Raw genomic sequence first — 144,179 nt, 5'->3', positions numbered from 1 at the left:
AGCTGCTCTGCTTTTATAGCGGCTTTCGCTGCCCCGTAGAAACGCGACATTCAAACTCACTTTATTTACATCGCACAATCGTATACTTCAAAAGCGTGCCGCTTCGGCATACGCGAAATGACCGCGCGTTTCTGCGGCACAGGCATTATAAGCATAGGCAAGAAATCATGCTGCTCGCTCTTGTAACGTTTTTTTCTCGCTCCCGTTTTACGAAACAAATCGGTGGCGAGCGGCTGTTGAGACCACACGGCAGAACTAGCATGACCTGTGATTGCTTGAGCTGCCGTCAGACTGCACTTGAACGCTCCGCAAAATGCGTCATCGGACGAACGTCGTAGAACGGCGCCCAGAACAGCCTCTCGGCTCCGCCGCACACGAATCTTTCTCATCCTGCGGAGCAAGCCATAGGTTCTGAACAACGTACACTCTTTTTAATTAACGAAATAACACCGGCCAGAAGCATCGTTAGAATCAAGCATAGCTTAGCAAGCACATGGTACACGACAAAGTTTCAAAACAGCGACGCAGTTCGCAAAAACAGAAGTGCTCACCGGCGTTTGCAGCAGTGTTGATGGATTGTCCGCAACTTGCGTTGGTAAGACGCAGCGTCTCCCAGCTCTCAGTCATCCCTTGCTACGCTTGAACACGTTATTCGTAAGGAAGATATCTAAAATATCGGCTAAAACGTAAAAAGGAAGCGATCCTCGAAGCCTGCCTAACTTCCAACGGCTGCCAACGGTAGCTGAGTGCAATAGCGATGGGCCTTGCGCAGTCTTCAAAAGGCCCTTCTCTTTTTTTTTTTTTTTGAAAACAAAACTAAGCCAATAAGTATTATATTACTATTAATAGTGTCACTATAATGTTGCAGAAAGTTAACAAAAATTTAGCCTATCTTAGGTTTTATCTAAGTTTTAGGTTTTCTTTTCAAACACGAAACCGAAACTATAGCTCAAGCACGTTTCGTTCGTCGTATTCATTTCCGTGCGTGCGTGCGTGTGTGCGTGCATGCTCCCGTGCTCGTGTGCGCGTGTGGATACGTCCGCGTGGTTGTTTGTGCGTGCGTCTGCGTCTGCGTGCGTTTGCGCGTGTACATGCTTGCGTACGCGCGTGCGCGCGTGTATGTGTGTGTGCGCGCGCGCAAGCATATCTGTTTATGCATTCTATTGAGCTACGCTAGCAAGAAGGCCAATAGACCGATCTCACCAAGCGTTCCACGCATGCGTGACGCCGCCATAGCTGTAGTCTGTAGGAGGCAGACGCCAATTCACGAGATAGCTCATGCCGCCTCGTGCTCTGCTCGCGCAGACCTCTAGCAGGGTTCTCGCGTGTGCAGAGACTACAGCTCCCACGATGCATGTCGGCAGCGGTGGCGTACTCAAACTAGCTGTGGGATCGGTCTATTGAATGTCCCTGGGCACTGCAAAAACAATAAATGATTTTATTTTTATTGTTATTATTGAACTATGCCAGCGTGAAATCCAGTGATTCTTCCTTAACTCTGCAGTAAATACTAGTTGATTGATTGATTGACTGAGCTTTATTTTTGCTGGTCGTAATTTGAAATAGATGCCGATCGGATTTTCGGAGTATACAGATTTTGGTTGATTAGCCATAAATAAAAATAAAATGAATAAAAAAATATACTGTGGTTCATCAATTCATTTAATGTACGCTGAGCCTAGTTATATAAACTGAAGACGACATACAGATATCTATCGCTTCCTTTTTCTTTTTTTCTAAATTATGCTGTTAAAAATAAAGAACACCGTTGACCCCAAAACTGAGCACCGTTCCAACACCCTTCCAGCTCTCAGCACCCCTCACAATGAATCGGAAGGGTGCTCGCGCAAAAGCACCCTCGCGCTCGTCGTGAGGGGTGCTAACCCTGCAAGAAAAAGGGTGCTAGACGGCTAAGTGAAGGGTGCAAACCCCCTGCAGCACCCCTAAAGGGTGCTGTAGCACCCTTAAAGGGTGTAAAAAAGTTACGTGTGTAGCGGGTGGCCACTTGTGGGGTAAGTGGTCGCCTGAATCATGGGTGGGGCCGTGCCTAGAATCTTGTCGGCGAGTTTGGCGAGGTCGTCGAGAGGAATATTGCTGAATGTTGCCAGGATCCTGCGGACATCCGAAAACAGACGCTGCAAAAAGAGTTCTCGTAGAAGGGAAGAAACCCGCAATGAGGCTTGACTGCCCAAAAGTTGTGTCATGCGTCGTAGGAGCTGCGACGGCTTGCGGTCTCCAAGTTCCTCAGCCGTGAGCAGGGATGGGCAGTATTTCAAATACAAGTATTTGAACTACGTATTTCAAATACTTTGTGTATTTTGCATTTGTATTTAATTACAAATTGGGTAATGTATTTGACATGTGTATTTAAATACTAAAAGGTGGGTATTTCAAATACAACCGTAATTAAATACAATCTTGTGGGCGAAATACATCCCTCAAATTTATTGTCACTGTCAAGAGCAGGAAGACGGCTATGTTCTGCACCGAATGCAGTGTCTCTCAATCAAGCACAAGCGTTTAGTGACTTTGAGATTACGGTGCTAGTCCAGGGCAAGAAGAGTGACGAAATAGACGTTCACAGACAGACTGGCTAAATAAGTGCCTATGACAACTTGTGATGCTTTCCAGCCTGATTTCCATTCATATTTTCGCCTGGAACATTCTAAACGCGCGAGTCGTCCAGATGTTCGTAACTGGTGCGAGTTGCAACAATAAAACAATTATCTAGCTAGTGCTGCGCGCCTTGGTCGTCTCGGTTCTTTGTTGGTCTATACCAAAATGTGATCGACAAAAAAAGCTGCTTAAGCTCTGTACTTTTTTCACCTATTACGTCCAAGCTGCATACATTTTTTTGTGATATTTCTATTAGGTTACTAGAGCCTCGCACACTAACTCCCGAGTGTGCGATGCAAAATTAAAATGAGATACCCAGACACCGGTTGCAGGTGCCCTGAAGTCGCTGACGCAAATTTTGAGGAATGTATTTGGAAAAGTATTTGAAGGAGACCAAATACATTTGGTTGTATTTGTATCTTGTACTTAAATACTTTTTTGGAAATGTAATTAGAGTTGTAATTAAATACATTTTTGACGAAGGATTTTGTATTTGTATTTCGATACGTATTTGCATGTATTTTGCCCATCCCTGGCCGAGAGAAATTGTTGCAGGCGTCGCTGTTCTGACGCGGTGGTTCTCCGGATCAACTCTCCCTTGAGGTGTTCATAGGGCTCTTGGTCTGGGGAAGAAATGACGATGTCTCTCACTTCCATTGCCTCTGAAGACGACAACGACGTGACGACCTCACGAAATGTTGTCATTTGTGCGGTGATGTTTCTACGGGCAAACTCCTGCTCTACTTGCGCGAACCACAATTCCGGGTCCGCAGGCCAGAATGTGGGTAGTCGGCGGCTGACAGTGCCGAGTTGGTGGACCAATTGTTCGGTGGTCGGCTTTTCACCTCCGGCGTTAGCGTCAGCCATGTCGGGCTACTGTGGGAAGAACTGTGAAGGAAAAAACGACGGTGACTTGCCGTTGCGTAGTCCTGTCAGGTGTGGATTTCAGTTTGCTGAGGTCGCGATCACGTCCGGTTCACCATATGAAGGATGTTCCTCTGCCCTTCATATATTTACTTATAGGTACATTCCATCTCAGGTGGCAGTTCGCGATGATGTCCTCGGTCTCGAGCTCTGTATCTCAAGCCTCCGGTTCTTCTTCTTCTCCTTCTTGCTGGCCCTACAGATTCAATGAATATGCAACCTGGAAAATGACCCCTGGTGGAAAGATGGTGGGAGAAAATAATGAGAACAATCAAGGACGCCCGGAAGAAAATGCTCGGACGCACCAACCTCAGATTTGAAGAACTCACGACTACCCTCTATGAAGTAGAGGCGGCCGTAAACTGTTGACCTCTTAGGCATATTAGCACGGACCCTAATTAGTGGCAAGTACTAACACCACCTTATCTCTTAATAGGCAAGAGAGCTGTCAGCCTCCCACCGAAGTTGATAAGGTTGGTAAAAACATCAACAGGCTCAGAATTGAGACGAATAGTGCTGTACCGTCAGCGACTCATGACGCAACTATGGAAGCGGTGGAAACGTGAATATCTTCTTCACCTTACATCGGCTCACCAAAGCCCTTGCGAGGAAGTATCAAGAATGCCAAGACAAGACGCCGTCATCGTGGAGGACGACCAGACACCGCCCCTAATGTGGAAACTCGGTAGAGTCACGCACTGGCCATCGGGGCGGGAATGTCTTGAAAAAAGCGGAGGAAAATTATACGACCGGGTCACGGGACCAGGAAGGCGGGAAAAAGAAAGGCCTTGAGGGGAACGGTTCTCCCGATTTCCTCTTCAACAGACGGGAGTGTTGCGGACTAAGACATATAGAAATAGATATCAGGAAATAGAGAGGGTGCGTGCCGCTTGTGGAGAGGAGGAGGAGACGGCTGAGCATTTGATATATTACTGTAAGGAGATTCACCCTGCAGTAGCTCAGGAAGCGATACATTTAAGAAACGAACTGCGATTTAGGAATATCGAGGGTAAAATAGAGATGGGGACGGTGGAGATAACCAAAAGGAGATTATCTGATTGGTGGGATAGGTAAAGTGAAATATGAATATTTTCTTATTTTCTTTTAGGGACCCTAGGGCAGAAGCTGGGGGCAGCCCGTGGCATACAGGCGCCTTCGTCGCACGGATGATATATGGTTTTTTGAGAATAAATCTCTTGGTATTGTCAAGAGTGAAGAGGACGAGAGGAGGAACAGTGAACTGAAAATAAAGGTTTAGTCGGCGAACTTGGTCCAAACAAAATGAAAGAGCGAGCGCTGAGGTAGCAGAAAAGAGGGCAGCGATTTGGCGGCGTAACAACATGTGAGAGCGAGACTTACACGACAAGGTCCCGCGCAGCTCCCTATCTACTGAGCGTGACTATCTCAAAAAGTTGGCAAAAACGTTTCGAGCGTCGTGCGCTCGGGGTGAGAATGAATAGGCACTTTCGAAAAAAAGAAAGCAGGACGAAATTATGAAAGTCACGCCCCGAGCCGGAGCAAACGGGAATCTTCCAAAATTTTGTGACCGAGAGAATTTCTGCCGTGCACCGGCTGAAAGGTTTAAATCCAGTGGTTTCTTGATACGCCGTGTTGTTCGCAAACGTGACGCAGATAAAAACGTCATCCAAAGTCTTGAAAAAACAGTTAGGGCGCAGGCGAGCTGGTGTAAGTTTACCATTTTGTTAAACCACCTGAGACTGGGTGGAAGAAACACGACGACGTCTCAAACACAGCTAACCACTTTATTCAGTTCTCCCTCCTTTTATACATCCTGATCCCAAAATCGTCACCATAAAAAACACTTCAAACAAAGGCACCAAGGGGACACGTCTTGACTTCGCAGCCACAACAACAACAAAAAAACGAATCACCTTGAACTAACAAAAGCTACACACACATCAAAACGTCGGCCGAAGGTAACATTCTTTGACCTCGCAGCCACTCTTATCTTTACAAAAAACAAAGAAACGAACCACACTGAACCGACTGCAACTTACCATCCAGGACGGACATGCTAGTCGGGTGTTCCCAGGCCGCACTGATGATGTCTCCCGTATAGGAGACGAAACGTCTGATAAATGTTGAAATAACTTGTCATTTAACTTACCATCCAGGACGGACGTGCTAGTCGGGTGTTCCCAGGCCGCACTGATGATGTCTCCCGTATAGGAGACGAAACGTCTGATAAATGTTGAAATAACTTGTCATTTAACTTACCATCCAGGACGGACGTGCTAGTCGGGTGTTCCCAGGCCGCACTGATGATGTCTCCCATATAGGAGACGAAACGTCTGATAAATGTTGAAATAACTTGTCATTTAACTTACCATCCAGGACGGACGTGCTAGTCGGGTGTTCCCAGGCCGCACTGATGATGTCTCCCGTATAGGAGACGAAACGTCTGATAAATGTTGAAATAACTTGTCATTTAACTTACCATCCAGGACGGACGTGCTAGTCGGGTGTTCCCAGGCCGCACTGATGATGTCTCCCGTATAGAAGACGAAACGTCTGATAAATGTTGAAATAACTTGTCATTTAACTTACCATCCAGGACGGACGTAAAAAGAAGTTGAAGCGAGGGCAGACGATGATAATGTCTCCCTTATGCCATGGACTAAGAAGTCGGCAGAACCAGCGCTACGGATGAAGAGAAGGAAGAAGAAGCGTTGGATTTCTGGTAGCTAGTCGGGTGTTCCCAGGCCGCACTGATGATGCCTCCCGTATAGGAGACGAAACGTCTGATAAATGTTGATATTGTTATGCAAGTCGGAGGTATTTGTTTTTAATCATGAATCCCGGCTTTTGGAACATTTTTGCAGCTCGAACCCCCCAACCTGTTACACGTTTTTTTTTTTTTTTTTTTTTTTTCTTTACGTATGTATACAAACGGAACAAGATCATGACAAAGGACGCACCTCTGGCGAAAAAACACAAGACCTGTTCAATTCATACTCGCAGAAAAGCTTTCGCCCTATCACTAAGAAGCATAAACGCCTGGCTTATGCAATTGCCGATCGACCTAATTTTTTTTTTTAACACTGTTGTGGCTGCGAAGTGAAGACGTGTCCCCTTGGTGCCTTTGTTTGGAGTGTTTTTATGGTAACGATTTTGGGATCAGGATGTATAAAAGGAGGGAGAACTGAATAAAGTGGTTAGCTGTGTTTGAGACGTCGTCGTGTTTCTTCCACCCAGTCTCAGGTGGTCTAAAAAAATCCCAAATCTTGTTTTTTTTTCATATCCACGTACATCGAGATTATATCGGCGATGTTCTTGTTGAATCGCTCCGTCAGCCAGTTGGTCTGCGGGTGATATGCCGCTGTTCGACCGTGGCCGGTTTGGCTCAAGCGGAGTACTTTTTGTTGCAGATGTGCCATAAATGATGAGCCTCGGGCCTTAATCAGGATTTGGGGAGCGCCTTGTCGGAGGACGATAGACACAACGAGGAATTTGGTGACTGCCACAGCGGTTCCCGACGGGAGTGCTTTTGTTTTGGCGTACCGGGTGAGATAATCAGTTCCCACGATTATCCAACGGTTTCCCTGTGTCGACGGCGGAAAGGATTCAAGTAGATTCTCCCGATCTGCTTGAACGGTGCAGTCGGGGGCGCGGTCGGCTGCAGGAGGCCTGCCAGCTTCGTCGGCGGTTTCTTCCGTCCCTGGCACTCGTGGCACGATCGTGTGTAGAGGTGGACAGCCTTCGGGAGCCTGGGCCAGCAGTACTTTTATATGATTTCTGCGAGAGTTCTGCTCTAGCCAAGTGATCTGATGTCGGGTCGTCGTGGCAGGGTTGCAAGATCTCTTCACGAAGACTTGTAGATATTACCAGGAGCCACGTCGAGTTGCTGTCATTGAAGTTCTCTTTGTAGATAATACCTTGCCGGACAGCGAATGTTGGTAGGGCACATGAAAAAGCTCGGGGACCCACTTCTTTTCGTCCCTCCAAGTGGTCGATCAGTGCACGCAGTTCAGGATTGTCCCGTTGGAGCGCTGCCATGCCGTTGACGCTCACTGCGCCAAGAAAGCGATCGTCGTCGACGTCGCTGTCTTTAGCACAGTCGGTAGTTGACTCGACGGGGGCTCTGGACAGGCAGTCAGGGGTGCTGTGTTTTCGTCCTGATTGTAGACCACGGTCACCTCTTACTCTTGCAGTCATAGGCTTCATCGAGCGAGGCGCCCCGATGGGTCCTTCAGGCTCGCTAACAAGCACAGGGAGTGGTGGTCGGTGATTACTCGAAAAAGACTCCCTTAAGGGTAGGGGCGGAATTTTGTGATGGCCCAAACGACGGCCAGACATTCCTTTTCGGTCGTCGAGTAATTGCGTTCCGCATTCAAGAGCGTCCCACTAGCGTATGCGATCACGCGATCTGCACCCTCTTGATTCTGGACCAGTACAGCTCCGAGTCCTGCATGGCTGGCGTCCGTGTGAACTTGTCTTTCGCATGATTGGACGAGGTGGCCGAGAATCGGTGACGACTAGCTGGAGCCGTCGCTTTAGCTCGTCGAATGCCTGTTGTTGTTCTTCTCCCCATTCGAAGTTCACAGCATTTTTCGTGAAGTGCGTAAGCGGTGCAGAAAGCTTGGCGAAATCCCGAACGAATCGCGTGTAGTACTCACAAAGTCCCAGGAATATTCGGTCGGATATCTTGTCGGTGGGCAGTGGAAACGCCACTACGGTTCGAGTCTTCTCAGCGTTAGGATGAACACCTTTGTTGCTCACAACGTCGTACAGGGAGCGCATCGTTATTGGTAACGATGCAATGTTTCCCAACTGTTGTTTGCCGCACTTTCGACGTCTTTGCAAAGCAGTCACAGAATTCGGCGAGGAGGCCTTTGAGCTTACGCAGTTCCGTTGCACTTAACTTGGGGTTAACGTCGAGATGCGGCGGAGGTGTTCTGCACGGCTGAGGTGGCGAGGTCTTATCGGAGATTGCGGTGATTTCGGCTGCGTTCCGGAGTTCTTTAACGCGGCCTACACCGGCACCTTTCGTGAGGTGCTGCGCCTCCTGTCGAAAGTTCGTCACGAGGAGCGCAGCACGTCCATCCTGTCGCTCTGTTACGCCACTTGCGACGCCTGTTCCTCTTCCAAGAAGCAGTTGGGCGTTGCCGTGCAGAGGGATTTTCCCGCAGGTGATTGCATCGGTTACGACGGTAAAAAGAACACTCTAATGGTACGTTTACACTTGCGGATCCGCTAGCGAATCCGCCCAGCTTTTGCCGCTGGGGCGAAACGCTGGGCGGAAAACGCGGCGGCGAGCCGTTTAGGTCCAGGACCTATTTCTGCCGCCGAACGAGGCGTTTCGCTGACCGGAAGTGACATTCTTGCGCAGCGCGACGCTGCCTACGTCATGAGCACGCGTACTTCCGGGAGCAGCAACGCCCACGAGAGAGAGTTGAGGCGGGAACTCCCGCGCCTTCTCGTCATATTTGACGAGACGTTACGGGAACCGCTGCCGCAGCTGGCGCCGCCGCCGCCGCTAGAAGGAAATAGATGTAAACGCAACCCACTCGTCGCCGCCGCCGCCGCCGCCGCCGGGAGCGGATCCGCTCCCGCGGCAGCGGATTTCTTCTCAGGTGTAAACGTACCATAACGCGGCTGCGGGTTCACGTGGGACCACAATAGGGAGTTTTCGTAGACCGCGCCGCCCCCTCCGCTAAGCGTTCCGCAACGAAGAAGTTGCTACTGCGCCTGCGCGCCGATACCCTTGACTGTGGAGTTCCCGCTATCGTAGCGGGTTGCGGAGTGCCTTGCGGGACGGCGAAAACGATCTACGAAAACTCCCTAATGACTCGGACGGCGGATTGCGTCGTTTCGGATCCCTCCGGAGGTAGGACGGGCTTTCGCAGGGCTAACCTGTTTCTTCCAAGGTCTATCACGGCGTCGTACTCCCACACAAAGTCCATGCCAAGGATGAGGTCTCTCAAACAGTCCTGAAGGACGACGAACTTGACTGGACAGGTGTCTCCGTAAATTTCGACGCGAGCAAAGCACGTCCCACCAGGCGTGATGAGGTGTTCTCTCGCGGTGCGTATTTAAAGGCCGTCCCAGGGCATCGCGACTTTTTGAAGGCGGCCAGAGTGCTTCCCACTCAACACGGAGTAATCTGCTCCGGTGTCCACAAGTGCCGACACGTCGTGGCCGCCGATGATAACGTTTAGGTTCTTGGGCACCGTTGCAGAATCGTCGTTCCGATGCTTGTCTTCGCCAGAGTGGGGGCCCTCCGACGTTCTTGGAGGATGTTTTCGACGGTCGTCTTCGGTAACTCCACATCCAGGGGTTGCCGCGCTTAGTTTCATCGACGAGATAGGGGAGACAAGCTCTATCGGTGGGACCTACGAAGTGGCGACGGCGGGCGTCGTGGTGACGGTGAATGAAATCCCCGGAAGGAGGGGAGTGCTGGTGACGGCGGGCTATGCAGGTACCCCTCGATGTCCCGTGGTCATTCCCTGCTCCTTGGGCGGAATGCGTTCGGTGCGAACCCACGAAGCCCTAGCTGCCGGTGGGGCACCGCCGGTACACATGGTAGGCTTCCCTGCAGTGGTGGCACAGCGTGCGTCGGTCAGCCGCGCGCCACACGACCGTCTTCCTTGGCGCTCGGACGTACGGATCTTGTTCCTGAGTGCGTCGAGCGTAATGCGGCGTAAGGGCTTCCCGTCGAGGGGACGCCGGGTGCTGGTACTGGCGGGTTGCTGGTGCCGGTCGTCGGGCTATGGCGGCGTAGCACAGGGCCGGTTTTTCTGGAGCTGAAACGACGATGGGAGCCTCCGGCTGGAAGGCTCGCTCTTGTTTGGGGCTCAACTACATTATCGAACCTTGAGAAGATATTTTTATTACAAAAAAAAAAAATACTGAGGTCCATCGGCGGCGTCTCGTTTGACTCCCATACAGCTGGTCTGTTTAGGGCTTTCCACGTTATTAATATATAATTTATACAGTTATAGGCTTAGTAATATGTTTAAAACAGAAAACAATAGAAATACACGTTTCCTTACAAGTTTGGCTAATCTTTGTCTGAAAGAACCGGTTTACCCCACTCGTCATGCAAACCTTTGGGAGATGGTGGCTCGGACAACAAATTACGGCTCCCAGAAGGTTCGATATACATTGCCTAAATTGCTGAACCAGTTAGAAGAGAGTGAACTGGAATTGAATAGATTATCACCCAAAACAACTTAGAGAATATTTTAAAGGCTTAGATAGGTAAATTAGCAATGACTTCATCTTTCATGTAATTGTTCTTAATATATATATTTTTTATTCCTTGTTTGCTTAGTACGTATTTCGCGTTTGTATAGCGTCCCCTTGTCTCACCTTGAACCATGTTTTGGTATGAAAAATGTTTTTGTATGTGTTCTTTTTTTTTCTCCTGTGCCTCTAATATTTCGCCTATATGGGAGGTCGAGGACCTTGTCAAGCTGTACTTTACAGCTTTTTTTCTCGACCTCCGCCATCAGTGTTGATGGGAAATAAACTTACTTACTTACTGACTTACTCACTTACTTTCTCTCCAACCACCTCGGCAATCGACAGTGAAGTCGGGCGGTTTGCAGCCGGAAGTAGGTTCTAGAGCTCGTCCCGGACGACGTAGCGGGTGATCTGTCGCAGGTCCTCCGCCTACGACCATCAACATCCATCGGCATGCCATCGACATCGGAGCGAGGTGTCGGAACAGCCGAAACCGTTGACACACCGGTAAGTCGTTGATAATGAACTGCACTGACCGACAGTGCTCGCTAGATGTTGGTCGCTTCGGCCACGAAGCCTTCAACCTTCGTTGGAGGGCTGCGGACAAGACCACCGAAGATTTCGCTCTTGATGCCCCTCAGAAAGAAGCGCAACCTCTTCTGCTTGGCAGCTTGCGGGTCGGCACGTGCACACAGTCGTAGCACGTCTTCAACGAAGCTGGTCACGCTTTCATTGGGTGCTTGAGTCCGCGTCTGCAGCAGGTCCTCCGCCTTCTCTCGCCGGTGTCAGCTCGAAAAGGTGCGCTTCAGGTCGGTGGCGCAGATGTCCCACGAAGTGGGCGAAGCCTCGTGGTTCTCGAACCATTGCCTCGCGGTGCGTTTTAGCGATAAGTAGAGGTTCTGCAGGCGCTGCTCAGCGTTCCATCCGTTGTGGAGGGCGACGCGATTGTAATGCAGGATCCAGTCCTTGCCGTCTTCATAGAGATCACCATGTAAGGGCGTCGGTGATCGAGGGGCAAGGGGCAGGTAGATTACGGGTGCGGGGTCAGGGGTCTGCGACGACTAGTTACTCATCGTCGGCTTCTTCAACCGGTGGGTCTTCTCCGGCAGTAGCCCAAATTCGTGGTGCAAACCTTGAACACATCGGCTTCCTCGGGTGTCGGTAGTTTCCCCGGACCGTCTTTTTGATCCAGGGACTGGGCTTGCGTTGCGAGGCCTCGAAGGGGTACGCTGCATGGGCTGCGGTACCCCGCACCTCTACCAAAAATGTCACGAATAAAAATAAACAGAGGACGAACAGTAAGCTGAAAGTAAAGATTTACTCGACTACCTTGTGCCAAACACAAATAAAGAACGAGTGTCGAGGCAGCAGGAAAGCGGGCGGCGATTTGGCGGCGTAACAGCAAGCGAGTGTGAGACTGTCTCGACAAGGTCCCGTGCATCTCCTTATCTACGGTGCGCGATTATCTCGAAAATTGGGCAAAGAGGCTTCGAGTGTCATGCGCTCTGCGCGAGAACCAACAGGCACTTTTGAGAACAAGAAAGCAGAAAAAAATGATAAAAGTCACGCCCCGAGCAAGACCAAACGCGAATTTTCAAAACTTCTGTGACGGAGCATTTCTTGTTCAGACCTGCTCGTGGCAATATATAACTCCATGGTAAATAAATGTCAAGAAGGAAACAAACAAAAAAAAAATTTAAAAAGGGATATGAAGGGAAAAGGGACCAGAAGCAGAGGGACACACACCCAGAGCTGACCCTCAACTCAGGGTTAGGCAGTATCGCGATACAAATGTATCGCGATAGTATTTCAGAAATACATTTCGTATCTGTATTTCTGTATCGCAATACAATTTTTTCACCAGTATCTGTATTTCTGTATCGAAATACATTTGGAATCTTTTTTTTCATCGCGATATAATCAGGATGAAATGTATTTCGTTACATTTCTTAAGAAACTTCCACCCCCTCGAAAAAAAAAAAGTTCGAACGCTTTATTTTTTTTACTTCTGAGGGCACCAGGGTCAAGAAGATGCTGGGGAATTGTTACTATGCTGACCAAGGTTCCTTCTGATTCTCGAAAATATTTTTTATGCTTCCTCTTCTCTCTTCTAAGAAGTGCTGCGTAGTCGGGGACTCGAACCAGGTGGCGTGCCAGGAGTGGAGTCAGAGCATCTTCTGTCACAGGCGCTTAGGTAAAGATTTCTTGAGTCATTGTTTGCTGAAATCCAATGGCATCAGCTAAGCACCTCTCTTGCCTTAGCGTGCACTGTACGCCCAGCCTACAAAGCTGAGTCACAATCCGTTGCAGCACGAGCCTGGCGGTGGTTGACTTGAAATAGTATGACAACTCACGCAGTGAAGTTCAACACATATTCGAATATGTCTCCGGATGCGCCTGTATTATTGCACAGCTCAAGGGTACGTCATCAGTCGACGTGAACGTGACCCGCTGCTCTGGTTATTCAAAACCAAGGAAGGAGGCCAGATATGGCCTAGCTGTGCCAACCCAGGCTTCGTACACCTGCGACTCGCCTCGAGCGCGCTGTTTCTCAGAGAGCTCGCACCTGTGCCGGCATAATCAGGTCGCAATCCACGAGGTCTTTGTTTGGATGATGGTAGGCGAAACTTGAGCACTGCAATCCATGCGTCGCTGGCTGAACGTCGGCAGGAAGGACCATCACAACAGAGATGCCACTGTATCGTTTTTTCATCCATAACAGAAAATAAGACACGTGTTCCAGGATGCTTTAGGTGGTCCACTATTCACAAAAATTCCCAATGACACTGCCTGCACGATCTTCAACGAGGTAACCTATAACGAAAGTAGGTATTGTCCTTTCATACAGCAGCGCGGTAAAGTTTCATGTTTGAGTCCGCACCTAGAGATAAAGAATACCAATTCAATCCAAGGTGACGTCATGTGATCAATGTTGACCGGGGCGTCCTTATTGTACAAGGGCGTGGTGACGTTTTGATAGGGTTTAGGGTGACATAAAATTTATTTAGAGGTCGCAGTCTTTTCGCATCCCTCGTCAGACGGACAGGATATCAGGGAAGGGAACGTGGTCAGTCCTTGATAAAACGTTTTTTTGAGCCATCGAAGACCCCTCGTATGCCGAAACCACTACCTTCAAGGCAAAATACCAAGCCTAATGAAAGTAATTTCGGCTCAAAAGCTTCCACTTCAAACTTTAAGCTTTCTCTCAGTTGGCGTCTCAAACAAATTTTTAAAAAAAATGTATTGCAATATCAATATTTCTGTATTTGTATTTCTGCCGTCCCTAAAATGTATTCCTCCATTTGTATCTCCAAAGACTTTTTGCCTCTATTTAAAATGTATTTCCGATACCTATCGCGATACATTTTTACAGATATATCTTAGTATCATTATTTTAGCTACTATTTTAGTGTATTTGTATTTCCAAATGCATTTTTGAGAATTTCTGCCCAACCCTGTCTCAACTGAATTTTTATCATCGTGACCGCTAAATCAATACTTGTTTGGACAAGACCTTAAAAATATAAAACAGTCATGCATCAACACCACAAAACCACGTATCGCGTGCGCGCATTTTACACTAGTGACGAGGAAGGTAATCTATTTCTTTTTTAGACTGGGCAATAGAAGGGCAGCTGACACACTCTGCGCCTAATCTAGATATCTGCAACGCCTCGATTCTTTCACGGGTTAGTTGGGCAATGATAAGTCTGTTTTTATTGCTGTTACACTGATGGTGCGGTAATGATTAAAGAATAGAAAGCGCAGTGAACGATTTCGTAAATATTCTTACTGTGAACTTTGAAATTCAAGACCGAGTTCCCAGATAGAGACGGCGTATTCGATCATACTACGAAGGAGAGCTTTATACAGGAGCAATCCGAAATCCGGGGGGGGGGGGGGGGGGGGAAGGGGAAGGGGAGGCTAGGAAAATGTCTTCTGATGGTGAATTCCACTCGTAGATCTGGAGCGCTTTCCAAAATCCGCGAGGGAGGCAAAATTCCGCTCCGTGGGACCCGTTCCGTATCGACGAGGGGAAGATAAACTTGCATTTTTGGAGCGACCTCCCCCACACCCCTCCCACCCCTTCTCCTTCCGCCGTTCAAAATGGCCGCTGCTCGAACTTGACCAGCCCACCAACGCCTCAGCCGGCTGATCTTTCCGACTACCAGTGACGACTGTCACTGCTTAGCTGCAGAAGTAACACGCGACACAGGCCGGGCGGAATTATACGTACCACGGCGCCCATGTCACAAATAGCGAAGACGTCCGCGTTCGGCACCGTCACATATTTTTCGGCCGCCTCGAAGCGGCGGGGCACGGACAGCGATTGCCAGCGGTGGAGTTCAGATTGCTAGTACGACTTTAATAAACACAGAGGTAACAAACCATCACTTGCGCGGTCGTTGCCTAACCACATCTTGCTTTATTTCACGGGAAAACGCCGATGGAATGCAGTGTAAAAAGGTAAACAATCACTGGCTGCAGAATGAATAGGCCTAACCTTGCGTCTGCCTCCGGCTTTTCTGTCGTTCTTCCTCGGTGATCACAGATGTCAGCGCTTACGATTTGCCACGCTCCACATTCCCGACTTTTTATCCCTGATCTACGCGAGGTAGAAGCGTTCGAGCCGTCACAGTCCAGAGTAAACAACCGACGCACCCGAACAGATCCAACTCCACCGACCGGCCCGCCGATCTCACCAACCTCGCCGCGCATGCGCACCGCCGATTTAGACGGAAATCACGTGGGCCGCTCTGTCAATTTCCGGAGAGATCTGTGAAATCCCGCAGAGCAAGTTCGGCGGAGTTTGGGGCGCTCCGTGGAGCGGGCGCTGCCAGAGATCTACGAGCGGAAGATGACCAACTTGAGCCAGATCTGCGAGCGGAATATGCGCGCTCCAAATGGAGCGCTTTTGGAGCGCTCGAAATCTGCGAACGGAATTCACCATAAGTTGAGCACGCATACGATTAGCTTTGTTAACAATGAGTCTACGTGATGTTTCCAAGAAAAATGAAAAGTTATGTGACCAGCCAGATAGTTCTACGAGGACACTGTTTCGGGACAGCAGTTTCTGAGAGAGCAAACAGGACGAGATTAAGACGGGGCACGCGCCTCTGTTTACAGTTATTGTAGTTCATATTAATTCACCACAAGTTACACTACTCCGAGATGCCGCTAATGTCAGTGTCAAGGACAGAAAAGTCGTCATCATCTTTAATTTCGCGATAAACGACGCAGTCATCGGTGAAAAGCCTGACTGGCGGCGAATGAGGCCTTGCTTGTGAGAAAGCTCGGAGAATCGTACCCGCGTCCTTTCAAGTGGTCGATCAGTGCGTGCAGTTCAGGATCGTCCCGTTGGAGGGCTGCAATGCCGTTAACGCTCACTGCGGCAAGAACGCGATCGTCGTCGTCGTCGTCTTTGGCGCAGCGGGTGAGTGACTCGGCGGGGAATCCGGACAGGAAGTCGGTGTCGCTGTGCTTTCGGCCATACTTGTAGACCACGGTCACGTCGTACTCTTGCGGTCGTAGGCTCTATTGAGCGAGGTATCCCGATGGGTCTTGTACGCTCCCTAAAGAGGATAGCGAGTGGTAGTCGGTGACTACTCGTGAAGGGCTCCCGTATAAGTACTGGCGGAATTTCATAATCTCCCAGATGACGGCATGACATTCCTTTTCGGTTCTCGAGTAATTTCGTTCAGCGTTCGACAAGGTCCGATTAGGATACTCGATCAGGCGCTCTGTACCTTCTAGTCGTTGGACCAGTACCGCGCCTAGTCCTCTATTTCTAGCGGCCATTGGAACTTGTGTATCGACTGATTGGTCTAAGTGGTCGAGAAACAATGGCGAATGGAGTCGTCGTTTTAGCTCGTCGAATGCCTGTTGTTGTTTTTCTCCCCATTCGAAGTTCACGGCATCTTTCGTGAGGTGCGTGAGCGGCGTAGAAATCTTGGTGGAATCTAGAACGAACCACCTGTTCCTCGGACGGCCTTTTCGTCGTTGGGCGGCGGAAAGGCCGCTACGGTTTGAGTCTTCTCGGGCTTAAGATGAACACCCTCGTTGCTTACAACGTGGCCTTAGAACTTCAGTTCGCCGTAGACGAACCGGCACTTCGTCCGCATGAGGGTGAGTTCAGTGGTCCTGATTGCTCGAAGAACGGCGCGAAGGTGTCGCAAGTGCTCGTCGAAGTTGGCTGACAATACTACGACGTCGTCGAGGTGAACTAGACACCTCTACCATATGAGGCCTGCCAGTACGACGTCCATAACACGCTTGAAAGTTGCTGGCGCCGTGCACAGTCCGAAAGGGATCACCTTGAACTCGTACAGTCCATCAGGCGTAACGAAGGCAGTCTTCTCTCGGTCCCATTCGTCGACTTCGATCTGCTAGTAGCCACTCTTCAGGTCTATCGACGAAACGTATCGGGAGCGGCGCAGCCGGTCCAATGTGTTGTCGATGCGGAGGAGCTTATACACGTCTTCCTCACCGCAAAGAGCCTCCGGTTGTCTACGCAGAATGGATGTGTTCCGTCTTTCTTTTTCACCAGTACGTCTGGAGAGGCCCACGGGCTACCCGAATGCTGGATGATGTCGTCGTCGAGCATTTCTTGTATTCGTTCATAAATGAACTCTCTATTCTTTGGGGAGACCCGGTACAGCGTCCGATGCATTGGGAAAGCATCGTTATTGGTAACGATACGATGCTTCCCAACTGTTGTTTGGCGCACTTTCGCCGTCATCGCAAATCAGTCCCTGAATTCGGCGAGGAGGTTTTTGAGCTGTTGCCGTTCCGTGGCACTGACCTTGGGGTTAATTTCGAGCTGCGGCGGCGGTGTACTGAACGTCTGATATGGCGCGGGCTCACCGGGGATCGCGGCGATTCGGCGTCCTTCCGGAGTTCCTTGACGAGGCCTACAGCGGCACCTTTCGTGAGGTGTTGCGTTTCCTGCCGCAAGTTCGTCAGTAGGACCACAGCGCGTCCATCCTGCAGCACAGTACGCCCCTTGTGGCGCCTATTCCTCTTCCGAAAAGCAGTTGGAGGTTGCCTTCCAGACGAACTTTCCCGCAGGAGACTGCATCGGTCACGACGGGCAAAAGAACACTCGACTGCGGCGGCAGGTTGACGTGGTACGCAATGAGTCGGACGGCGGCTGGCGTCGTTTTGGATTCTACCGCAGGTAGGACGGGCTTTCCCAGCGTCAACCTGTTCGCTCCAAGGTCGATTACGGCACCGTAATCTCACAGGAAGTCCATGTCAAGGATAAGGCTTCTCACACGGTCCTGAAGGACGACGAACCGAACTGAACAGGTCTCCCCTTGTATCTCCACGCGAGCAGTGCACCTTCCAAAAGGCGTAATGAGGTGCCATCCGGCGATGCGTGCTTGTGGGTCGTCCCAGGGCATCGTGACTTTCCGAAGGTGGCGAGAGAGCTTCCCACTCAAAACGGAGTAATCTGAGGCCAGATTCATAAAAAACCTCTTACCTACGACAACTTAGCTACGAAGTTCGTAAACTTACGATCATCGTAAGATGAGGCGAGAACGGTATTCACAAACGCGTTCTTAAGTGAGAGGAGGAAAGTTACGACCTCTTACGGAGAAACGATGACTTCCGGTGCTGTTGCTATGGCAACGGCGTCTTCGGCAAAACGAACAACCAATTAGAGAGCTAGGCATAGTTCGGAGCACGTGGATTTTTAATAACAGACACAGGCTAACCACTCGTTGATAGACAGCTCTGTGTATGTCCTGTCCTGTCTGTGTGTAAATGTGTAGTGTTCAAGCTGATTCTGATAAACACGGGCGACCTTTCCACCACCGCTTGTCTGGTTCGTGTCCGTGCAGTGGTATATCGACGCTAACACGATTTAAACGCTTCGTTGACTGCTACAAACTCGATCGCTACGAAGTCAACACAACTGTCATCGTTGGTAAAAGCCCCATGCCAGTCGTTTGCAAAGCCACGTAGAAGGAAACAAACCGCCGCGGCGTTTCTCGCGGCCTCAGAAATGCAGGAGTGAGCCGACGTTAAAAAATGTTTGAACTACGAGAGTGTCAGCAAGAGTCAAGCAAATACCTGTTCACACTCGGAGCGGACCCGTGCGTTTAATCGAAGTGCTGGATTCAGACTGCGTTTCGGTAAGCGCTTCGGGACCGATCTTTTACGATTGCAACTCGATACTGACGTGACACTCGGCAAAGAAAGGTTGGACCGGCATCACGTAGCTCCCACAAACTGATACAGCTCGACAGTTAAAAATGGCATACTAATAATAAAGTGCACATACCGTGTTGCGAAGGTAATCCATACGGCGTTTATTTGAGCTCTATATCACACAAAACAGGGAGATAGAATCGAGGAGTCCCTTTTCGACGACAGCGTTCGTCACCGCTGCCTCGGAAAACAAGGTGATCGAGATGATAAGGGGAATCGGTTGACCTCTGAAATTCAGTTCAGCTATCAAACTATTCATACGGGGAGGGTCCACAAGGGTCGCGCGGGCATATTCCATTCAGCAAGCCAGCCGGTCGTGGGCAGACGGTCTTGGCCAAGGACCGTCTGAGCAATGCTGCGCCGGAACGGGTCGGAGTGCCTGCTAGGCCTATATATATTTTGCCGAGCTCGCTTGGTCGGTGGGATCGTCGCCTTTGTTGCCTTTTCCGGGTGTCTGTGGATCCAGCGTTCATGTTCGTCGTGGTCGGTTTCAAGTAATTCTTCATTTTTTTCTTGCTGCTTGAAGTCGGGACGCGCAAGAAGAGCAGGTAGAAAAATAAATGTCCGTTGGGTCGTCGCGACCGAGCAACTGAGCGACGTTGTCGGCCATGTTAATTTGATCGTAGAAAGTGCGTAAGACAGCTTCGGAGCTGTCGTAGGATTTTGTCGTAACCTGCGCAAAAGTTACGACAATTTCGTTTCGAGAATACGGATTTTCTCTCAAATTTGTCGTACGCATTTTTTTCGTCGTAAGTTGGCTTTGAGAATCCGGCCTCTGCTCCGGTGTCCACGAGTGCCGTCGCGCCGTGGCCGTCGATGACAATGCTCAGGTTGTTGGGCACCGTTGCATTATCATCGTTCCGATGCTGTCGTCGCTAAAGGTCAAGGGGGGGAGAGGGGGGGGGGGGGGGGTCCTCTCCAACGTTCGTGGAGGATCTTTCCGACGGTCGTTTTCTGCAACTCCACCTCCAGTGGTTGAAGCGCTAAGTTTCCCCGACGAGGGGCGAGGGGGAATAGGCTTTCACGGCGGGACCTATGCATCGGCGAACCTGGACGTTGTGGTGAGGGCGGCAGGAACCCAAATCGAGGCGCAGACATCGGAGAGGGTGGCCGTCGTAGACAGTCGTCGAGCTTCCGAGGTCGTTCACCGTAGCGTGGGAGTGGGTCGTCGGGGTGGAAGCCTCGTAGCCGCAGCTACCGGTGCGGGCAACGGCGGTAGACTTGGTCGGCTTTCCCGCAGTGGGAGCACAGCGGGCATTAGTCAGGCGTGCGCCACACGTCCGTTTTCTCTGGCGCCGCAGGTTCGGCTCGGACGTAAGGGGCTTCTTCTTCAGTGCGCCGAGCTTAACGCGGCGTGGGGGCTCCTGTCAAGGGGGCGCAGGGTGCTGGTACTAGGGGGTGCCCTCGGCATTCGTCGGGCCACCACGGTGTGGCTCAAGGTGGGTTCCTCGAGCGCCTCGATGCTGACGGGGGCATCTGGCTTTGATGACGGAGAGCGAAGCGGGCCGTTTCGAAGCCGGCTGCAATTTTTACAGCTCCTCCCCGATGACGTCGCGGATCATCGTTCCGATTTCTGCGAGACTGGATCCTGCGTCGAGGCTACAAAGCGCAGGAACAGCGACGTTGGGCTATAGCTGGTAGCGAACGGCACGGACGTGCAAGGCCCACTCAATGTTCGCATCCTCCTACAATCGTCAACGGCTGTAGGCGGATTTCGTACGAGGCCACCAAAAATCGTTTCTTTGACGCCACGCATAAGGATCATCAGCTTTTTCTTCTGCGGTCTGGGGTTCCGTGCGGTTGACTGGCCGAAAACCGTTCTCGACAAAGCTCACCACGCTTTCGTTTGGTCCTTGATCTCTCAACTGTAGTTGCTCTTCGACGCGTTCCCGTGGTTGCTGGTTTGAGAAGTTTAGACACAGCTCTGCCTTGTAAAGTTTCCAGTTGGTAAGCGATACATCAACATTTTCGAACCCAGTTTCACGCGGTTCCCTCGAGGGTAAAATGAACATTCCGAAGACGCTGTTCGGGAGCCCATTCTGTATAAAGCTCCACCCGTTCGTATTGCTGCAACCCCTCCTAGATGTCTCCGTAAATTTCGCCCTGGAAGGTCGTTGGAGTTCGAGCGGCGACTGGCACGTAAACGGAGGGGAGGCAGCAACGGGTGTTTCAGTTTGCAGGCCCCGGGAAGTCATAGTTGGATTCATCGACTTCTTCCTCTGGGCGTCTGGTAGAAGTCAAAATTTCGGGGGATCGCCTTGTTTCCGACGTTTCGCTCGGGCTTCGGTTGTTTCAATAAAAAGGTGTCTTCCGGGACCTGAAGTCGATCGGGTACTGCTGCTTTTCGGGGGCGTACGAGGAAGAGGCATACGGTACTACCCCGCACCTCCGCCAGAAATGTCACGAATCACAGAAGAAGCGGCGAAAATCCGGTTTTAAACTGAAAGTCTAATAGGGCGAGCTTGTGCCAAACAAGAAAACGTACGGGCGTTGAGACAGCAAAACGTCTGGTGGCGATTTGGCAGCGTAACAGAAAGCGAGATGGAGACTCACTCGACAAGGTCACGTGCAGCTCCTTGTCTAGTGGGTCGACATCTCAAAAATTCGGCCCAGAAGGTTCGAGCGTCAAGCGTTCGGGATGAGAATGAACTGGAAATTTCGAGAACAAGAAAGTATGACGAATGATAAAAGCTATATTCCATGTAAGAATTAAACACGTACCTTAGACAAGTCCGTGTCCGACCGTTGCTTGCTCAGCCCTGCGCGCGGGAATATTTTTTATGTATCTATCTGTATTCCGGAATACATGTTTACCATTTTTTGCAGATGTATCTTATATATATCCCTCTGCGTAAACGACAAATTTATCTCTGTATTTGTATTTTGGGGTTAAAATTCACGTAACTCAGTATTTTTTTTTATTCCTGAGTTCTTTTCAAGGTAGATCTGCCTACTCCTGGTACATACCAATTCCAGGATAGTGCAGCAAACAAAAAATTCGCCTCTTCGATAATTTCTCGCAATAACGTGTAAAAGGAAGTCGTAACACAAAATGTACGCTTCGTTGATGTGAATTGGGGTTGCATCGATAAACGTTGTGCCCAAGTGTTGAACCGATGACCTAAAACCAAATAATAATTGTTAGTTTTGTTTCAACAAGTTCACAGCCGACATCGCAATGTAAAATTTTATATACTGCCTGAACCACAACCAAACAAGAATTTCACCTTGGCGGTTACCGATTCACTAGAAGACGGTTCGGCGATAACTCCGCTGACCTGCAGAACGACTGCTATCATGTGTTTACGCAGATATTTTTAGCCACGCCTCTTTTCCTAGGAATTCGCCACGTCAATTTTAGCAGTCGCAACTGCGTCGTGACAGTAGAAGTATTCTTTTATTGCTTTTTATTAATAATGAAACAAATACACCACTCAGTTTAAGGCTATAAGTTACATAATATTCGTTGTCCTAAATAAAAAATCTACATCGAAACTTTTCAATCGATTCAAACTGCGAATCGCGCGGGAGGCTCTCATGACAACGTGACCCTGGTCAAGCGAACGTCCATGCCATATTGCCGCGTGCATGAGCGAGAAGGATAGTTTCTCTCTACTTCTAGAAGATTCAAGTTTACTCTTACTCCGAGTGTAAAATATAAGGAGGCCGACATGACCTTGCCGTGTCAGTCTCCCCTAGATGAGTCTCGAACACCCTGGGTCGAATATTCGAGATACCGAATGTAGTAAATAAGTTGCTCATCGTGGGGCCTTGAATACTCATACTTTCCCGACGAGGACGCACTCACTCTCGCAGTCTCACTCCAGCCAGCTCTCACTTCGACGTCACGACGTTCTCCGCTGCTGCTTTGAGGCTCATTCTTTCTTTTGTTTCTGGCACAAGTACGCCGATTATACCTTTATTTTCAGTTTTACGCCAGTACAGCCTTTTTCATCCCGCCAAATTTTTGGTGGAGGTGCGTGGTACCTGAAACCCCACCCTCAAGACAAAGAAGACGATGAGCGCCCAGCCGCCGCAGAACTCGGCCATCCCATCCGTCGTCGTCCTTACAGTCGCAACCCGCACTCTGACACCCTTCCACGGTGATGTCTACGAGGACAGTGACGACTGGACGCAGCAGTACGAGCGAGTTTTCCGTCGCAATGGGTGGACGCCGGAGCAAAGCTTGTAGAAAGTCTATTCCTCTCTCGAGTGAACGGGACGAACATGGTAGAAAAACCACAAGGCGATTATTACCACCTGGAAAACACGCGAGCATGAGCTCCGCCGAGCGTTTGCGACACAGCAGTGAAAAGAAAGCGCAAGGGAGCTCCTTCAGGCAAGGGTTTAAAGGGGCCTTGCAATCATATTTAAGCATCTACTTTTTTTGCGGTTTCCACGTCTATTGGGGTTCGGGCAAGCCAGCGGGCACGGAAAGAGTAACTAAATATCAGTGCGTCATATTTTAATTAGACGACGCAGAAACCTCCTCCACCGACGGGGGCAACCCGCGGTACCGAAAGCGCGCAAAATGTGACGTATTTGGTCCTGGGCTTACTACTGGTTAGAGCAGCTAAAAGCTTCTTTTTGGTCGGAATACAAAATCTGAGTGGTGCGAACCGTTTCAATTATTTATAGAAGTAGTTTTTGTTCAGTATTTTAGATCAGAAAAGAAACCCATGCAGTTCATAAAGTACGGAAACAAGAAATGACCCGTCGGCATACCCGCCACCAAGCGGTGGAAAAGGCGGCGCATACTAGAAAGGAGTAGTGGGATCTTGCGCCGACACGGAAAAGTCCCGGATGTACGCGGCGGCGCTGCGGTCGTATGGACAGGAGGATCCGACCGGCTCCGAGTGTTCCGAAGGCCTTCAGCGAGAAGCTTTGTCTTCCGGTTTGGCCGTTTCGCGGTATGGCCGCGCAAAGTGGCTCCCGTTCTGAACTGACCTTTACCCCGTGTTTGCTGTCGTTCGTTGCCGATAAAGTGTCATGCCGAATTAGTATTTAATCGCGCAGCAAACAAAATGAGACCCTCTCTGCCTGCCCGCGGCATACAGCCATTATCCAGAACATGCTTTAGTGGCGCCCCCTCGCGCAGTCGACACGGAGTGCGGCAGCCGTGAAAGCTGGATAAGCTCACTACCCCTCCACTAGTTCACGGCCACTCTCAAACAACCAAGGACGCCATGAAGAAGGTTATTTTTGCTTGTTTTTGTAATATTAATTTGCCTATAACTTTCAAAGTAAAGGGATTTTCGAGAAAAGAAAAGTTCCACTGAGTTACGGCGTTCAGTGCGCTCAGGCTCGGTCCAAATTAAAAACCAGTAAAAAGGTCCTTGCAGGACCCCTTTAAGGCCCCAACGAAAGCATCGTCAACTTTATCGAAGACGCACTTTAACTCAGCAGCTGAGCGGGTCCCGAAGCTTCGCGATCGGCTCGGCTGCCCTCGTTAATTCGACCTAGAATGTTCGGGTGGGAGCTAGGGCGAGGCTGACTCGGCAAGGTGACATTAGCCTCCTTATATTTTACACCAGTGGTAAGAGTAACTCGAACCTTCAAGTACACAGAAGTGTTCTATCTCGGTCATGCAAGCGACAATAATACTTACGCGATGTCCCGTACCCAAAAGTTGTTTACTCTGTTCTGATTGATATACAGGCTGTTTTTGTTTTTGTTTTTTTTAAGCTTAACAGAATTTTTTTTTTTTTTTTCAAAAACCATGAAAGCAAGTATAATGCGGTCTGCGCAGGTGAGTTATAACGGCCAGGGGGACATAATATAAAAGACTAATGGTAACAATAAGTCTGCTAATTAGTTAAAATTCGTTAATTAAATTTTTAATTAATGAAAATAGACATATAGTTTCAATTAGAAACTTGCTGGGCATCATCGAAAGCCCCTAAATCAGTCATTTTCAGAAAGACTTTGAGCGCGTGAGAAGCGTAGTAGTGCACTAAAGTTAGCACTCGTGGAGCACGTACTAAGCTAGCGTTTGCGATAAGGCGCCCGCGCAATTGTTCCGTCTCTTATCTCGCCCCAGCCTTGTACCTGCTCTGCGAGCGGTAACTTTAGTGTACTACTGCGCTTCTCACGTGCTCAATGTCTTTCTGAAAATTTCTGATTTAGTGGTTCTCGATGACGCTGAGCAAGTTTCTAATTGGAACTATATGTCTATTCTCATTAATTAAAAAGTTAATTAACGAATTTTAACTAATTATCCGACTGATTTTTACGATTAGCCCCCTATACTATGTCTCCCTGGCCGCATAACTCACCTGCGCAGACCGCATTAACCTAGCTTTCATGGTATCTTTTAAAAAATTCTGTTAAGCCTAATAAAACACCCGGTAGATTAGGATGTTCGAATTGCGAGTCGGACCAATCCACTCACGTTTGCGTTGTCTTAGCTTTAATTTAAAAAATCAAGCTCACTAAAAAAAGCTTTTCGGTGGTGGCCGCATATCATGGTTGGGTGGTAATGCCAACCGACCATGGTGTGAGATTTGTATTGTTGCGCGCGGCCGCCGCCGTGGTACAGTAGCGAAGTTTAGATAAAAAATGCCTCCGCTTCTTACTTTAGCTCTCATAAGCCGTGTGCAGTGCGTTCCCAGACTCTGGATGCAGTGGTGAATCTGCGGACCGTGAAATTTACTGCACGTAGAGGGCTGTTGTGTAGGTCTGTGGTGTAAAAAAGGAGGAAACCTTCAACGTTCACTTAGCCAAAAGGCAATTTCTTCTTGTTCTCAATGCGATGGTATGAGTACTTCATGCACTGTGCCGACGTGTGATGCGTCCGAAGACACTGCGCCTCTACTTCAACTCCAAGATAGATAATGAGCCTGATTATTCTTTCGCGTAATACTTTAACTCCTTAGCACAGTCAAACGTGGTACGCTTACTATAATTGGACTCCAAAAAGTTCAGCCGAGGAGCAATGTGACCATTTTTTGTGTCGTGCCCCTTTTCAAACCCAAGGAACGGTATCATCAGGCTATCAGCTATGGGAGCGGCGGAAAGGCGAAGATCATCTTTCTTTTCAGTTTATCAGTGCCCCTGCGAAGAAATATCTCCCATATGAGAACTAGATTTCGTCATCATAGCAGGCGTCCGGACGCCGTCAGCGATGTGGAAACCCGGCAGGGTCACTGAAATGTGTCACGGCTGAGACGGGAAGCCGAGGGCATGCACGCTTCGTCTGCTAAACAAGCAATTCATTTGTAGGCCCAGTATACGCTAAATGTTTATTTGATCCTCACTTTTTCGCTTCCTTGTTTACGGGGCAGGAATATTTTCCAGACAGAGAGAACAGTACTAGGAGTTTGAACACGAGTCTCTCAGACGCGAGATTTTTTTTTAAACTGAAACAACCGTTCAGAATAGTTATCCAGGTCTTGAAATTAAACACCATCGTCAGCTAATTGTATTTAAAAGGGATCAGTGTACCACGGCCTCATTTATAAAGAACAAAACTTCTTGCATTTTTGTACAGGACAGGCAAATTCGCAGTTTATACTTGCGTATGTATTTTGTTCATACTCACGTTTTATTTGCCACAGTAGTCGGATTATACACACGAGTATATATTACACACTCTAGCCGACTTACTGAAAGGTCAGAACGCGAATGAAAAGGCATTAGAGCATCTCGAGATTTTTGCAATTAAAAGCGATTTACACCCGCATTGAAAAAAATGTTATACTTAAATGATTCTCATCGCAAAAACCACAAAGAAAACCGATAAAAACATACTAAGCACGCCTCTTAAGCACAAAAAAAAATTTATTTCGAGAAATATTTTGATACGACAAACGTTGCACTCTCCAGACTTTCACAATTACAACCACCGCTTCACTACTTCTTTGACCGCCGCTGCCCTGCCCAATTCAAAGAATACGCCGCCAGGTCAGACATCTCTGACATGCCAACGAAACAAAATGATCTCTCTACGCCACATTGCCAAGTTTATTTCTTCCTTGCGTGCTCATAACAATGTCCGACATATCCCCACTGAAGACAGGTAGCTGAACAACTCAGCGCACAAGCAGAGCAGACACAGTAAACATATTACAATCATTAGGATACACTTATAGCTAACAATAATAGTAATGTTATGTGTAAGTTTATACAGCCGGAAGTAAGTCAGCCCCAGTGGGCGTCTGGTGTCTCAGCTGACGATGATACATTCAGTCAGTGCAGTAAAACCTCTCTTGACGTGCACCGCGCAGTAGTGATACGTGACCGCACGACGGTACGGTGGTCATGTAGACCGAAACGGGAAGGGATGGGAATGGAGCCAAATATACGTGTGTTGTGCAGTTGGAGCTTCCGCTCCACGTGCTCCGAGCTGGTGTGGGCTGGTCCACTCGGCCACCAATCTCTCTCATTTACAGCTCAGTCGTAAATGTACCTGCTGGAATTTGGTGACACGCGTTGATATCATCTTAAAAAACGGGTTCCGAAGATGCGCAGCGCATTTTCCAGCCTAATTAAAAGAGGGAGAGGCGCGGGCTGGAAATATTTGATTCCTGCAACTCTTGACTTCAAATAACGAAGCATGGACCTTCAACTTTTTTTGTTACGGCAATATGAGGTGTGGTAGAACTCATGAACATCTCATCCTTCAAGTTGCAACGTCCCCTCATTTTTTCCCTGAAAATTTTTTATGCGTAGGCGGGTCTGGTTACCGTGAATCCAGAAATGAAGCATGAACCTCTTTTTTAAGGTATAACATTCCACCTTACCAGTTCCGGTACAAAATGTGGCCGTTTGTTGGGAGCAAAGAAAAGAAAGCTGACGCGGGTCAAGAGAAAAGATGCGCCCCGATGGGTAGGGGCAATGGATTATTAGGGAAACTTTTTTGAGTCGTGAAGAGAACAATTTCTATACTATGAATAATTGCAAAGATTGCGAGAAACAAGAACCTAATGGGCAGATAGTGCGATGGCACGTGCAGCGACGTTTCCCCAGCGGACGGCAAAGACGTTATGCCCCTTCAGATGACGCGAGGCAGGGAAGGCAAGACTTGCTGCATAGCTACGCCTCTCTTCCTTGCAGCACTAATGGTTGTAGAACGAAGTGCCAAACCCCTTTCTCTTCGCGTGACTTCGACAGCAATGATATGGCTCCGCAGAGTGCCGCCACCTGTCGCCTATGTTCTCAAGCAAAACCGCCAGTTGTTTTCTCAAAGCACGTGCAGAATCCGCGGTGTTAAAAAGAGTAAATGCGGCAAAATGCGACCCTTCACAGTTCAAGACATAACAAAGTTTTCGCCTAAGTTATATTTCGTTAGATGCTTTCAATTTCTGTGAATTAATAACTTATAGTGTTCCCCGTGATTCGTCGTGTTCCGCGAGCATCAGTTTTTTCTCAATGTTGGCCAAAAGAAATATATTACAGATGCCTTTTGGACACCACTCCTATTAGCAGAAAAGCACTCATTATCTAAGTGTTAAGAGTAACTAAAGTGCTGGTTGTTATGCTTCTTTGGTTTAATTTAGTGCATCTAGTGTAACTGCGCTTAGTTTATGATACCGCGGCTATGATCAAAGACTTAAATGAGAAACTCTTCACAAAACCTTAATTTGGCGTGAAACCAAAACCGCTGCTTGCGGTTTCTTCCCCGGCCCAAATGCTGGAACCACCGACGTCTCTGTCCGTCGGCCGGTCCGTGCTCTGACGCGGCGTAAGACGTGACGTCTTTTCCACCACACTCCATTCCATCGCTGGAAACGCCCGCCAAGGTAGGAAAGGGTGGAAGGATACCAGAAGCGTAGACCGAGGTGACGGAGAAGGAGGGGGAGGAGGACTTCGGATTTTCCCGGTTGCCGACCAGCACAAGCGCTCGTTCCGAGCGAGACCTTTGTCGAGGAATTGGAGGGAAACAACGAAGTTGACTAAGCGAGCTCTCCGACGAGCACGGGACGGCCAGGCAACCACGTCCGACCACGAGGAAGGGCCAGAAAGTAAGAGTCGACCTTCCAGGCCGGCTACCCCCCGCCTCCCCGGGCTAATCTCGACGGGGTTCCCTTGTTTCCTCCTCGCCCTTCCGAGCCGTTTCCTGCCGCCTCTCCCCCGCTTCCCCCTCACCCGCGCGATAAAAACTCGCTTTGCCGCTCCTCCGGCCAGCATTGGCGACAAGAAGCGCTTCCTCCGAGACAGGTGAGTGGCTCGAGTTGTCCTCTGGCGCGTGCTTGCCGCCCGCGATGCTGTCAGCCACCATGTGTGTACTTTTTGCGTTTATTATTTTCTTTTTACTTTCATTATTACCAGGAAGCATGTTTTGAATAATACCACGTATCAGCTGGTGACTTCTTTCCGCGCGCTAAACGAACATTGCATAGCTGAACTGAAGTCGTTTCCGATATGCTTTGGTCTCTCCAGGTCTAAAGCAATGTACTCGAATATGGGCGTTGTTGCGCGCCTATGTACGCAACCTTTCAAGTACAAAACCTTTGAAGTACAAAACCTTTAAGGCAGCTGCACGCGTGCTGTATGTCATGAAGCGTTTCATTTGAGCAAGAGCGGGTGCAAGCAAAATACTCGATTAAGCCAATGGCTGGCGCCGTAGCATTGACAGTCTTGTATACTATCTGTGAAACGGAGTATTTTCGGCCCATTTAATCTTTTTGAATTAAACTATTCAAAACTGTCTGGTTCCCATTGGAGTTGTGATTGTTAGCATTCCAACATGGATGTTCTCTACATGTATGCACTGATGGAGCAACAATGTGAATGTTCTTAGTGGAATCTAAAAGGCGCCATGTGTTCCTGGTAATGAATGGAGATTCCATTACATCCCCGGTATTCTTCGAGAAATAATGCAAAATGTGTGACCAATAAACAGGAAAACATACCATATTTTTACATATTGGTAGAAATATTGGTGCCTACATAGCAGAAGTGCAATTATTTATTTTGTCGTCGGTCTAGCTAGCTCCTTCCTTGTTATTTTAGCATTAATTCAATATTGTTAACACTGGCTTCAATATGCTTACGTAATGGTAGGTATAAAAAATAGGTTAGCCACCTTCCGCACTTATATATAAGAAATCAGAGCTTCTCTATGTCGCTCTGTTAGGTTGGATGTCAGTAATAATTATACACTGACAATCGTGGTATATTGTGCAAAACCTACGTGAAAAGAACACTGTCATACAGGGATCTAACGAGGCAGCAGTCGAGATATTTTGAAGAACAGCTGGCTGTCGGGATTCTACTTATTACTATTGCGATCTGGAAATATTTGCAGTTCTATTAGTATCCCCGTGGCCAGGCAGGAATTAATCGGGTATTCCAGTTTTTCTTGCGTCGCACGTTTAGAAAAGCCTTGAATCCAGAACAGTGAAGTAAACGCAGCCAGCGCATTGTTCGATGCTGAAATTTGTAGCCCGAGGAGGAGGAGGAGGAGAAAATTTTATTGAACATAAGAAGGCCCGAAGTCTACAGCCGTATTGTTGCGCGACCCGTGCTACGCGTTTGTTTATGCCGTTCTTGAAGACGCTGGCCTTGATAGCGTCCCTGACCTTGCGCAAATGTGTCGTCACTCGTGCTAATACCTTGGCCTCTCGTTCAGGCGGTCGTTATACGACTCAGAACGTGCCAGTATGACGACACAATCGCAGCCCAGTACACACTAATCCCCCCCACCGAGTTCCGAGTTGGATGTCTTCATTTTGAATCCAACGTGGAATCTCGGCTTGGATCACTCGCGGTTAATGACTATTCTGAGATTAGTCGCGGAGGGACGCATCTGAATGCGTCGTTGGCCGAATAGGCCCGGCCGCATACTTCACGCACCAGTTTGTTGACTTTCGCCGCGACGGCTGGGACAATAGAAGAGCGCCGACATTTTCCCCCCTCTGGGGAGACCGAAGTTTCCCCCCGAGTGTTTCGTTGCCTTGGGCAAGTCGGTGCCGGTCGCGAAGCGCGTGCGTCAGAGGTTCCCGAGAAAGTGCTGACCGAGTTCCACAACATCCCTGCGCAATTTGTAGCTGGAGGGAATCATTTGTGTCGTTGTTTTTCAACATCCGTGCTAATGTCTTGTTCGCGTGCGATGCACAGCGAAATAGAGTCGTTTCATAATGAGTGTACACGGCTCTCCGGCAGATATGTACACGTTACTGAAACGAAGCAAGTAATCACCGTCACTTCTTACTTCTTTAAAAAGTAACTAACTACGTGTCTCCTTACTCAGATCTAAAAGGAACGTGTCGACTAAGCTCGAACATAACGGGTTATTCTCCCGTTACTTCGAAGGTGTCACTTTGATGAAGCTGTAGCCGCCTCGGATATTGGTCGTCGTTAACGAATCAATGCGTTTTACCTGCTTCAGCCTGGAAAAACTGTGGCTATGCGACATACATTGTGCACATTTGTATGCTATATTTATCGTTGTTTCGTTCTGCAAATTGCAAATGTGATCTACGGCGAGAACTAGGATCGGTACTTGTGTTGTGCACGCTCCCCACCAGATGTAACTGAATACCGTTCTCGCGTTGGTTCGTACAAAAAATGACGACAATACGTGACTCGTTTCTTTTTGTAAAAATAACTAGGTCGTTTCTTTTTTAACGAAAATGGTTGCTAGGTTCGAATAGCGCGTAAGTTGTAACGAATTACGCAAAAGTCCGCTGTCAAGTCTAAAACGCCGTCGGCTTCCATGTCGCGAAAGTACACCTCCTCGCTTTGCTTATGGTGTTCTATTTTTCGATATGCCTTTTACACACCCTGCCTCCCAGCACCAAATATTACACATCCCTGAATCAAAACGTTATAAATCCCTGCATTGATATGTGGTACCCAATTGACAGAAAGATTAGTATTATATCATAATGACCATATATATTCTAACACTGAATATCGTCAGGTCTCACATACAAAGCCGTTCGGATCTTTGCAACCTAATGAAACGCTCATAGTCGGTGACAAGCCGACAGCCTAGTGGAGGCTCCTCCCACCTCTTTCCACTTTAGCAGGGAGAAGGCTGGAAGGAGGTCGCCTCCTCTCCAGCGTTGGTTCTGCTAAACTGGAAAGGGGTGGGAGGAGCCTACTCTCCGTTCTTGACCTGTCACCGACGATAGTTATCTTGCTTTCTCTACTAGTTTAAATTAGCCATCTTTGGGTGTATACATCAACGTGCAAGCTCTTTCCATGCGAATTTCTCTGTCCCCATAGCAAGTAAAGTATAGAACAAATTAATATTCTGATAAGTAGCTAAATATTCAATTGTAATAATACTGATGCAAGTGACTTGAACGTATTAGGTAACGGTGTTTAACTGATGCGGTGCAAAGGAATATACTTTGCTTCGATTCATCGCTTGAGTGAACGATCTACTTGAAATTTAGTTTGTTAGTGGTTTAGATAGGTTCCATGACACCAATTCGTTTTTACTTATAGGATGATTTAATTTTAAATCGAACACGCGTGTCGGGGTGGGTATTTTGATTTGCCTCAAAAAATATATGTAGTCACCCTACTTCCGCAATGAACAAAACAGTTCTTCAAAACTAAAAAAAATATTTATATAATTTCCTTTTACAATTTGTTTTAAAAAGAGCAAGCTGAAATGCTACACTTCGGCTGCTTGATTTTTGCACCCAGTTGTGTCAGAGGTATAAATGAGTAAACAAAAAGTATAAATATATATTTATTTATATGAAAGTATAATGCGCGGACTATCTTTAGTTTAAGTTAAACGTTTTTTGGTATAAGTGATGTCTCATTAATAGGGACGCCTTCGTTCTCCCAAAATATTGTCCAAAATGTGAGCTGTGCATATTAACGTGACCGAAATTCATCTATTTGCCCAGTTTGTCCCCGAAAATGATGTCCATCTAGCGGGGTATCTATATTACCGAGCTACATACTAAGGAAACATGACTGCAATACATGCCAGAAATAAAAAATGCTAAACATCGTACCTTTGACGTTTTCGTGACATATCTGGAGCCATATTAGGATTCATCACAAACCTTGCTTACTACATACTGCACACCACCAGTTGACTAGATGGTCTATCGACAGGTACAATATTTGTTGAAACTATTTTCGTGTGGTAATTTATATATATATATATAGATTTTTATTTTATGAAGAATATAATGCATCCGAATTGTGGACATGAAATAGCCACCTATCTTTTGGCATACTCAAAAGTGCCCATTTTTTGTTTTGTTTTTTTGTTTTTTTCTAGGAGCGACTAAACACACACCCACGGACCCGAATCGACAGAATTGTAGCTTCGCAAGTTGCTTTTACTGCTAGGTTTATTTCTGCGTAAAAAGCTAAGGGTAGTGTTCTTGCAAGTGTTTGGGGGTGACAGGGTGGCAGGAGCTGACGATGGAGAGGGAAGTTAGGAGACGAGCATCTTATTTGAATGTGCCGCTATAGAAACAAATATCTTTCCCGATCCCTCGCTCCTTGAACACAACTGTCTACGCGTGTTTGTTTGTTTGCTTGTTTGTGTTTCTTTAGGACACTTTAGTCGGGATGTATATTGTTGTTTATCTCAGCTTAGTAAACATATTATTTTTGTACGTCTAGTTTTTTCTGTATTTTTCTGCTTATGATTTTTCTCTCCCGAAGAGTGTATGACTCGATCCTAAGTGCTCTTAAAAACTATTAGACGAAATATACAATCCTGGTGTTGTAGTTAGCATGTCAGCTCCCTGCTTCAGTTCTTTTTTTCTTTTTTTTTTTCATTCTAAGTTGCTTGTTTTCATATTTCTCAATGGTTGACGTTCAGAGATTTGATCGAGTCTCCTTACGGTGGTCTACATAAAAAGAATTATAGGAGTGAACATTTTCGCCTTGTGATTCAACTCAACGTGGATATGATGAGGTCAGCACTCACAAAGGCTAATGGACATGAGCTCTTGCTTTGTTATCTCCTCTTAGAGCGAGTAGACAAAGATATTAATCGGTACAGCACGCGTAGCCAGCCACATACTGTCTGTTCTGAGTTGATATTCATTCAGTATGAAATGAGTGAATGAAGTGTTGTAATCCCCGATCGAGTCTCCGTAATGGCTTTCAGAAACATCCAATATGTCTGCCAAGTACACTTATTGCGTATGTTTTTACTACCTTGCTGCAATCATTCATAGCTGGAAATTGATCTAAACATTCGAGGTCGTTCTTGCGTTGTACTCAGTGGCCATGTTCAATACCTCTTCCTTATTAACTTACTTTTTATATGTTGGTGACATGCATGACATGCAGAGAATCACAGACGAGGCAAGCGAAAAAAAAATATTATGTATACTAATATCAAATAAACAATATCTACACCTGCTAAAGTGTCCTTACTAAAATTAGATGAAAAAACTCGTTCGTTTGATCAGAAGTGCGTGCAGGGAGGTCAGAATCTGCCCCGCGCGCCCAATAGGCGTGTGAGACACTCGCACAAACCGCGCTATGTTCGTGGTTTGTGATAGCATTTTCACTGTGCACCCCAGATATTATACAGGGCGATACTAAGCTTAGGACGCTCCGCACAGTTCTCGCATAGCTTTTGCGCGATGCGTGACATGACCGAGGTGAGCGATCATATTGTATGACGTCGCAGTGCTCTCGTTAGCACGTCCTGCCGGAGCCCAATCCTTCCAAGGATGCTGTGCTACGCGGCTCAGTGGCTATAGTATCCTAGCACCACAGTACCGACCCAGGTTCGAGCCCCGCTCGGGCTGGAACATTGTGTATAAGCTGAAAGCATGTTCCTTTCTCAGCGTGGCAATTGTTCACAGCGCTCCTTTATGGTGATTTTCTTATAAGAAAAACAACTGATAAACCGCATTTCGTGTTAAAACAAAAGAAAGCACGCTAAGCCAGGGGTGTCGGAACAGCGGAGGGGTCTTTGCTGACATTTTTTCTCTAATGATGGCCGGCCACATAACACGCTCCTCCATCTTCAGCTCATTTTACCTCCCGAACACTTGCCAGACCACTGGCCTAGCTTTAACAATTGAAAATGAGCGTGTTGGTGAATAGACACGAGTACTTGAAAGAATCAAACATCGAGGACGGGACAAAAACAAGACTTCTTTCATTGAGCAACAGCATAGAATGGCACAACATATAAAACCGCCCCTAAATATTTCCACGTTCTTAAAGAAAAAAATGCGAAAACTGCTAAAAAGTAAAGGGAATTCACTATGAATATAACAGTGTAACTCGTGTCAAACTTGGATATCGCGTCCAAGTAAGACACAAGTGTGGCTTTTTCCTGTCGTATGAGCCTTAAATGGATGTGTAAAAGGTAAATGTGAGCGACAGTCCCGGAGAGTTCAGTGTAAAACTTGCCAAAAAAGTTTGTAGAGTTCAAAGAAGGTTTTGCCAATTTCACTAAGCTGCTGTAGTCAGTCTATCGGACAAACTGGGAGATGAGTTAACCATCGACTCAGACAACACAACTCGGAAGCATCAAAGGCTTCAAATGAGTCTGTTCGCCCAATCGTCGCTCACAGCCGCACGTGCTATGACTGTACTCCTTATTTCTCTGATTCGAAGATACTGGGCAGGCACAACAAAAGATTTGGGGAAGAAATCATTGAATCATTTGCCATGGGAACTCTACAACAACAACATTTCTTTACCTTCAGCACTGACAATGACAGAGGTCGAATTTCTAGCACCAGAGATAACTAGATTACTCATAGCTTGTCGTGACGCCAGCGCTTTTTGAACTTTTATATCTATAGTTAATTATCTTTCCTTTTTAAATTTTTTTTATATTCTTTCGAGTACGTTGAAACCTTTGGGGGCTGTTTTATATTTTGTGCCATTCTATGTTGTTTCGCAATGAAAGAAGTCCTGTTTCCGTATCCGTCCTCGAAGTTCTATCATTACAAGTACTCGTATCGTGGCCTAGCTTTTTGAGCCTGAAAGCCTTGCAGTAAAGCCAATTTGCGAAACTACCATTTGGTTGAATCGGGTCTGTGGATACATAAATACATGCATTAATTGCACAAAAAGCGAGTACGTGAATTACCCAGGCCCGCAAAAGCACGTGTGTGCTTATAGGCGGGACAATGTTGCAATGGATAGAAGTAGTGTTATTACTCTTACACAAGACAACGTACCAGCATGCTTCCGGCCCCCAAAAAAGGAAGAAAACTGGTTTCATTGCAAAATTTGTTAAAGACAAAATCAAAGTTACATGTTACAAAACCCAATAAGTTACAAACTCTGTAAATTTAAAACTTTGAAAACTACCCGATGCACATACACAGAATAACGTGCCGACTTACTCCCGAGCTAAAAAAAAGAAAACAGGAGTTAAAAATCTGGTTATGCATCAAGGTTATTGCACCACTCGCTCTGGTCTCTTTAGCATTCCTAAGTGACTGCAAAATCGAAAGTTCATCTGGCCACATGGTGTAATATTGTGGAGTATAAAAAACTCGAACCCTTTTAGCGTACTTTGTAAAAACCCATGGCAGAACGAAATGTTTCTTTTTTCCTAAGGACCCTTTGGTTTTTTAGTGACTGGCTAAACATGTATTTGTAGTAATTATGTACTAATAGGGGTATAGATATGCAATCTGTCAATTGCCAAGATCCGTAGCTACCGCATCTTTAGGTCAGTTTCAAGTTCAGCAAATTAAGTTTGCTACGCGATGCTTTTTTCTATGTTTAGCAGAATAATATATATTTTGTTTTATTAATACGTGCAGAAAACGTAAACTGATTTACCGTATCGTAGCATAGGCTACCGCAGTGCCTGATATGTCTTATATCTAGTATGCGCATATGTCAGAAAACGACGGCGGTATATATAAGCAGATACCGTTCGTAGGCATCACGCCAGGTAGTCAACGTGCGCTCGTCATGAGAGATGTTCGGCGAAAGGCAAGCTTAGATAACTTGTAGATGACAGGCGTTCAGTGGTGCGCACCTGCAGTTTTTACAAGTGAAGGACTAAGTGGGCCGACATTTTTTTTTAATTTTGTGCGGGTTGTGAAAGCGCATTGTTTCTGTTTTATTGCCGTTTAAAAAACTTTCGTTGTTAGTGAACCACGTCATTATCTGGAATATGTCATTTTGAAAAGATTATGTACCTTCGAATTCGTCATTACCAGATAAAACCAAAGCATTATCGTCGGCGTACTGAAATATTCGCGAGAAAAAGTGAAGCTTCCCAATTTCATTAACGCAGATGTCGAAAAGAAGAGGTCCGAAAAATAGATCCCTGGGCAAGACCGTATCTAAGTGTCACTAACGTAATCTTAGCAACACCAATCCTTACTAGCTTCCATAGTAACCGGAGACATGGAAGTTCTTCACCAGCTTGCCTGTATTTTACCCTTTATTTACTAGCTGTTGTCGCTCTCAAAGGTAGTCAGTCAAAAGTAAATAAACGGGCCTCTGAGATCCAAGTGCTCCAATTTTGTACAAGTAACCTGTGGTCAATTGAAATATAAAAACGATTTAGCACAAAAGTGCTACGATTAATATTTCCGTGCATGCGATCGGACAGGTGTTCGAGTAAAGACTGCGCACCTGTGTTTTGGCAAATGTCGAAGCGGGAACTAAACTGTAAGTAATACTTCTAACAAAAAGACGTCATTAATTCGAAGAAACACTTTTTCATGATTTCAGATACCACAGATAAAATAGAAATGGGCCTGTATTTCGACATGTCCTTTTTGGTTCTTTTTTATAAGGATAGGTTTTACAATTGCAACTTTTAGACCGCTGAATTGCACGCTGTTGAAGAAGATGAGTTTATTATTCTCAGCAGAACATATTTAAGTTAGCTAAATTTATCCAAAATATCTCTCAAACGAATACCGTCATCTCCAGGGGCCTAGACCCATACATATTATTTATAATTAGACTTAGATCATTTTCCGTCATCTGTGGCAAATAAACTGAGTTCGCGCAACCCCCGCAGGACCGGTGGAAATATCTCTCTAACTAAACCCAGTCACTTGGAGATCCGCAGCACTTCGAACAAATACTTAATTGAAACTCTCGCATAAAGACTGTGCCCGAAGGTTTATTTCACTGCTTTGTCAATATTTTTTTTCTCTTTGTTACCAACTAGTTCGTGTGTAATATTTCCTGTTTTCCTGGGGTTTCTACCATGGCGCTCCACTTCTACAGAAAATACAAAAAAAAGGATCTCCGATTGTGCAAAAAGATAGGTTACATAATTGAGAATAATAGCCAAAAACTATAAATAAATAAAAGCAAATAAAGAAAACTCAAAGTATGGCAAAATTTAATTTTAAGGATATAAATCAGAATTGTTTAAATCACTTCGCGAAGATAAATTAAACAAAAGTTCTACCAGCCGATACCCCATAATGAGGACTAGAGGTGTACAGTGTTTAGTAAGCAATATTTGTGGTGAATCCTAAAATGCAAGGCTCCAAATATGGCACTAAAACGTGAAAGGTAAGTTGTTTAGCATTTTTTTTAAATTTAAATATAGCAAAAAAGGCTATAAAAACTGAAATTTGTATAAGCTCTCTAGGCTGGAGATTTGAGAGAGAGAAAAACAAAGAGAGAGGAATCTTTTTTTTTTTTTCGCTCCGAGTCCAGAGTTTTTTCTGATATGAGGTTCTCATTTAAAGACATTTTATATTACCTGAAACACCGAATAAATCTGGGTTATATATGGAACCGAAGCAAGGTCCTTTATACGCGTACTACAACGATTATTACTTGAAATTTACTTTGTAAACAGATAACGCACCGTAATACTTCTATTTACCACTCTTTTTGGTTGAGGGGGGGTATATCTGAATCGGAAAACGAGGGAAATAGTTGAAAACCCTGAGGAGGGCTCTGGCCCTCCACTTCAGAAAACACGAGGTGTACAAAAAGTACCCTACCTTGGAACTTTCAGAACATACTTTGTGCAATGAATTTTCCCCTTTTCCAAAGACATTGAAGGTTTGGAACAACCTGCCTTTTAACATTGTAACTGTTGGGTCTACAAAGTAATTTAACGCACCGCTATTTTTACTTCTTAAAGCATACTAAGATCTGTTCTAATGACTCATGATATCCAAGCAAAACATCGTTTTCGAGAGGCAACTGACTCTTTGCCTTTGCGCTTCTAGCTTATATATGCCATATACATTTGTTTACATCAGTGTTAATTTTTGTTTCACATATTCTAGCCAAGCCATACCTTCTGAGTTCGCTTCTCTTTTTAATTATTTGGCATAAGATTTCTATAGCAAACAAAAAGCGTCGGAAAATACAGGGACAAAGACGAAGGCAAACAGGGCAAGGCGCACTTTCAACTGAAGTTTATTGAAAATTCACACGTTATATAGCCATAAAAACCCTGCTTACCCTATTTTCTGAGCCCGTGTTTCAATACTTTAAACTCATTTGTAGATAAAGATAGGGACGTGTCACTTATACATTTAATCTCCCTGGTTCTAACTTCAATTGTCTCATGCAATTCTCTCGGCACTTTATCTTTGTATCTGGCCAAAATCTTAGGGTCATTAAAGGCCGGGGTGCACGAGCATCTATCACAATGAATTGCAAGTGCCCCGAAGGCGTCGTTCTTGTAGAGGCAGCGTGCTCGCGGGTGCGATCGTTAACGCACCTGCCCGTCTGGCCCACGTATGTCGTCCCGCATGTCACGGGGATTTCGTAGACGACACCAGTACTAATTTCGGTGTTTAGTAGTGCACGGATCTGAAGACGGCTGTGGAGAATTTGCAAGTCATTGTAATAGATGCTCGTGCAGCCCGGCCTTCAATGACCCTAAGACTTTGGCTAGGTACAAAGATAAAGTGTAGCGAGCATTACACGAGGCATTTGAAATTAGAACCAAGGGGATTAAATGACTGTATTTTTTCGGCGCTTTTTGTTTGCAATGAACCAACTGGGCCAAATCTCCACTTTATCCCTGCAGCAGTTTTTTGTCTCGTTTGAAATACTGGTCCTTCGTGAGGTTTTGTGAAAACCGAAAGGCGATTAAGTTCAGTAGTTCAATAGTGGTTTATTACACTCCTGAGCAGACCTCCAGGCGTGCAGGCGACGAGGAAAGGCAGGTACAGTGTGTGCCCACGTCGCGTACCCTCAAGCAAATAAAATTAATAATTAAATTATATTTTGCTTACTTGTAAACAAACATGCACACTAAACGTTGGCCTCTTTACAGCAAAACTGGTTACACAATTAAAAAAAAACTGACGAATCAAATCAATCCTTCGTAATCCATTGCTGTCTGTATGTGACACTCGCTTGGTTGACCCTAACTGCTGCAAGAGATGCAACTGTTCACGGCTTCACGGGTGCAAGCGGAGTTGCCCTAGTTTTTCCCGTTGACCTGAACCAAGTTCTTCAAATGTTACAAACGCCGCATTATGTAGACGTCCCTCTCGCGAAACCTTTCTCAGCCTCCCACGTGTCGGCCTTGTCACCGGAAATGACGCTGTTCCGGGCTCGGAAGTCGAAATGCCGGGAAGCGGGGGCTCGAGTCTCGGGCAGTCACTTGGAGGAGTGCTCGCTCTTTCTGGGCGATATGGAAGAGCAGTGCGTCCGGCCAACCCGCACGACCAACCCATTCAGTTCGGGTCCATGTGTCGGTTGTGGCATTCTGATCAGTTCTGCACTGGATACGCTGTGGCGTTTCTTTACAGGCTATGAACACTGAATATGCGTGAGTGATAAAAGCCTCACCAGTCTACAGAAACTTGTATCCTAGTAACGTTTTTTATACTAAAGACAGCAGCTTCGAAATTAAATCAGTTAGAATGCAGGGGAGCTTGTACACTTTTTTCGAAAATGTAAATTAAAATAAGAATTTAGTAGCGAAAATGATAGCTCTCAAAGGTTAAAATACGACAAAAAACATCTCTAACCCAACTGCCGCATGTATTTATTACACGCTTTATACGTTTTAATTTTCAAATTTGCCAAAAGCCATTACCACACGACACCCTGTGTTATGTGTGTTCGTATACACACTAGACACGGCGAGAGAGAAAAGAGCATGTTTGCTAAATCGACCATTTCTGCCCTTCCTACCTGCACCGTTCATGTGGTCTGCAGTAAGGAATAAATGAAAGATAGCTCGTAGCTTATACCTAAGGAAAACGAATGACACACACGAACACAAAAACACACCAAAGAATGCAACCGTACAACGCCAACCATGTATTCCTTATCCCCATATTTTGAAGGTCGGTCGTCGGGTTGATTTCTCGTAGTGTTTACGTATGTGTGAAACTTATTAGGGATCTTTATGAGCCAGTGTGAAACAGGGTTTTTCTTTCTTCAATTTTCGGGGACTTCGAAAATATGGAAATATAATCATTATTAAATAAATGGGGTAGCTGAGCTTGAGACGTCGTAAATGTGTATTTACGACGTCTCAAAGTCGACCGCGAACGAGCAAAGGAGCAGGCGGCGAAGCGTCGGGCTATTTAAACAAACTTGGTTATAGTACCTTCAGCTTCTTTTATTAATACTCACGTAACCAGGCATATTTTTGCCGGATTGTTTACTTTTTACATTTGCATTTGTTCTGTTCATGTAACTTTTCGGAATCTTTGATTTTTGTCACTCTAATGTTTAGTTACCACATTATGGCAAAGACGTTTGTAATGAAAACATATTTTCAGACGTTTTATATAGGATTTACTCAAACCGGCAGAAAGCGCGCCTATAGAGCGGACTGTAGAAAGCGTAAATAAAGATTAAAATATTTGGAGCAATGCGGAGACTCAGGCCAGTTGGTATTCAGACATGATGAAAAACAGCGCACACGGAACAGGACAGGGAAGAGAGACATGCAGAGCATACAAGCGCTGACTCGCAACTGATCTTTATGAAAGCAAAAGTAAAACTACGTTCATACATAAACAAAAAAGAAAGACGAACCACAGTACCTCCACACCAAGAATATTTACAAAAATAGTAACAAACTAAACAAACCTTAAAAAGCTATGGGTACACTTGCAGGATAAATCACAGGTTCAGGTAACGATTAGTCGTTAACACCACTGTCTAGGAAGACCACTTCCTAGCCAGAGCTTTTAACGACTAATCGTTACCCGAATCTGAGACCCGCCCTGCATGTGTGTTTATAGTTTTTTTCTTAGTTACCTAATATCGTTTTTTTTCTTATATTCATAGAGTGAATGTATTGTACTTCGTCATTTTTCATTTTTATGTAGAAGATCGTTTTATTTTTCCTCTCGTAAGTTTAACTTGTGACTCCGCGCTTGTGCGTTTTATGTGTCTCTGTTCCCCGTCCCTTTCTGTGTGCGCTGTTTTTCATCGTGACAAAGAAAGCTTTCCGTAAAACAATCATATTTATTTGTATTCACCTAGAGACCCTGCATGTAATATTTTCTTGTTTACATGGATATATCATTCGAAGACCAATCTTAATCATTTAGTTCACTTAGAGAGTTTTCCGCAAACGCAAGAGTCCAGAGTGATGGCCTCAGGTCGCTGAGGTTTAAAATAATTTTAATAATAAAATTTTAGGGTTTGTTATATTAAGTTAATCACATCATTTTTAAATCAAGGCACAGGAAACAATTTACACTTTTTAAGTGTTTTATTTGTTCCCTCTGCTGATTACTCCGCTTAATATATGCATTCCATTAAGAAACTCAGGAGAGTTACAATATACACCATGCACGCCCGCCTTCGCTTCAAAATAAAGCTGCGACGAGAGAAATACAGTCGTAATCTCTCAATAAGAAATTAATATCCAAAAATACCTATGTTTTTTTTCTTTATTAAATTTCAATTTTGTAATTGAGCTTGACAACTGTAATTAGTTGAAAGTCGTTTCGTGTCTTTATCTCTCATAATATTTCTAGTCCTATTTTTACGCACACTTCACCGGTGGCTGCGCCTTATTTCCACCTTCAAAATTGGAACCCTACCACGTTCCTGAAGTGCGTAAGCAATTTAAGAGCGACGTGATTTATAGCGTCATGATTTTGTGTTTAGCAGTCATTCGATGTACGAGTTAAAAGCCGGAGCAATTCTACCCCTTCCGCCGGCTTGAATCTCTCGAATGTCATAATTAACGATGCGCATGACATTAGTCGTGAATTATACCGAAACGCAATATAGTACCATATTGCTACGATTTTTAATCAATGGCCTCCTATAATTGACTGTGAACATATTCCTTCAATATAACTTGTTTGTTATACAACGATAACAACACTAAAGCAGTCCTAAGAACGGCCGCAGTTTACAGAAATGGTGTTATTTCAATTCTTAGAAGCTACAGCTCAGGTTAAGGGGGATCAGTCTCCACTAGCCTGGCATCTGTGGTAGTATTTCGCAATACAGATTTGTTTAATCCTAGATATTACGAAGGCCTTTATTACGATACAGAGTGATATTTGTAATTATTACATTTCAATATTATTTCGTTACATTAAAGCTTATTGAAAGATATTTAAAAGACCGATATAAATATATGTACATAAATAAGGTAGCATCTTTTATGTTAAAAGAAGACATGTAGTACTCCAAGGGTCAATTTTATGTCCTTTATTATTTCTCGTTTAAGCTAATGATACGACAAGCATACAAGACTCCTCAGAATTAATCATGTTCGCAGATTATACTGACGCATTCTTTAAGGCACGATGTAAATGTACACTTCAAACATAAGCAAATGGATACCTGGTTGAATGATATAGATAATCAAAGCGCAATATAGGACAACTCTGCTAAAAAACACAATACATGATCTTTCATCCGATTAACAAGCAAGGTATATCTTTCCTTCACATTAACTTTGATAAAGTGCCTCTAGAGCAGGTAAAGGGGCAATATTTTAGGCACATGGTTTAAGGGAGAGTTTAACTGGTCGACGCATATACATAAGCTATGCTTTGGATTATCAAAAGCAATATATTGTATTGATAAAATTCATAAACCACTTACCAAACTAGTCATCAAGCCTCACAGCAAACTTGTAAATAGCCTTCTTTTTTATGATTTCTTACTTTCTTTCTTACTTTCTGTGCATTTCGGAAAACTAATAGGGGCCTTCGGCATTTCTGGCACACCTCATCTCTACTGGGTTGAAAAAAAAAATTATTATATTACACCGAGTTCGGTTAAAACCTATTCTGTCATTGTTTGTACTATTCAAGAATGATATATGGCACATTAATATTTGGTACAACAAACAAAATAAACTACAAGAAATAAAATTGTCACCCAGAAGAGGATATTTCGTATAATTGATCATTGCCAGGCTGCCTTGAAGACTAGTTAACACACGCAATCGCCGACAAATACACTATATTAAAGGCTAATCAAATATACAACTTTATAATTGTTCTCGCTGATACACAAAGAGAAACTGCACCGAAGCCCAAAACGTCTTAGCTCAGGTTAAACACTAAAGAAAAAGGCCAGGAAAACACCAAAAATAAGAACAACACATTGCGGCAAGGAACATTTCGATTACCGTTTGCTTAAATTTCATTTCATTCACTTCATTTCATTTATTATACCTTAAGGGCCCCTGGGGGGCATTACATAAAGGGGGTAACATAAAACACAATATAACACTTCAAGGGTTGAAATCAAATGTAGGGACAAATAGGTTGAAAGAACATCTGTTATTTTACAGTGCAATATCTTCATTATACAACCATATGCTTAGTAAGTTCTGATAAAAACAAGGTATGATCTGTAATTGTTACAATGGACTCAGGTAGCGCATTCCAATCCCGTATACACAAAAAAGGGGAGAGTTTTTTAAAATGTTGGTTCTGGCAAAGGGCATTTCTATCTTCTGGCAATGATCACGGCGTAGGGAGACATGACTGGCTGAAGAGAAGAATTCATGGTCAGTCCAGGGCTTGTAAAACAGGTTATGAAAAAAGGATAATCTATCTACGGTGCGTCTAGTATTAAGGAGTGGTAGTGATAAAGAAGCCTTGAGGGCAGAGATGCTCGTGGGTGAGTTGTCAGCAAGAATGAATCTAGTTGCGCGGTTTTGGATTGATTCCAACATGTCGGATAGGTAAGCCTGATGGGGGTTCCAAATGGTAGAAGCGTATTCCATCTTGGATCTAACAAGGGCGCAGTATGACAGCTGTTTGATTTTCGGTGAAGCTTGACTAAGATGGCGTCTTAGAAAACCTAAAGTTTTATTAACACTGGAAGTTATGTCTTCAATATGAGTTCTCCATGAGAGGTCAGAGCTTAAGTGCACGCCAAGGTATTTAAAAGGTGAAACCCTTTCAATGGGCTGGGATGTAAGTTGATAGGTGTAATTTACTTGATTACGGGATTTAGAAAAAGATACACATTTACATTTATTATGATTAATGGATATAAGCCACTCGGCACACCAGGTTTCAATTAGGGATAGGTCTCCTTGTAATGTTAGGCAATCATCTTCACTGGAAATAGCGTGATAAACAACAAGATCGTCAGCAAACAGACGAAGACAGCTTCCCAGGCGATAACCGATATCATTTAAATAAATAAGGAAGAACAATGGGCCCAGTACAGTGCCCTGGGGTACGCCTGAAATAACTGGTAAGGAGTGTGAAGATATTTCACCTAGACGTACGGATTGGGTTCTAGTCGTAAGAAAAGTTTTTATCCAATTAACTGCAGTTGCATTAATTTTTAAGTTTTGTAATTTTACTATAAGTCTGTAGTTGTGGCACACGGTCGAAAGCTTTCGAAAAGTTTATAAAGAGAGCGTCTGTTTGTTTTGGTGAGTTAAGATTACTGTGGATATCGGTTACCAACTCGAAAAGCTGTGTTGTGCATGATCCATTCCTACGAAATCCATTCTGGTTAGAAAATAATACTTTATTGATATCAAGAAACTGCATTATGGCTGTAAAAATAATATGTTCAAGGAGCTTACTGCATACACTTGTCAAAGAATTAGGCCTGTAATTGCTCAGATCGTCAGATGACCCAGACTTAAAAATTGGAATGACGTCTGCACGTCTCCAGTCATTGGGAAGCATACCACTAATAAGTGATTGGTTGAAAATTTTACCCAGGTACAGGGACAAGATTTACTTAGTAATTTTTAAAATCTTACTGTTTATCCCGTCGCGACCAGGAGCAGAGCTGACTGCAAGTTGCTCTATTAATTTTGATATTCCTTCAGAAGAAATGGTTATTGACCCCATTTCACCAAGTGCGTCCTGAGAAGCTAATTGCGGCATGGGGAACGTTTCGCAAGTGAAGACGCTACTGAAATATTCATTAAATCTGTCAAATACTTTACTTTCAGTCAGCTGATTTCCAGTAGGATCTGTGATGATCGGACTTTTCTTGGAAAAAGGATTGATAATTTTCCAGAATCTCCGTGGATTTGAGATAAGAATGTTATACAGGTCGTTCTCAAAAAAATTACGTTTCGACGTTCTTATTTCACGTTTACAAGTTTTAGCAAATTCACGGAAGCGAGACCACAAGGCGTCATCATCATCTTTTCTTTTTGCCGACTGGAATAGCCTCTTTTTCTTCCTTAGCATTCTCTTCGTATTAAGAGTGAACCATGGCGAAATGGGGTTAGAGATTACCCGACATACCGGAACGTATCGAGAAATGAGGTTGTGAATAAGTTCTTTGAATATGCACCAATTTTCTTCCACCGATCTTGTATTAAAGTGATGCTCAAAGTTTGGGAATAAATCCAATAACTCGGCGTTAATACTCACAGCGTTGGCTTTAGCGTAATTACGAATTGTTTTCTTCGACGTTACAGGAACGGGAACGTCAATGGATAGGTTAATGTTAAAAAGAGAGTGGTCACTAAACAAACATAAATTGTTAACATCGCTCGTGTATTAAGGGTGGGTAGTAAAAAATAAATCCAGGGTCGCGACAGTGAATCTGGTTATTTTGAAAAACTAAGGTTTTCTTAATGATCAGTATTAGCAGGTTTGGTTCTTCCTATTTTCATTTCTACCATGAATAGCTCATTGAACAAGGTCATAATTTAGGGTAGTATCCGAGTAAATCCACTATATGATAAAGAATTTAGTCTCTTCTTTCGCAAAATTTCAGACGACTTTAGTTTTTCACGATTTTAACATAGCAGATAACCGGTCCATGCAGAACTTTAAAATAAGCGCGACCCCCATATGGTATACTCGAACACCACCGCACGCGTCTAGATCTCGTGTATATCCAATCATGGTGCCAGTTTATACAATAGGTCAATTTTAATTCCGGATTTTTGTATAAGGCTAAATTGGACGGAAGCAATAAAAGTCCTGCACATCTGAAGTCACGAATAATATAATTCATACCTTGCAATCAGCTTTGAGGATATTTTCTTATGCCACTCAAATCCACTTGTCGCTCGAATCGCTTTCTACTGCGTTCGCCCAATCTTTCATGAGACACGAAGTTTTCCTTGACACCTTGGAGAGCAATGTTGCGGCCACAGTCCTCCGTCAAAACGAGCACTGATCGAGGTACAAACGACCACTGCGTTGAGAATGCCAAACGGCTGTTGCGATCTTTGCTACGTAGGAAAAAGCGCGAAAAACAGACGAAGACGAAGAAGAAACACGTGGGACGAGCGCTGCATTGTCTGGGTACGTGCGAAGAAACCTTAACTCGCAGGTAACAGGTGACCCTTTTGGTATGCCGAGTTCCTTGGCTCTCATTGAGCTCCTGCAGGAAAAAAGCCCAAAACGCTATACAGTGCTTTCAATATAGACGTCTAACACCTGTACTATTCTATGCCCCACGATGACCTCACGAAGAGAGTGCAGGACCTGAATTAGGAAATATCCTTCAGACACCAACACGTTATAACAGTAGAAGATTTTCTTGAGATGCTATCCTTTTATTTAAAAGCCACTTGTATGGTTGCCAAGAAAAAGTTTGTATTCGAAAATTCGGAGTGTGCACTGGGTCGAGGGTGGCCCCTGTACTGAGTAGCATTTTTCTTGAAAAAGTATATCGTGCACTTCAAAACAAGTTAGAGGGACTTACTAAAAAAAATTTCAGTTACGTGGATGGTTATCTTGTAATCGGCGCTCGTCGCGTGTGTTTGTTTTTTTCGCCTCATACCATCACCCAAAATAGAAGAGACCGCCCGGAAAACCCACGACGTGAATATGTATAAATCAACTGATGTCAACTGTCCCTGGCCCCGACTAACTCCAAGAAAACACGCAAACAATTAGAACGACAAAATCTTTTCAGTGAATAATCTTTCTTAAGCTACGGGACCCGAGAAGGGACAAGATCTGGGGGACGGGAGAAAAGGCCGGTAATTGGGTCGTAAAAAATAAAGCATCGGAGAGAAATGGGGCCTGAAGTTGAGACCCCTCAAGAGGGCATCTGGCAGTTGTACGATTCAACTTAGAGGGGAGGGAAACATATGCTAAGGCGGCAAGAAGGCGAAGCTCTAAAAATCGGTTGTGCCGTAAACCTGCGCGCGTTTGAGGTGACAATCACCAAAAACTGTCCTCCGCAAAAAGCACTCGCTCGTTTTGCTGGACGAAGAAGAAAAAAAAAACGCTTTAGAGATTCCGCGCTCTGTTACATCTGTGTGTACTGTCATCCTCCCAGTTGGTAAAGTCAGCTTGGCCAAGCAGAGTCAACCAAAATTTAGTTTCTCCATATTTTTATTTTTTCCCGCCTGCTCCAGACGTTCTCTGCACCAGTTTTTCCTGTGCCCTTCCCATAGCAGGACTTGGGATTTTCTCACGAGTTGTGAGACGATTTGGTGGTCGTGCTTGCAACATTTTTGCACATAAAGCTGAGAAGTAACTGTAACGGCGTCACCTTTTACAGTTACTTTCAAAAACAGTCACTCTCTTACAGTTGCAAGATATTTTCACTAAGCAGTAACGAGTTGCAGTTTCAAGTTACTGAAAAAATTAACTAGTTGCCGGTAACGCATTACTAGTCACTAGTTACTGCCCAAGACTGCCTCGCTGGGTGGAATAGGGTATGCGCAAAATAATAAAAACTGCGTCGGCAGCTTCATTTTAATGTAAAATAAAAGGTGCGAGAAAACAATGGCTCTATGTTATAAGAAACACAGCCATGCTTACGTCATATACAGACATTTTCTTGGAATACAGAAAGTCTGCCTTCTATGCATAGTGTTCATTCGGAGCCCATCGTTTCCGTACGATAGGCTCCTGCTACTGTGTTTACTCGAGTAATACCCGCACTATTTATGAACAAGGCCCTTGCGTCTACTTTCCCACAGAACACATATACAGTCAATCATTGCGTTGTGCATAAATAACAGCAAATAACCAGATCGAAAACACGATTCTCCATTCAAATACAATCTTCACAAATAACATCTTCGCACGAAGACGTCATCTCTGTCCTGATAGCAACTGGTATCACGCTGTCGATCGCGGTGATTGGCAATCTGCGTGCTCTGCGGTAAAGCGAACCCTCAAGTTTTCTTCATTAACAGTGCGGCTATTACTCGAGTAAATGCGGTAACAACCTATCGTTAGTAGGAGCTTTGTGACTCAACACCCGCAATCAATCAATCATCCAACACATAAAAAGGACGGCCTCCAAACAACAAAACTTCTTTTTTTTTTCACAGAGGCGTTTTTATTGCTGTGCGTGCCTTTTGGGGGAAATGGGAACTCAGTCGTTTTGCCGCTGAATTTGTCCTCAGGAGTTCACGAGGAACAGCTATGTTAGCGCTTCTAAGGGCAAACACATGCATATCCCTGATGCTTCGCGGAAATTTTACCACGCAACCTTCGTTTGAAAAAGTTACTCAGGCAAGCGCTGTCTGCGCCTGATTCATCAAAAACAGTCTCCAACCTAATGTCGTTTTACATGATGCGATTTGACTTGAGAGTTTACAGCTGCGACGCTCCCCTGAGCACGGCCTGTCAAGTGGCTCTTTTTCCGGGGAAAATGAAAGTTCCCAGAGCGGCAGCAGAGAGTGGCATTAAACGTGGGGGCGCTGACCAGCGGTCACGGTTGCTGCTCGACGCGAGGCCCGAACAACGCAAAAGCATTAATCGCGTTCGCTGGTTCACGTCTCCAGCAACGTGCGAAGGAAACTCGGCTAGATCACTATATTTCTACGCATCTCCTGGTGAAGTAGCAGGCCGTAGCAGAGCGCCAGTGATCAAGCGGCCCTTATCAGCTATAAGACGCACAAAAGAGACAAAAACAGGAGCTCAGTCTACGTTCACGCCGGGGAAAAGGCATTTATTCGGCTCAGTAACGGCCGTGTCCCCTTCGATGACTCAAGCAGACTTCTGCGCTTGCTTCGGAGAGACAGCGAGCGTCACGGCGCAACAGAACAAAGGAAGATAGAGTTCGATTGTCGTTCTTCGAAACAAATCGTCTCCAAGGCCGGGAAGGCAACTGCGACGCATGCAGACGATGTTGCACTTGCGACAAAGAGCTTGGAAGTTCTTCAAGGGCGCGATGGCGGAGCCCGTCATATATTGTGGTTATTTAGTCACTTGGCCAAAAGAAGTGTTTTACGTAATAAAGGTCCGGTGAAAGAGGAGTGAGTAGCTGCTAGCAGCCGGAAGGTAGAAGCATTTCGCTCGAAGAGACCCTAGTTGACTATGAATCGCGATTACGCCAGCGGTTCAAAGAAGCGGGGTCATTTAACTAAACTTCATTTAGATTTGTTTTCTAGGCTAACAAAGCGGTGTGACCCGGAAGATAAGACACAAAAAAGCAAAACCTCGTTTTGAGCAATCCCCTGCCGATTCCGCACATTTCACTTTGCACGTATGTGTGTTTAATTGTAATAAAGTGTAATATTTAATGTTTAACTGTAATAAAAAATGATCGCAATAAAACACTAAAATGCTATTAACAGCAGGAAAATATTTGAATGTTCAGGTTAAGTAAGTTAATTAGCAGCATTTAAATCACTGATGATATTAACGATTTGATATGCAAACTCGATTTCGGAGCCATCCTTACCACAAATATGCACGCACAAGGTAAATAACAAAACATAAACCCGTCGGATGTGTTTTCAATTGCTAGATCGCGACTGTTTCATAACAAAAATTTACGACAAACCTCCTTCTTTTATTTACTAGAATTATATCGACCGTAATAAAACTGTTTTTTTTTTACTCCCTACATGGGCATAAGTGCATTAATATTTTGAAATACCTTGCAAATACACACAGATAATGCTACTAGAACTAAACACAACAAATGCTTTAATCCGTATCGTTTTAAGAAACAATTCATTTTAAAAATCGTTTTTAGTGAAATGCACGAACGAGTGACAGAAATGCAGACACATTAGCACTACTTAAAACGTTCGTTTACCGACGAACACCATAAACGGTGAGAACATATCTGTCTTTCTAAATACTACCGTATTTGTTTGAGTGTGCCATTATGTATTTATAGACAAGAAATTAATCTCCCTGATCTGTCGTCATTACTGGCAGTGAGGTCACATAAAAAGCAATATTAAGAAAACAACATTAAAGTGACCTGAACTCAAAATGTATTTCTTACTTAAGCTTCGAGAATCAGTTTTAACTAAACTTCTCAACGCCTGAAAAAGTATCTCTTTTTTCTTTTAATGATTTATTTTTTGCTTGTTTATTTTCTTTTTTAGACTATCTTTAATTTTCTTTCCAAGAAACGTATTTGGAAGTTAGGATTTGCCTAAGCGAATCCCATAAAATTTTATTCCCTAAAATTCACGTTTTCCAAAGGAATTAATTGTCACAGAACAAGTTTTCTGCCAACGAGATGCATGTAACTTCGATGTATATTATAATTTTTTGGAGCTCATGAGTATTAAGCGTATGACTGCATACATTATTACGTTGAAACTTTGATATGTTTGTTATCTTCCAGCGACCCGCGTCTCGAAAGTCCGCCAGATAACTTCGACCTTCTGCCTCTTTCACCAGATTATACTGAATCTTCTATTTATCTCAAGTGGGCTTCTTTGTTCTTGCTCAACTTGTTACTCGATCAGCTGTGTGGCATCGAAATCAGTAATTCTGCCGCCTCATTGAAAATACCACCAACTGAATAACTCAATGACCTTTCGCGAATGTACGCTATTGTATTGTGCATTTTTATTAGAAGCTATTCAGATGTTGCAATCTTCTGAGTAAAAACTATGCCTCGCAGTATGACAGCCAAAGAACATAATGCTCCTAAGGTCAGCTTATTTTATACTGTGACCGTAAACCACAAACGTGAAGATAGAGTACCCGTGTGATATCACCGTCTAGTTTATTCCTCTGTGCCCTCGGTACCGCCACTCGAGTAGTCTGCGATTCTCAAGGATCGCCAGAGTTGCATCGAGAAACGCCGTCACTTTCGTTAAGGACTGTCTCGTTTGCCGCTCTTGGGGTTCATTGTATGCAGCATGGAGAGCCTCATCTCACCCAAAGCACTTTGGAAAGCCAGTCACTGCAGTTGGAGGGAGCTCGGCGAATGATGGTGCTCATAATATGTGCAGACTTCAAAGAACAGTCTGCACTGTGACATTCAGCATGGTGAAAAACCATTTTCAAAAGCAAGCTGGTTTTTTTTAGGTTTAAGCAAATAATGAGCTTTGCCATTCGCCGAGCTCCCTTCAGTTGCAGTGACTAACTCGATCAAGTGCTTTGCGGGAGAGCAGGCGCTCCACCTTTCTATGGCTTTCCGCAATACTGAAAATTACTTTTCCGCTAGGTCAATTATTAGAGGAAAATGTAGAGTTTACATAAGGGTACCGCGTGCAATGACCGACTCTTCAAAGGGTCAGCACTTACTCAGTGCCCAGGCTCATGCCGCAATTCAATAAACACGAGCCACTTTCATAGGTTATCTTGAATTGCTCTCGAGGGAGTGGTTTTAGCGAGATTAAAGTGTCCACAAAATAAACTTTTGGTTGGGATAAATTATTCTAGACGGGGGTTCTTGCTAATTGCATATCATTTTAAAAGCCAAATGAAAGATGGTAGAAAGTCAAGAGTATTCATTCCGGTACGAAGTTTAAAAAAATATAGCGCACCTTCCTGTCCTCGAAAACTCTCCGCCTTTTCACCGTGATGCACCCGCGGTGGCCAAGCACATCAGCCGATATAAAAGTAAAATGGCGCAAAGGTTACACAAAGGACAAGGGACTATATGCGCTATTTAATGTTTATATCATGCATACCAGACTAGCCCACCTCAATATCTTAGCACGTCATCCGAAACCAGATCACGCATTAAGCACGAGCACCAGGTAACGCGGACGTGTGCGCTCATCAGCAATCAATCCGTCGACGAATATTTGGATTCGCGTTCGTGGCCAATGAGTGGCATGACGGCACTTATCATCGCTAGCGAATGCCACGTTCCATGGTCTGCTTTAAAAGCTCACACGGTGGCTAAGCACGTCCCGACCACGTGGTTTCTCGTTTCGCTTTTGAGTAGAGCGTAAAAAATAAGGAGGAAGAAGTCGGAAAAAAACATTTCATTGGTTCTTTAATGGACTACTTCCACAAATTCGTCACCGCGCGCATTGCATTCAAGGAACCTGAAGGCCGGGAGAGGAATTCGTATGGAGTTTGCTTCCCACTGATCCCACGATGCATAACGTGGCATTACGCCGCGATGATGCGCTTCGAGTTTTGCAATAAGTATATTCGTGGTGCTACGATCAATACGGGAACGTTCATTGTAGTTCGGGGAAAATTCCATCGTTGTTTCCAGTATATATTAGTAGTATTCCAAAACCACTGGCTAAATTCGATTTGAATCAGTGTGTGCCAGTACTATTTTAACGCGATAGCGTGAAGGAGCTCGTGTCGCACAAAAGCCTGCCTGGGTGACGTGGCAGAAAAGCTGGCTTCGGCGGCGTGACCCAAAAATATTGGTTGACCGATGACTTGACAACCACATAACCTCGCGCAGAAATTTCCCACAACGTTCCCTTGAAATGGGGCGTCACGCGTATAATGCAAGTGATTAAAAAACATGACACGTAATGCGAATTAAAGGTCGCCGGATGCCTCGAACGACTTCACTTTAGAATTCCGAGGGTGAAAGCGCTACAACACAACGGACAAGTGGAAGAGACGAACAACGCAGAGCGCAATTTGCAACTGAAGGTTGCTCACATAAAAATATACATATAGACACCGTGAAAGCAGGACATGTGATGACAGAAATGCGACATCATCAAATCAAAGCTTATCTATCTGCTCTCTACTTTATGAAATGTTTAAACAACGCCACCTCAGAGCCTATCGTCTCTTTCAATTGTCCGTTGTTTTTTTAGCGCTCTTACACTCAAAACGATGAATCACCAACTAACCCAAGTGTGTACCCTTCTTCACTTTAGAAGTAATCTATTTGCCCTAAAGAAAAATTTGAAGAATTTTAGGCAGGATTCGAACCATCGGCTGGGAGCCAGACACGCTGCTGAGTGGGCCATCTCCTCCGCGCTTCTTGCTCACTGCTAGGAAGAGCAGGAGAACCGAAAGAGAAGGCGATGCGAACAGAGCCGGATAACGCTATCGCGTTCCACTCTTAAAGACGAAGCGTCCTCCAGGTTTTGGATTCTGACCCACGCAGCAGTAATTTTAAAAAGGGCGGTGAAACGATTTTTTAGCTTAGCATAAATACCACTCAGAATGAATTAATCACCTATAATAAATATTATAGGTAATTATTTCCATATTAGTTTTTTTTTTTTCGATTCCCGACGTTTGTTGTGGCTTGCGGTTTGTTACCAAAAAATTTCCTTTTTTTGTCAGCAACTCTGTTTGGTATGATTTCTTTTCGTTTTTAGTATTCGCTGAAGCATCCGGTATAGATAATAGACAGTTCTAGTGAACCGTACGCTATAGGTCTGCGTACGCAAGGAGATTGCGCGTCGTGAGTGCGCATGCGCAGAACGCAATAGAAGAGCTAGCGTATCGCGTACGCACGCAACGCTGGGGATTTTGCGTTGCTGGCTAGCGGGCCTTGCGGGACGCTCTCGAGAGATCTCGGACCCAACGAGAGCGCCAGTTTCAAGATGGCGGTTGCCTCGACTGGCGCAGCAAGGGCGACGTGGTGTTTTCGAAGTTCTGTGTTATGTGAAATTGCGCGGTGTTCAGCTCGGCGATTTTTTCTGGGACCTACCGCGGTCGAATCAGATCTCCCTGCAGCTGAAGGAGTGCACAGTGGAAATGTTCGCCGCTCGCAGTGTGCGTCGACGCTGCGATCTGCTCAGCGCTAAGCCTACTCCCACAGATCATCGCCGACGGACGAACTACTCTAAAAGAAATTGCCAAAGTTTTCGCTACGCACTGGACATCAGGGTCATTAATTTCATTCTGCGATAGCATTGATAAAAGTTGCCGTTTCCACGGGACACTGACGGAGGCTCCACGATCGAATTTGGCTCCGCACTCGTACTCGTATACCCTCTGTACCCCGCAGAAAAGCGCGCTTGACGAGGCAGCTGTGGCTTGGTTTAATCTGAAATAAAATGATTGGACGCTTTTTCTTTTTAAATATTTCTTCCCAGGAGCATGGTTGCGCTATTGGCACGCGGAATTCTGCGGCTCTAGAAAATTTAACCAAGATCATGCGCGGTGTTCACTCAAAAACGTAGCGCACAACTAAATTTGGTCCGAGCGGGTCATTTTTAGCGTTCGCTATACTATTGCGTATTGCGTACGTAAGAGCCAGCAACGCTATACTAAAACTGTCTAATAAAAGAAAATATTACATCGTAACTTCTTTGGGTTAAATCTCGCGGTTCGCAATTGCTTTAGTCTGGCCTCATTTAAGACCGATATATCTCAATATGCGCTCACAACCGGCTTTCTCAATGTTGTAAATGATTCTAACCAGCTCTATGATCCCGCTTTTTCTTCTGCGTGCAGATATCAGAATGCGGCTACGGGCGCATGCCAACGGGGCGCTCATCCTCAAGTTCCTCCTGGTGCTTGGGAGTGCCGCTGCTCAGGACGCTGCTCAGGACGGCGACAAGGACAGTGGAGGGGAAGAAGTCGAGAAGAGGCTGCGTGAGTACTCTTCGCTGCCACATGAGTGCATGCCTCCGCGCTTTCAACACTCGCGTGCCAGGTATTAAGAAATGCGATAATAATTTTGCGATATAGTAATGAGGTTGCTTAATTAAAATAAATTGATGCTGATACTCATAGGAAATCAACGCGAGGTCTACCTTGCTGTGTTTGCTGCCTTTACTACATGCTCTTGTATGGTTTCGCACTAACGCTGTGTTGCATGCCCGTCTCTTACAACGACATGAAAAATGCAACAAAGAAGCTTAATCAACACAGCTACGATAAAAAACAGCAATATAAAAAATTGTGCTAAGCAACAGTACTACGATGCAAGTAGAATATGCTGCCAGTATCGCCGCATTTTTCTGTCAGATCATTTCAAACAGCATTGATGCAAAAGTACTCGAAGTTCCTGTCTTTCAAATTTTTTTCGCTGAAGGTTTATTTTTGAACTGCCATTTGGGTAAATTTTCTTCCAATTGCATTAATAAAAATACAGGAATCGAATGTATTTATTATAAGCGCCATCACTCGTCGCCCCCGCGAACTATTTTGCTTCCCCGACTTCTCTTTGAGGCTTCTCCACAGTTTCTGTTCTCCCTGCAAAGCGTTCTCAGCGCTACGTTCCACGGTGTTGTTATTCTAGGTTCTGGTTGAGGCGTTCGTTGTTTCGGAATGAATGATATTAGCGAGTCTGCTTCAGAACATTGTGTTGGTTCAATATGATCGAAGCAACACGCTACATCTAGTCACAGGGTTACAAGCAATGTAACAAGTAGCCCCGTAGAAGAATCGTGCGCCGAAGTTATCCCGGTGTCCTGATCGCTGCTGGCCTTCTGGTTGCTGCGGACGCAACCGGTCAAATGTCTGAACCAGCCTTAACCAGTCGTTATTCGGTAGTGAGAAGCTTCATATATTGAGAGAATTGGACAGAGCCCGCAGTTCAAGCAGGCGGCACGGGCCCTGTCATTTAGCCACTCGAATAACCGCAGCAAAATGCTTCCAGTATTCCAAGATCCGTTGGAATACCTTTACATTGAAAAGTAAAACACACACAATCTGTATAGTTACTTTAGCTGGCTTTTTTTTTTTATTTTCCGCTGATTGCGCAGCGAGACAGAGCAGTGGTGCGGCATGAGTTTCCCATAGTAGCGGTCTGCCCATCACCTCAAACATGGGACACCATGTTTCAGACTACGGAACGAGGTTGGACACAAAGTCGGACAGATGACGCGCGTCTCAATAAGGTCTATCAGTGAAGAAGACTAAATAAAAAAAATCATATATATATATATATGTGATTCCTCAGTCAAATATAGTAATAATAGGTACCTCTAGCAAACCATTACCGTGTTCAGCGTTCCGCACTATCGGAGCCTTTGAAGCATGCTTCAAAGTGCGCGCCCGGGTGGTACGCGGAGCACGGCAATGGTTTGCTAAAGGTCTCTATTAACAGATTACCGTTTAGAAGAGGCGCGGCGCGTCAGAAGTCGAGGAGCACAAATATCAGAGGCCGGCGCCGATGCCCGTATTATGAAATGGCAGCTTCCACGTGTCCGCAGAATCGACGGGCAAAGTTAGTCTCGGGTGTGCAGTACTGATTGAGGCGCCCCTTTGCTTGAGCGTACATCCCATGTCAACATCGAGACGAAACTGTGAATTCGTTTTTGTCGTCTTTCTGCATCATCTACGCTATGACGCATGACGCGGGCAACTACCATAAATACATCGAGCTAATGCTCATGGGCGTGCAGGAAGTGTTTAGACTAATATATAAATCTTCCTCCTATGCTGTGCGCGCAAGTATCTCAATAGCTGAAGGAGTTGCACCCAGAATGAAATTTTCAGGCGTCATGTAATGACAAGCAAGAACGAGATGTTGGTGAATTCCAAATAATGATATTACTCAATATTCCAATTAGCTCGCAGTCCACCCTACAAGCCTCCCGTGTATAGCGTGCTGCACCAGGAGAGACGCGTGCTGATTGGCTGATTAGTTAAAGAGATGCTGAACCGAAATTTGTATTCCACAAAACACGGCGGCAAAAGCGTGCAACAGAATGCTTCAAACACCCAAACATAACTCATACAGCGATATCTCGAACGGATGACCTATTTCTCTAAAAAAAAAAGGAGCCGGATTTGACCCAGATATGTTTACCTCTTACTTCTCCGAGAAGGAGAGGGAACGTCCTCGCGTCTTCTCCGCCTCGCTGCCTTGAGGGGGTGAAGCGAAGAGAGGAGGAAACGAGATATCTTGACGTCGCACGCCTCGTCGGCCTCGTTCAATCTCAACCTCTTTTTCCAAAACTACGGCCCTCCATTCGAGATATCGCCTTACGAGTACTGTTGTAGGGACTGTAGCATCCCGTATACAGCTCCTGCATTGCTTTCTGAAGTCCTAAATTCGGTTCACCATCCATTTAATGTAACGCGATGAAAATTGCAATACATGTGGCGTCAATGTCATTCCTATAAAATGCTATAGCGTGCCGATCCGCCAGCGTCACTCCTGGCGCATCGCCGTGCACGAGCGTTGTTTGTAGTTAAAGGGGTATTCACACGAGGGAGAAATCCCGGGGATTTCTCCCCGGCTCGCGCCCATCACGAGATGAAAACGCGAGGCTTTTGCACATCGCAAAGCCTGACGTTTTCGTCTTGGGATGCGCGTGCCGGAGAGAAATCCCCGGGATTTCTCCCTCGTGTGAATACCCCTTAAAGGGGTGGTGCCAAGATATTCAATTGGAAGGTTTTTCACTTTATACGAGTTTATCGCCACTAGTGGGACTCAAGGATACTCGCACGCAACGCCACTGGCCAAGAAACTCCTTTGTTCTGGTATAATTTCCAGAATAAAAAATTACGAGGACACCGGAGCACTTCCTATGAGTTGTGAATGCAAAAGAATGAACGTCGTTCTTCCGCTCCCTTAGTTCGGCTGCGGTGAACTCGCGTGGAGGGCCACGTTTCGCTACTGCCGAAGTTGCGGCCGCCGACGATGTAGATGCCTCCGGCGACGCCATGTTCCTCGGAGCCGAGTAAGGCAGGGCCGACTTGCTAGAATCAGCGTCTCAGATTAAACTAGAGGAAAGAAAGCACTGCCAAAGCCGGCGCACGAGCTGAGCGGGACTCTTCCCGCGTCTCAAGACGCTCGCACGGCCCAGTCTTTGCTATACCATAGCCTCTTCTATACTGACAAAGCCTGGCAGATCGCCACGAGAAGCGGCAGCATAGATGGAAAAGGTGGAGCGGCAAACAACGGATCAGGGGAGAGTTACGTGACTAGCGCCCCACCGCAGCGAGACACCGAAACACACTTTTCCCGAACGAACAATTGTGTGTCGGGTTTTCACCGCTGCAAAAGCTGTGCGCTGACGTCTAGATTCCTTGAGAAATGGCTCTTCAATGCTCTGTGCTACCAGATCCTCGCGCTCCAAATCTGCGACCGGGCACTCTATGGCTCCGTCGTCGAACTGCCAGGCTTCGTGAGTATAGAGGAGGCTACAGAAGTGGCTTTCTTTCACCAAGTTTCAGCTGAGACGCTGTTCTAGCAAGCAGTGTTTTACACGTTCCCCAAAAAGAAGAACGGAAGCTCGTTCTACGTTCCTTCATACTTTTGGAACTCGTTTCCGTTACAGTTTAAAGAATGGAACGTACTGATACATATACGTTACATTTGTAGCTTGCTAGTTACCATATTTAGTTAGGTTAAAGTTTCTTTTTTTTTTATCCATCCCATTCAATGGCAACATCCGAATTTGAATGCCGCGATGGAAGGACTCCAGAAGAAGAAAACAAGCCGAGCAAGGTTTCATTTGTTGATAAATTCATTTTTAAAAATCTCAGCGTATTTCCATATTCATGTTGGGAGTAGGCGATGCAGACGAGCCAAATGTACTGCTACCCTACATTGCCCCAAGCGTTTTCAATCTAACAAAGTCCCTTGGCTGAACCTAACAACAGTTGCTTCTCGATGCTGCTGTCCGCATGATGAGCAGGTGAAGGAGAGGGGAGGGCTTCTGGAAGGTCAGTCTTGAAAAATACTAGTCCTTCTTTGTGAAGGTTAGATTTTTTGTTCAGTTTAAAGGTGGAAGGAGAGGAGAGGGAATGAAGGTTAATTATTGTGCATCTGTCCATTGTTTGGGATCGTTCGATGTCTGGGAACCTGTTCTTTTGGTGCAATTGTAGGTCTCTTTAAATACGTTCAGTGATGCTGTAGTCGGCCTTAGGTTTCTGGGTGTATTAGGATTCGGTGAAGGCAAAGAAAGTAGCTTAGTTTGAAACGTCCTTTTTTCTGTCTTTTCTTTCGACTAAATATTTTATTTTTGTACCGCAATCCCGGGCACTGAAAAGAGGATCAATGCCCACTAGCTCTCCTGTATCCGACTGTTACCACGCGAGGACCCCACAAAATTATCCCTAAGTAACAGAAAAATCATCGAGATGCTGCACTTCGTAAATATATTGTTCTTAGACTTCTAAAAATTCCTCCGTAATAAAATGAAGATTACGCGACTGGAGGAAGAAAAAGAAACGCCATTCCTTCTTCCCTTCCCATAAAATTGTGACAAGTTCCAGTTCCAGCTTCACCGATGAGAATTGGAACGAAGTCGTTCCTTCGTTCCTCCTAAAACAAACGCGTTCCAGAAACTCCGTTACGTACAGCCATAGCCTCCTCTATATTCACAAAGCTTGGCAGTTCGACGACGGAGCCACAGAGTAGCCGGTCGCCGACTTGGAGCACGAGGATCTGGTAGCAGAGAGAATTTCTCGGGGGACTTGGTATTCAGCGCACAGCTTTTGCAGCGGCGAGGTCCCGAAACATGGTTTTCAAACCCGACGAGAGAAGAAGCGGTAGCGCGAGGAACGCGAGGGGCACGAGCAAACATTCCATCGCTCGGGAGAAGTGTGTTTGGGCGTCTCGCCGCAGCGCCCCGCTGCGGCGAGACGCCGAAACACACACTCGTTACATGACTCTCACCTCATCCGCTGTCGGGCGCTTTACCTTTTCACTTTCGGCGGCCGCGTATCGTGGTGATCTGCCAGGATCTGTCACGTAGTGGAGGCTATGGTACAGCACTGCTAGCATGCCGGCCCAGAAGCGGCCGAAAGGACCCCGCCCCTCCGGCAACGCCTTACACGATAGCGCCGGCCGAGCGCACACACTCGTGAAGTGGCGGCCAATGGCTGGCTAAAAGCCGTTTTTTTTTTCAACCCATGAAAGAATGGGCCTTTCTCTCGCGTTTCTTTGCAGTTACTAACGCTGCCGGCTATGGTTTGGCTGACGGGGTGTTGGTGGTACGCGGATGGTCTGCAACTTAATTAAACAGAAATCAAGTTTTATTCTGCTCGCCACTTCTGATCTTATTTTGGGTTTCTCTCGAGTTCTCCAGATCAAAAGTGGGCTGAATATTTTGCCCCGGCTGTATCAGGCAACGTTGATTCTGCAAACGCAGACTGCGCCAGATGGTTTTACTCGCGCTTCGGTACACACGCCAATATCGGGAAGCGCCGCGAGACTGGTTCGACGTTACCGCAACTGTTGCCATCGAGCAAGCGTTGTGCGAGACTGATTTGTGCCCGTCTTAACATACGTCATTATTACCTGGCGCATTGCAAAATCAAGCGTAGCTCTGTGCGTGTCTTGTATTGCGATTGAGCACTGTAAAATCCTAGCAATAACAAAAAGCCGAAGTGACCGTGGCGCTGTGGTACCACGCCCGCTTCACCCTCGGGGGAACTGAGACAAAATGCCGGCGGCGAAGGTTCTTTTTAAACGTTCCTTTAAAGCAATTGACAGCATCAACCCAAGCACTCCTTTCTTTACAATCTTTCGCTCCCCCCTCTTCCCTAGCCATAAGTTTAATTCCAAGCCTCTGCTACTAAAGACCACATTTGTCTTTCCTTTCCTTACAATACTATACGGTCAATCAAAAATGGAGACGGAGCTTAGCTGTAATGTTCATCGCCCTTCGACCTCGGCTTTTGTTAAGCCTCCCAATCTGCTTTTGTGTCTTTGTGCGGCTGTGAACGAGCGCAACGGCCGATTTAAGCAAATCAGAAGGAGGGAGCGAAACGCGTGACCTATTTCCGTGGAACGCGTAGAACAAATACGCTTCCACGAATATTTGTCACGTGGCTCTCTCTGTCTCGCTGATGGCATCACTGGAACTGTAGTCTTCGCTGTTTGCCAAGTTATAGAAATAGGTGGGTCAAGTAGGTCCGGTTTCCGAAATGCGCTCTATGGTGTCCTGTTGCTTTCGTGCATTGCAGACGCGGCAGTGGTTTTTCGTTGTAAACGGCCGGAATACGTCCATGCCAATTTTTCGGTAGTAGCCGTTTTTTTTTTTTTGTCGTTTTTTTTTTCCTTTTTTGTTTGAATCCGTGGAATGTTTGTGAAGCTTTCGTTGGACGCGCTTCGACGTTAAACTACTCTTTGCCAATGACGAGACTTCCGTTGAATAGAGACAATCTTCATTCTTAACGTTTTTTTTTTTGTGTTACTCTGTACTGCCCGAGTCGGATTATACATCTCTCGAGGATCACATGATATCGCTCCTTTATTAGTAAGTACACTGCAAGCATGCCTCTGATAGTTGTCCTGCTTCCCTCTCAATCTTCGCTGTTTTTCGTGTTTTAAGTTATGAGCTTTGCTTGGCATGAAAACAGTGTTAATTATATGTAATAATTTGATTTTCGTTTTGCAGAGAAGTATAACTCTTGTGAATGTGTCGAGAATAAACTGTGTATAATGATAGCTGTATATTTAACTTTCGAAAGCGATCGAAAACAATTTTGTTCGTCCGTGTATGTGATGAATATGCAGCAATTGATATGTAACAACCTTTACAACGCAGACTCACACAACGTCCGGCCAATACGGAGCAAAGGCATCGTAGAGCATTCGCACGATATTTCAGCAACACTAGGCTGGGGCAAAACCGCGGTACGCCAGTACCTGCCGGATATCAAGCGGCGGTGCAAAACTAGACTTTTGGGTAATATTGGAACCGATTTTCGGCCGGTATTTACACGACAGTGCCAAGTATCGCCGTGCTGCTTGGGAACGGAGGTGATGACATCTGACCATCGTGTTTCGAAAACTTATTTAATTTAATTTTCTTCTGGAGCGAGCGAAAGAGAACTTTTGTGGCACACCAGAGCAACCCCAAACTTCGGCAGGCCTCTGGGGTTTTTTTTTTTGGCACTTTTGGAACTTATTTGGCGCTCCAGTGGATAGCCACAGAACAGCGAAACTTCGGCATGTCCCCAATCTCCAAATTAGGATTTAGTTCGGCAGTTAGGGCTCAGATCTGGCACTTACCTTGGCACTCCTGTTGCGGAACAAAGAAAAGCCAAACTTGGCCATGTCCGAAATCCCCAAATTAGGCGTTACTTTGACAGCTAGTGCTCAGGTATGGCACTACTTCGGCACTCCTTTGGCGAACCAGAGAAACGTCAAACTTCGGCATGCCCTAGTGTCTCCCAATTGTACTCGTTTTCATCTCAAAAACCGCAATAAAAAAAAAAAATTCGGCTGTTAACGGAGCATTTTTTTCTTTTTTTTAGAGAGTTAAGAGACAAGTAGGTGCATTGTAGATTAGATATGTGATATGTTATCAAGCCATACAGGTTTCAAATTCCAAAAGCATCGTTTCTTCCTCAGACAACGAAGTCTTATAAGAATTACTTCACGTGGCGTATGAACAATGCGCAAAACTTCCTTTTTCTTGAGGTGAAAACGAGTATAGAGCTATAGTTACGCAACGTACTTTGGCGCTGACAAGCGCCATGGAGCAAAACCTAACAGAGCCCAAAGTTAGGCCGTTACGCTTGCCACACTTTCGCCTGTTGGGTGTATCTTTGACGTGCTACCTGGGTTCATTCCTGTAAAAACTTAGAACAATTTTCCCTAACATTTTCGAAGGTGTGGTTGTTACGCCTAACGGGAGACGGTGCTACAAAGAAAAAAACACAGCGCTGTAACTGTCCGCGCATGTGCCCGTCCTAGAAAATATCAAGGATGTTCTAGTTACCTAGTATTTTTACGAGAAGGGAGCTATGCCTTAAATTCCTGCAAGGTAAAGCTTGTACACTTTTGAAAAAATGTGGGCTGTTTACGTGGAAGCGGAGGATTGTGCCGCAAATTTTACAACGAGTCCCTAGGTTCTTATCACATTATATTTTCATGAAAACTATACGGCATTTCGCTCAATAAATTGGTATTTCTGATCATTCTTGAGAAATTCCTGTCCGCCAATCAAAAAGAAATGACGGCACGCAGTAAAAAAAACGTCGAGATAAATTGAAAACTTCCGCCTATTCAAGTGTGACAAATGTGCCGGCGATAGTGGCGCGGCCTTGTGGCTGAATTGTTCAAATGATGGACAAAAATAAAATCCTGAATTCAAAATTTCAAGTACCAATGATCGTCTACGACGTCTTTGTAGCGATGAATCCATCCATGAAATCCATGTATTTTATATGCCATCTTTATATCTAAGCGTTAATTCATTTTGTGCCAACAAGCAAGATATTGAAATTATAATTTAAAAAAAAAAACAGATTTCACGCGCTTTTGGCTTCTAACGACGGGAGGCTAGTCGTTCGTAACAATTCCAAACATTTATACAGGACATGCCAGTCAAGTTATTCGTTACGAGGATGTTACTTTCGACGAACCACACAGAGGTTTTACAATTGCTTACGATGGTGACGTCTGTGACGTCACGTCATTTATGACGCGTGGGCAATGCCTAGTGCACACTCGCTCCTATCATCGAACTTCTCTTTTATTATTAACAACGTTATTTTCCGAAAATGGAACGCATCAAGGTCAAACAACATAAATCTGTTGTCGTGGTTGGCGGAAGCCACGTACGCACGAAGACACAGAGATACACGGATGAGGGCTTGAAGGTCGAGACATAAATATTCATTGGTAGGATAGCCTGGCGATCACTTCATAGTTTAGAAGTATTCAAACAAAGGTAGCAAGATGGAGCGAATTCAGTCTTATTCTTCCAATGGCACCAGATTAAAAAACATAAAACCTCAATTGTCGCAAACATTTAATCATTTCATTTTAAACTCGTGAGGCAGAAAAACGGAATGACAATAGTGATTGAAGGTGACAGAGGCCTCGAACACGAATATATAAATATAAGTTTCGCACGTTCATTTCTCTTATAGCTCCAACAACCAATGACAATGTTTGCGAACATCCACCTGCAAATGATACAGCAGGCGAATCCTCAATGTAAACACCTGCCGAGAAATTCCGCTTTGGCGTGCACTGCCGCGACCAGCACGAATGAAGAAACTCGTTTGCCGGTCGTAACTACGGCTAGCCACTCCGTGATTCGGTTCAATGGGTGTCAACCGAACTGAACATGAAATCCCTCGATGACTTTTGCACAAAAACAAAACATATATCCAAACATCGCAAGTCGAAATGTAGTTTTTCTGGAGCCTTTCTGAATTGCATGGCTCTTGCTAAGATATTTTTCACGTGGCTATTTACGTGCCACCAAACCGAAGTCAATCGCCTTCCCGGAGACGACAGTGCACTTCTGCTTGGACTTAACCACTACCTTGTCGAGGATGCGGGCACGTGCCTACCTGGAATCGCAGAGGCCCTCGGCTGTGCTTATTCATCCAGCTTACATTCTGTGGGCGTGTTGAGGGCTCCTATTTGCAGACCCCTTTTGCAGCATTCCAATCTGAGTGTTGCCCCTGGAGCGGTAGGCCGTAAAGGATTGCCGGAGTGAAGGGTTGCTGGCCCCGCGCTTCGGCGGAGAGGTCGTCGCCGCTCGTGACTCGCCTAACCTTGTCCTTAAGCCCCGCGCTGCCTTCCACCGCAAAAACCGCAGGTCACAGTTAGTCACGCTCGATGATCACGCCATCGCCACGTGGGTGTCCGATAGCGACCAAGACCGGCGATGGGTTTTTTAACTCGGAAGATGACTCAGATGGCCAAACGCATCCTCTTTGTTATTCTTGAACCCGACTCTGCTAAGTGCTCCCGAGGATCTTCGGCAACATCACGGCTTTTGATCATCTCTCATAGTATCACGCACAAAATATTCTCATTGAGAAACCTGCTGCCATTGACCTTTTCCGTTATAAGACCGGACAGACCCGATTCCCCAACTCGTGATAGCTCCCTTCACACAAGGATGAAACGGCGCGTTTGATCCGTGTTCCAAGGGAGATATCACGTGACGGGGAATCGGGTCTGCCTGTCTATCATAATTTTTGTTCGTGAATTCTTCGGCTCATAAATCAACGCGCCAAGGAAAGCGGACTCTCTTTACCAGACTTTTTTCTTTTTTTTTTTGCGGTTCTTATATTCAAATCAGTGAGCGGCGCCAAGCTTCGCTGACACCTGTTGGTTCTACCTCTTTACCCTACTCCGAAAACGAATGGGTTAGATTTTAATGAACTCAACTACTCGTTTTGGCCCTTTTTTGTGTATTAATATGTTCTCAGGGCTCTCCGGCTGCGATTTAACATAGAATGTCTGAACAAGGTTGCTGAAGCCAAACCTTACGTGTGGACTGTCAAAAGCCGGAGGGAGCCTCCCCCGCAGTCGTTGCGGCATAATTCCATGGGGGATGAAAACAAGCAACACGACTAGTCGACATAAGAAAATCGGGTTTTCGGAAACCCAAGCCTACCCCGGCTAAGTTACTTCCCTACGGCGTTAAATTCATGTCTCAAAGGCAGATTGACTTCTCGGTGTATAGACATTCACAGTGCCTGGTTTATTTTTTTGTTCAAAAACGGCTACTTTTATCGCCTGTCTTTTAAGAGAGTGAAAAAGTTCCCAACAACGTATATTCCGCGTGTCCGCCACCAGTATTTCTTGGATTGTCATTGATGCTGGATTTTTTTTAATGTCTATCGGACTGTGTATCTTTGCTGTGGCTCCTGCATACCCGTCCACTGTACTTTGTACTTTCTCCTTCCAGTTGCTACTGCATGAGAGTCCCTTCTATTCCTGTCCATACACCTGTCCTCTACCGTAAAGGGAGACTACAGCAGGTGCAGCCTTTCTTCTTCTTTCTAGTTGGGGCTTCTTTTTCTCTTTGCACTTAAGACATCAGCGCCTTTGGCTACGCTTAGCCAGAAGCATCACTGAAGACGTTTCTGTCCCGGCCCACGGCAGGCCTGCGCGTGCTGAGCTTCGTTTCTCGCTTGACCCCCTCCTGGCTTTGGCCGCGGCTTCCCTCCAGGGGCGGCTCCCGCGGGCTTCCCCTCCCGAGCTTGTCTGGGGCCCGCCTGCAGGGCTGCGTACCCGCTGGGCCGGTACCACGGTGCCCGACCTTCGCGGGGACCCCTCAGGCGGACCCCTGCGCCCTTCCTCCCCACCCGCAGAACGCCGCCCCCGCGCGCCAACCCCCGAACCCCCAGACCCAGAGGCAAGTGGACTGCATCGACTGGGGTCGCAGACAGCTAAGAACTGCACGGAGGACTCTCGGTTGCCATGCCTCCAGCGCGACCTTCCTAGCTTCAACGACGTCCTCGCGATGTCTGCGTTCGAGTTTTCGCGCGCAGTCGAGGTGCTGCAAAAAGAAGGAGTCCTGCGCTGGAGGCGAGACAGTTGAAGTCTCCTTCGTGACGTTCTTACTCTGTCCGTGACTACATACCCTCACCAAGCTTGCATTACGCATGCGTCCCTAACAAAATAATGCGAAAAGGCAATCCAGAAAAGCATGAATTGTCAATGACTGAAGAATCCTGTTGTCTGTGGTTACGCCGTAGGGGCTAATATCGTGGCATATACCGGGTATTACGCGCGTGTGTGTGTACAAATATTCACCACTTTGTTTGTTCTTTCACTAGTGCTAATCAAAGTACATCGTAGTCACGCTAATTACAATGGCGGTTGCTTTATGAAAAAAGGTTCCATGAACCAGCCGATTCGTATAAAAATGGACCAACATATTTCACGATGTTACGACTGAACTCGTTTACGTTGCATCGTTGACATTGTTTTATGCCAGGCAAAAATCCCCGATCGTGATTCATGATTACTGATATGAGTACCCAGCTCAAAGCATTGCCATAGCCTAATAGCCCGGTTGAAGGAATTTAACAAAGAAAGGGTGCTTTTACAAATACTTTAAAGTGAAGCGGAACGACACCATGCCTTTTATTGAAACGACCTTCATTAAATGGATCATGAAAGTGTATCGGGTTGGAATCTTTTCATAACTTCTACAGGTGTGCTGGTCCTAGTCTGGCCCAAGTATATTCGCACAAAACAACTTTGATTCAGAAGCTTCTTTGTCGCTGTGAAATTGCGATGATAAAAGGGGACTATATCTTTTGGTCTTTCCTTCACAAAGCTTGATGACGCAATTGAGGGATCGAAACCTCCCGTCTGTAGACAGTCGAGCGTGGCGCATGGATTTGACACGAGAATTGCGTGAGCACTCGACATCGGCTCGTAACAATCAATGCCCGGTGGACGCTCGAATAGTGGCTCGTGTCCAACCACTTCCGTGATGAGAATAGCCAAACTCGAACAATTCCTGGAGCTCTGCACGCGTTTTCTATTTTGCCAACCCCAGTCGTGGGTATGATTAACGTTTGCGGCATAGAACGGTCACCAGGCCGCGTGGCCGCTTGTTCTGGCTCCGAGTTGAGGGGATGAACGATGCCCGTATTTCTCGAATCTTTTCGCCGACTGCCGATGCATAGAAAGAAAAACCAAGGAAAGTTAATTCAGGAATAAATGTTAGTTAACGATTCTAAGTAGTATTTAGGAAAAGTATAAAAATCATTTGATAACTTGTTTAATACCTGCTTTCTAAGACGCACGAGGTATTCCTTTTATTTTAAACCGCGTACAATATTTTGGGGATTTTAATTAAAACCGCGCAAACTTGATCTGTCTAGTAATACGTCAAATACAGGCCCGGTAAGCTCCACATTCAGACATTTGCCAGGAAGTACGGATTGAAGGAATAACCCACTAATGCTTCTACGATCCATTCCGATTGCGCGTCAAATGCAAGCGCACGAAAAAAAAAAACCATCATAAAACGATTGGGTTGTACTATCCGTATGGGAAACGTCCACGCAACTGCAGCTGTTTCGGAGCACATCGAAGCCGCAACTTCTTTCAGTTCCTGGTGTACGGGGAACCGATTGCTGCCGGCAGAAAGCAAACGGCACCCCTTGGCAACTCCTTGCGCTTCAAACGCCTCTGTTTTCGAAATATTAGCGACCGAGGAGAAAGCAGACTCGGGCAGGCTGTAATTTATCGCTCTTTTGTCCGCGTCAAGCTCACGGTCAGCGCGTAATGAAAAAATGTCCACGGTTCATAAGAGCGCGAAGCAGGAGGGACGGCGCTCAGCCAAGCTCCCGTCGCTGTAACGGATGAGCTGCCCTTGGGGCTTCGAGACGTCCTCGTGGGCTAGCGCGTGATCGGAAAGTGAGAGTGCCGCAGCTGGAAGGGAAAAGGGCGCTAACACTCGGAGTCAGTGACTGTCTGAGTTGCTTCCGTTTCTTGCAAGAAGTGGCTGAAATGCGCGTGTAAAGGAGGTGCAATCAGTTTTCAACAATTGCTAGTATATTCAATGGCTAAACGGCACGATTCAGTCAAAGAACGGATGAACCTGTGTGTGAGTATGGCGAGATGTCTGGAAGAAACGTCAACAAAGATTTTGATTTCTTCAACGAATATTACGAAGCCAGAAAGACGAGGAGCACTACATCGGCGTAACTTGTAGCAGTGGCTTGTGTGCATTAATAACATTAGGAGGTCCATGAAAATAAAACGATATTTTTAAAGGAACTAAAGTTTTGTACTTATGTCCCTTATTTTTCACTCATTTTATTTATTAAGTTCAAATTGGTTATTTTCCAAAAATATAACATAAAAGGGCACTAGAAAAGGTGGAAATACGCTAAGAAAACAAACAGCTACTTTTTGAAAAAAAAAAGGGAAGAAACAAGCAATAAGACTAGCACTTCGGCAAGTAGACCTAAGAAGCAGTTCGGCGCAGCGTAAAACAGATATACTCACGAATAAACAAATAAAGCAAAGCATTGCAAGAAGCGAAAGTGTGCACGACAGCTGATAAGAAAACATCATAATCTAAACCCTGAGACGTCATAATCTAAACCTCATGGGGCCCGGCCCCCCCTCTCCCCCCCCCCCCCCCCTGAAATCTTCCATTTGCTGGGACCTCCTCTCCCCCCTCCCTCTCATACAGCATTTTGTCATGGGTGGCCCGCCCCCCCCCCCCCCCCCTTCCCCAAAGACAAAATCCTGGCTACGTGCCTGTTCTCTCGTTCACCTTTCGGCGACTCTTGATGGAATCCGGTAACCTCTTCAGGAGGTCTCGGTAATCTTTCCCTGTGGCGTTTTGGAGCTTACGGGCATAGTTTGTTAGGAGCACGTCATTGCTGTCCTAAAACAAAGCTAATCATCACCTTTCCCGATCACGGCTCCATGTACGCCTTTTAGGGTGTTGAATTCGCGTACTTTTACTGTGCGCTGTATTTTTTCGCTTTGAGGTCGCTCCCTCAACACTCATTCATGGTGATAAGGCGATCAATGAAGTCGTTACGGTCGGTTTGTCGGTTTAAGAAAGCTGAAACATTTCCTTTGCGAGTTCATTCGGCCCTGATTTTGCATGGGAATGAGCAATCGTAGATTCCAGCAGGCTTCTTGTCATTCGTAAAAAAAAAAAAGTAATTTTGTGTTTTTTCCGGTCTATTTTCACCGTCCAAGTTTTTTTCTAGCTACCTAAGTATAAATGAAGTAATTTTGAATTGTGTAATTGGGCATCATAGAACTACCTCGTATAAGGAAATAAGGAAAATCAAGAAAGAAGGCTACGTGTCCCCTCACTTGGATGTGAGATTGGATGTGACTTGAAACAGTACGCTGGATGGAAAAAAAAACGCATGCATCGGTGGCCACCACAAGATGGGCTAGTGTTATTCACTAACTGGAAGAATATAAAAAAGTAACGTGTAGAGCGCACTTTTCGTAAGAAACCTCAGGTGTATGACCTAACCTGCGCCTTTCGTTCTTCGTGTATGATAATATAATGGATCATCTTGAAATGAGCAATCTGGCAAAAATATCGTGCAGTTGTCAACCCAATTAACAGGATTTAAGTATAACTAATCTAACTTCATAGTTCTGGTATCTATCTTCAAGCGAGAGATTCGCCATGTTGATTTTGATAGTTACGAAATGAAGAGGGAAAATATTCAGGGTTCAGGCTGTTCTTCTTTCTACCTTCGGCATGAGACATGCTTGTTCATAGGTTGTGGCAATTTTACTAACCGCTCGGGCGCAAGACTTATATCCTGTATATCAGAGAGGCCAGTTTTTCCTGAACTAGTGGTAACGTAATCACATCTTTTTTATTATTATTGTTGTCCGCCACCACTCTATGATTAATATTGATAACTCCACGAGGTTGTGTAACACGTATAGGAATAAAAAAGGTCCCAAGGCAATTTGTGCAAACGCAGCTCGCGTTCCTCTTGGAGACTCCCCCCTCCTCAGCACTTATGAAAGAAGGCAACCTGCTCTCTCTATCAATGTCAGATGGGCAGAACGTCGAGGACATTTTCAGAAAAAATCTCGTTTCATGGAGAACGCAAAGGTTGCGATTTGTTATAAGAAATGATACGCGGGGGATCGTAAAACGGCACTCACTAGTGGAATTGTTGCAGGCGCAAATATTAAAATAATTCTACGAATAAATATTGCGAAGTTTCGTATCAGGTGTCGCCAGCTCTACTTCTGTTGCGCCGTAGCTTGTGGTACAAAGTACGGCGCCTTCAACGCTCACGTCCCGAAACGGCGAACATGCACGTGGTAGAGATCGAAGATCGAGAGATGGGCTGTGATTATGTAACCGTCGGAACAGTGTCATTGGCAGGATAAGAACGGCGGGGAAGGCCTTCAGTTGTCCGGACTCCAGCACGAGCTTCCTGCCTTCGATAATACTTGCATGTCTCGAGGGTTTTGAGCACGCACTCGTAATCAAAACTCAACGCGAGGTGACGATCGAGTGTGTTCGGGGCATTAGAAAAAGACGCGCTTTGTTTCCTGTGAGAGACTTTAAAAATATCCGCAGCTCAACACGCACTCGGAGCATCGTCAGCTCAAACGGGTTGACGTTTATAACAATGAATGGAATTCAGAGCATGTCATGTAATTTGCCAACCCTAGCGAGTGGCTCCAGATCATGCGACCGCTTTTTCTGGCTCCGAGCTGAGGAGGAGAACGGTGAACGTTTTTCTTTAATATGTTTTTGAACTCCCATTGTACGAGCAGAAAACCAAATCCACGTAATATGTTAGAAACGTCGGGGATTCGTTCTAAATGGCATTTACGCAAAAGAAATATTTTAGTAACGCCCCTTTAAACAAATTCTTCTAGAATCTCGAGGACAAGGCTAAACGTATTTGAACGAATCAGGGATGGGCAGTATTTCAAATACAAGTATTTGAAATACGTATTTCAAATACTTTGTGTATTTTGCATTTGTATTTAATTACCATTTGGGTAATGTATTTGACGCGTGTATTTAAATACTAAAACGTGGGTATTTCAAATACAATTGTAATTAAATACAATTTGGCGGGCGAAAATACATCCCTCAAATTTATTGTCACGACAATTCTTGTTTTTATGCATGTGGTTGTAAGATATAGTCTCCATCCTTTATTCGGCCATGGGGTTTTTTTCTTTTCCTCTTCCGGCTTTATTTTAAAGGCACTGTCCAGAGCAGGAAGAAAACTACGTTTTGCACCGAATGCAGTGTCCCTCAATAAAGCACAAGCGTTTAGTGACTTTGTGATTACGGTGCTAGTCCAGGGCAAGAATAGTGACGAAATCGACATTCACAGGCAGACTGGCTAAACAAGTGCCTGTGACAACTTGTGATGCTTTCCAGCCTGATTTCCATCCATATTTTTTCCTGGAACATTCTAGGTGCGCGGGTCATCCAGAATTTGGTAACTGGTGCGAGTTGCAACAATAAAGAAAATTCTCTAGCTAGAGCTGCGCGTCTTGGTCCTCTCGGTTCTTTGTTGGTCTATTCGCCTCGAGATCGAACCGTGTCGCCACCGTGCGGCCGAAATCGGAAACGCGCGAAAGCGGGGATACCGCCGTGCGTCGTCTGCTACGGGCACGCTCAGAAGCATGGATCTCGACGACGCAAGCCAGTTTCAGGCTGAGCTTGACATTCCTTATTAAATGTTTTATGTTTTTGTTGCCGTTTCTTCTCACTAAAGGTTGTGTTGTATCGTTTCCCATGGATAAAAATTCAGCAAAGCGATTATTATTAAGTCGGAAGCTTCCATAATCTTAGTGTGTTGGTTTGTATACAATCGCTGGTCCCACATATTTTTGTTATCTCGCACAAACCGTAGCTTTCATAAAGCACTGAATCTTGAGTGGGTCTGTGGTTGGAGTAGAAAATTAACCAGGCTGATCGCTATCCTTTAATAGACTAATCAATCAATAAGTCCGTATGTTGATTTTTCGCCGGTCATAATGCGTGAAAGAGGTTAAAACTACACATTTTTTTTACTGGTTTTACTATGCCATAAATGGCATATTGCATTCCCATTCTAAACTTTGCGTTGTGAGTCCTACATAAATATGAACGCGGGAATTAAGCCTTTTAAAATGAAGTATTTTTTTAGTTATTATTTATATTTAAACAGTGTAATCACCCTCGGCGAAATGACAAGCACGCTGAAGTGGTTCACCGTGCAAGCCTGTTCTACAAAAGAAATAAAGATGTGAAAAATATTAAATCAGGCATTTTTTACTCCTTGTTGACTTTCTCCAGCACAAGATTCCAATTATCTGGCAAAAAAAAATTGCAATTAAAGCATTACTTGAATAATCTGAAAGTAAATCAATGAACTGCCCAGTCCCGATATACGTTAGGTGAGGGCGGAGGGTGATCGGAAAGTCTCGTAAAGGTCGCTAGCCATCATCAGTAAAAGAGTATCGCTGCGGCCGATGCTGTCTCTGTCGTGGTGCGCGTCGTTTGTTGGGGTTGCAGTGTCTACTGTGTTTGAATACAAGATTATGTAGGAGCAGAGGCTCGGTAAATCACACTCTACATATTTATTTACAATATTTACACTGTCCTTTTTGACTACCTCATCGAGGGGCCCTTCGCCGTTCAAGCGCTAGATCGCTGCCGAGAGCTGCCGCTACAATTATATAGCCAGAAATTTATAGTAGTAGCCTCTTGACATCCGCGGCCCTCACCAGGAAAATTGAAGCGGGTGAACCCACACTACCGAGAAAAGCATTTAATAGCAGGAACATTGCTGCGTTGCTCGGTCACACCCGTTTATTACAGTCACGGCAGATATATTAGAAGAGTTTGTTTCACTTGTTTCAGTTGTCCTGTCAACCGTGCAGTTTGCAGAATTTAACTGGAAGAGACTCTCTCTCCTCATCGCAACGCAGTAAATTTGTTCAGACTCCAAAAAAACTTACACACACTATCGCACAGTAAAAGGGCAGAGGAACTAAATAGCATGGTAATTTCCAATACAGCGCTAACTTATCTTTATTCTAAATATGTATATTGCTGCAAAAGCTATAGAAGTTAAAAAATCATAGAAGCTGCGATTTCACAGCTTCTATGATTATGTTATCTGGGTTGGAATTTATTATTGTTTTTAATTCGCACGTTGATGAACCGATACATTCATTTTAAAAGAAACAAATATTTAACATAAATATTACAGTTCAGCTGCAGACAGGCATCAGTTGTGGTGATCCATGCTTTCCAACGTCTGCGTAGAGCAGACGACGCACCCACAGAAGCGATTATATAAATTTAGGCCGCACGCTGGCAACACGATTCGATTTTCACTGAAGCACCGAACAGTACTGCATCCTTTTCCGCAAGAATTGTTTTCCCTCCGATAGTATGCGACAAAATAAACGGAAGAATCTACGCCGTCTCGCGCGCGAACGTGGAGAGCCTATGGGGCGGCCGTTCTCGTATCCCCGCTTTGATGATGATGATAGCGCGACGGTAGCGCCACCTCTAGGTCGATCTCGAGGCCAATAACAAAATGTAATTGACAAAAAAAGCCGCTTGAAGCTCTGTACTTTTTTCACCTATTACGTCCAAGCTGATTACATTTTTTTTGTGATTATATTTCTATTACGTTACTAGAGCCTCGCACACTAACTCCCGAGTGTGCGATGCAAAATTAAAATGAGATACCCAGAAACCCGTTGCAGGTGCCCTGAAGTCGCTGACGCAAATTTTGAGGAATGTATTTGGAAAAGTATTTGGAGGAGACCAAATACATTTGGTTGTATTTGTATCTTGTATTTAAATTCTTTTTTGGAAATGTAATTAAATTTGTAATTAAATACATTTTTGACGAAGTATTTTGTATTTGTATTTCAATACATATTTGCATGTATTTTGCCCATCCCTGGAACGAATGATGAATATCACGTCAACCTGCCTACGTTGGTTTACAGCAGACGCCATTTTGTTTGAGCACTGAAGTAACGCCGTGACCCATTCTGCCTAAATTCATGCTGATTTTATTTATTTATTTGTTTATTATTGAGTAAATTTTCCACCAGCGGCTAAACGCGTTACGGGCGGTGCATCATGATATATTTAAAACAAATCAAGCTATTCGAACACAGTAATAAACTACAAAGACCGTATGGAGATGCAAATGTTTTCTGTCATTTTCGCTACCACTACGTATTAAAATCGTTAAAACGCATAAAGACATCTTTTGCGGGTGACGTAAGATCGTTGTACAAGTCCATCGTTCTCGTGAAAGGCGAGAGGTTTGAATGTTTAGGAACATAAAAAGGTGAATTACATATTTAGAAGCGAGATGGTACACAAATGCTTATGTCTGTTACCAAGCCTAGGCAAGGTACTCCGCCATTCAATAATTTGTGAGAAAATAACGGATTCCTAATATCTCTTTCTTGAAAGTATTATCTTTTTCAATTAACGAAGTAGCCAGTTATAACTTATAACCATAATAATATTTCTTACGAGGTAGCGGTCGGAAACCAAACGCATAACACGTCTCTTCACTCCTTCAATTCTCTCTAATCTAGACAAAGTTGGGGCGATAGCCACTGGGAAAAGAAGAAGATTCCGTAAAATTAAAAAGAGATCAGTTCGATTTTGGAATCCGTCAGACGTAATCGCTTTTCGTCTGTCTTTCTCTACAAAGTCAATGAATTCCACTCAGTTGATGCGAATTCAAGTCTCGAGCAAACGAAACAGTTATACAGTACCATTACGGTTTGCAGGTTTTTAAAGTTCCGTATATTCTGGACACCGTGGCAAACATCCTCAATGATGAAGCAACTGCAGCATTCACCTGTGCTTACATTCGAAGGGTCTCATTCCATAGCACAACGAGATCTCATATTTCAGATTTCTGTTCTATTTCACGCGTATTCAGCATATAAGAATGCGTAGATACATTATTTTGGGGCTAAATGTAACGCCGTCGAACTTTAAATTTAACATAAGACAATAAATTAAACACCACAAACTGACCCCATTAATGTCTGTTTGCAATTTCAAGCAATCTTCAGGTGTTTCAATTTTGTGGAATATTTTTACATCCTCTGCCTACTGCAGAATTTGAGAAGAATTTATGCAGACCGAAAAATAATTGTGAACAATGATGTATAAATGGGGACCAAGATTTGACCCCTGAGACACCCCAGAAATGCGACGTATGGAGCTCACATGACTCCTTGAAGGCGTACAAAGTTCTCACGCCTCGACAAATAACTTCTGGTCCAGCTTTTGTACCTCTCGGTTACTCCATGTTCAGAGAGCTTAACGAAAACTCTAAAATGATGCGTATTCAGTAAAATATTTTCATCTAAATATTTATTAGTACGTTGTCATTTGTGTTTTAAGCGTTGTCAACGTGTCAAAGTTAAAAATGAAGGCATACTTTTAAATAATCACCTCATTCCTTACTTAGAAGTCGGCAAACTTTCCAACATAACGAATGCTCCGGCATCATGATCTGTCGGAGCAAAATGCCACAACTAAAAAAAAATAAAAAAACAGTGCCAAGACATTTTCGAATTGTATCTTCTCCGGAAAGGACTCGAAGCATTGTCTAGTTTAAACGCTTTCTTATCTTTAATAGTTAAAATACAAATACAAATACCGCACTCCGACAAAATCAACTTTGGCATATGTCATCAGGTGCAATGTCAAGGTCTGCGAGCCGATCAAGAGACTCAGTAAGAACAAACTGAATTTTTTTTTTTTTATTCGTCTAAGATTTTCGAGCAACAAGAGAAACTTTCGTCATGAAGTACTTGCCTTCTTACTTTATAATATCGCGTCCGCGGCTTCAAACAACGATCCTTCTTGTTCCAAGAGAATACGGCAGAATGCATCACATGTATTGGACACGATTGCAGCATCGTTGCCCGGACCTCGATCAACTAAGCTAGAAGCTACGGCGGGGATTCAGATTCGCCATCGTGTTCATTCAGCGCGGCGACAGAAGCCTCTAAGAATGTTACGAACGCAAAACACGAATTGAGTATCACGAGCCACCTGATACAGTACTAGCAGTGACGTCATGAAATTGCAATAGAACACGTGATTTCTTCTTCTTAAATCTGCTTCTGAAGTTTCTTGTAGATGTAGCCGCAAGTGAGTCACTGCGCGGGATGTAGGTTTAACGAAGCTGAAGTGACACCCTTTCGCTTCACCAGCGCTCGCCCGTGTCACTTGTAGTGCGTTTTAAACTACCGGGATCGAACAAAAAATAAAGCTTTGCTGCTTTCCATTACAAACGATACTTCAGACCGTTTATAGAAATCATATCTACAATTTAACGACTCTCAACTTTCTATTCAGTTACGTCGGATCGACAATTTTCAATTGATTTTCTAGTCTTTATATTCATAAAATATACACGATACGAAATATATTTTTTTCTTTATCACTACGTCTCAATAAAGTTTATGTCGTCATATGTCTCTAGAATGTCTATACACTGGACTTGATAGAATTATACGATGTAGTGCAACAAACCCTCTTGTAAAAACTTTTTTTTTAGTATGCGAAATCGTTATTGCCTCTTGCAAAGCGTTATAATTGGAGATACAGTTCGCTAACCCTTAGAAACCACGTTGCGTAAAACTTATTGACGAAAAAAAAAACAGCATACATGTAATCCTTTTAACTTTCTTAGTGGCTCTTTAAATGATTGCCTTTCAAGTGTGGGGTATACATGGCGGTGGAGCAGTGAACACCGCTTAGTTGCTATGGTTATTAGTGCTCCTTGACGAGAGTATTTGTGATGTCTGCCTATTGTGCACGGCTACGTGCGAGTGCATGTTTGCTTGAATGTGTTCAGACAAACCTTAGAGTTACGTTTAGGCTGATCATAATGTAACGCTTGCGACTGTGGTGCGGTAAAATTAAGAAGCTTGTAAGTCGAAGAAGAAGAAATTAGGAGAATGTCTCGATGAGACGTTGTGCTACTGTTGTCTTTTCCCTCAGGTTTAAAGTTTCCTCACCTTTCCGCACTACACCCTCAGGTTTTACATTATGAACAATCATCACCTGCTCTCCTGTACACTCACTATTCTTTGTTAATGTTTGAGATGTTTACGATAAACTGGCAAACTTGTACATATTTTCTATAAAGAAGGGGTGGAGAAGTTGTTAGAATTGTTAGGTCCTTCCTATACAATTTTAATCTAATCTTCAAACACCAAGATTATTTTATAACTTTTTTTAAAAAATGCGGCCAAGAATCTATAAACACTGGTTAGAATAGCTGATACAATTTTCTTTAGAAACTACGCATCGCAGACTGTTGAAAATAGCTGAGAAAGTGACGCTAGCGGTAAGGATAAAATGTTAATGTTCGAATGTATCACGTTGCGTATATCAAAAGACAGATAAGAAAATTTCTCGCTGAGCCCACGTCCCTTACACTACGCCTTACACTAATGAAACCGTAATTTGAGATTGCGGGCGCCTCAAACAATTACTTCAATCTTAACCGCAAAAAAAAAAAAATATATATATATATATATATATCGTCTCTCTTTTAGGCAAGTTATCTTATTTCATTTTTTTTAATAAATGGTCAAGGATCCCGTAATCTAAAATTTCGGTTTGATAAGGTCGACGTTGGCTCATTAAGAAATTTGGATTTTCTTTTGTACTTTTGATGCAGGTAACGTCGAGTGCCCGTACTTTCACAAGTTATCACCACCGCAACCTTTTTTGCAAAGCGCGGTTTATTTATGCGGGCCGGAAAATTGGGTTTAAATTTCTCGATTGAACGCGGTATAACCACTTTAGATAGCGATTACAGCAATGAAATCCGCATCAGTGAATATGTCGACGGGACAACTGTGCTTCGTATACCGTGTGGAAGCCAGATCAATATGAAAAAAAGATTGTCATGTTGGTTGCAACTGACCAATCGAAACTGGAGTAGAATAGGTTCGCGCCAGTCTATCCTTCGCAATTGTTTTCCGCATTTAATCCACCAAATAACTCTCCCGTGGAGCGCCCCCTGGCCACTGCGAAAGTTTTCTCGCTTACTGATTGAACGCGTCGTCCCAGCTTTGTGCTGGGAACACGTCATTCACTAATGAGAAATGCTCTATCTGTTTACAAGTCCACTATCGTGCAATATTTTGGTTAATTGTTTTTTTTTTATTTCGTAACAAACACGGTCCCTGATATGTTTGTTCCGAGCGTTTCTTTATTCAGCGGTTGTTTTCCGCATGTATAAGGAAGCGCGGGTTTGGAAGAGTGTTTACACATTTCTTTTCCACGCCAAACAATACACTTTTTCCACAATGGTGCAGCCATCTTTAATGTCGTCCATTTTCGTATTTCCTAAAATATTGTGTTAACCTCTTCAAGCCGCTGCAAGGTGTTCACGATGAATGCCTGATTGTCACACATTGTTCCTTCGCCTCACCTATATTTTCTCGCCGATTTCAGGTTTTTATGTCTTTTATGTTTTATGTTTTTTTGTTTTTTTTTTACTATTTGTGTTTTGTGAGTTGCCGCTGCTGCTGATTGTAGGGAGGGGGCCGAGGACTCGTCAAGCTGCATTTGCGCAGCTTTTTTCCTCTGTCTCCTTCCATCATGTAATGTGATGGAGAAATAAACATTTATTTATTTATTTATTTATTTATTTATTTATTTATTATATTCTTTTTCCGTTTCACATACCAGATATGAAACCCACGTCATTTAGAACGAAATAAAACGAAAAACGTCAATAGACCTATTCCTAAATTACCGATGCATCAACTAGAAAGCTGGAAATGTAGATCTACGCGCCGCACGCCCTCGCTTTCCCTGTATAAAAGATTCTAAGTAAATAACCAAAATAAGACGTTGACTAGCGCGCGTGCAAGGTGTCATTTCTTTAGGATTTTGCCTTAAAACTGTTACTGCCGCAGACGCCAGCACGTGCGGCACTTAGACCTACATTCTCGGCATTCTCCTTGGTACTTGGGCAGTTTAGCAATAGGCATATCAACGCATTTTACAAACGGCGCGTCATGTTATAGCAACTGCGTGGCAACGCCATTGCTAGAATATTAGGGAGATTTCGTAGACCGTGCGCTGTGCTTCGCGTTCTCTGTGGGCATGTAGTCAGTCCATGCTAGATATGAAGGCAAAGCGTACGATCTGCGAAAATCCCACTCATGTTTCTCCTGAATTATGATTATATATGAAACATGCATAACGCACCGTGTCACGGCTCACAGCACAGGTAGCCCTCATATCGGCGATGAAACCTCATCCGCCAACCGGTCGCGGGTGTTGTTGCGTAAATATGTAGTTCAAACGTGGTTGCGATTCATGTGAATGCAGTCAAAGGTTTCTTTGCTCATCCTTGGTCACGTGTTTTCGCGAGATGAGTGGCTCAATAATGCCGTCACACCGAGCACTCAGGAGTAGGGATGTACATTACAGCATCAACACGTCGCATCTCGCGTGCATCTGACTAGCAATCGCGGACGCTACGCCACCTGTCTCCTCTCACCCACTTTCTATGGCTGTGACCAAAGAGAGGCATCAAGAGATGCCCGGCTCAGCGACAGTGTTGCATGCCACTAACCCCAGACATCGAAGCGGCGTCGCTTTTGTCGTCGTGACGGCATTTGACGTGGCCTTTGTTCCCTGTGGGCAGTCGTGTTTCCGGACACGAACCTGCCCGATTCCGGCAGCTTCTGCCAGTCTCCGCTCGGCACCTCTGGGCGCTGCGTGCCTTACCAGGAGTGCCGCTTCCTCTTCAACGACGAGTTCCTGGCGAGGCGGTCGCTGTGCGGCTTCAACGGGCGGGTGTCCCTCGTCTGCTGTCCGCAGCAGGGCCAGGGCTTCGGTAACGGCTTCGGAGGGGGCCTCGGGGGAGGAGGAGGCGGAGGAGGCATCGTCTTCCCCGAGGTGAGCCCCACCGAGCTTGGCTGGCTAGTGCACGCCGCACCACCCTAAGAGGGAAATGCCTCTTGGGCCTTCGTTCAGTACGTTCTGAGGTCAAATAGTAGGCTCCTCACAAGGCATTTTAGCACACTCAGACTTCTAATTATACTTGAAACCGTCGGCAAAGTTATCAGGTGGGTTACACCACAAAACTTGCAACTCTAAGGGCATATATATCGATTTTATATGCTTAATTAAAGTGTATTTTAAAGATGGCTTAAAGATTGTATTGTATAGTTCCGTAGAAATAACGATTTAAGCAAGGAACAACTGGCAGCATTAGCGGTGTCGTTTTACGGAAATCTCTCTGTAGTATGAGCAGGAAAACTAATATTTCAACAATGAAAGCACGAAACGAAATGCCCTTCTTTTATACGCTTGTCATTTTTTATGACCGTCCGGTTATAGAAACATGTTTTGGTTTTTTTTCTGGAACACACTTTTTTTTTTTGGAACAAGGTGCTAAAGTTTTTAACTGCCGAATTTTATTTATTTTCTTGAGTTTACATCAGGCAAACAGATCATTGTCCACCGCCATGTCTTTGCTCGTGCGGGCAATGCCAAGCCAGCAAAAGTTACCACAATTCCGAATGTTAATAATATATATATAAATAATAGATATATTTGAATGCTACATATCTCTATTAAATGAGGGTATACTCAAAAATTTGATTTTACAAGTAATGGCTGCAACGGGTTTATGGCTTATGGAGGGCTTGTTTTCTCTCTTTTGACGTCGTCTGATACCTATGTTCTATGTGGTGTGGTAAGCAGATTCGAAGCAAGGGCCACCACTTTGACGCGCAAGTGCAATAGAATAAAGGAAATGTTCGCTCTTTTAAAACTCCTCTTAGGAAAAAACGATGTTTTTCGTTTGTTGCTTAATTTCCTATCATAGTCAAAGTAGTTGACTTTTTGCACGGTCAGCAAAGAACTTTTCTGGTGAAGGAGCGTCATATTGAGGCTGCAGATAAAAAACCTGGAGAGGACGACGATACATCGGAACTGGTCACAAACCTGACGACTTGACATTGTTATTCCTAATAGATCATAATATCCCTAAATAAAAGAGTATAGTTTATACTTAGCCTGAGGTTCGACACAAATTAGCAGTTTCTACTGCAAACGTGCGTTCATATTACGTTTGACTACAGCCCTGCGAACGAGAGTACGTGTGCTAAAGACTTGGCAAAGCCTAGAACAATTGAAGTACCAATCTCGCGTTCTGAATTATGTGAGGCAAGTGTAGTTGTCAGTTACTTTGGATGGTTCCCTTTGTGGACCCGCCCACCAATCGGCCTGTCCCTGCGCAGGTCCCTCAAGTCCCGCAGAACTTCCCGAACATCGGTAGGCCCTTCCGCCCATTCAGGCCCAATTTCAACAACGGTTTCGGGAACCCTTTTGGAGCAGCTGGCGGCGGCGGCGGATTCGGGCCCCCGAGGCGACCCTTCGGCCAAGGAGGAGGACTCCCGCCCAACAGAAACCCTTTCGGAGGAGGAGGAGGCCAGTTCGGGGGCAGATTCCCCGGGAACCACCGCACCCCGCGGCCCTCGGGCCCATACAACTCGCCGCGACCCCAGGGACCCAGGCAGTGGGGCACCAGCAGTAAGGATGCCCACTGTTTTCTCCTAGGCGTGCTTTTTTGTGAGCCCCACGCGCGTTTGGGTCAAAACTGCCGCGCTGGAGAGTCACGGACAACTGTTAACTTGGCCCAGTCATTACCAGCTAGAAAACAAGGTCTGCTCAATGCGTCGTTGTCAGTGAATCCCCGACTCGCCCTAAGCGGCGAATGCGCTGAATCTCAACGAGAGTACGCTGCAAAGCTGCAGTTCCTTACATCTTGGCGTAGCCGTGTGGCCTTCGGCAACGCCATGGCCTCCGGTGCACCTCGAGCGCAGACGAGCAGCCAATGCTCGGCGGAATTCATGGAGGACGTGCTGTAGGCAGGGCGTTCAAAAGACACGCCCTGCGTTCTAACTTTGTCAGCGGCATTACAGCGCTTTGTCTCTTCTAATTATGCGACGTTAGTGAAACCTACTAGCCAGGTGGGAAATGGTAACTAACGCAAAAATCGCGGATGTTGTATCCACGCCAACATTGTTAGGCCAAAGGTGATATTGGCGCTGTTTAGTATTTTCTTTCCAAAGGACAAGGGGGGGAACTATATTTTACCACTTGTTCCAATGTTCCAAATGTTCCAGATCAGCATTCTGCATGCCAGTAGTTTGACAACATCCTTTCAGTTTTAAGGAGAAAAAAAAACAAAAAAAACGACGAGCGTTTGCATGAAAGTGTCGTGCGATGCAGGTATTCCAACACGACTGTGCCACCCAGTCGACTAGGATGATCTTCTCACCACCCGTTGTCATGATAAAGTTTGGTCAACAAGATAAACAATTAGATCATGAGTTTATTCGGTACTACCACGATCACTGCCCTTCTACGCTCCGACTCGACTTTCTTAATTTAAATGAAAGAAACAAAAAAGACACGCATAGCCATTGGTGTCGGAACAGCGGAGGGGTGGGGGCATACTTTTTTCTTTCTTTTTTTTCTTTTTTTTAATGGCGGCACGTTTACATAACATCCTTCTCTCTGTCCTTTCGTCTTCATTGTCAGCTCGTCCCTTTACCTTTTAGGTCCCCAAACAATTGCAAGGCCACTGTCTTTAGCTTTTTGAGCCTAAGAAGCCTCACTGTAAGGCGCATTTGCGAAACAACTATTTAGTCTATTCGGGACCGTGGATCTCTGTTTTGTCACTTCTACAGAAAATACAACAATAAAGGGGGAACTTTGATTATGCCAAAATATAGTTGACGTCCTAGGGAATAATATTGCATATAGAAATAAATAAACACAAGTTATAAGGGCCGCTTAATTTATTGTTCAAATTAATTTTTGATAAAATTTTAAAAATTATTAAGATAATTTCGTAAAATAAATTAAAGCGGTACCATTCGATAGCCCATGAAGGTATACAGTATTTCGTGAGCAATATTTGTGAGGAATCCGAAAATGCAAGGCTGAAAATATGTAACCTAAACGTCAAAAGTGACATGTTTACATTTTTTGTTTCTTCCACGAATTATACCAAAATTTTTAATCCAACCTAAACTATAGGTCGCGTTTAATAAAAAGTCCTTTAAAACGGATCGTAAGTTTTTTATTTCTTCTTTTTTTTCCTTCATAACAACTTACAGAACTGGGTACAACAGTGAAGCAGCCGAAATGTTGCATTTCACCTTAAATCGCCGCTCCGCTCAATCCCGAACATTTCGGGATAAATAGTAATTTCACATAAAAAGCACTAATAGAAAGCACTACGTCATTTGCTTTGCGAAAAATGGGATATATATTTTTAAATCTTACTTTAAACATAAACAAAAATCGAAACCGAAACATCGGCTTCGTCTGGCAACATTGGCTTCAAGCCGCCAGAAACAGGGCTATCAAGTGGTACAACATGTCACGTGATCCTCTACGACACCGCGGACGGGAGTGGGGCGGGCGTCTGCCAGTCGCAAGTGTCGTCTGTGCCGCACTCTTCACCACGTTTTGGTGTCTACGACATTCGACAACGTCTGAACAACTGACATTTAGCTTGTAGCCAACCTTCACAATGATGTCTTCGCAGATAAATAGAGTTTCCTAACTACCTCAAAAGACGCAGCTTTCATTCGCTCAAGTCCGTCTAGCATTCGTCCGGACAAACACATTTTCGTAAAATAAAAGCTCGTTCCGGAGTTCTTCTGATTGAGGCAATTGTTTCGTATGCACTTTAAGATGTGCACTGTGTCAACAACATAGCAGAAAAGGCGGCTTTAATCAGCGGGGTGTTCGCAGACAACACTTACTTTGGTTTCTTCGCAAATAGTGACATCACATTAAGGTTCAGAGCATTGTTTTCGGTTATCACGGCGATGAATTTCAGTTCCATTTCTTCAATCAATATGCTGATGCAAAGCTTTTGCGCTCATTGTTTTGAGAGCCAGAATGTGAAGTAGTACATCCTTGATTAAAGACAAGAGGACCTAAATCATCAACACCTGTCTGGCAACGCAGCAAGGGTAGCTTACCTTTGAATGTTTGATCGGTGTAAAATATTTGCGTGGAACAGCTTTGAGCCACGCTTTCTTGCGTGTATCATCACTTGAAAAGGAGAATATGTGCACTTCTGGGCCGTTATCATAGTTTTCGCGGCACCCTGACACACAACACCGGCCCATTTTTCGCAGGGCGACAATCCCCCAGGAATTCAGCAGCACCTCTCTGCTTAGGTCTGCTTCCGCATACTCATTCAAGCACGCTCACACAACAGAAAAAAAAAAGCAAGTAAGCTGACACACTGTCATCGCGTACAAAGTATGTGAAGGAATGCAGGCGAAAGGGAATTAACGCGTCTCCGAGGAGGCACAAGTTAAAACCAGTTGAGAACGGCAAGGGCAACACATCCCACAGGCGAGTAGTCCGAGGAAGTGGCCGGGCGGGTCGGGCGACTAGCGAGACGTAGGCTGAAGGGGAGAAGGGGATATGAAGGGGCCTCCAGGTAATCTATTTGTTGTTGATTAAATACATAAGAGTCACATAAAGCAGAGTTGGAGAGGAAGAGAGAGTGGGTTGTCAAGTCAAAGCCTTTTTGGGGGCCCATACAGCCCGGAGTGCGCCGGTGTACATTAAGGACGCGCCTGGGGGTTAGCGCCATAGAAACAGCATGGAGACGGAAGCGAAGCGTCGCAGAAATAATAGAAAGAAAAAACCTAATATTTAGATAATAAACCTGGATGGTGGAAGACTTACGCTAAAGTAGGAGGTGATTGGTATACAACAAGAGGAATAAAACTTTCACAATGTACGGGATAGCAGAAACACATCTGAGATCGGGAGGAACTCTCTTACGTACATACCCCACACTTCTTAAACGAGTTGAGTTGGTCAGTAACAAAAGGAGTTTCAAAAAAGGAATCAACACCAACGTTCACAAGCTCCAAATGATACCGCGGCAACAGATGATGTGTTTGCTCTCAATAGTAAATTCTGCACCCCTTGCGCTGTGATTGTACAAAAAAAAATGCCATTACAATTAATGCTATCTTTTGGGCAACATATCTACATTTGGCTCTAGAAATAAACTCGGGAAACCCTTCTTGCAATGTCTAAGCCGTCTTATAACGAGCGGTTTACGCTAAATCCTATTTACTTTAAGTGCTGTAGGAGAAAATTATAAAAAGCATTTTTATTTTTAGTTTGTACTCTGGAATATATTGTGTACAGGGGAACAATAGCTTATTAGAGAGGTTCCTTGAGTGCAACAAATAAGCCCATGAAAACGCAGGGAGGAATTTAATGATCGGTCCACCCGCCCTTGCTAGCTAGTTAATCTGTTGTTGTTGCTGTTGTTGTTTTCTATTGCACTCGTAAAATGAATAGTTGCCGCCTTTGCAAACCGATAACTCCCATCAATAAAAAAAATTCATTTAGTGACAAAATGAATTCCTAGGTTACCGAGACTCTCGCAAATGTATCTATATAAAATTCCGCCATATCTTGTTAATTTGTTCATTAGAGCAAAGAAACCTGAAATATTCCAAACATAACTTTTGACCCTTTGCGTGACTTTTTTGGCAGTTATTATTCCAAGCGCGGACTTTTTCTGTTTTCGCTGTGTGCAGAGTTTGTGGTTTTGAATATTTTATTTAATAAAACGCTTACATAAAGCCAAGTTGCAGACCACAGAAGATGGCAGATACTCAACAGACTAAACTCACATATTGAAGGGTTTGCATGACTGAAACCTGCTTCGACGCATTGTTCTATAGACTATTGCAGAGATCTTAGAGTTCGCTTCTGTTGCGTTTTTGTGTGATTGTACGCGTTACTTTGCCGCAATGTCTGCGAATGTACACAATCCTGCTGTAGCCAGCGGTTTGCAAATAAAATGTCTTAATTCCAGGTACGTTTTCATATGCGTCAATCTTTTTTTATTCCTTTAAGTATGCAGTTCTTTAATTTGAGAGCTAGCCCCTCCGTGACCGCACTTTGAGTCCTTACATCTTGACCCGACTATTCCTCCATGTAACAACCTTTATGTGGTACGTCCTACTATTTCGATTTTGTTTAATCGTCGTCAGACATATTTATTTCAGTTTGTCTGACGGCTACATTTTTAACGAGCGTTCAGTGTCGCTCTGTTTTCCATTTAATATTATAACTATATTTATTTCATTATTCATAACAAATTGAGATTCACCAGACGACACAGTTACCAGAAAAACGACATCCGTACATTTTCGCCTCTGAAGGGGAGAGAGTACTGTGGACTCCAACACTTAACTTTTCCGGCTTATTTTCTAACCAATCACTTTGCACAACACGCGTATTTGTAATGTCAGAATTTAAACTCTTCTAAAAAGATAGCAAAACAAGACGATTTGTTTCGTTCGTGCTGACAAAGACGCACTTTGCGTGAAAAATTCCGAACATTGTATAGTTGCTTTCGCCATTACGATAGCGCGACTTAAATATAACGATCACACGTTGGTAGGCGACTCTTTCTACTAATCTCGCCAAATTGGCTCTCAGCTTTTAATCAAATAAACACGTCAAAATAATGGTGAACACCCTCGGCTACCTTGCCCTTACTATTTGTTTTGCCTCAGGAGAACCGCGGCGCAGCGGAACGGCAAGTCGCTAATGCCCATGACGAACATGACAATAAAGATATTGTCGAGAAACACTTCATTTCCCCTTTCTGACCCATATCTTGTACGCTTCATGCCGTATGCTTGTCTTAACTTGCGGAAGATCATCAGCAGAAAGTCGCGTCCATTTTATTGCTCAATGGTAAGAACTTTATACTTGAGGGGGCTGAGGACCAGTCACAATGTTTGGACAGCTTTTTTCCTCAACTCCTAACATGTGTGCATGATGAATAGATGAGCTAATATTATCATTAGTAGTAGTAGTAATAGTAGTAGCAGCAGTAGTAGTAGTAGTAGTAGTAGTGGTAGTGGTGGTAGTAGTAACAGTAGTACTAGTAACACATTTTTCACAAGCAGTAAGGGGACAGCTGGGAACGTAGGTCCACGATCTGCACGCGCTCATCTTATCAATAGACAAGAATTGAAGTCACAAATCAAAACAAGGCGCTAACAAACTCACGTGAATAAGCGCCCTTTGTTCTAGTCTTTCGCTTTAGAGAAGTCACTTCTGTACATGTCAGCATGCGCAGCGCGTGGAAATGCCTCGCTAATTGAACAATATATATATTTATACAAACGGTTTTCTAACGTGACATGCCCTAAAATGAGCTCTGCAGGAAACGCTGTTAGCAGCCATATCTTCTTATTATTTTTCCGTTCAGACAATATAAAACTGAAAAAAAACACTGAGAAAGTAAATAAACACGCAGAAATTTGTCATTTTATCTATTTCCGTTTGAAGAACGTTAATAGGACTATCGTAGATCGTCTCAAGCACAGAACAAATAAAAGTAAATCTAAGGACGCGAGCATAGATAGATTAAACTTGTCAAGTTCCGAAATAAGACATGCATAAAAAGTAAAAGTTTTTCTTTCTCTTTAGTACTTCCTGGCTTTAAGATTTCAGAACAGGTGTTTTATTAAAATAATTTCGAAAAGTTTCAAATGATATTGCTTTCTGTGCTCTGATATTTTTTATTATGATTATAATTACGAAGCTTCACAATCCCAAAAGATTGTGGCTTTATCTTAAACATTTTTTGATAGATTTCTCGATTTGCTAGCGAATTTTCGGGACCAAAGTGAGCCTTTTCCTTACAGATTGCGGAGTGGCAAGTAGCGCCCTGGTCCGCATCGTGGGCGGACGGGAATCGAACCTTGGAGCTTGGCCCTGGATCGTAAGTCGACGCTGGACATAAACTCTTGCTCTTCTATAGACCAATTCACTTTAATGTTATCGTGATTTCGGAATATACTCCGCACAGTATGAATGTTTAAAAAATAAGAACATAGTTGATGCGGACTATCTGCAGATGTGGATTATACGCGCATTTGAATTTCACAGCGAAGCTGTCTATGGCTAGACTTCGTTTCATACTTAGCGTGCAACGTTGTCAAAGCTACTAGCGCGAGCGTGGGGCTTGATCTCGTTGATCATTTGCACGTGTTCTCGCGCAAACAAAACCATAGATGAAGCCACGCGCTCGCGCCAGTAGCTTTGACTGCGTTGCACGCTAAGTATGAAACAGAGTATAGGTTCTGGCAGATTGTCACCGGGGTCAGACCGAGCGTAGACCAACAATTTTACACTGTTAATGCTGCAGACGCCAGCGCCGCACGCGCGCGTTGCCCTAATAAAATATTTGAAGTAAATAACCAGAATAAAGCGTTGACGAACTCGCGTGCAAGACGCCATTCGTTTTAGGCTTTTGCTTTAAAATAGTTACTGTGTCAGACGCCGGCGCCGCACGCGCGCGCCTTCCCACGCGCGGGGTGTCTCTCCCCCTGAACATTCCGCAATGCCGCGCACTAATCGGCGGCCAGCTGGCGAAGGTCGCGCCACAGTCCTTATCATGTGGACTTCAGACTTGATACGGGTCGCAACCGTGTGGAGGAAGAAATCCCGGGGATTTCTCCACGGCACGCGCATTTCGCGACGAACACGTCAGGCTTTGCGATAAGCAAAAGCCTCGCGTTTTCGTCTCGTGATGCGCGCGCGCCGGGAAGAAATCCCTGGGATTTGTCCCTCGTGTGAATATCCTTGTAGAGGAGCAACGAGAGTACGAGGAGCGTCGGCGCGCCCAGGCGCGCCCAGAAGCGAGAATGGGCACCGTCCTCGTTGCCGCTGCTCCCAGCCTGATATAGCAAATTCTATCACAGTGTCAGCTTTGCTGGACTCTGGAAAAATCAAAAATAACCCGGGCAAGTCTAATTTTTTTTTTGAGGGGGTGTAATTTATTTGGAGCTTGAGAAGAGCAGCTGCCGGTCGATCAAGAAGTTCGGGACATCCCTCACATCGCCAATCGTTTCTACGACACATCATATTATTTTTGTTTCCATAATGTGTTTTAGCCCATTTATATAGAACACTCTTCAAAAAATAAACTCGAACTAAAAAGTAACGCGCCTCATGAACGTCAGAAGCTTGGTGAAAAAATAACCAAGCGATTGGCCTGTTGGGGCGCACGCGATTGCCGCAATCAATGAGAGGGAAAGAGAATCATGTCGTTTAACACCTGAAACTATGGTGCAGAAAAGGAAAAAAAAAAACACTTTTAGTCGAAGGAACAGACAGAAAACAAAACGTCTCAAAATCAAATAACTGATTTATTTCTCAGGCATCCATATGTCTGTGTGCTTCTTCATCTTTTTGTCCCTACCTTTTTGCGCTATTTTGAATATGAAGGCTATATATGCCCACAGAGTCAGTCCCAACCACCTTCTAGGCAGAGATCTCCTTTGTTGAAAGCACTTTCAAACACAGATAACATATAGACTTACAAGAGACCGCGCGGTCAAACACACAATAGAATGCCCTTATCATCAAGGACGACGGGAAAGGGTTCCGGGACCTATATTGAGTGACCTCAGGAACACGGCGACTGCTCCGCTTTGTACCCCGAACCGGGTAAAGTTTCCTAAACATCAACACCGCTCCAAGCATCATTCCCTCTCTCTAAAAAAAACTCAAACAACTTTCAGGTGTAGTTTACAATCTGAGGGAATTTCTGCGTGGCTCCCAAGTTGCATCCAAACATGGCTTATGCAGTTTCCAAAAGACTTTATACTTATTGTTTCTTTAACGACTCTTTTTATATGATGAAAAATGATGAAAATAATCCCTGGAGAAGGGGAACAAGAGGGACAAAGGACAAACATAAATCTCCAAACACAGCTAAGTGACTGGTGAGCGACTGAAAAAATCCGCCTGGTCCGGGTATCGAACCCGGGACCTCTCCATTACAGGTGGAGCGCTCTACCAACTGAGCTAACCAGGGGTTAGACGTCAGTAGAGCAAACGGGTTTTATCAGTTGCCACCAGTCTAAAACCAACAAGGGTGAAGCTTGCAAGTTAAGGTTGTAATTATAATGCAAATAAATGCAAAGGTGCAAGCGAGCTGGACAAGAATGATGAAAATAATCCCTGGAGAAGGGGAACAAGAGGGACAAAGGACAAACATTTTCATCATTCTTGTCCAGCTCGCTTGCACCTTTGCATTTAATTGCATTATAATTACAACCTTAACTTGCAAGCTTCACCCTTGTTGGTGTTAGACTGGTGGCAACTGATAAAACCCGTTTGCTCTACTGACGTCTAACCCCTGGTTAGCTCAGTTGGTAGAGCGCTCCACCTGTAATGGAGAGGTCCCGGGTTCGATACCCGGACCAGGCGGATTTTTTCGGTCGCTCACCAGTCACTTAGCTGTGTTTGGAGATTTATGTTTGTCCTTTGTCCCTTTTGTTCCCCTTCTCCAGGGATTATTTTCATCATTCTTGTCCAACTCGCTTGCACCTTTGCATTTAATTGCATTATAATTCTTTTTACATCATTCCGCTCTTTATGTTCAACTTTCGTCTCTGACCAGCACGCAGTACAAGGGTTGCATTCCTGAATGTGATTTGCAATTTCTGTGTTTGAGGCATTTGTCTTTACGTTTCTTTATGTCGTTAACCTGTCGTTAACGCTTATCGAGGTCTGTTCCACGTACTTAAACCCGCATGCTAACGATATTGCCGCGCGCCAAGTAGGCAGCGCGGCCGTAGCCTAACGGTTATCGCGCTTGCCACCCACGCGAAGGGCCAGGGTTCGATTCCTGGCCGCGGCTATGCATTTTTGTTAACACTGTAATGTGATGTTCTGGTGAAATCGAGAACCGTCTAACTGATTCGAGGTCAGAATTTTCTACGCGTCGAACCTTCTACGTCGAATGCTCCAGAAGCCAACGTGTGTACAAAAGCGGCTCCGCAGGCAAGCCTGCGGAGCCAAGTAGGCAGCGCGGCCGTAGCCTAACGGTTATCGCGCTTGCCACCCACGCGAAGGGCCAGGGTTCGATTCCTGGCCGCGGCTATGCATTTTTGTTAACACTGTAATGTGATGTTCTGGTGAAATCGAGAACCGTCTAACTGATTCGAGGTCAGAATTTTCTACGCGTCGAACCTTCTACGTCGAATGCTCCAGAAGCCAACGTGTGTACAAAAGCGGCTCCGCAGGCAAGCCGGAGTCAGTTTCGCTCCAGCGTTCGACTGTGCTGCTACGCCGACTTCGACGCCCGCGACGCTCTGTTATTATCTTTGTTCTCCCTTCATTTTTTGGCACTTCCCGAACCCGCCATCCGATCAAGCGCGGGGGTGGTCGGCGGGAGACGTTTAGAGAGGAAGCACGACCCCAGAACTGCTCACAAAATGTACATTAATTGCGTCCTTGCACTCCGCGTGCAGAAAGACGGGACCATCCTATTAGAGACAAAAGCTTCTCGCCGAGAGCTGCTTCGAGCAACCTAAGGGGAAACGTTGCTCCCCGAAGGGAGCAACCTCTCCTCTCGCAATCCAAAATAAATAAAAGCTCCCCAAAGAGAGTAACCGGGGAGGGGTTACTCCCTAAAGAGAGAGAGAGAGGTTGCTCCCTTCGGGGAGCAACGTTTCCCCTTAGGTTGCTCGAAGTCTCGGAGGACATCTCATCACACCAGTCGGGAGATGCACTGCTCGCGTCGAGATCCACGGTGAAACGTGCCCTGTCAAGTTCGTCGTTCTGCATGACTGTTCGAGGGACGTTATCCTCGGAATGGACTTTCTCTGCGAGTATGGCGCCGTCATCGACCTCGGAACAAACCGGCTGACGCTACGAAAACCTGCTCCACCAGCGGAGGAACCCCAAGCGACGTCACCCACGGTCCGAGTCCTCGCAAACCACATAAACCTACCACCGCGGTCGAGTGTTTTCGTACTTGTCGGGATCGATGAAGCTTCCTCTGGCGAAGTTCTTCTCAAGGGAAGCCTCCAATTGCTCCTGGGAAGAGGCATAGGCGTCGCAAGGGGAGTAGCTGAACTTCAGGATGGGCGGACTGTGGCCCTCGTGACGAACTTCCGAAACGAAACGCAACACCTCACGAAAGGTGCAGCCGTGGGCCACGTCGAGAAACTCCGAAACCCCACCGAAATCACCGCGATTACTGACGAATCCTCGCCGCCCCAGCAAGACAGTACGTCACCAGCGCAGCTCGACATTGACCCTAGGCTTCCGGACCCTAAACGGCGTCAGCTGGTTACCCTCCTCGCCGAATACCGCGACTGCTTTTCGACGTCGTCGAAGGTGCGCCAGACCGCGGTTGCCAAGCACCGCATCGTTACCGAGGACGACGCGCGCCCTGTGCATCGATCGCCGTACAGAGTCTCCGCTAAGGAAAGGGAGGTGATCCATCAGCAAGTTCAAGAGATGCTGAATGACGACATCATCCAAGCTTCAAGCAGTCCATGGGCCTCTCCAGTCGTGCTGGTTAAGAAGAAGGACGGAACGCTTAGGTTCTGCGTGGACTACCGGCAGCTGAACGCGGTGACGAAGAAAGACGTCTACCCACTTCCCCGCATCGACGACACGTTAGACCGGCTGCGCCACTCTCGATACTTCTCATCGAAGGACCTGAAAACCGGCTACTGGCAGATCGAAGTCGACGAACGGGACCGAGAGAAGACAGCTTTCGTCACGCCGGATGGGCTGTACGAGTTCAAGGTGATGCCCTTCGGACTATGCACGGCGCCAGCAACTTTCCAGCGTGTCATGGACACCGTACTGGCAGGACTGAAGTGGCAGAGTTGTCTCGTCTACCTTGACGACGTCGTAGTATTTTCAGCTGACTTCGACGAGCACTTGAGACGACTCCGAGCTGTTCTTCAAGCCATTCAGACCGCCGGACTCACACTCAAGCCGTCAAAGTGCCGGTTCGCCTATGACGAACTGAAGTTCCTTGGCCACGTGGTTAGTAACGAAGGCGTCCGCCCAGACCCCGAGAAGACTCGCGCCGTCGCGGCATTTCCAGCGCCGACAGATAAGAAGGCCGTGCGAAGATTCCTTGGACTTTGTGCCTATTATCGACGCTTCGTTCGGGATTTCGCAAAGATTTCCGCACCACTTACGAATCTCACGAAGGACGCCGAGAAGTTCGAATGGGCCGAGGAGCAACAGCAGGCATTCGACGAACTGAAACGACGACTCCAGACTCCTCCTGTGCTTGGACATTTCGACCAGGATGCGGAAACAGAAATTCACACGGACGCAAGTAACGCGGGACTGGGCGCAGTACTAGTCCAAGTGCAAGAAGGCATCGAGCGAGTCATCGCCTACGCAAGTCGGACATTGTCCAAGGCGGAAAAAAATTACTCCACGACTGAGAAAGAATGCCTTGCGGTCGTCTGGGCAATAACGAAGTTTCGTCCGTACTTGTACGGGAGCCCGTTCCGTGTAGTCACGGACCACCACTCGCTCTGCTGGCTTGCGAACCTGAAGGACCCGTCAGGACGCCTCGCTCGATGGAGTCTTCGACTACAAGAGTTCAACATGACAGTGGTCTATAAGTCAGGCCGCAAGCACAGCGACGCCGACTGCCTGTCCAGAGCCCCCGTCGAAACCCCTTCCGGCTGCAGCGACGACAATGACGACGAGTGCTTCCTAGGAGCAGTGAACACCGACGATATGGCACGACGTCAACGGGACGATCCTGAGCTGCGCGCATTAATCGAGCACCTGGAAGGGGGCAGGAGTACCGTGCCACGTGTCTTCTCACGAGTACTGCCGACCTTCGCCATCCGACAAGGTGTACTCTACAAAGAGAACTTCGGCGACAACAACACACCGTGGTTGCTGGTCATCCCGAGTGAACTTCGAGAGGAGATCTTCCAAGCCTGCCACGACGACCCGACATCCGGACACCTTGGTTACAGCCGGACACTGGCCCGTATTCGTGAAAAGTATTACTGGCCGAAGCTCCCCAAGACCGTCCACCTATACACACGCGGGCGTCGAAGTCGGCGTAGCAGCACAGTCGAACGCTGGAGCGAAACTGACTCCGGCTTGCCTGCGGAGCCGCTTTTGTACACACGTTGGCTTCTGGAGCATTCGACGTAGAAGGTTCGACGCGTAGAAAATTCTGACCTCGAATCAGTTAGACGGTTCTCGATTTCACCAGAACATCACATTACAGTGTTAACAAAAATGCATAGCCGCGGCCAGGAATCGAACCCTGGCCCTTCGCGTGGGTGGCAAGCGCGATAACCGTTAGGCTACGGCCGCGCTGCCTACTTGGCGCGCGGCAATATCTCATACACCACACTCTCTATGCTAGAACTGAAGGTTCCCGACAGGCCTGATGGCAGCCTTTTTTTATTTTACTAAAATTTCGTCAACCTGTTTGTTTTGAAATCTGAGGAGAATACAATGTCTCCTTCCAACTTTTTGCTCGAACTTTCAGGTTATGGGAAATCCCAGGGAAATCCCGGATCACTGCTATTTTCCTTTTTGCTTGTTTCTTTTGCATCTTCAACCTTCAATTCTAAATGCCTTTTTATTAATTCCTCTTCATATCCTGCAGCTTCTAGCCTTATCCATTGTCCCTTTGCCGCATTGCCCATAAAATGAGTGCACCATTTCCACAACATGTGTGTTATTAAAGATTAAACAACCCGTGCTTTTACCGATTTAGCGTGACAACTATATCTACTTAACACCGGTTTTTCCAATTTTTTTTTCATACTGCCAGCAAAGGCACTGTTTTACATGTATAAGCAAATCAAGAAATGCCAGGACCACATTTTCAGGTTCTTCCGCTGTAAACGTATGCTCTGGGTTTGTTGTTGTTATGAGCGATTCTAAGCCCCGAGCATCATTCTCTTGAAAAGCGCGAATAAAAATGTCATCAGCGTACTTCCCTACAAAGAAGCCATTTTCTTTCTTTTTGTTTAGCTGGTCAGTTACAGCAGATCTCTAAGGTTGATTCGATGCACACGCCATCCTTCCCATCATATTTCCGACCATTCTATTCAGCAACTATTGCCTGAAAGTAAAATTCAAGAAGAGAAAGGAGACTATCTACGGCGATACCTATCCCAAACTTAAAGTTTACCAAATTCAACTCTAGCACTTGCTTAACTTTTTGCAACAAGCGGACTGACTCTAGTGAATAGTACAAATCCTTGATGTCGATGTACAATACAGAACACTGTTTTCAATGAAACCGCCCTCGAAGATCAAGTAGTGCTTCCGAATTCCTCAGTGAAATACTCTAAACTACATACAACCCTCGTTATATAAACTTTGATATGCTGTATTACCGTGTTCCAAGTTTGTTGATCACCGTGCGAAGGGGATCCTCCGTGGCTATGATGCCAGCAGAAATGTATCTAAACACATTAGATAGTGCCATAACTGACCAGCCAAACAAAAGAAACACAACAACTGCTTTTTATGGCGGTACGTTGCTGACATTTTGTTTGCGTTTTTCAAAAGAATGATGCTCGGGGTTGTGAATTGTAGGACTTCGCGTACCGCCGCCGATACGCCAGATGCCACGTGGTCCGTCAAACAACCCAAGTCCAGCCTGGTTCTTTCACGGGAACGAGATTCCGCTCCTTTTTACTGGTTCATCAAACACAACGCTCGAAAACACTCAATCTAACATACAAAGACACGCGACATTATGCTAATATTCACAATCGCCCGTACAGTCAGAGTTAAACACAAAGAGAGCCCCCCAGGCCTCGTGTCCCGCAATAAACCTAGATCCGGTCGCACACACTTGCCTATTTTCGGTACCATCCGGAGTCCTAACAGACTTTTGCTTTTGCCCCCCGGTCCCCCCGACCATCTCTCGACCGATGGGCGAGGAGGTTACTCCTCGCCCGCCCTGTTGCGCCTACGGCGCCATCCAGTGGCTAGGAGAGAAAGCGGCACGTCGGGAGTCGAATTCGAGATCCCAATCGACCCCGCGGCGACACGACCATGCGGTCGTGTCTGAGCCGAGGCAACTGCATAGCCGCCTCGCGGCCCAGATGGCAGAGTGGTTTGATGGGCGCCCTCGTGAATGCACGGTGCGCCATAGAATCGATCATAGGAACAGCAACCTCAAACCCTCAGATTACAGTTGAACAACCTGATGATGAAATCCTGCAATTTCTTGATTTACGTATACATTTAAAACAGCGTCTTTGCTGGGAATACGGGAACAAAACCGGTGTTAAGTAGAAATAGCTTTCACGCTAAATCGGAGACAACAGGGTTTGCTAAATCCTTCATAACAAGCGTGTTGCGGAAATGATGCACTCAGTTTATGGGATAAGGCTAGATTCTGCAAGATATGAAGAGCACTGTCGAATTTTCGTCAAAATTAAGGTTCTAATGCTCACGCATTAAACATTCCAAGATCAAGAAAGTAGAAGTGAAATGGATTTGACAGCCAGTACCGTCAGAAGTGTTGAGGGTGTGAGCATACAATCGACGTGGTTGAAGCATTATCAATCATATTAAAATATCGCCTCAAGGCCGAGTTCAGCCATTAAACGAGCTTGACTAAAGCTCAGTGCTTTGCAGTCGGTGAAAATTGTTGCAGGCAGAAGTGTTCCACTGACGCCTGCTTCGGAATGGGTATGCATCTGAGACCTTTTACACGGCAGTTATTTGGTGATTGTGAAACACTCACGTATATATAAAACAAAAATTAAGATAACAGTAAACTGACAGATTGCTCTTTTATTACTCTTGGCTAAAGAAGCACAGTGTATCACTACTGTGACACTGTGCTGTCTCGCCGCTGTGCCGTTGTATTTGTCGCTCTGCCGTTTTGACGCCGAGCTGTTCTGCCTCGTGCTGTTCTAAGGATGCTTATTTGTCGCTTTGCTGTGTTGCTGCCATGATGTTTTGATGCATGCTGTTTTTACCGTTCTTACTGATTTCTCCCGTACTGTTTTGTCATACGCATTTTTGAGCATCTCCGTATGTTTCCCTCAAGACATTAACATTTATTTATCGGCAGCCACTTAGAAAGTACGAAACAGTCGGGTTTGGTATCTAATAATGATTCATTTGCGCAATACCAGCTCATTGAAAGGCAAGCGAGGACAAGAGCTATAGACATCTGGCCCGGCCAAATGTATATCAAGGCAATCGCTACAATGGCCATCCAATAAAACAAGTTACAGTTCATGCGTTTTATATACGTTGGTTTCTTTGTGTATATAGAAGAGAAGTTCTGCCGTTGTAAGAACAGCGGAACTTAAGCACGTCATATCGGTTAGCAACCGCAGACCCTGCACACCCCAAGCACCAGGTTTCAGATGTGTTTTCATTCAAAAAGTACATGTTAAAGATCCCTATCTGTTGATCCCGCCCACAATTCGTCTTGCCAGATCCTTTTGTCCGGTGTGTGTTTGCCATCTCAGTAAAAACAAGTTAGATTTTTGCCCACTATGATTTTGCCTGGTGAGAGGATATCGGTGGAGCTTTCGTTCAATTGAATTTTTGTCAACTTACAAAATCTGAGACACAATGGTAAATACGCATGAACTGAGAGCATTTCGAGATTTGTTTTTACTTGTATCAATTTGAAGCAGAAACAGCTGTCTCATCAATAATGAAGAAGTAAAACTTTTTTTTTTTGTACAACTAGGTGTTAAATACTGACGCATGTGGCGGCTCCTTTCGCAGACGCTCCTGTTCATCGACGTCCACGGCAATGGGGTGAGGTCTCCCCTGTGCGGCGGGGCGCTCATCACGCCTCAGCACGTGCTCACAGCCGCCCACTGTACCTTCAACGGAAACAAATCGTGAGTACCCGACACTGTGTGCATTGTTGATTTTTGAATTACGCAGGGATCAACGAGTACTGGCCACAAGCGCCAGCCCCGATCAACGAGCGTGGAAGGGAGGACAGTTTTGCAGAGCAATAAAAGGGGGAGGAATATAAGTGCCTGAATCTTCTCTTCTTTTTTTTTTTAAGTACACCCCTAACTCAAATTGCATGTCTTCAGCCCTCTGTTTCGCTGCTTTATCAGTTTGCTCCTTTTATCGCGATTTGGTCTGATGATGGAGCACCTGTGAATTCCCACTTCTCAACATGGCTTCAGTTGGCAGACAAGTTTGGGTAAGGTATCTCGTAAGGTCTACGTGTGTTCTTCGCTTGACATGTTTGCTTTCTTATCTAGAAACGATCAGTTACCACTTCAACGGAATAGAAAAAAACATGCAGGTGGGAAAAACGCTTCACGCAATAAAAGAGCGTCTGGTGGACTGAGCATTCCTTCGCGGCTTCAGCAAAAGGGCCTTATATGAGCACTCCTCCATGCAACATCGCTTGTTTCTGTGATACAATGTAACTGTTATTTTGTGTTACCTTTCTCTGCTTTGAATATCTCAGGATCCTGTAATTTAATCAAAATTAACTGGTGCGCTAGTTGGCTCTGCCCTGTTCCCTTTTTTTTCATTTATGTTTGCGCTTTTAATTTTTCCTTTAATTTCTTAACCTCAGTGTACGCCAACTACTTACGCAGTCTGATATTGACATCATTAAAATAATAACGGGACCGAATATAAACTGCTCAAAGCACAGGGACAGCACATTCACTAACACAGCCGACGTAGAAATAGTCAAATCAACGCACGGTCGCCCAAGCCCACAAGCAACCTAACGCTCAAACGCAGGGTGAGAAGAGATCTATTGCATAAAAGGAGGCACACTAGTAAAACAAGAAAAAAGCCAGTTTACAAAAAAAACAAAAAACATTGAAAGCGAAGTTTAAGTTTAGTCATTCGCTTTCTGTCACCGAGATTAAAGTAGCCTGGGTTTCCACTGAGCTGCCTAATTATTCACTAAAGACAAGCTCTTAGGTCGGCTAGGGGTAGTTAAGATGTGGGCTCGTAGTTATCAAGCAGAACGTTTTAGTGATACACTTAAACACTAATACGTACCGCTTGCAACGCCTAAAAATAAAATGGGTTCCGATGTGAAACAACCACCCAACGACTATCGCGAGTCATAATGATTGGCGAATTGGTGGTGACTGCGCGGTCCCAGGCTGACGCCAGACGCGTTCGTGGCCCGTCTCGGCGAGCACGACTACCTGAGCAACGATGATGGCGCCAACCCCGTGGACGAGCCCGTCGTGCAGATCCACCGGCACAGCGACTTCAACTCCAGGACGTACCTTAACGACGTGGCAGTGCTCAAGCTGCGACGGCCCGTTCCCCTCAACAAGGACATCGCCCTCATCTGTCTGCCGTATGGGCCACTGCAGACTGACACATACGAGGGCAAGATGGCCAACATCGCCGGCTGGGGAGAACTCTACTATGGTGAGCGTGCTGACCGCGCTGCGCGCTACGGCTCCTCGGACACCAGTGCACCGTCCGGGTTGACGATTTTACTGGTTTTACTACGGTACCTGGAGCGCGTCTTGGACAAGTCTGTTTACCGTCCTATCCCGACCATGCATCGAACGTGGTTCCAATGCGGCAACAAACGGCGTCACAGGAGTTTGTATGTCATGCTGTCGTGTGTGGACATGCTGGTCGTAGAAATCTGTGAAGAAAAAGTCGAGAGGATGCAAGGGGCGCTGCAGTCGCTGCCTCTCAACTCGTGTCTGCTTGGATTTCTATCGGCGCAGCAGAGCGACCTGTATAAGAACAGGCGTCTGGCACATCCGCCTGCACTGCTGTGCCATAGATACGTTCATGACCTCCTTAGGCGAAACTCTAGGGACCACTATTCAGGGCACGGTAAAAACACAAGGTGTAGACGCACTCCATGCACCATAGTTTTACTAAATACTGTACATGGTTCTGCGTCAAGTGACAAACGAACGTTTGTTGTACATAACACAAGAATATATCCACAGAACGATCATATCCACCGTTAATACGAAGTGCAGAACGAGTGCGAAAAACACGGTAGCTCGTGTGCTGTGCGCATTCATTACTCACGCTACATCTTTCGTTTATTTCGGTTTATACATTGTTATACTAAACCAAGCATATAGGATCACTAAGCACTTCTAATGTTCGGGCTCAGAGTATCTTGCCAGATGTCTTCCGAACTTCTCATTCCGGCGCCTTTCCACGTGCGGCTCTACGGGCACTTCCACGGGCTCACTCTCAGCCTGCAGCTGTGGTTGTATTACGGTGTAAAGTATGCATCGGGTCACGGCTCGTGCTTCTCAGGTGCAGTCCTACGGGGGCTCTCTCAAACAAACCGCTGCACCGATAACTACTGTCAGGACCCACATCTTGGCTTCTCTTTTTTGAGACTTAGTAGCGACTTGGCATTGTGGTCTTAATACGTCCGCTGCTTCTCCTGGATCTGACGTGGACGCTTCTGAACCTCCTGTGGTTGAACAATGCACGGTTCCAGGATACTTGCTGGAGCCGGTAGGAGGGTCCTATTTCGATCCAACAGCCGTTCCACAGGAGACGCGTCGTCCAGCTCTTACCATGCCGCTTGAGCGAGAATGGTAAGGGTTGGACGGCATATGTTTTCTGCCCATTTTACTCAGATCCTTGAGCTGCTGGCTGTTGAACGCTGGACCATTGTCGCTGTAGAGAGGTTTTGGCAGGCCGCGCACCACGAAGATTTGTGCGCAGCTCGGAATTACTCGATTTGCCGTCAAGAGGTCAAGTACTCTTATTTCGAAAAAAAGTTTAAGTTTAGCACAACCAGCATTTTTTTGTCATTGTGGTAGCACCAGTCGATATGGAGAGTCTGCCATAACAAGCTAGGAATTTTATGACAAAGCAATGGGAGCTTAGAATTCTAAAGTTGATAATTTTTGCTATAAGCCCAACTCTTCGCCAATTGCTTATCGTCGCTTGCCACATTAAAGGAAAAAAAACACCGGTTCTTGGCCTTGCCTTCATTTTTTCGGCTTCTCCATGTAAGACATGCAGAGTTGTGAGTACACCCTATGCTGCCTTGCGGGGATGACGAGCCTGTTGCTGTGAAATCGAGTCCATCCTGGACGTGGATTTTATTGCGGTAGTTTCAGAAAGCTCTGATATTCGCCGCAACCCAGCTCTTGGTTTCAGGTCATACTCCACTTGTGTAGTCTCGCAGCATGTTCATGTCCGGATATTGGTTGGTTTCTTGCAACACGTCGTTCAGGTGTTTGTCTGAAATAGGCAGGCATTCGATTACGTTCAGGTAAAAATGGTCTGTTTCCTCTTGAGACATTTGTAAAACTAATCAAAGCATCTGCTAGAATGAGTTTTTATTGCAGATTTGAACTTGACCACGATTTTACACTTCGGAAGTTCAGTCTCGTGCGTCATAGGCATAGCGGGCACATGCACAGCGTTTTCTTTTCTAATATCATTTATAACGGCTTGTAGTCAGATTGGACGGTCACTTCGAGCTGGCCAAAATGTAGTGATAAAATTGCTAGCATCCGTGAGCAATGGCGGGAATTTCTTTTTTTATGTGTACGTCCTTCTGCTGAGTAACCGTTAACAAACCGAACGAGTATGTCAGCGGGTGCCCGTCTTGGATTATTGCAGATTGTACGCCCAACTATAGCTTGCGTTAACCGAGAGCGTGATGGGTCAGTCGTTCTGGTGCTGTTTCTTTTTTTTTTTTTTTCTCCAGACTTTGTGCAATGCCCTGAGACTTGCTTGTTTCCGTTCATCCCACACCCAGGCAACCTTTTTTCTTTAGCAATTTTTTTTTTAACGGAACGGTGATTGTTGACATATCAGGAACAAACCGCGTTAAAAGTTCACCCTGCCGAGGAAGACTCCGAGTTCATTTCGAACTATTTCCTCCTTCATGGCTAGGATGTTGCGCAGTCTTCTTGGGGTCAGTGTCAGTCACTTGTTAGTCACGATGCGACATAAGTAGCGGACAATTTACTGCAACAAGTGGCATTTGGACCTGTTCATCTTGAAATCGTAGCTTCGATATCTACCCAATACCTGTTTTAAATTTTCGTCATGCTCTCGTCTGCTTCGTCACCATAACAGAATATCATCCATCACCACGGACGCCCCTACTTGATCTTGCAACATTTGGTGTCTGACTCACTGAAACACATCTGTCGCTGCTGGGAGCCCAAATGGCATTCTCAAAAACCTGTACTTCCTAAACGTGCACCCACGGTGTAAAGTTTTGAGTTTTCGTTGTCTAATGTTTGCTGCCAGTAACCAGACGTACCGTCTAGTGCTGAGAAATGATTCGCTCCCCCCCCCCCCCCCCCGACCCCACCCGGGTTTGGCTCAACATCTTCTAATGTTGGCATTCGGTAGTATTTTCTCAACAGAGGTCGGTTCAAGTCTGACGAATTACATAACCGTTCTATGACTTTTTTTAACGAGTACTACCATGCAGCTTGATCATTCTGTTGGCTCCGTTACCTTTTCCACGACTTGGTTCGCTTCCATCCGCTCGAGCTGTGCTTTTTCCTTTTTCTGTAGCGTCACAGACGTACTTTTTGTGGTCGTCATGGTACCTTGAGCATCTGGCTTCAGCTTGAAGCGGTACATGACGTCTTTCACTTTGAAAAACATTACTGTAACACTCAACCGCTTCCTACAGTTGTTGTACTACCGCTGCTACCCGCGTAACGACGCCCAGACGTTCGGAAACCTATTCGCCGGGTGTGGCTGTCATGTCCTCCTCCCCCGCAAAAAATAAAAAAAAGAACAAGCTGCTTCTATTCTATTTCTGTTGCCAGACACACGAAGGAGATTCTTCGCAAAAATGTTATTTTGGAAAAGAAAAAAAAAAGCTTTCGGTACGATGTTGCACTTTCGGCACGGCTTCCCGGTGATCTTGCGAAGTTGGCTCGCCGCGAGAACTGAGCTGGGGTTCTAATCCTGACACTTTGCGGAAAAGTCACCGAGAGATCGAGCGAATGTGATTGGCTGGCGCCAAGGTCAAGTGCGGCGTCGGCCAATAACGGCCACTGTATTTCTCGCCCACATTTTTGCCAAGCATTCATATTAGGGTCCCAGGCCTCTCCGCTGTCTGCTTGCTTTGTTGGCGGCCAGTCAATATCGACTGTGACTACCCATTTGCTCCTGGATTTTACAGGTCTCGAATTCCAACTATAATTCTGCTTCCAGAGCATCCTCTCTTCCATCTCTCCAAACTCGCAATGCTTCCCTGGGACTGGTAGTTCTGTTAGCCACACGCTGAAGTCTTCTCCTTCTTTTTGGTTTCGTGTTCCTAGCATACGCGAGGTTCAATGCTGGTCTTGAAAAATCCTCGAACTTTGCGATCAGTAACTTGACGCAGTAGCTCTCTACTTCGTTGTTGGACGTAAACGTGCTATACTTTTTCCGCGCTTTTTCTTTTATCGTCATGAGCAAAGTCGCTGCTTGCACCTATTTCGGCTGCGTTGAGAGGAGGATAGCCGTAGAAAAAAGTTCGAACCCACTTTTCGAGACCTGCGCGTTAGCCCAGGCCTCTTCAGTCTTGTCCAAGGGCTTTGCGGGTGGCAGTGGCGACATCATGAATCTGTGCGGCGTTGCAGCACTGGACGTGGCCATAGGACGTATCCGTTCCCGCAGTGGCTGGCGTACTAATAATGCTGATGGCGACGGCCCGAGCCTGCACTCCCAGCCTCACGCACTTCTGACACCATCTTGATGGTTGTGTCAACTGACGAACGAACGTTCCTTGAACAGAACACAAGAATATTTACACTGCAATGATCAGATGCACTGATGATAAGATACGCAGAACGACTGCGCGTAACACGGTAGCGCTTGTGCATGACGGTGTGCATTCATGACTCACGCTAAAACACGACGAAAGCAACCCTTGATAACCGGTCTGTGTCTTGAAATGTATTTTGTGTTCTAAGCAAGCATTGGACAAATATTGGTTAATGGATAACGCTTTGCAGTACCCACGCTCTCTAGATAATCTATATTTCTCTTTGTAGAGATTGCGTAGGTATAAAAACGAAATGTTTCAATGCTGTTTGTTATTCTGCCCTTCTGACGCGTTCTTTCCTCCTTGTTAATTTACCATTGTTGAAGTTGTACTTTGAAGCTAATTAAAAAGTTGAAATAGTCTGCTTTATTGTGTAGTGACCTCATGTCAAAGCTAATCATATTCTACATGTTTAAGACGACGCTATGCGTCGACCCAAACAACATTCACAGTTATTCTGACAGAAATCGCAGAATTGTATCGCCTAATTTGATATTTATTATACTGTTCACCTAAACATCTCATTGGCTTGTTAGATCATGCACCCTGACTAAAGGTTGCTGATTAACTTAAACATGTGCAAAATTCATTTTTACGAAATGTTAGGATTCCAATGCAGGAGGTATTAGAATATTGTATATACCACCTTCGTCTCCTCAAACTATTGTGGTATAACTCTATTGACTGCTACCTTGTATGCAGTGTGCGTCCGAAATAAATAAAAATGTCGTTCAGCTCTTTATCTTCCTGAAACGGGTTAGCGATCACAACTGAGGGCGCGTAGATATCATAAACATATGGTGTACCCGCGTTGGCATATATTTTGACAGTTGGCCATGACTAATCAGCTACTTCGAAGGCAGTTCCAGTGGTTTAGTGTACCTCTATCCAGTTTCTGAAAAGTAAAGACCAACTTTCTGCCGTCGAGGGTATACAGAATGTAACGGAGACAAAATAAAATCACTCGTTTTATTGTTAATGCCGTAGCTCATAGAATGCCATTTTTGTTGGGTATATCTGTGCCACGTTTAAGCTCCCAAGAAGGACGCTCAATGCAAAATATATATATATAAGTAAACAAACTTTCCGAGCTTATACATCACAACAGCGTCTAAACAGAGCTCAGTCCTAGACATGCCAATCCGAACAAACTTCTTAAGGCTTTTGTTAGGAATAAAAGTACAGACTTCATCACCCCCCCCCCCCCTAAAAGTTATTGAATGCTAATCGAAGCAGGTTGTCCCTGTCGAGGTTGTAATTGCCGACCTGTAACGCCTTGCAGGAGGGCCGTCGAGCGCTTCATTGCAAGACACCCGCATCCCGATCCAGAGCTTGGACACGTGCAAGGAGTCCTTCAAGCGCACCAGCATCACATTCACAGATAACTACCTCTGCGCCGGAAGTCTCAAGGGAGACAAAGACGCTTGCAGAGTGAGTTTCTGCGTTCGAGGTACTGCGATTGTACATGAAGAAGTGTGGAACCACCGTGCCAACAATGTGTAGAGAGCGAGACAGCGTTGAAGAGTTAGACACTGCTGAATGCGAGCGACAATTTTTTGCTCGTTATCAGTTTCGTCTATTTCTTTCTTTCTTTGAGCTTCTGTAGTTTTAATACAAAATATATGCGCCTGCTAAGGATCAACACACAGACTAAGGTTTAGTGTCTAGTATTATTGCTAATTGCAAATATTGGCCAAGGAAATTAACATTGCTTGGAAAGTACCTTTTACGACGCTCTCTATACGCAGAATTTATTATAGTCTTAACTAAACCAATCTTTTGTATTCGTTGCCCGAAGACGATGCAAACACCGAGTTCTACCCCTTATATTGAAGCTTATATGCAGCCGAAGTAAATTTCACCACGATGTATTCTGCAAGACTGTGACTGCCTCTGGTATTTGTAACTTTGACGGCCGAAGGACACGAAACTTACACCTAATAAAATGGCAGACATTGGATAGCCTTGATCAAAATTAGCATGCACGACGACCTTTGTGGAATGCAGACGATCATTTTTATAGCAACTATGAGCAAAATTGCTGCGGAAACTCGTATTTTTATGCGGCGGTAGTTCATGGAAGTTTTGTTTTATTAGGGAATTTTAGGAAACCTTTACCACGTTCCGCGTATCTCACTATTAGAACATTTGAAGCGGGCTTTTTAAGTGCGCGCCCGGAATAATACCGGGACCGCGGGGCGCGCGCTTGAAAGCATGCTTCAAATTATCTCGAAAGCTCGGCACATAGAGCACGATAGCGATTTGCTAAAAGACCTTATAGTCAAGTGGAACGTCCCTAGGGTATAGAAAGCGATTCACGTGCAATGGCTTAAGTTTCGGTGGTGGTTCTAGGGCGACTCCGGAGGACCGCTAATGCTGCTGGATCAGCAGGAGCGCTTCACAATCATCGGAATCACTTCATTCGGGAGACGCTGCGCAGAGCCCGGCTATCCCGGGGTCTACACCAGGGTTGCCAAGTACCTCGACTGGATCGCTCAGAGGCTAAACTGAGCCCCATCGACCGCTCCAGCTCCATCCTCCATTACCTTCCCGCTCACTAGTCGCGGCCCACACCTCAGACCGCAAACTTTGTACAATAAAACGACACAAAACTCTTCCAACGCTTGATTATGTGTTACTGATCCAAAGTGCTCGCAATCGTGATTTTGTTCTCACTACATCCCCAGTTGCTAGTGTGACCTGCAGAGATCATGTAAATTATTCGAGCAGAAGACACCTGATAAAATGCCGATTTTTTTTTTAAGCTGCCACATATAAGCAGTAAGTGCATATAAGATGTTAGTCACGGGGTATTTATATTTCGCGCGCTTTCTTACAATCTCGAATATATTGTCCAAGGCAAAGTTATCTCTATAAAAAAGGCGAGATACGATATTTCGCACCACGCTCTACAACTCTTGTGAACAAAATAATATATCAAAAGTTAGCTACTTTATTTGTTTTAAGTAACCAGTTTTGCACACCACAAAAAATATCTTGACTTGATCAAGGGAACCGTATAAAATACCGCGTTGGTACACCATGAGTAGCGTGCACATGAGTTTTTTTTTTTTTTTAAGCTTGGGCACAAGGTGACTATAACACCATCATGTTAAATATGATATTTATCTTATTTGCGCTGCATACTTTCTCCCCGCTTTATTTCTATGCAATGAAGCAAGTGCCATGCTTCCACATGTTGCTGGAGATCCACTGCCAAAGTGGCTTGTGATTGTGACAGAAGGCCATCCCCAGCTGAACGCTTGGTAGGCATGCCTGTGCACCCAAATCTGCAATCGCTTCCAATGCTTTTTGGAAAGCTGGATTCATAACGAAAGGTAAACTAGCAGACAAGCTGATTAATGACATTCAAGGTGAACTGGAGACACAAGAAATAAAAAAATAACAATGAAGTCTCATACTTTTTGGAATTGAGTCTTCTTTGTTCTGTAGGTTTTTTATGTATTATTCTTTTCTGGTTGACTATGAACTAGATCATGAACCAGCTTAGAACTGCGAGTTTATAATTATGAGAAATTTGTGTCTTGCTTTGAAAACTACAGGTTTTCCCGCTCAGTTTAATCCAAGCGACGGCCGAGTTAATCCAAGTGCCACACAATTTAATATATGCGCTACACAATTTAATCCAAGTGCCATTTAATCCAAGTGCCATTTAATCCAATCCCTGGGTCAGTCAATTTAATCCACAATATGTATATGCATTTATTGTCTTCAGGGGTCGTGTTTTGCTTACACATTTGGTAACCTAGAATAACTGTTTATACAATTAGATTTTTTGGAAGACAACTGATCATTTAATCACTACTGTGATTACTTGGATTTACTAGTCCCACTATTGACGAGGCTTAATTTATATGCTGATTTTTCTTTTCGTAACCTCGACTTATTGTGGCGCACTCGAATTTATTTTAGCTGATTGGACGTTTTGTTTAACCTTTCTTATTACTCGACCTCGCATTGCTACAGTTCACATGGTGTAAATACAATTGCAATTTATAATTACTGTTTTGATTACTTGGTGTTAATATTGCTTCAATTGATCTATAATGAACTGAGTTTACATTATTATTTCTCCCTTCATTGCTTCGAGTTACTCTTGAACCGTTGGCCAAAAAACTCGAATTAAATGCCATTGTGATCACTCTTCATTACTTTTAGCTAATATTCAACGAATTGAATTTTTATCTAGTGAATATTGACATTATGATTACTATTTTGATTACTTTAAGTTATTCCCGTTCAATTCACTTTAATTCGGCTTAAGTGACATTTTGTGACCCCTGTTTACTTTGTGTATTTATAGTTCCAATTTATCGGTTGTGAGCTAAATCGTGCATTATTATTAGTCTTGACTACTTCAAGTTACTTTTGATCCATAGGATTTTAATTTGGCCTCCTTCATATTGCAATGACTGTTTTGATTTTTTAAGCTGATATTTAACACAATTATGTGTTGTTCGCTCAATTGACACTACAATTACTTGTTTGATTACTTTGAGTTACTATTGACCGAATGGACTTTAATTCGGCTTAATTGACATTTTGGCTACTACCTTGATTACTTCTTGATAGATCTATAATGAACTCAGTTGTTACTCTTTTGTTATTTATTTATTACTCCTTTACCTTACCACTCTTTTGATTATTTGGAGTTACTTTTTACCCATTGGAGTCACCTAGAGGACGACCTCACGGACAACCTCAAGGACGACTTCTAGGACGACGCCTAAGAAGACCTCAGGGACGACATCTAGGACGACCTTAAATGCGACTTCTAGGACGACCTCGAGGGCAATGTCTAGGACGACCTCAAGGACGACTTCTAGGACGACCTCAGGGACGGCGTTTAGGACGACCTCAAGGACGACGTTTAAGACGACCTTAAGGACAACTTCTAGGACGACCTCGAGGCGACGCCTAGGACGACCTCGAGGACAACGTCTAGGACGACCTCAAGGACGGCTTCGAGAACCTCTCGGACGACCTCGAAAACAACGTCTAGGACCACCTGAAGGACGACATCTAGAACGACTTCTAGGACAACCTATAGGCCTCGTCCTCGCGGTCGTCCTAGACGTCGTTCTTGAGGTCGTCCGAGAGGTTCTCGAAGCCGTCCTTGAGGTCGTCCTAGACGTTGTCCTCGAGGTCGTCCTAAAAGTTGTCCTTAAGGTCGTCTTAAACGTCGTCCTTGAGGTCGTCCTAAACGCCGTCCTTGAGGCGTCGCCCTTCAGGTCGTCCAAGAAGTTATCCTTGAGGTCGCCCTGGACGTCGTCCTTGAGGTTGTCCTAGACGTCGTCCTAGACGTCGTAAAGATAGTTTCACTCGTCCTCCATCTTCACGTGAAGTGGAAGGGCTCTACATTTGTTCTATAAATATCGGAATCAAAGATCGCTTACCTCAGAAGAATTGCGGACACCAAAGGGAGTCGTCGAACGAGGAGAAGGGCTCCCTTGAGGGACTTCTCGTCTGACGCCGCCCTCTGGTGCCCGCGGTAGCTGAGGTGAAGTATAAAGTAACTCGAAAGTAACTTGAAGTAATCGAAAAAGTAATCAAATTATCAATTTTGCTAATAAATATTAAATTGGCTGAATAATGACCTAAAGTAATCAAAATAGTCACCAAACTGTCAATTAAGCAGACTGGTCTCCAGGGTCAATACTAGCTCAAACCAATCAAAAAAGTAATCATAATGCAAATGTAGCTCATAAGAGCTAAATTTGTCAATTGGTTCGATATTAGCTCAAAGTAGTCAAAAGTCATCAAACTGTCAATTAAGCCGAAATGATGTTCGTTGGGTCAAGAGTAACTCGAATTAATCAAGTCATGGCAATGAAGATTGAGCTCATCATAAATAAATTGGTGGCGCAATAACTCCAAGTACTCAAAATTGTCACCAATATGTTAATGGGGCGGATTTATAGCCCATTGAGTCAATAGTGAACAAAAAAAATATAAGAAATATAAATCATTATGCCAATTATGCTTGCAATAAATCAATTGCTTGAAAATTAGCAGAAAATTTTAAAATATTTGGGGTTGTGTGGATATTTAGACAGCGTGTAGTTGGTCAGCCATTTCAAAGTTGCGACGAGTCACTCGCTTTAGACCAGAAATATAGCCAGTGCAGCAAAACCGCTAGCCTGGGGTCTTTAACGTGCACCACGCAGTAGGCATACACGTACGATACGATGCTCGTCCAGTACGATGCTCATCCAGATCGAAACGGGCAGAGGTGGGGCAGAAGATAATCAAGCGTCCTCACAACGTCAATTAAACTGAATTAAGATGAATCGGGACAAAAGAGTAATAAACCAATAGGTCTTAAAAGACCTATTGGTTGAATGTGACCTAAAAGTAATCAAAAGAGTTACCAAATTGTGAGATAGGACAAATCCATTCGGTCAATGTAATTTAAAGTAATCAAAAAAGTAATCATAATATACATTAGGCTCATAATAAAGAACTTTGTATGAAGATAAGCTCAAAGTAATCAAAAGGTTATGCGATGTCATTTCGGTCGAATTCAAGCCCACTGGTTAAATGTAACTCGAAGTAATCAAAAGAGTAATAATAATGTCAACTGAGTTCATTATAAATTAATTGGAGGTATAATAACACGAAGTAATCAAACGAGTAGTCAAAATGTCAATTAGGCCGAATTAAAGTTCATTCGGTCAATAGTAGCTCAAAGCAATCAAACAAGTAATTTTAATGTCAATTGAGCTAATAATGAATAATTTTGCTAAATATTAGCCCAAAAAATCAAAACAGTTATCGCAATATCAATGAGGCCGAATTAAATTTCTCTGGATCAAAAGTAACTCGAAGTAATCAAGACTAATAATAATGCATCATTGAGCTCACAACCGATAAATTGGAACTATAATTACACAAAGTAAAAAAGAGTCACCAAACATCACTTAGGCCGAATTAAAGTCAATTGAATTGAGAGTAACTCAAAGTAATCAAAAGTGTAATCATAATGCCAATATTCATAGATGGTATAACAATTCAATTCGTTGAATATTAGCTAAAAGCAATGAAGAGTCATCCCAATGGCATTCAAATCAAATTTATGACCAATGTGTCAAAAAAGTAACTCGAAGTAATCAAAATAGAAATAATAATGTCAACTGGGTTCATTATAGATCAATTGGAGCAATATTAACACCAAGTAATCAAAAGAGTAATCGAAAATTGCAGTTGTACTTATATAATCTGAACTGTAGCAATGTTAGGTAGAGTAATAAGAAAGGTTAAACAAAACGTCCAATCAGCTAAAATAAATTCGAGTGCGCCACAATAAGTCGAGGTTACGAAAAGAAAAATCAGCATAGCAATTAAGCCTCGTCAATAGTGGGACTAGTAACTCCAAATAGTCACAATAGTGATCAAATGATCAGTTGTACCCCCAAAAATCTAATTTTGTAAACAATTATTCAAAGTTACCAAATGCGTAAGCAAAACACGACATATATATTGTGGGTTAAATTGACTGACCCCGGGATTAAATTGTTAGGCGCTTGGATGAAACTGTGTGGCACAGGGATTAAAATGTGTAGCACTTGGATAAAATTGGCCGTCGCTTGGATTAAAATGAGCGGGAAAACCTGTAGTATTGATGACATCCTACTTCAGCTAGTTGGATGCCCAGAACATACACATGTTTAGGTAAAAGCCGCAGATTGGCCTCGCATTTTGCAGCTCATTGCCGCAGATGAATTTCTGATCAGTCTGTACAGGGCTGCAATATTCCTCGTAGAAACAACTGTTTTTAGATCGTTATTTTTTCACTTTTATCTATTCAACGAACTCTTCTGTCCTACACATAATAAGTGGAATTTATGAATAAAAAAGCACGCAATACTAGTTCATGTTCAAATGTATGCTTGGATGCTTAATAAATCTTAGGTTTGGTCAGCTTGGCAAGGCTAGAGAGGGTGCAGCATGCGAAATCTTTTGTGAAAGCGGTACGCGCTCATCCACGCAGACGCGTTCCTCTCAGCACCGCATAAAATAAAGTCGGCGCTCGCGGCAGTGCGCTAGGTCATTTTCGTGAGAGCCGCCGTTGAGATACCAACCTCCAACTGTCGTAAGGGCGTGCCTAGGCTTCTCGAGGAGTAGGATTACGACCCCAGGGAGCACACAGTATTTCGGCAACATTGGCGTCGGATCGGAGAAATCGGGCGAATAATATTCTGATACTGCCGATATTGGCGCTGGATCGTAAAAATCGCGCCAATATTACTGTGATGTGGCCGATGTCGGCGGAACATCACTTGGGTTGGCCAACGCAACGCTGACATACAGTATTCAGCGCTGTTTTCCGGTAATTTGTGGAATCTGAACCGGCTATATCGGCCGGTATTGGCAGTTTTTGATCGTTTCTAAAACGATACCAATAATTTGTTGGGTCTGAACCGGCTATATCGGCCGGTATTACGAATTCTTGCCCGTTTCTTAAACGATTCTGAATCGGGCAATCGCGCCGGCCAATCCCGGCGGCAACCGCTGTTGCCACGGTTCGCGCTGAGGGCGCGCCTGGCAATCAGCGGCTGGAACTAGGTTTTTTCGTACAAACAAACGAAAAAAAACTCTTTTTGTGGTAACTTTTATTGGAGATTAGTACAAAACGGGGGGCGCGTGTTGTTTTCTAAAATCTTTATTTTACAAGGTTGTGCAGCACAATTAATATTGCTTTTATACAGCCATGCCTCAGCGGTGATTTCAGGTAGCGCGTCCCGACCTATGGCGCATCCTAACTTCGGCATGTCTGCTTGGGAGTCGGGGGTGGCACCCTTGAAGCCCCTTCCATCTGTATCGGCGCCAAAACAGCCGATTAAAGCCAAAACAGAAGTCACGTGCAGTTCCTCGAGAGGCCGGTGCGGGAGAAAGGGTGGCGTAGTGATCGCGATTAGCTCGGTTCGCGAGTACGGATCGGTGCCACTTTTTCAGAGCAGGCTCTACGGCAGTTTCCCAACTGAGTGGTCCTAGTAACAGAGATAAAATAGTAAGGGTGCAAGCGAGCTGGTGGATGTTGACCATGTTGAATATACCTGAGACTGGGGTAGAAAGGAACATAAAAGTCGAAGAAACAGAAAGGGACAGGACGACGTTTCAAACTCAGCTACCAGGTTTATTTAGTCCTCCTTATATAGCCCACAAACAGCCCACCACCAACACAACCGGGCAACTCTAACCAGTTCAAACGCCAAACCCTCCAGACAGTCACTACCAACACAAAGGGACAACCTCTAAACAGTCCAAACGTCAAACCCTCTAATTCCCAAAGTAGCGCTATGGACGGCCTTCATGTCGATTCACAAAGATAACTCAGCAATCTCCCCCAAAATATAACAAAAGGACTTGTACTATTCCAAACCAACAAAGATTCACACAAAAAAAAAGAAACCTTTTTCCACTTAAAATGTTTCTCTTTCCTCCTCGACGAAAGGATGACACGCACTGAACCTAAAGCGGTGCAAAGATGGACAGTACAGCATCTCCCCCCTTCCCCCCCCCCCAAAAAAAAAAAAGAAACATAATTATATTTTTAAGAAGCTTTTGGAATTTTTACCGAACTGTAACGACGCCTGACTTATGCAATTACCTAAAGACTTTATTCGTACCGTCTCCCTTATTAGCCTTTTTGAATCATTCCTCTCCTTGTGAATAATTTCTGTCTCCGCCCACATAGCAGTGCAGTTGTTACATTCGTTGACATGTTCTGAGTTCGGTGCATTGTTCCTCACGTTTCTTTTGTGTTCACTTAATCTGTCGTTGATGCATCGTGATGTTTGTCCTACATACTTAAACCCACATTCCAGTGGTATCTCATACACCACACCATTCTCGCAATTTACCGATTTTTCTCGATGGTTCTTTTTGCAGTTGTTCGCAACTGTCTGAAATGGCGTCAATCTACTGAGTTTAAAATCTGAGCTGAAGACCGTGTCTACTCCAAACTTTTTCGCACATGCCTTCAAGTTGTGCGAAATCTCATGAAAATAGATGATCACGGCAAATCTAGTCCTTTTACCCTGTTCCTTTTCTCTCCTTCTTGATAACTATTTCTAACTGCCGTTTGATAAAACTGCCTCTATACCCTACACTGATCAACCTTTTGCATTGTCTTTTAACTGAATCCGTGATGAAATGAACACACGATCTGTCTAGCGCGTTTCTGACCAACGACTTTACAATCCCAGCTTTTAAGGTCTTGGAATGACAGCTAATCCTTGGCAACACCGGTTTAGAATTTTCTTTTCCGTATTCCCAACATACCCCTTGATTTACATGTATACGTAAGTCTAGGAACTCTAGGACCCCTCTTTCTGGTTTTTCCGTGGTAAACGTCAATTCTGGAGCCACTGCCCTTATATCACGTTCCAGACTGTCCGTTAGATCATTCGTTACCGTGCAAATTATGATGACGTCCACATATCTTCTTACTAACGCCATACCCGGGGACTTCTCCTGCAGTCTGTCATGCACTACTCGATCCAAGGAGTTTAAGTACACTTCTGCCAAAATCGGTGCGACCGACGAACCTATACAAACCCCGTATTTTTGAACGTACTTCCTTCTTTCGTATTCGATTACCGTCGACTTCAGATAAACCTCAAGGATCGTTAGGAAACTCTCTACCGCTATGCCTGAACCTGCTTGGAACTTTACGAGATTCAACTCCAATGCCTCTCTCACTCTCTGCATCAACCGAGTCTTTTCTAGCGAGTAATAAAGGTCCTTAATATCCATGGACAAAACAGAACATTGCTGTCTATGAAATTTTTCCAACAAGTCAATCAGTTCATTTAAACTTCTTAGAGGCAATAAATTATCTAGGCATGCATACATCAACCCTCGCTGGAGAAACTTTGAAACTACTTTCCGCCAAGTTCCGTTCTCGTTGATGACTATATAAGGAGGAGGTGGGCTATATAAAGAGGAGGACTAAAAAAACCTGGTAGCTGAGTTTGAGACGTCGTCCTGTCCCTTTCTGTTTCTTCGACTTTTATGTACCTTTCTAACCCAGTCTCAGGTATATTCAACATGGTTAACATCCACCAGCTCGCTTGCACCCTTACTATTTTATCTCTGATCGTCCCAGAGGTAGGCTTAGTCGCCTTTTCTTATGGTTCAACATTCGCACCTCCACCCAACACGTTAATCCTCCAAGCTATTACGGTTTTGGACAAGCTGGGCCGTCGTTTGGCCGAGCTGGAAGCGGATGGGGCATTCTTCGACATCTGTCTTCGGAAAAAGTTCGTGGACCCGGAAAACTTCAAGCATCTGTCGTCAACGTGTTCCTTGGTACGCCAAAAAAAAGATCTACAAGGCCTACCGGGACGGAGCCAGCGAAAGGATCCAGGACATCAAAGGAGCCTGCGACAGACTTTGGACGCTTCTCCTGGGAGATGATTTCAAGTACCACCGGGAGTACCATCAATGGACCAGCACCAAAAGAACCCTGTTCGACCGATTATTGTATGTGAAGCGCAGGCATGTATTGGACAGTCTAATGAACTCAAAAATTGTTAATAATGGGCCTCAAAACACGTGGTTTGGGATTGATGCATGGCCTAAGTCTCGACAGTCTCCTATCAATCCATGTGGGGAAGCGTTGACACGCGAGACGGAGGAAGTGTTAGCTAAGGTACCGAAGTGTTGTTTGGATGTAAAACCCTCGAGACTTGACGTGTTGTCTACCATTCATACTGTGGCCAGAAAGGTCGTCCCGGAAGAAAATGTCGCTTTTATAGATCACGCTATTAGTACGATGGAGACAGTCATGGGAGATTCGTACCCGGAGGAAAAAAGAAATTTCAGAGAAGTTAACGTGGTTAAGAAGGAGTTAGAAACGAAGTCCCTAAAACTATTGGAAACAGATAAGTCCGGAAAGTTTGCCGTCTTGCCAATGGCAGTATTCAAGAAAAAAACAGAAGTTGCAATGGAATCTTTGTTTTCTGAGTGGGCAGGCAATGTAGGAAAATTGAGAGGGAACATTTGTGCAATCCTGAATGAAGACGACTTAAAGAATGTAGCAAAAAGTATCACGAGTGCTACCAAATCGACATTAAGTATCAAGTTCTTTCACAATGACCATAAACCTGAAATGCCTCTTCGTACGGTCATCAACGAGAACGGAACTTGGCAGAAAGTGGTTTCAAAGTTTCTTCAGCGAGGGTTGATGTATGCATGCCTAGATAATTCATTGTCTCTAAGAAGTTCAAATGAACTGATTGACTTGTTGGAAAAATTTCATGGACAGCAATGTTATCTTTTGTCCATGGATATTAAGGACCTTTATTACTCGCTAGAAAAGACTCGGTTGATGCAGAGAGTGAGAGAGGCATTGGAGTTGAATCTCGTAAAGTTCCAAGCAGGTTCAGATATAGCGGTAGAGAGTTTCCTAACGATCCCGGATTTTTATCTGAAGTCGACGGTAATCGAAGACGAAGGAAGGAAGTACGTTCAAAAAGACGGGGTTTGTATAGGTTCGTCGGTCGCAGCGATTTTGGCATAAGTTTACTTAAACTCCTTCGATCGAGTAGTGCATGACAGACTGCAGGAGAAGTCCCCGGGTATGGCGTTAGTAAGAAGATATGTGGACGACATCATAATTTGCACGGTAACGAATGATCTAACGGACAGTCTGGAACGTGAGATAAGGTCAGTGGTTCCAGAATTGAAGTTTACTACGGAAAAACCAGAAGGAGGGCTCCTGGAGTTCCTAGACTTACGTATACATGTAAATCAGGCGGTATGTTGGGAATACGGAAAAGAAAATTCTAAACCGGTGTTGCCAAGGATTAGCTGTCATTCCAAGACCGTAAAAGCTGGGGTTGTAAAGTCGTTGGTCAGAAACGCGCTGGACAGATTGTGTGTTCATTTCATCACGGATTCAGCTAAAAGACAATGCAAAAGGTTGATCAGTGTAGGGTATAAAAACATTTTTATCAAACGGCAGTTAGAAATAGTTATCAAAGGAAGGAGAGAAAAGGAACAGGGTAAAAGGACTAGATTTGCCGTGATCATCTATTTTCATGAGATTTCGCACAACTTGAAGGCATGTGCGAAAAAGTTTGGAGTAGACACGGTCTTCAGCTCAAATTTTAAACTCAATAGATTGATGCCATTTCAGACAGTTGCTAACAACTGCAAAAAAAAAACCATCAAGAAAAATCGGTAAATTGCGAGAATGGTGTGGTGTATGAGATACCACTGGAATGTGGGTTTAAGTATGTAGGACAAACATCACGATGTATTAACGACAGATTAAGTGAACACTAAAGAAAAGTGAGTAACAATGCACCGAACTCAGAAATCGCAAAACATGTCAACGAATGTAACAACTGCACTGCTATGTGGTCGGAGACAGAAATCATTCACAAGGAGAGGAATGATACAAAAAGGCTAATAAGGGAGACGGTACCAATAAAGTCTTTAGGTAATTGCATAAGTCAGGCGTCGTTACAGTTCGGTAAAAATTCCAAAAGCTTTTTAAAAATATAATTATGTTTCTTTTTTTTTTTTGGGGGGGGGGGGGGGGGAAGGGGGGAGATGCTGTACTGTCCATCTTTGCACCGCTTTAGGTTCAGTGCGTGTCATCCTTTCGTCGAGGAGGAAAGAGAAACATTTTAAATGGAAAAAGGTTTCTTTTTTTTTGTGTGTGAATCTTTGTTAGTTTGGAATAGTACAAGTCCTTTTGTTATATTTTGGGGGAGATTGCTGAGTTATCTTTGTGAATCGACATGAAGGCCGTCCATAGCGCTACTTTAAGTATTAGAGGGTTTGACGTTTGGACTGTTTAGAGGTTGTCCCTTTGTGTTGGTAGTGACTGTCTGGAGGGTTTGGCGTTTGAACTGGTTAGAGTTGCCCCTTTGTGTTGGTCGTGGTCTGTTTGTGGGCTATATAAGGAGGACTAAATAAACCTGGTAGCTGAGTTTGAGACGTCGTCCTGTCCCTTTCTGTTTCTTCGACTTTTATGTTCCTTTCTACCCCAGTCTCGGGTATATTCAACATGGTTTTAGTAACGTCGGCCCGGCCTTAAGTCCGCTCACACCGCAGCGGCCGCGCCCACGTTAACCGATATTCGCCCATCTCTGCCCAGTACTCGAATGATATCGGCCATTTTTAGAACGATCGTTAAGCGATATTCGCCCAATACTAGGCCGTGGTGTCAAACATGAAACTGGCCCAATATTGTGAGTAATATTCCCCCGGCGCTGGCCCAGCGTCGGCGCTGCTGCCTGGGTGGGACCTGCTGCGTCCCATATTTCTCGGGCGGCCTGGACACCGCTCTAGAATGCAGCATGAGCCTCCCGGCTCACGGATAATTCAAAAAGCTAGGAAATTGAGGGGACCATGGAACACCGATTACCGGCCCAGAATACTTCTTTCATGTTCCATTGTGGTCCTGTGTTTAACTGCCCACAAGCTGCGGCAGGTCAAGAGCCCGAAAAAGCTTCCCCCGGCATTCCATTCGTGTTGGTAGGCAACACCTACTGTATTATAAGATTAAGGGAAGTCGCATATTTGAAAATGCAAGCGCTGCATTTCGTCGTGGCTTAGTGGCTAACCTGTACCCAAGATGCTTCGTGCGGCATCTGGGGGCTAAGATCGCTTCAAATTTAGAAAAGGACGATTCCTTTGCACTAACACTTCCGGGCTCTGAGTTTCTATATATCGAAATGAACGTTAGTGCGCTTGGGAATCGTCGTAAAAAACACATTTGATGAATTTCATTATTATATGTCCCACGTGTCTTACGTTCACGCCTTCATCGCTTTTGAGGGTCGGATTTCTCTATGTGCCTGAAAGAAATAAAGCATATTATTACTACAAACAGACACATTCCGGCATCTCTAAATGTTTTAATGGTTATTCACGGGCTCGTCTGTCAATAAGCAAATGTCGGTACATAAATTTGAATTTCAGGAATGCACGAGAGTATTGATTCTTTTGAAGCAAAGTTCAATATGAAAACGCAATAAAGATCGCACGTCCCTCAGATTTTCCCTTCAGTGCGCTAAAGATTCTTTTAATAAACTCAAGGATGTGACCATTTTTACTGTTTTGAGAACGTCTTGAGGTAATTCTGAAATTGAAATTATTTACAAGACAAATGTCATTACACGCTTGGGTGTACCTACAAAATATGTCTCCAATATTAATCTCAAGTCTACGAAGAGAAGGCTATATATTGTGGTATTTGGGTATTTGTGTAAATAAACTTGACAGGACAGTTGTATGGTATAAGTATTTTTGAACAAGTACAACGAGAGGGCGTCACCAGCCTCAAGCGTACTTTTATTTTATTCGTCTATGCTGCCAGAATTCACTATGAACACCAAAGCAGGGAGTCGTTCAATTGTAACCGTGCACCATACCAAGGTAACCATGGAAAAATAACAGGACAGTGCTTCCCGTTAAAGTGCTTACATAGAGCACTATTAAAAGTAGCAAGTGACGCCGAACCAACAACACCTTTGGGAAGCTTGTTTCATCTATTCACAGTATTGGGAAAGAAGGAGGTATTAAACAAAGTGGTCTTACAGAACGGTTCAGTGAGAGATAGATGGGGTTTTTGTTTTTTTTCGTGGTGGCCTAGTTTGATTATTGCAATGTAATGCCTAAGACGCAACTCCAATTGCCTAGGAGCACATTAAAGAGAAATTTAGCACGGTCTAGTTTTCGTCATGTCACTAAATTGCACAATTCAGACAAAACGTATAAGTCGAAAATTAAAGACTGTACCGATTATAAGCATAAAGCAGTGCCTTCTTTTGGACTTCCTTGAGCTTATCGATTAAAGCCGGGGGGGGGGGGGGGGGGGGCACACAAAAGCTTTGTACTCTAACATGGGACCGATAATTGTTTTGTACGCAATCAACTTAGTTTCAAAAGGGCTGTGACAAAGATTGCGTTTCAAAAGACACAGTTTCCACATAGCTTTTGTTGCCTATCTAGTTTACATGGGCGTTCCAGTTTAGATTTAAAGTGATTTAGACACTGAGATATTAAAATTGATCAACAGACACGAATGGTTCGGTGTTAATACAATACGAGGAAAACTTTTACGCGTTACAGTCATTTGAACACACTTTGCGGAGTTAAAAAGCATATTCCACTTTATGCACCACGAATGAATCGAAAAGAGACAGCGATTAAGACATTCTTGGTCAGCGATTAAGAAATTCTTAGTCTGACAGACTCGTTACTCAAAAAAATTATACACAATCGTCGGCAAAAAAGCGACACTGAATGGACGGATTATTTATTTTCAAGTCATTGATAAATATTAAAAATAAGAGTGGCCCAAGAACCAATGCTTGGAGCACACCCGATAAGACGTGATTCAGGTGAGAAAACAACATCAACACTTACTTGCTGCCGTCTATTCGTTAGATAAGAATCGAGCCAACCTAATATGCTCCCGTTAGTGACAATGAAACGCGACTTGTGCAAAAGTTTCTTTTTTCTTTTTTAGGGGAAATGGGACCAAGTGTTTTCCGAAATCTATAAACCTTTTGTCACCTTGGGATCTTCTGCGTCAATAGGGGCCAAAACTTTGTGTATCGAGTGAACTAATTGAGTTACTGTGGACATCTCGCATATGAACCCATGTTGTTCATCCGGTAAAAAATTCTAATTTCTAGAAGAATACAATCAGATGCTTCAAATTTAGTTGTCAAGTACTTTATTAGATGTAGACAAAGAGAAATAGGTCTGTAACTAACAATACAGTGACTGTCGCCTGATTTAAATAGATGTAATACCCTGGCGATTTTCTATTTGTCAGGCACTGTGCCTGTGCTGAGGCTATGGCATTAAATCAAATGCAGAAACTTAACTGACCATTCGGCGTACCTAAAGAGAAAAAGGTTCGGTATATTATCAGAAGCGACAAAAAGAATAAAACGCTTAAGAAAATGGGATGACGGAGACTTCTTTCAACTCCCAAAAACACTGATACAGTGAATCTCCTAGCAGAGTAGTTTTGAAGCCACTCTTTCCCAGAATGACGAAAAAAAAAGCGATATTGTAAATACGGGATAAACGGGGACATAAAAAGAATGACAGAAAAATTGCATTGTCTGATGGAAGTTGAGATTCAAGTACGCCGATTCCGGAGTAAAGAATTTTATCTCATCCTTAGCTAAAATGGTGGAATGTGCGGAAGTATTAATATTAACTGAATTCATGCTGAAGGATTTTATAAGTTCTCTGCCAAACCTAGAACTGTTCATTCCCACAATTCTCGTTTGCTTGAAACTCGGTGCACAGCCACTGCACATGCGGGAGTGAATGACATTGGAGGTGAAAAGAGTCTGCTGAAGCTATTGAAAATTTCAGGTGGTGCTAGCGGAGTCAGTGGTTGATGCACCTCCCGGTTGTCCTATGTACAGTTTACCACACCACAAAGGAACAGACTAAACCTTCTGCTCTTCGCTTGGGAGTAACTTGTTGGCATGCTTGACTGAGCATTCTTGAGTCTTTTCAATCAAGTTCACTGGAGTTCAAGTCACGGGCCAAACACAATAACTAGAAGTAATAAGCGGAATCGCTTTGAGGTTATTTCATATGTCCATAATTCAGTGTATTGACTACAAGCCATTGCTTTTAGGTACAACATCAATGTGGTGACTTTCATTTCTTATGCACATTAAGTAGTTTTTCCAAAAAGGGAACGGGAGTGAGAATCCTCAAGAATGCACAGTCAAATATACCACGAAGTTCCTCCCATGCGAAGAGCAGAAGGTTTATTCTGTTTCTTTGGGGTGTGGCGAAAAATACATAAGACAAACGGACATTTGCATCAACCACCGACTCCGCGAGCACCATCTGGAAGTTTGGAAAGCTTCGGCCGACTCTTTCATTCCCGTATGTGCAGTGGCTGTGTTCAGAGTTTTGAGCAAACGAGGATGTCGGGAAGGCACAGTAGTAGGTTAGGCAGATAAATTTTAGAATCCTTGAGCATGAATTCAGTTAATAATATTTCGGCGCCTTCAGTCATTCTAAATAAGAGTGAGACAGAATTCCTTACTCCGAAATTGGCATCATTGCAATTCATCTTCCATCCCACAACGCAATTTTTGTGTCACTCTTTTTCTCTCCCCGTTTATCCGGTATTTAGTATAGCGTTTTTTTTTATTCTTCTTTTGCTTTCATTTGGGAAGGAGTGACTTCAAACGTACTCCACTAGGAAATTCACTGCATCTGTGTTGTTGTCAGTTGCAAGAAGAGGTGTTGACAAAAGGTAAGGGCGCAAACGAGCTGGTGGTGGTTAAACATTTCGACAAAAACCCCGAGACTGGAACAAAAAGGGACGGACAAACACAAAGACTCAAACACAGCTGAATTTCATTTGACAACGAAGGGTGCTTATATAGGCGTCAAATCCTACACGAATCAAAAGAGACGAAGGAAAGAGAGGGAGAAACCTTCACAAACAAAAGAGACGAAATAAAAAAGAGGGAGAATTGGGAAAACCCGTGCCACAAGCAGTACAACAAAAAACAAGCATTACAATAGAACTGAGAAGTTTATACAAAAACAAAAGCTAAGTAGAAGGACCAAAGTGCATTAGTCCTCAAAAGGTGTTCGTCGTTACCTTTTTCTTAAGTGTTTTATTCTTTCTGTGGTCTTTGTCCAAGAGCCAGCCCGCTCCCAAGTTAATATTATCAGGGCCGCAGCCCTTTTTGATATCACCATTAAAGATGGCCGCCAAATCGCCATCCTCGCAAATGGTGAATTTAGCTGTAGGTCTACGAGGACCATATTCAGTAACTATCCCCTATTTGACTGCAAATATAAAAAAAAGAGTCGTTACATACGTTATAAATGAATTGTTTCTAATTAGAAGTGACACTGCACAGATTCGGCAGTCAGCGGCAGGAACCACTCCAGAGTGAGCGTAACACATTGAACTTTTTCAGAGCCCGACGGCACTGATAATCGGACGGTTTGCTACCGGAGACCAAGCTGCGACCAAGGCCCGACGGATCATCTCTTCAGTCACGGATCAGTCACGTCATCTCGCAAACACCGTACTGATAACTACAACGGGCTTGTGACTGAGGACTGGTCAGCAACACGAACAACCGATTAGTAACGTGACAGCGAACGTCATCAAGGGGTTAAAAGAAGCACCCCGCCACACAACCATCGCAGTCAGCGGCAGGAACCACGCCAGAGCGTAACGCATTGAACTTTTTCAGGTAATAATTTATCATAAAACACTGATACCTTTACCTAACGATACTTGCTGCTGCCGCTGACTGCGAGTTGTGTGTTGAACATTGTAAATGTCTTCAGATGATGAAACTTCTGATCTCTGTTTGAACTGTAACAAAAAATTGGAATGAGATGGGAAGGATATGCAATGTACTGAATGTCGATTCCGATACCGCCTAGGGAACTGCTCCGGTGTGCCCAAGAGTAGTGTCAAAGAGAAAAAACAGTCAATTAGCTTGAGAGAAAATTGGGTGTGTCAAACATGTCGCATTTCGAAAACGCGATCGAAACCAACCCAAGCAGCACGGATTTTGGCCAAGCAATGGCCAATGTCTGGCGATGGTCTTTTGGCCAGTGGCCAGAGAGTGGCCATTGATTGGCCAATGCTTGGCCAGTGGCCAGAGAGTGGCCATTGATTGGCCAATGCTTGACCGATGGCTGATGGCCAGTGGCCATTGGCCAATGGCCAGATAAAGGCCAGTCACCGGCCAGTCTGTGGAGACTGTCTGGCCACTTGGCCAAGGACCATTGCCAGCCATCGGCCGATGACTGGCCAACTCTGTGCTGCTTGGGAAGCGACGCGCAAACGAATGTATCGGAAGGTGAGCATGACATTCACAAGAAGTTAGCACAAATCACGCAAATGCTATTGGTTCTTGGACCCCTAGAAAAGAAGGTCGATGACTTGGCCAGCGTAAAGGAAACTGTGCAAGAAATCGAAAGAAAGGTCCAAAGAATGTCGGACAGATATGAAGAAGCTATGGAAAAGCTAACAGCGCAAGAAAAAGAAATTGCAGATATCAAACGGAGAGTAATCAAGGTTGAAGAGACTCAACCAAAAGACCAAGAAATAAAAAAACTTAAACAAGACCTCAACAACCTTGAGCAATACGGCAGGCTAAACAACCTTGAAGTTCATGGCATTTTTGCCACTGAAAACGAGAACCTAATTGAAAAGCTCGGTAGTGTCGCGGACAAACTGCAGGTAACGCGGCTAAAAAAAGAGGAAGTGGCAGCCATTCACCGTATTCCAACAAGGAAAGGAAAAACGCCCCCGATAATGATAAGATTCATGAACTGAACCATCCGAGACGAATGGCTAAACGATAAGAGAAGGCTCCGATCGGATGACTCAGACGATAACATTTACTTACAAGAAAACTTGACGGAAACAAACAAAAAGCTCTACTTTGATGCCAGAGGAAAAGCTAAGGAACTTAAATATCGATACACGTGGCACAGAGGCGGTTGCACGTACGTAAGAAAAAAGGACGGTGATCGGGCAATCCGTATCGCAACACGGAGTGATCTTGATAAAATAAAGTAAATTGAAAATGGATTGAAGACAGACATATTCAACCCTTGAGAAGTGGTGGGAAAGAGAAGCCACTCCTATTGATGGGTGTTCTTTTGTTTTGTTGCATGTAAATGTTCGTAGTCTTAAAAAGCATTGGAATGAAATAAACAGTCGGGTGGAGCCCTATCTTGATAAGCTAGATGTTATTGTTCTTTTTTTCAGAAACTAATATCAAAACAGAAGAAGAAACATTGTTTTTTCTTGAAAATTTCGATGTGGTTTTTCACAGTAGAGACGGTCGAAGGGGAGATGGAGTGATGGTCATGACTAATAATAAACTTAAAATTATCAAATACAAAAAAAAAACTAAATTTTACTCAACAGAGGCTCTTCACGTTGAACTAGATAAGAACAAAAATCATTCTCCGTATTAGGTCTCTATCGAGCGCCCCAAGGAAATATAGGTTATTTTATAGACGAACTAAATAAATGGTTAAAGGTGAATAAAGAGAATGATATAATTCTTGCTGGTGATATAAACATAGACACTCATAGTTCGAATACGATGACAAATAACTACCTTAATAGCTTAGTATTATCCAGCTTGGAACCAATGATGCAGGATTTCACAAGGGAAGAAGTATCTGGAGGAAAATGAACCCAATCGGAGGTGCATAGACCACATACATACACGAACAAAAGGTAAATCTGAAGGACAAGTAATTACTGAAAAAGTAGCAGATCATTATATTGTAGCAGTGACCATTTCGAATTTTTTTAGGGATGGAAAAAAAGAATATGTTGAGAATTTCTTTGTTAATAATAGGAAAGTTGATGTGTACATACAGGAAGTGAACTGGAATGAAATTGCTGAGGAACAGGATCCTGAAAAACTATATGACCGTCTTATAGATTTATTTGATAATATATACAAAAAAATCAACTCAAAAAAAATAATATAAAGAAACGCAAACTACAGAATGATTCGATAACTAAGGAGATTGATGATCTAATCAAAGAAAAAACGAAGGCATGGCAGCTCTTAAAGCGCTTTCTGAACAATGTAAATGATAAAAATGAACATCGTGCAATTAGGAACAAAGTAACCTCCCTCATAAGAAGTGCGAAAAGAAGTTATTATTGGACGAAATTTTTAGAAACTAAAGATACAGCACAGTGCTGGTCACTCGTAAATTAGCTGTTGGGCCGAAAAAAAAAATCGATTGAGGACACAATTAAAATTAATTTCGGTTATAATTGTGATATGGAAGCGATTGCAAACGGATTCATTATAGAATATGTACACACCATTGAGAGTCTTTGTTGTGGTTCAACAGAAAAGCAAAAAAAAAATCAAATCAGGATGAACAACTCAATTTTTTTTCAGACATGTCGGAGAATGACCTAATTGAAATCGTGAATCAAATCAAAACAAATAAAGCAGTGGGGTTAGACCAAATAAGGTCAAGAGATATTAAGAAGCATGTCCATATATTAAAGCCAGTGCTCCTTCAATTATACAACAGTATTTTCTCGGGGGGCGTCATTCCCAAAAAGCTAAAGATAGACGTTGCCAGGCCTGTATATAAGAAAGGCGAGAAAAATAAATTCCTTAATTAATGACCTGTATGTATACTTTCCGTAATTAATTATATAACAGAAAAATACCTAAATAAAATAATGCAAAAATTTATAGCAAAGAATAACATATTAATTCATACACAATATGGATTTAGAGAACAAATAGGGACTTCTAATCTTTTAGAGGGCTTTTTTTTATTATGTTTATGAAAATCTAGACAATGGTAAATTTGTACTAGCGTTATTCATCGATTTTACACGGGCTTTTGAAACAATAAATCATTCTATATTGTTAGACAGGCTGTACAGCATAGGGATTCGAGGTAGGGCATATGACTTGGTTAAATATTATCTCCTGGATAGATATCAGGAAGTGCGACTAGGGACGAAACACAGTACAGCAATAAAGGTTAAGCAAGGTGTACCCCAAGGAACAGTACTAGGTCCTCTTTTTTTTTAATCTATACGTGAATGCGATTGCTCAAGTCAAACTAACAAGTAAATTATTTCGGTTTGCCGACGATACAGTAATTGTATTTGCCCACTGCAATTATGAGACTGCCGTTAGGGAAATACAGGAGAATATCCATAATATTCTTCAGTGGTACCGTAAAAAATCAAATTATTGTAAACACCTCAAAAACTAAAATAATGTGCTTTAGAGACCCGAGAAAAAAATATTAACTGAATTACCCACTAAAATGCACGAAAAAAAATGTCTTAACTGTTCATGCACCGCAATAAAGTGTGCAGAAAAGTTCAAATACCTTGGAATGCACATAGACAACCATCTTAAAGGGAATATTCATGTTGAACAAGTGTGTAAAAAATTAAGGGTACTGACGGCTCATATATTTCACATCCAAGATATAGTTCCGCATTCTGTACTTCGAATGATTTATAATTCACTATGAAAATCTGTCTTACAATATGGAATAACGGTTGATGGACACTGTGCTTAATATCTACAAATAAAAATAGAAACTCTTCAAAAAGGATATTTAGAAAGATTTGTTACCGAAGTGGAGAAAGCAATTATACAGAGTATATGTGTAAAGATTTGGAAGTACTATGCTTTAGTGATTAGTTGAAATATGATATCATAACAAAATGTTTTCAAAAGTTGTCATAAAAAAGGAATTAATCAGGAAAGAACGCTGCGTCCTAACAGGAAATACTCTTTACCATTAATAAACACGAAATACGGTGAGGCTACAAGAATGTATTATGTACCGAAAATTTTTAACGAATCACCCGATGATCTGATTGAATGCAAAAATCCCTGTGCCAATAAAAAAACTAACATGATAATGGATCAATGCGCAGTAGGAAAAAAGATAATTAATGTCTGATACGGGATTGATTAAAAATAACCTCTCCTTCGACCCAGACTACGCATATATTGCAACCTGAGTTTGTTTCTATGTAGATATTGACCGAGGGAAAGCTGTAGAATTGTACTGCTAAATTGGGTTCGTTTCCGCCTGTTATTGTGTCGTTTTTATATATTTATGGACTGTGCCTTATCAAACCTTTCTATGCATATTCGTTTTAACTCATAGTATGAGTTACAGTGTCTAGGGCGTAACGTATTCAAACAGAATGTGTTACACAATTGAAGGAATCTGTTTTGATCTGTCGCGTCCCACGCACAAGCCTCATCGGCTTATGTGGGTGTTGAGCGAAATTGAATTTGGAAAAATAAAATTGTATTGTATTGTATTGTATTGTATTGTATTGTATTGTATCCTTAAAGTAGGCTTTTGCCTACTTTTGAAAAAATCACCAACACGTTCCGGGGTAATTACACAAAGAACCATGTAACTTGACATTTAAAGAGTTTTATTTAGCGTTTTTGACAGACGCCTTTAACGGCCTGTGCAGAGAGGGTATTAAATAAACATTATGTGCATTACCAAATTTGAGAGCTCGACGTAGTCTGCGTTTCAAACGAAGAACATAGTGTGTAATCCATGGGTTGTTCCCTATCACCCTCTTGACAACCAACGGAATATGTCTTTGGATGCAATCTTCTACCGCATATCTAAACCGTGACCATAAATCATTCGTGGAACAGTAAGCTGTTTTAAACGTAACATATATTTGAGGAAAATGTTTAATTGAAGTATCCAGAATGCCAACATCATTCACAGGATTGAAATCCCGAAATCGCTTAATGTCAATGGTAGCAGACGGCTTACAGGCTAAGGCAAGAGTGCCAGAAAGAAGACAGTGATCAGAAACGCCTTCAAGTATTTCGCAGCAGGCGCCCTGCCGAGCGATCTTAGAGGAAACGAAGACCACGCAGAGTAGACTTTCACAGGCGTTAGTAGAGCGCGTAAGACTACGGACGACCTGAGTAAGTTTATATGAAAAGGAAATATTGATTAATAAGTGAGATTGTTGGCACTTCATTAGAGTTGCGTGTGGTTCCAGTCGATCTGTGGAAAGTTGAAATCACCCGCAAGCATCATGCAAGTGTAACAATTGGAGGATTCGGAAATAAAATCCAGTAAGGCATCCAAGAAGGAAACATCGCCGCTGGGCGGACGGTAAAGCGCCGTTCACACTCTTGCGACCGAGTAAGACCAGACCGGTTTTTAAGCCTTTTGCGACTTCTTAGGACCGGATGCGATGCAGCGGAGCTGGTCCTAAGAGATGGCAAGAGGCTTAAAAACCGGTCTGGTCTCTCTCGGTCTTACTCGGTCGCAAGAGTGTGAATGGGCAAACAAAGCTTTGCACAGATCATTTCGGCGTCACTAGTACAATCTACGATATAGCACAAAATGATATCTCTGATCACACTTGCAACAACGCCACCCCTAGAACCTCGGTCTTTACGGAGGACATTATAGCCACTCGGGAAACACTTCGTCACTAGACACTTGCTCCTTGAGCCATGCTTCAGTTACGACAGCCACATCAGGCTCGTATGAAGCACTATTTAAATTCCCGTCACTTTAATTAACACGCCCCGTGCCTTCAGGTTGATGACCCTAAAAGGGGGGGGGGGGGGGGGGGGGGGGCGCCAGCGGTCAACTCAGGGTTTGTTTTCTCTGGGGAAGAAGCGTCGCCATTCGTCCTTTGAGTGCCATGAAAGGGCTTGAACAAAGATCCCGTAGGCCAGAGCTCGGCGTCAAGTAGCTTTGCGGAGTCATTATCGCTAACTACAACATGAAACGAGGAATAACTGTCATGCTTAGCCAGCAATTTCTTACAAACCCTGGACTGCGAACCCAAAATACTGGTCACAGTGTCGGAAGCATTTTCACGTGCCGTGACCGAACGCAGGCGAGAAGCATAAATAGCTCCATATATAATAAGGGCAGCAAGCCTACTGGATAAGCTAGGTCTTCCAAAGGGCGGAGGCCGGCGTCCACATTGGACTGGGGTAAAGTCATCGGGGTTCGTTGCCGAGCAAGTACGACCCGAGGTCACATATGGCGGCAGCGTCTCCGCGCCGTGACCTGAGCAGGGTGGCGGCCCGGCAAGGAACTCCCTCGTCAAAGCCAGGCGACTGGCAAGGCGCACCAAACGGTCCACGAAGTCTTAAGTAACGCAGCAGAGCTTCTCATACCCCGTGGTTAGTTACTTCGGAGTGGCTAAGCCTCTTGTCAGGTGGGTATCTGGAGGACTCAGCGACCGATGGCCAGTTCAAAGGCCCCGGAGGGACGGCGGCATGGGACCGCACTGCCCTGGAGTACGTAGACAGCGGAGCGTTCTGGCGCTCATCGTTAAGGTCGTCGGCGGCGAGTCGTTCACGAAGGCGTTCACTGTTCCTCGCGAGGTGGCCCTGTATGCACTTATTGTCACGTCGTAAGGAACATACCTTCACATAGAGACGGTCAATCTTGCCGCACAATGCAAGCATCAGTTCATGTTGCAGTTTTTCGGTGGCGCTTGTTCCGGCAAAGTGTTTTCGCTCAGAGCGGCCGTTGACTTCAGACTGTTCCCAGTCAGTGACTCCGAGCTCCGACGCTTGTTACAAAAGGCGCGCTCAAAGTTGCTAGCACCTTTCTTCACCAGCAAGTCGATGTCAACTTCGAGCGTGTTAACTACGTACTGGAAGCTTCGAGAGGATGCTCCGAAAGAAACAATATATCGCTGCCGGCTTATCCGGGCACCGCAGCTGCCACACAGGTAGTTCCCCGATGTCATATCAGAAATATAGCAAGCGAGCACGTGGGCATGCGACTGCTCGCTTTCAGAGCGCAGCGCTAAATGTGAGCGGTCGCACGCCCACGCGCTCGCTTGTCCAAAGCCACAGCATTACCCTAGAGTCACTAAACGAGCTACGCTTAAAGTATCGGCATTCTGTCTTCAGATATTGTTGTGGGCGCCGCCATATTCGTGCTAAGTGCAGAGCAAGCGCAACTCTCGATCGTCAGAATTCAGAAGTGCGACTTTCTCAGCATCAGCACTAGCTCGTCACATGATCCTAGTTAGGAAGCTCATCTAATTTTGCATTGCTTTGTTGCCAACTGTTGGAGTATTTCTGGGGGACGAAGAAGCGTTTCCTATGATTTTAGATGAAGCGTCAGATAACTGACGACCATTATTTTAAGCCACAAGAGGGGCAGGTGTCGTTACTCTGTAGCGTAGCTTATTCAGTGGCACTACATTACCCCAAGTCAAAAAAGTCAGGGCTCCACTCCGTCCTGTGGGCCGTTCAATCTCATTCAAATCATCAAGGTGGGTGGTTACACGTTTTCACTGACTCCCAAAGGCGGTATCAGAATGTACCCATCTGAACAGTCGCAACGGAACAGTCCGGGAGATACAATCTCTATGCAAGGCATTCCGCTTCCACGGGGGCCAATAAGCAGTGCCTTAAATTTTCGACCACGCAGACATACCGAAAGACGAGAAGACGAATACATCCAAAAGGAGTATATTACATACCTTTGAGCCCTCACAATGCTGCGTTCATCCCTTTGAGCCCAACCCACCGCAGGTTCTTATGAACCCCTTAGAACATAGAGAGGCCGCACGAATCTCCCGAAAACCGCGACTCGTTGACCTGGTTCCTCCACATGAGACTAAGAAAACATACCAAAAAAAAAGAGAAGGAGAACGTTCAATATACACCAGCTCACTTGCACCTTTACGTTCTGTACACTATATGGAAACGAATATTTTTGCGCAAGCGTCACATCAATAGCCTTAACACAAGTGTAGATGGCTAGATTCATCATGCTAAGAAACAAAACGATCAACAAACTTTCGACCCTCGAAGATATAAATATGTGGAGTCGAGTTGAAACTTAAATGAAGCCTCTCTTAGACGATCATCGTGATGAGACCAACGATTCGCTTCGGGGTGACCTTGGAGCCTCAACCTCGTGAACGTTTTCCTTCGGCTCTCGCACAATATCCTCCCCAGGTAAAACTCCGTACGCTACGTGGAAGTAACATGCGGGCCAACGGATACCTGGCCAGCAGATTTGAAATACGACATTGGCACTTCCGCTGAGGGTTTATTTATTACATCATTCGTTTTTGAACGCAAGTCCCCTAATTTCTTCGTATATACGGGTGGTCCGGGAAAATGCACGGCACTGAGGACGACAACTGCGCGCGACAGCAAACCCTGGACAGGTGCTTGTTTGCTTCATTCTAAAGAGTAGTTGACTGTATTTTAGATTAGTTAATATCTCCTGTCACCGAAAAAGCAAAGCCCAAAAAACCGGCGATGTCGGCAGCATGATGCACAACCGATCGTGTTCTGATCAGCTGTTTTTCTCGAAGGGCCGGGGGCCCCCCGAGTTTGTTCTGGATGGGTGCTTCTCGACATTGAGCTGTGTAGAGACCTGTGCCTCTTTGTTCAGTGTTTTCTTCCTTCCGTGAGCCATTTCACCTCAAATAAATGTCCAGAGAAACTAAAAGCGGTCGCAATGGCTGGGTGCCTTGATCTGCGTCCTTCGTCTTGTCTATTTAGGTATTCTATGCCAGCATCGTATTTAGGCCGTGTTCCATCGAATGGTCGCCAGTTTTCGAAAAACATAGAAAGGACTTTCACTGAACCCACAAGGATTTTCGTTCAACCGCTCAACCAGTCCAACGCTTGTTTTATAGGTTACTAAAAATAACCAGTAGTAGTGGAAGCACAGTAAGTACCAGAGTAGTGATAGTACTGATAAATACACGTCCTGTGACAACAGAAAAACTAGACACTAGAGCCCAACTCTTCCCACTTGCTCGGTAATTTATGGGCCAAAATACCCAATAAAGATACATATCATTAACTTCGTTTATATATTTACTTCCTAAGTCTTGCAGGGTCCTAAATTGTAAGGCAAACACCAGTTTCTCGCCCAAAGAACTCTGCTACTTGGGTTTCCATGGGCTTCAGCGAACATCCCCGGAAGCACAAGCCGTACGGCCGCGTGACCTGGATCGGAAGCCTGCGTATTCGACTGGCATCAATATTCTGACAGGCTCAATGCGAGAATGCTACCGCCCGGAAAATTACAAATTGCGATTCGGCGAATCTTGACGTCTACCACTTGCTGCCGCCAGAACCCTGCACGGCCAGCTTAACGCTGAGCCTCGTAAATATGTCCTTTGATTTCTAAGCCAGATTATTTCCGTCAAGCAGCCGGCAAGGCCTCCTAGAATTCCCGAGCCGAAAGGAGATTCCAACCAACAAAGTGCCGAGATTACCAGAGACTCAGCTACGCGGAACCATGAAAAACTGTTTTGGACAACGCTGCTTTGCCGATTTTTGGTGAGTAAGTTGCATTTTCCCTGCCTCCGGTTTTTGTCTCATGATAGAGGGTCAAAGGGAGGCAGATGAAGTTATATCAGTTTTGTAATCTAAAAAATTCAGTGAATACAGCACCCGTACTACCGTGATTCAAAGCGTCACAAAATAAAGAAGAAGGCTGCCATCAAATGGCTACAGGCATTCACGGTGAGAGTATAAAAAAATATATTTTTGTTATACCTTAATGCCAGGAGAAGCTTCACGAAGTCAACCGAATTTTCGAGCAGTGCGGCTTCACATTCTCCATGTGTGATATTCGACACCAAAACCTGGTGGCATGACTCAATAGTCCATTGTGAGTTTTCTTCCCCTAATTACAGTGTGCTTCGTTGCGTTGTTTTTCGAAACTTATTTTGTTTTTGTGGTTCCCAGCTTACCTAACACAAAGTCATTGTGGTACAAAGTGCCTCTGCATAAGTTTATTCTTGTTGGTGTTGCCTTATATAGAGCTTATAGTTCTACTTTTCAATCACTATTTTTGTATTCATGACTGCTTATTGAAGCATACCCAAGCAGTACAACAATATTCGGCAAGTGTCGGCAGAAAATTGACGTCAATATATAACGAGCACCCACTTCTTCCCATCGCCCCAATATCTGGCGAATATAATTTACATACTCGGGCTGTACCGGCACGATATCAGTCAAAGAGTGGCAGCGTCGACCGTATCAACAAAATACCAGTCTGACGCCTAATGCGTCATTGTTCGGCGCCAACATTTTCCTACTACGTCGGCAATGTTAGTCTAGCTTTTACAACGCTCGGAGCTTGCGGATCATGACTCCGCAGAATGCTTTGGACAAGCACGCGCTCCGCGCACTTGCGAGTCTATTTGCGCGCACGCGCCCGCGCACGCGCCCGAGTCTACCTGAAGCCCCATCTGAGATCTGGTTTTACAAAAACAATATTGAGCTGCAAAACCTCGTAAACTCAAATTGTATAAAACCATCACGATCCTGCCATTCTACACTAATCTCCAATAAACTTTTTTTTACCAAAAGAACCTTTTCTATTTGTTTTTACGTAAAAACGTGCTTCCAAAACAAACAAAAGGAGTTTTTTTTTTTTTTTTTGTAGTTGATTGGAGTAATTGTTAAATCTCCCAGTTTCCCGATCTGCCAGGAAGAGTCAGGGGCTTCGTCAAGCAGCAGTTTTGTCCCTCCCCCTTTTGGCCGTCGATACTATGAAATTATGTGATTCGATTTGATGTCATTTTATCTAATATAAACCCGGTTCTTCTGCCGTTAGACCGCCAGGAAAAGTTATAAAAATCTTTCAAAGAAAAACTAAAAGAAGACGTAGACGTTACGCAGATTTATCGATGGATGAAAGGTTCGACGCTTCATGAAGCTGTGTAGCAAATAATTATCATAAAAAGTCTGCGCAGCGGAAACGCCACGTTCTTCGCTTACGTGTCGAGCACTTTTCACGTGTCTCCAAGTTTTTGGGTGCTCTTTTACCGATTCATGTTTATACCGAGGGCTTCCTTTTAATGAAAATATTTATGACAACAAAGGGCCCACCATTCCTTCAATGCGGGCTTCACCATGTATTTCTCAAGCGCGGCGGATATTATACCAGCCGATAATCTTGCTATTGCGTAGAGTAATTAACTGAAATTCAAACTTTTTTTAGTTCGTAGCCTTACAGGTTATGTTTCAACTGAAAGTTTGGGGGCTACCACTGTGGAACGTTTAGTCAATTTACTGGGAGTAATAAGAGGTCACCGGCTCGAAAATATTTGCCGACAAACATTTCGCCGTATCGGCTCCTATTTTACAGCTGCGTTTAGTGATAAAATTTGCAATATACGTGGACGGCCCGAGCTTTTTTTTTTTTTAAAGACAAGTGATGATTTAATAGATATGGCTAATCTGATTTTATCCAAGATAGAGTCCTGGGCTAAACAATTTATTTTAGTTATAAATTTGATGTTGACTCACTAGCCTTTATAAATTTGCAGTTATATTTCAGCACCTGAATGACAGTTTTATGTTTAGTACAGTGCTCAATTGTATCTTCTTTATACCTGTTAATGAGCTAGTTGGTAATGATATAAGTTTAGAAAAAGTTATACACGGTCTTTACGTATGCAACTCTTTCTAAACTTGTATCTTCTTTATCCATGCTGAATTAAACTTAGACTGGGGTAGAGAGGAAACATCAAAACGTATGAGACAGAAAATAGACAGGACTACGTCTCAAGCTCAGCTAACTCGTTTATTTAGTCCACCTCCTTTCAAAGTTTCAATCTGAAGGTCATCTCCACCAACACAAAAGGACGACGTCTATTCAGTTTAAGCGCCACAGTCTTCATCACGCAATGTGGATAGCCTTACAGCTCGGCGAGATAAGGCAATATTCATCCACCTTCAAACCTGAACAGAAGGATACCTTCCCCTTGTATTGTAAACACAGTTCCCACCTCTGACTCAAAAAACACCCTCCATTTAATACCAAAACAAATCTAACACCGAAAAGGTTTTTTGTGCCAACATACGTCAAAAAAGTGTGTTTTACAAATCTTTGGACCCTCACAGTCAAAATCGCACTTCAAACAACCCAAGTCGCACTCCAAAAAAAGGAGTGACATTACATTTTTAGAAACCTTTTTGAATTGCTTCCCAACTGTAGGGAAGCCTGACAGAGTTGCCTCGATATTTTATTCGCAATCTCCCTTACTACTCTCCTTACATCGTTCCTCTCTTTTTGTGTGATTTCAGTCTCCAACCAGAGCGACGTGCAGTTCTTATATTAATGAATACATTTTGCGATTTTCGAGTTTCTTGCGCTGTTCTTCACATTTTTGTTATTTTCGCTTAATCTTTTAGTGATTCAGCTTGACATCTGTGCTACGTACATAACTCCACACTCGAAGGGTGTTTCATGCACAACATCAGTCTCGCAACATACCAATTTTTCCCGATGGGTCTTTTTGCACCCGCTCACATCTGTTTGAAACGACACCAATTTGCCTAAGATAAAATCTGATCTAAAACCGTGCCCACTCTGAACTTCCTCGCACATACCTTCAAATTGTGAGAAATCTCATGAAAATATGGGATTACAGCAAAGCGGCTCCTTGATTTCTGTTCCGTTTCTCTCCTGCCTTTGATAAACAATTGTAATTGTCGTGTGATAAAAGTGTCATCATATCCTACACTATTCAACCTTTTCAACTGTTTCTCTACAGATTCACTGATATGATGGACAAACGACAGTTTTAAAGCGTTCCTGACCAATCACTTTACAATCCCAGCTTTTACGGTCTTCGAATAAGAACTCGTTATTGGCAAAACCGGTTGCGAAATTCCTTTGTTGTATTCCCAACGTAACCTTAGATTGACGTTAATTCAACATGGTTAATATTCACCAGCTCGCCTGCACCCTTACAAATTTTTTTCGTATCTTTTTTCTAAATTTTTGCGTCTGTATATATATTATAACTGTGAGTAGACGCCGTTTGTGTCCATCATTTGATTGTACTAAGCATCGGCATTTCACACACGCTTGCAGTTGACTCTTCTAAAGGTACGAGGGCTAGTCAAGCTGCACACTGCAGCTTTTTTCTAGGACCTGCAATGATATTCTATGAAAATAAAAATTATTATTATCATAATTATTAACTTGAAATCATATTTTTGATTTCGCAGCCGACACAATGCAAGGTATGTCAGCGAATACCTCCAAGCGGGTGGCTTCTGTTTATATTTCGTAAATTGATTTAGCCTTCCAAGGTGGCAGTTTTCAAATTTGCACATGAAACATGGCCTGTTTAGCCACTACTTTAAAAATTAATTAACGAATTTTACTCAATTACCCTACAAAAAAAATGACGGTCATTTGCTCGTATAATCTCCGTCGTGAATCAATGGATGATTGCTGAAACCAAAGAGGTCTGCACAATTATCGCCGAAAATGGAGGCCATTTTCTTTTAATATTATTTTCGAATCGGCCAAAAATGCTCAATACCGAGCCGTCATTGCCTGTTTAAAAATGACATTCGCGAGAAAATGGTTTGTACACCATCAAGCACAATAAGCTTGGCTACATTGTCCTTCGATCGACCTCGAATTTTGTTAACCGTCGGCACTTAACATATGTTCCGCCGGAATCGGGAGTATTGAAATACTATCGGCATAATTTTCCCGATGCAAGGAAAATATTTCCATGATCAGAATGTTTCTCGAACGACTTTCTCGAGTCAACACGAATAACGGCACAATACTCTGTGCTGCGTGGGTAACTTTACGAATTTTAAACTCGTTTGCACAGGAGATCTTAACATATGTGACATAAATTGAAAAGCCTAACGGCTGGTAGCCTCAGTAAAAGTATCTGTAATGTACTTCTAGGTATCGCTATGTCATTTGATTAGTGTCCAGTGCTTAATTATTTCGCAAGAAATAATTATGCACTTGACCTTACTCTCAGTCTTGTTATGATTGTGATGGAATAGATGATTTTGAACATAACAAAGTAGTGGTTATAACGCCTTATAAATCTGTCCCACACGCTATACCCAAAATTGTTATTGTCTTACATTATAAAATAGAACTGATGATGTGTTAATCCTTGAAGAGCCTAGTTGTTGTTTTGGTGATTCGAGGCATTGAGCCATGTTTCTCGTGGTGATTTGTTACTTAGCAAATGTTGCCTTATAGTAAGTGCCTGAATTAAAATACTTTTTTCCGTGAACTTTAGATTAAAGAATATTCTAGTCATTCATGGATTGATAGAGAGGTGTTGTAGTCACCTCGGCGCTTTAAGCAAAATAGGAACTTGAAGTGCTGCGTACGCAGAAGCATTCCTGTTTGTATGTTGACAAAATACTTGAGATCGAAAATGCTGCAAGAAAGGCACACTTTTATGCTACTCACTCTATTGAATATATTAAAACGCAAAACAACCAGGAAGAAAAACTGAGGAGCCAGGAAAAAGCGCATACCGATAACTGACGTTTAATACTCCCAAATGAGAAGGAGAAGTAAGACGTTCAAGATGCTATCAAAACGCAAAGAATATAACAAAATTTTCTAAACATCATGCGCCATTGCACTCCGTGAAGGTGGATGATTAGCGAAGCTGTTTTAGCACACGACACAGACGTGACACAGAATTTTGAACAAAGGTACGAACAGATTGATTGTCTTGACCGGTGGTCATCGCGACGAAAGTTACGCGCACACATTTGTTGTTGTCTTGATCGGTGGCCATTATTTCGCGCGGACGACTATCGCCGCCCCGAAGGGTCGGAGGAAACAAGACACGCGCGACGGGACCGCCACCTGGCGGAAAGTAGACACGCTCGACGGGACCGCCACCCCGGGAGAGCGGAAGGAAAAGGAAACTAGACACGCAAGTGCTTGGAACGAAGATTATTATCAATCTCGGAGTCTCATGGGAGATGATTCTGCCGAGCACGCTGGAAAGAGAGAAGGAAGCACGTGTTTCCTTCTCTCTTTTAAGCAGCCATCTCATTCCTGCTCGGCGATCTTGACTTTTGCACAATCATCTCCCCTTTTCATTCGAACTACGCTCACCCCGCGCAGGCGGATGATAACCACGGTTCCCTTGAATTGAGCGGCTTCCCCCGTCCCCTCCGCATAGGCTCGCCCTAACGTCCTCTCTAGCTCTATTGCAAGCCAGCGGTCAAGCGCCCCTTGGAAAAAGACGCGCTGTCGCGTGGAGTTATTGAGTCCCGCGGCGACTGTACATTGGTCACTGTACATAGGAGCTACTTTTGACACCAGCGTTCCCACGTGATGATCCGCAGGTCAATCTATTGCACCACACTGGCTAAAGCGGTTTTATTAACCTTCTTAAAGGGGAACTCCGACGATGTTTTAGTAGACTTCGATTTGGCTGTAAATTTGCAGACCGCATCAATAACCCTTTCTCAACTGATTACCAATATATATTTTTTTTGTAAACTTTTTCCGTGAAGTCATTGAATTTTCCAGTTACGCCGACCGCGAGGGTTCCAAGAGGCGACTCTGGCAACAATGAAAAATCCCTACCTTTCCCTACCCGCGTACGTCACGGATGTGCAGGCGGACGAGCGACTCGGGCAGCCGCGAAGTGGCTTTCCGGACGCCAGCGATCGAGATAATTTTTCGCAGCTTCAAGGTTGAACGTTCCTGTGCAATGGGTAACAATCTGTGCTCCGCGATAGATTGTAGAAACAATGCCGGGAAAAAGCTTCTATTTTACCTTTGTTTTCGTGGGAGAAAAAAAAAAAACCGTTCCCCGGCAGCAATGGAAGCCAGCCACGTCAAGTTGCTTTTGCGCGAGCTGTGTGCCGAGAGAACTAGTGTCACGTGAAACATTTTCACTTTTCCTCGGAATACTTTATAGCCTTGTGCTGCGAGTGGAGTATCCTTGAGCAGCTGGAACAGCTTCAACAGCGGCAAGCGCAAACTCAAGCCGGCTGTGACCATTACGACATCCGTCCAAAGAAGAGCGGTAATAATATGAAGAAGAATAGTACACAATCTAGCACAATAGTCGACATTTTGCACAGTCACATTTTTTATTCACAATTCATTCAGTGATATTTCTTTTTATTTTTTATAAACATAGTATTTGTTTCGGATGTCGAATCTAGCTCAGGCTACTCTCGGAGTTCCACTCACGCGGCCGATATGTTGAAGACGAGAAGTGAGACGTCAGTTCAATCTGAATTTAGACATGACTTTCGACATATTGCTATTCCTGTCTGCTATTACAGAGGTTTTTGGAGCGGGTGCTCAGCTCCATTAATATACGATAGAGCCTTCACTGGTTTTTCAAATGGTTACCATGCAATATTCTCTGCAGAAGTGATGAAAACGTCTTCAAGATATTCTATTACGGAGAAATTTTATATAGGGCCGAAAGGTTTTTTTTTTTTTTTAAACCACGAAAATATTTATGTCGTTGAGAGGAGACATGCCAATTTACAGCTGATGGAAACTGTGCTAAACGAACTTAATTTAAAGAAAAAGAAATCTCATATAGAATTACCCCCTTCTCATGTGCTCTCCTGGATGGGTGTTTGGGGAACGCGACAGAACAGCACGGTCAAAACGGCACGCGTCAAAAGAACACAGCGTCAAAACAGCACGGCGACAAAACAGCACGCGTCAAAATAGCATATGACAAAACAGCACGGCGTCAAAACGGCACAGCGACAGAAGAGCACGTGAAGTTTTACTCCTATGTCGTCTTTTTCTATTTGCAAATCGTCTAAAATCTGAAGAAGTAGAAGTTGTAGTAAAAGAAGAAATACAAAGTTTTTAGTGAGCGCTGTGTGAAAGGAGTGTTCTTTTGGTGTGTGAATGCTTGAATGACAGTTTTTCGAGTGCGCTAAACGTCGACAAACGTGCCAAAACAGCACGGCGTCAAAACAGCACGACAAAACAGCACGCATGTAAAAGGCTGTAATAGGTAGCGTTTTATGAAAACAAAACAGAACATAAAAAAAGGTTGGACATTGCATGGCATTATTTTACAGATAGTGGAGAAACAATAAAAAAAAATCTACACTGGTGGCAACGGGATCGGACTCAAGACAGTGTCCCGAGTGCTGCTGTTGTGTGATTGCTAAAAACAAATAAAGTTAGCAGTAGTTACTCCTACTTACCTACGCTAATCTCTGAAGAGATTGGGTAGTTAGAGGGGATACCTTCGCGTCGATCTTGGCTGCGTTGTCTGGTGTTTTTTGAAGTATCAGGGAAAGAGGAAAAGTTATTGGCAAAAAGATATCCATAGGTTCAAGTTATGAACTGCCTTATTTGTGGCGGTCCGGTGAGGTTCCGTAGTACTCGTCGTTTCGTAGTTGCCACCTAAGCGTAAAACGTCCCCCCCCCCCCCCCCCCCAAAAAAAAAAAGAAGCGGGAGATACGCCGATCACAGATGTATTGATAGAAGCGGTAAGATAAGGTGACTTTAATGGGGAGCGTATTCAAGGTGTACCCTGGGCACCGATTCTGCGGGGTTCATTTGCCGTGAATAAAATCTCCTGGAAACACGCGTCTGGAGCTTGCAGGCGAGAGGTTGTACGTTTTGAGTTAAATTCGCAGATTATTGCCGACGAAGGCCTTGATCGCGTGGAAACCGGTGAAGCAGTAACATGCCGCAGCCTCAATGCTGTGGCCTTACGCTGCAGCATGGGCTGAACACACCGTTTCCGCACACGCTTTCTGTTTTTTTTTCTTTTAACAACTAACGACAGTACATTGCCGTGCGATTGAATTATTTATTGTAGACGCTATCACCAGCAAACTTGTGCGTCGAAATGAGCGCTCGAAAAAATTGCGGTGGCTGAGCTCGGCTATGCGTAGCGTGAGCTTATGCGCACAAAATGAGAGGCGCTATCAAGCGGCTCCGGTGCAGCGTCAGACTTGGCTACTGCGCAACGGAGGCGCACAGCTGGGCACGCGGCGGCACCAGTGCGTCTGCCGCGGCTATGACGTCACTCCTCTGGAATGCGCAGACCGGCGAGGCGGGCGCGGCGGCGGCGGCTCTGGCGCACCAGCTGTGCGCCGTGTGACGTCACTGCTCGTCGCGCATGCGCAGCGCGGAGCACGGCTCATTATGCGAGCCACGCGAAACTGCTCAACCTCGGCCCCAGTGTAGCTCACGCTACAAACTAGCCAGAATAAGCACCAGCGGGGGCTTCGGTACTGCACAGGGAACCGTCATGCGCGCATCGAGTATACTCCCCTCTCCCAACTTGCTTCCAAAAGAACAGATTCGAAAAATTGGCCGTCGACGAGTTGGCTTTCGACGAATTGGCCTAGAACCTCAATTCCTTTACAGTGCCTTATTTGAGACGTGCATTTTTTCAGCTTCAAACGCTATACTTGGGGTTCAGGGGCTTCGGGTTAAACCGAATATAACCGGTAAAAGTATGCAAAATTCATTTCTCCAAACTCGGTCTTAACTGAAAAAGTTTAGTATTTTCGAGGGCGTTCGGCGTGGTGTGTGTGTGTGTGGGGGGGGGGGGGGGGGGGGGGGGGTGACTCATAACTATAGGGTTTCGTGTTTTCGGATAAATTCGAAAAACACCCGTCGGTAAAAGTTTCGTCTATTCTGATTTCTCTGATAAACTCTTAATTTCGATGTGCCAATCCCTCCCCATCCCCCCCCCCCCCCTCAAACAAATATATTTTACAATTAATGGTTTAATCAGCGCAAAGAGTAAATGGTCCTGGGAAAATGCCACCACACATATCTTTCAAATTTCGGTCCGGACAACAGGTCATTGTACTATCGGGTCAAGACAAAAGTCACTGTTATTGTTTCCGGTTTGGGTCATACTATTTGTGCCTGAGAGGAAGGAGAGGTTGTGTTTTTGTAACTGTGAAAGCTATGGACCATAGAAATTACATAAAGAGGGGAAGAGAACAGTTGAAACGTCTCTATTTCATCCCATTCCACTCCGCCTCTTGTGGCCGCGCACTATAGGTTGATGGAATAGCATGGAAAGAATACAGGCTTCCCAGCGACTACCTTCAGTAGGTTATTAATTTTAATGTATCGACATTTATCGAAATAACACTTCTGTGACACTTTTGTTCTAGGACAAATTAGTATTGCCAGTAGTAATGGCACCAACGCCTAATCCAACAGAAGAAAATATTAATTAATACAATCGCGTTTTTTTGTTTTGTTTTTTTTGTCCTGCCTACGTTTACATTTGGGTATTATTTGTTTATTTTTAATAAGAAACAATGCGAAATTGAGCTCCGAATTTTGAAAAATTCGGAATCAAACAAAAATAAACTCCGATAAACTTTGAATTTTCGGCAAAGAATAAACTCAGAAAAACACCCTCCGAACATGACAAAAACTAAACTCCGAAAACACTGAACCCTACTCATTACTGACCGTATGACCACTTCCTTTCGCAGTTTTCAGCTTGTCTGCGAGATCGGTTCAACTTTCAACAAAAGCTCCGGGGCCGCAGGGGTCTTAACGACGAAATCTGGGTTTTTTGCCTGATAGGATTTGTGCGGAATTCTGTCTTAAAATAAGAGAGTTTAGTCGTGAAATCAAACAACGAAAATCAAGAGCCTCCGTAAGTGCCGCGCATTGTTTAACACCCCAAGCTTCCGTCTACTAGGGGAGGGCATAAATACGAGTGTGTTATTGTCATTTCTGCCGTCGGCGCGAATTTAGCACCTCTCGCAGTCCTGAAAATGGGGGAA

General features: G+C 44.5%; 1 protein-coding gene and 1 pseudogene across 2 annotated transcripts; both read left to right on the top strand.

Annotated features, from left to right (window-relative positions):
* Window positions 1-28,731: 28,731 nt before the first annotated feature.
* On the top strand, window positions 28,732-107,701 carry LOC8039636 (proclotting enzyme). 2 transcript variants are annotated; one of them, XM_040500907.1, is made up of 10 exons: window positions 28,732-29,118; window positions 55,761-55,901; window positions 81,129-81,382; window positions 82,732-82,765; window positions 82,829-83,023; window positions 89,218-89,294; window positions 99,086-99,204; window positions 100,452-100,729; window positions 106,363-106,511; window positions 107,433-107,701. In XM_040500907.1, exons 2-10 carry the CDS (start codon window positions 55,769-55,771, stop codon window positions 107,589-107,591), a joined length of 1,398 nt encoding a protein of 465 aa, XP_040356841.1. In that variant the 5' UTR covers window positions 28,732-29,118; window positions 55,761-55,768; the 3' UTR covers window positions 107,592-107,701. The 2 variants fall into 2 exon arrangements, with proteins under 2 accessions (XP_040356841.1, XP_029834984.2); XM_029979124.3 differs by having other exon boundaries at window positions 28,827-29,118; window positions 82,732-83,023.
* Window positions 107,702-116,153: 8,452 nt separating this feature from the next.
* Window positions 116,154-118,616, top strand: LOC120839960 (annotated as a pseudogene).
* The last annotated feature ends 25,563 nt before the right edge of the window (window positions 118,617-144,179 follow it).

This window comes from Ixodes scapularis, unplaced genomic scaffold (assembly GCF_016920785.2).
Source record: "Ixodes scapularis isolate PalLabHiFi unplaced genomic scaffold, ASM1692078v2 PGA_scaffold0__279_contigs__length_252992795, whole genome shotgun sequence".
NCBI classification, from domain to species: Eukaryota; Metazoa; Arthropoda; class Arachnida; order Ixodida; family Ixodidae; genus Ixodes; species Ixodes scapularis.
Note: the sequence above shows the minus strand (reverse complement) of the source record. Positions and strands in the feature narration are given on the sequence as shown.

Bases quoted from the DNA above. Each gene is read 5' to 3' on its own strand.
- LOC8039636 (XM_029979124.3), top strand. From the start codon at position 55,769: ATGCGGCTACGGGCGCATGCCAACGGGGCGCTCATCCTCAAGTTCCTC. The intron at 83,024-89,217 runs GTAAGGATGCCC...TTTTCCTTACAG, and splicing joins CAGGCAGTGGGGCACCAGCA to ATTGCGGAGTGGCAAGTAGC. The intron at 106,512-107,432 runs GTGAGTTTCTGC...TGGTGGTTCTAG, and splicing joins GAGACAAAGACGCTTGCAGA to GGCGACTCCGGAGGACCGCT.